The 122,223-nt window shown below is 41.5% G+C and overlaps 2 protein-coding genes and 1 long non-coding RNA gene across 4 annotated transcripts; 1 reads left to right on the top strand and 2 right to left on the bottom strand.

Annotated features, from left to right (window-relative positions):
• The first annotated feature begins 18,343 nt into the window (after positions 1 to 18,343).
• Positions 18,344 to 53,429, top strand: usp30 (ubiquitin specific peptidase 30). Of its 2 annotated transcripts, none has more exons than XM_042101415.1 (13): positions 18,344 to 18,870; positions 22,093 to 22,202; positions 40,879 to 41,046; positions 43,172 to 43,275; positions 46,828 to 46,926; positions 47,045 to 47,090; positions 47,177 to 47,271; positions 49,290 to 49,349; positions 49,443 to 49,529; positions 49,713 to 49,784; positions 51,738 to 51,918; positions 52,017 to 52,122; positions 52,384 to 53,429. In XM_042101415.1, exons 2-13 carry the CDS (start codon positions 22,100 to 22,102, stop codon positions 52,628 to 52,630), a joined length of 1,368 nt encoding a protein of 455 aa, XP_041957349.1. In that variant the 5' UTR covers positions 18,344 to 18,870; positions 22,093 to 22,099; the 3' UTR covers positions 52,631 to 53,429. The 2 variants fall into 2 exon arrangements, with proteins under 2 accessions (XP_041957349.1, XP_041957348.1); XM_042101414.1 differs by having other exon boundaries at positions 18,345 to 18,875.
• On the bottom strand, positions 34,329 to 36,152 carry LOC121715594. The gene is made up of 3 exons (XR_006033640.1): positions 35,681 to 36,152; positions 34,683 to 34,739; positions 34,329 to 34,401 (listed from the first exon to the last, which is right to left on the bottom strand). It is a non-coding gene; the product is annotated as an uncharacterized LOC121715594 (long non-coding RNA).
• A 9,398-nt stretch (positions 53,430 to 62,827) lies between the features above and the next one.
• On the bottom strand, positions 62,828 to 106,725 carry gas2l1 (growth arrest-specific 2 like 1). Its single transcript, XM_042101377.1, has 6 exons — positions 104,855 to 106,725; positions 100,591 to 100,698; positions 86,022 to 86,118; positions 80,876 to 81,173; positions 67,482 to 69,475; positions 62,828 to 63,223 (listed from the first exon to the last, which is right to left on the bottom strand). The coding sequence occupies exons 1-6, from the start codon at positions 105,515 to 105,517 to the stop codon at positions 63,132 to 63,134; spliced, it is 3,252 nt and encodes a 1,083-aa protein (XP_041957311.1). The 5' UTR covers positions 105,518 to 106,725; the 3' UTR covers positions 62,828 to 63,131.
• Between the last annotated feature and the right edge of the window lie 15,498 nt (positions 106,726 to 122,223).

The raw sequence follows: 122,223 nt of genomic DNA on the forward strand, positions 1-122,223 counted from the left end.
TGCAGGATTTAGTCCAATTGATAGAATCAGTTATGAGAAATTAAAAATAGCTATGGGGAAATATCTTGAGCCATGTGGGGAGGAGTGGCACAGAGTGAGTTTCTCTTCTAGGAAAAGATTACCAGCTGAAACGGCTAGGGAATTTAGGAATGCCCTACGACGATTAGTGTCTAAAGCATACTCCTAAACCTATAAGCAGACCCATTGACTCAAGATTTATTAGCACGTGACCACTTTATGGCTAACGTGTGAAGTGGGGAACTACGAATTCAGTTGCGAAGTGCTAAACCACCTACCCTTGAGGAGGCCATTAGTGTTGCAACAGAATTGGAGTTGATTCGTGATTTGGAATGAACTGAAGTTAAAACAGAGTTATGGGTGTGACTGGTAGACCTGCTCAAGAAGATTCACAGATGGGTGTTTTATTAGGGGTTGTGGAGGGCCTGAGACAGGAAGTGAAGACCCTACAAGCCACTGTAGCTGAAATAAAGAAATCACAGGTTAATCTACAGCAAAATTCAATGCAAGTTAACCACCCTCCATCACGACCAGGCACTGTAAATCCCTCTCGAACAGGCCCTACTCTAGATCGTAATAGTAGACCGTGGCGAGGAGTGTTGGGAATGTGGATGTAATAGACACATTAGGACGAATTGCCCCTATTTAAACTAGAGGGGGCTGGTACAGAGGGCCAAATGCCCGCCCTTCTCAACTATGGAGCCCCTAGGGCATACTTGTGGGGCGAGGGTTTACTTATTGGCCAAAGTGGGTGGGGTGAATTGTTCCCTTTTGGTGGACACTGGTGCGCAAGTGTCAATTATATCCTATGCATTTTGGCTGAGAAATAGACCGGGGGGTGTTCAGCTGACTGGGTATAATGGCAAGGTGTCTGTGGCTAATGGGGGACACCTGGATATATTTGGGAAGTGGCAAACGGTGTGTGAGTTTGACAAGTTAGCTCTGAAAACATATTTTTTAGTAGCAGATATTGCACAAGAAGAGGGGTTGCTGGGGACAGATTTTTTATGTAAGTTTGGAGCCTGTGTGTTAATGGGAAAGCAATTGTCTTTACAACTCATTCATTCTTTAAAGGAGAACAGGCCGGTGACTGTGGAAAAGGATCTTGATATTCCTCCTAGGAGTGAAGTGATCATTCAGCGGCGCCTGTTTAGAAGGTATGGAAGGCATGCTGGAACCCTCAGGGGCCCTTTCAAATGATTGTGATGTATTGGTTGCTAGGGTGGTCAGTAGAGTAGATAAGGGTTTGATACCAGTCAGGCTTATAAATGTGGCAGAACATCCTCATACACTGAAACAGGGCATGTCGTTGGGCACATTCTGCCCTGATGTCCATGTGGAGGAAGGGCCTATATTGGAGACTTCGGAAGATTGTGTAGGTTGGTCTACAGAGTCTTTGGTGCAAAAACTGGGACTACATAATAGGGGCTTCAGCGAATCTGAGATGCAGGGGATTAATGGCCTTCTTTCCACTCATTTGTCTGTCTTCAGTAGAGATGACTCCGATTTGGGGAGGACACATCTGATTCTTCATCAGATTGACACTGGACAAGCGCCACCCATTAAAATGGCTCCACGGCGTGTGCCGTTACATTTACAACAAGAAGTTACTGACCATATTAAAGAGATGCATGAACGAGGTGTGATTCGGCCATCTTTAAGTCCCTGGGCTGCCCCTGTGGTCCCTGTTAGAAAGAAAGATGGCGGGCTACGCTTTTGTGTAGACTATCGTAAGCTTAATGATGTTACACAGAAGGATGCTTACCCTCATGCAAAGTGGTTTTCCACCCTCGACTTGGCCAATGGTTATTGGTCATCCTAAGGATCGGCCCAAGACAGCTTTTACCACAAAGAGTGGCCTATGGGAGTTTAACATGCTTCCTTTTGGCCTGACAAACCCCCCCAGTACGTTCCAGAGATTAATGAACCTCGTATTAGCTGATTTACAGTGGACAACTTGTCTAGTGTACCTTGATGACATCATTGTATTTGGCCGCAGTTTTCAAGAGCATTTAAGTCGACTGGGTGAGGTTCTAAATAAACTACATGCAGCCCATCTAAATGTAATTTGTTTTCCACTAGTGTACAGTATTTGGGGCATATTATTTCCGCTGAAGGGGTAATGGCCGATTTTGCAAAGTTGGAAGCAGTACGGTCATGGCCAGAACCTAAAAACCAGACGGAAGTAAGGAGCTTTGTGGGATTGGCCTCATATTATCGACGGTTCGTTAAAAACTTTGCAGAGATTGCCCGACCTCTGCCTGCACTGACGGAAAAGGGGAGGAGGTTTAAGTGGGATGAGTGTTGTGATGCTTTTGTTGCCCTAAAGACATGTTTGATTTCAGCGCCGATCTTGGCATACCCAGATCCACAAAAAACATTTATACTGGACACTGATGCGAGTGACTGTGGAATAGGTGCAGTTCTGTCCCAAGAGGATAATGGATTGGAGAGAGTAATTGCATACGCTAGTAGAGCATTGACAAAAACGGAACGTAAATATGCAACCACTAAAAAGGAATTGCTTGCAATGGTAACTTTTACAAAGTTGTTTAAGCACTATCTACTGGGTAGGGAATTTACTTTAAGAACTGATCATAATTCCCTCCGCTGGCTGCATAATTTTCAAGGGTTAGAGGGCCAGTTGGCCCGTTGGGTGGAGCAGCTGGCAAGTTTCCAGTATTGTATAGTGCATCGGCCAGACAAACAACATGGAAATGATGATGCTTTGTCCCGAATACCCTTCATAGAAGCCAGTAGTGCAGAACAGACATCTGATCAGTCTATGGGATCACCAGTAAGCTCTTCCTCTATCCGAACATTACAAGGAGCCCTTGAACAGGGTCCATGTCAAGGGGAACCCATGGATGGCAGGGATGGGCCATTGTCAGAACAGGGAGCAGGGGGATCGCTAAGTGGAGAAGAGCTAAAGGTGGCTCAGCAGAGTGACCCAGACATTAAGCTCTCAATACAAAAGAAGACCACTGTGAGGGGGGGGTGAGACCGAGGGTAGCTGCCCAGCAGAGTTGAGGACATTTGCTGGGGTGTGGAGTCAACTCCAAGTGCAGGATAGGATGTTGGTGCAGATACCTGTGGCCCAGGAAAATATAGACTCTAGAGTTCAGGTGGTCCTTCCTAAAACCATGGTGCCTTATGTCCTTTCACATTTGCTTGACACGATAACAGCCGGTCATTTAGGTGTTCAGAAATGGCAAGGCAAGGTAAGAGACCGCTTTTATTGGCCAGGGTGGTCGGGGGACGTTAAGAGGTGGTGTGTGGAATGCAGGGAATGTGGTTCACGTAAAGCGGTAGGCCAAGCGCCTCGTGCCCCTCTACAACCTTCTACCACATCGCGTCCGCATGAGCGCATGAGCTGCTATAAGGTCAAGGTTAGCAACTCTCTTAAAGTAACATAACAGTGTTTTTAGGCCATGGCCAGGCAAGCTTAGGTATGACCTTTTTGAAAATGTTTATAAATCATAATAATCATAAAATATTCAATTTAATGTAAAAACTGTGTTATTCACATAAAGGTGAAGTGTGTACATAATTGTCCATAATAATACCTGCAAATTTTGCTTCAGATTCAGGGCCAAGAGTATGTAATTTTAGGTGCCAATTATATTATTTTTATAATTTAAATAGTGACTAACTGTTTAGCATGAACAATAGCTTTAAAAGGGTTTAATTAGATTGCAATTTAAGCAATTTTTGAAATGTCAAAGCTTTTCATTTTAAATTTAAACTTCCATAATATACCCACTTAGAAGCAAGGAAAACTTGTCTCACCACAGAATGCAAGTGAACGCAGATGCTGTTGGTTGGTTGTTAAGAAATGATCATACCCACTCTTTCACTCACTCTTATTCTCTCTCACACACACTTTGGGCCCTATTTTAGCAATTTAAAATGCATGATCACTAGGACATCTGTCATTCCCTTTAACAGCAAGCAGGGCAACATCAAACAGCGCATCAGTATTTTGATAGTCAGCGGTGTATTTGAAGGAATCTGCTTGTACGCAAGACCGTATGGAACAGGTATTCCACTAAGCCATTCTTTACTAAAACCTAGCAGAGTATAGGCTACACACATCTGCACCTTTCTATTAATTGAACTATAGGCAAAGTGAAACTAACTTCACCGTGGTGTCATAGTCAACGACAAAACAGTTAATTACTTATATATACACAGTTAATTACTTTCACTATTGACTGACAATGGGTTACCAGCAAAAACTTAGCCTGAAAAAAGCTTCCCCCTATAATGTCCTATAACCTAAGGACATTTATTCTGCAGAGGAATTGCTGCTTACATCTCGTGATAGTGCGTCTTCAGTTGTGTTTTATATGCGCCTTTCGCTATAGACCAGACTTTTCTTGGTCAGTGGCGTAATGATTTTTAGATGTAAGATAGAGATTTTTAGATCATGTGCCAGACCACACCTTATATCGGTAATTGCCACACCCCTGGGCGCATTATTTAATAAAAGTGAAGTGTAAGATAGGAAAAAACTTTGCGTCAGAATAATAATACGCTTTGCGCCAGGTTTTGCATTGCGAAAATAGGGCCCTTTATTCTCACTCTCTTTGAAAATAATGGGTATAGACTGAAATTGTATGAGCACTGATCTGAAATCAAATAGAACACAAGTTTCTTCATTGATGTTATGAAATGAAATTTGATATGGAATATGATGAATGACATGAATACATATCAAAATATCCAATTCAGTTTACCTTGATGCCTATTTTCTGTGTCATTTTTTCTTGTCCTATTGCTATAAACGTTTTATGGTCAATTGGTGTAACCGATTTATGTCAATTGGTGTAACCAGTATTTTGTCTAAAAGACTAATAATGTACAAAAAAGTAATGATTTAAAACTCTACTTCACTGTAATAATGGTTGTTTAAACCATTTTTACTCAAATGGTCAAAGAATAGACATAAAACAAGATGTTAGCATATGGTCTTGCTCAGTACAATGAAAAACCCATATAATTTAAATTTAGAAATAAATATAATAAAACATATTCTCATAGGATATTACAAAATAAACTAATAATTTCATGAGAGCAATTGCATGAACTCTAGGAGGTGTGACATATTAGATATTTGTCATTTTTGTCGTTACACCATTTGACAATTTAACAGGCTGTTAGTTCTATCTTTTGTTAAAAAATAGTATACACATCATATTAAATAATATGAATACAACAGAAATACAAAGTATACACTTTAGCAAATCTCAGGCATGTTTTGTTTTAAAGGTTTAAACATATTTTTAATTTTCTCATCTTACCAACCCTTATATGTCACTGACCCATATATTAGTCATCAGTGATTATTTTTCAAAGTGGACAGAGGCCTTCCCTATGAAAAACCAAGAGGCCTGTACAGTCGCAAAAATCTTGACTGAGGAATGAGTATGCCGGTATGGTACACCACGTACCATTCACTCTGATCAATGCAGGAATTTTGAATCACACTTGTTTAAAGGTGCGATATGTAGGATTGTTACCGAACGTTCTGTAGGCCAAAATCAAAACACTGGTGAACGTTCTCAAGACTACCAGACGCGAGCCTCTTCTGGGTTGCCAGATGTAATGAAGACTTAGCTAACGTTAGTTGACCTGCAGCTGCTTTAACGTTTCTCCAACCATGACCCAGCTACACATTACGGAAACAGTGGAAACAAAAAATACCTCTCTAACCAACGTAACATATTTAGCTGAAGTTAGCGATGCAGATGAAGTTTAGCATAGGCTACCTGTTGTGGAGAAATATATGGCCAGCTCTGCGTCAGACTTGATATTCTTCGCTTCACGAAGACGTCACCATCTCCGCAAGCTCCTCCAATGTCCACTTAATTTGTTTCTTGTTTTAATTTTGGAAATTTGCCTGCCTCTCGTAGGCGTTCATGACTACAACTGACAGCTGTTGACAGTTGGCCTTTGCTAATTTGGCAACCCAAATAGGAGGACGCGCTAGCCCATTATTAATACGCTATTCTAGAATTAATCGTTCAAAACATAAACAAAAATTCCAAGAGATTCCGCCCCGTAACTAATGTTTTTTCATTGGTTTTACTGGGTTTTACAGGTTAGAGTAATGTTGTCAAATAAGCCATTACTTCAATTCATCGTGTTTCCCTACTCTCTGAAAACATATGGTGATCATTTTTGGAACGGTTACAGTTTATTTTCCATTATTTCCTACATACTGGTCCTGGAACTGTGCAGATTGCTGGATATGCATAAAACCAGGACAAGCCCATATTCACCTCAGTCAGATGGGATGGTGTAAAGATTTAATCGAACACTGTTATCCATTTTGTCTTTGTTTGTGGACGCAAATCAGCTGAATTGGGATGTTCTGCTACCCTATGTCATGATGGCATATCAAAGCAGTGTGCATTCAAGCACAGGGTTTTCTCCCTTTCGGGTTCTCTTTGGTCAGGAAATCGTTTTGCCAGTAGATATACTGTTAAATCTGGATAATCAGAGTAAGTTTGCATCTGTAAATGAGTATGTTTCCAGATTGAATGAGGTCTTATCCACTGTTTTGGAGGCAGTGAAGAAACATCAAATGAAGGCTTCTGGTAACCAAAAGAGGAATTTTGACTTTAAGGTCAATTTCCAATATTACTCTGTGGGAGAATGGGTTTGGTTGAGGGATAAAACAAGAAAATGAGGTATGTGTCCCAAGTTACAGAGGAAGTTTTGTGGACCATCTGAAATTGTGACCCGAATTTCGGAAGTGTTATATACAATACGGCCAGAAGGGGGCGGCAAAGATGACTGTACATTTCAAAAGGTTGAAACCGTTTGTGTCTCCTGCCTTCTCAGGGAACCATACACCTCTGCCTAATGGTCAGGAGCGGACCTGGACACTTTGAGGCCCAAGGCAAAGGTGTGTAAGCTAGGGGTTTGGGGTCTCTGTGTGTGAATATACTCTATGTAGCTATGTAGGCTACTGTATGAGAGTCTGTCCATGTAGGCTATGTGTAGAAGAGAGGGAGAGAGAGAGAGTGAGAGTGAGTGTGTGCGTGCAAACTAAATGAGGTGTTCGATCTTCCAAAAAGCCGACATCCAAAACAATAAACAGCGTATGCACTGACCGAATAAACTAGCCATTTTCTGTTTATTTTTTCTCCATTTTTCATGGTCATGTAATAATGTTCAACCGTGAATCTTCTGGGTGGTTTATCTGCATTTTTGGGGAATTCAAAGTTATTCATTTGCACGGGGCCTTTTTTAACGATTTCAACCCGCTCTGCATCTCTTACGGTGTCTTGCCATAATGCAGGGTCGTCACTGATAACTGTAGTGCTAGGTATCGTGTTAGGGCTACTCACGTTACTGGTTTCGTTGTACCCAAAGCTTCTGCTACTGAAATGGTGTCCGTAGCAGCACCAACAGCACCAGTGCGGACTTCGGCAGTGACAGTGATCTTGTTCCTCACGACTGTTTCACTTAGATCAACATCATAATCATCATCATCATCATCAGTAGAAGAATATGTAGTGCAAGTTGCCGGTGGTGGTGCATCGGTGCCACAGCTCCTGCAGCTAGCATTAGTTACACCACCCAGCTCAGCCGATGTTGCAGATGTTGTTGCATCGCTGTCCAAATTATTTTCTTCCGTTGAAGAATTCTTCGACTGGAAGAAGTTGGTTAATTTAGGCAATTTCTTTCTAAATTCTTCCTCCTCCCTTTTTCTTTTTCGTTTATCACTTCCACTCTGGAAACGTTTCATGGCTGCTGTCAATCGCTCTACTCCACACCTTACCAAGACCTCGTTCAGACTAGCTAGTTGCTGCTATGACAGGAATATTTTTTAAAAATTTTATTATGGATTAGAATATATTGTTTGGGTGCGGTGATCATTTATTTAAGAAAAAAAAAAAAACGATATGGGGATGACGAGGCCCCAGGCAATTGCCTGACCATGCCTAATGGCAGGTCCGCCCCTGCTTATGGTACTGAAAGTCCATCTACATCAGCAGCCAGGCCCTCCCAACAAGGTCACGGACCCTCCCAGCCCGCCTTTACACTTTCTCAACCAGCCCCACGACCACAGAGATCCAGTGGAAGGAGGTATGTTGCTGGGTTTTCTCAAGATCACGCCAAACTAGTGCGGCTTCTGCTGACTTTCCAGCCTCTGCTGTGGTCCCTGCCCCTGCTTCTGCTGTGGCCCCTGCCCCTGCTTCTGCTGTGGCCCCGGCCCCTGCTTCTGCTGTGGTCCCTGCCCCTGCTTCTGCTGTGGCCCCGGCCCCTATCTCTACTGTAGCTCCTGCCCCTACCTCTGCTGTGGCCCTTGTCCCGGCCCCTGCTGTGGCCTTTGCTCCGGCCCCCGCCTCTGACGAGTCTTTTGTTAAAGAGGGGGGTAGTGTGATGACTTTGACGATGAATGCAGTTACGCAAGTCACCACCTGTTCATATGATGAGGGTTTGATTGAGTAATTGAATGAGGGACAGCTGGACAGTGAGTCGTTTTAAGAGTCGAGTGCTGCTTTGTCAGGTAAGGCTGAGCAGCGGGCTGTTTTTCGTGGAGCAGTGGACATTGTTAAGTGCTTGTACGGGGAATGAAAGTGGGGCTTTTGAATTGAGCAATTATAAGACTTTGGAGTAATCAACGCAGGACGCTTTGCTGTGGATTTAGGTGGTGCATTTGTGTGCTTTTTTTGGACTCTTTGTGGGCATCGGGACGCCGGTGCCCACGGACTGTGTTTGCAACCCACGGGAGGGTCTTGGCGACTGCTGGATGGAGGGAACTTTTGACGATTGTTTTAACGGTGTGCGAGCGCGCACGTGTGTGTGTGTGTGCGTGTGTGTGTGTGAGCGTGTGCCTGGGAGGGATAATCGCTATGATTGAGTGTTTGATGTCGTGGGTGGGTTTATAGGGAATGTTTTAAAAATGTATGGAATATATTATATTTAAGCCATATACAGTAGCCTGATTAGTTATTAGTGGTTTGCTGTGTTTTTGTTACTGAGCTTGATGGTCATTTATGAATTGAGGTGTGCTAATGTAGCCTATTTATTTTTATAAGCGTATAGCCTATTTATCCCTTGTGGGCCTTGTGGGTGTGTGCAATATTGTGTGATGCTTCTTGTAGCTATTGGCTTGGTGCTCGATAGAATGGTTAACATTCCCTTATTCCCCCGATTCGCCTCAATCTAGTATTTTATGAGATATTGTTAATAATAAAAAATATTTGCTGCTTCTCTATAATCTTGCTGTGTGCGTGTCTTGTGTGGAATCTTGGAGACGACAACCGGACCTTACCGGTTTAAGAAAAGGTGGTGGCAGTGTACCTAATCATTAGAAAGTGTTGTCACATTACAATAATATGCCTGATTTATTAAGGTTTAAATAAAAAAAAAAATACAGAGTTGACATGAAGTGAGGACACAACTTTGAATAGCAGTTTTTATGTAAAATAAAGATGTTAAGTTCACTTAGGGTGGAATTCTCCCATTCGCTTCGCTTCGTAAATCGCTTCAGTTTATGTAAAGCACATTGAACTTCTGAATGCCATTTAAATTCAGAAAGAACACAAATCAGTCTTGATTTTGAAAACGTAAGGTGAACTGAATAGCAAAGGCCTAAAATATTGTGTCATCACATAGCCTAACAAAGACTTGAAATTTCACTTTTGCTTCGAAGTTTGTTTATAAAGAATCAAGACGTGCTTGAGGTGTGTAGATTCATAATTTAAAAACTCAGTGTTGAGAAAGAATATTTCAATGGCAGCTGCTGCTCATCAATTTATCTATGCTAATGATTCTGTAGACTGACACCGCAGCTTCAAATACAGTAGAGAATCGAGAGAGACGGGAGAATATAAACTATGATGCTCGACAATAGGCACGTTAAATAGACGTCTGTGCAAATGTGTGTCAAGTTGGAAAGAAATGGACAGATTCGAAAGAAGTAGGCTATGGGATTATGAATTCAAGTTAAAACTGAAGTTTAGTCGGTAAGATCCAATATCCAAAGTGGGTGGTTATAACAGGATTTTCACTATTTAACAATATAGACTCATGGATAAGGTAGCCTAATGTCGGGAAATATGCCACCGTGTGATGAAAAACATGAAGCCGTATCTGCATATTAAGCACCAAATTTGATACTCTAATGTTAATTTGCAACGTTCTGTCTGTTACCTACACATGTATTTAGAACTAGGCCTACTGCCTACACGAGCAATATGCTGTTTCACCTTGTAGTGGCGCTCGACCTTAACCTGTTGAGGAGTACAGTCACAAATATATATATACTGTATGGACCCTTTCAAGAGAGTTCCATTGTCAGCATCATAGTTGGCCCCTCAAGACTTCCTTTTTAACATTCCATATGTTATCTTAATGCAGAGGAAGTAGATTGGGGCCCAAATAGAACACCCAAGCATTGTTTTTGTTTACCTTGTTGAAAGGGTCTATAACATGACGCAACAATTACCCTCAGGGACTTTTCTGCCATTAAACAATTTTAAGAACACTGAAACTATAGAACGTTCGCGTAGAATTCTAGAAGGAGCCAGGAAAATAATTCACTCTCTGGGGAATGGCATTGTCTTAAAGAATTCACTCCTCAACAGGTTAATACAGCCCTCGGGTAGTGCAGCTGAAAAGGTGCTTAAAGGGATACCAGGCAAGCCTGATACTTTTTCTCTATGAAGCTCCCCCTACCATCTGTACTGTACGGTCTGAAGCTCTTTTCCTTTTTCTTTGCATCTTCCGTCAAGGGTTTTCGCTGCTTATTCGCCAGCTCTGCCATTTTACACATGTTTGCAACAATCACTAGCGTTTCGTTAGCCTGCCTCTGTGCTGGGGATGCAGGATGTAAACAGATCCTGCTTCTCGTGATGTCTGAGACTTTGTGATACTGAAGGTCGGCGGGTAGGATACACCGAACTTGCAAGTGGGATATTCTTCCTACAGGCAGTAGGGGCGGGCGAGAGAGCCTTCATTCGTCCCGTAATGAGTAATTTAACCATATACCAACTTACGAAGATGATTAATTAACACAAAAACGTTGCCTGGTGTCCCTTTAAGCCAGTGGCAGAAAGGGTTGTATTGTAGAAATGCCCAGATTTTGGGGTTTCTCCTCCATTGCACGTAATTGACAGATTTAAGCGAAGTGGAGAATTTGCGCAGACTGAAATGCTTTTTTTTTTACTTACGCACCCTTACACAAATGGGAGAATTCCCCCCTTAATGTGACATTTTATATAGTCACTCAATTAATTTCATAGTTATATTTATGCATTTGTTGCACATGGTGAATGTTTAACGTTATGACCTCTTGCTGAGGACAGACTAAATTGCAGTTTTTCAGGGTAACATCTGTATTTTAAGAAATTCCGTGCGTAATATTTCATTCATCCCTCCTGGTCGGGACAGTTGAAACAACATAAGGGGACGAATGAAATTTCTTGAATTTCCCCTTGGGGATCAATAAATTAGCCTATCTATCTATCTATCTCGAAACATACAGTTTTAGCCATATAAACGTCCAACAACTTCGAAATTTTACTACATATCATGAATGGTACTCCCAAAAAGGTTTTATTTTAGATAGATTGTTGCAGGGCGGTTTATACGGATAGTTGCAGGTCTATACGTCTTTGTGCATGTCTGTTAACAACTCATTGCCATCATCGTGAAGCGTGTATGAAGCGGTTTTTGAAATATCATGCCCTGTGGATGATTCTGCCATATTTATACTGTAGCTAGAACGGTAAGCTTTTTACGTGGGTTAGGCCACTGCACATCCAAATAAGTAGGCTTAACAATCCCCCGGCCGTCAGTCTCCATAGGATAACATGGGAACCGACCCCCTACCTCAGTGGTCCCCAAACTTTTTCTTCCGAGGGCCAGCTCACTATGCCTGGCTCTAAGAGAGGGCCAGAGACTCGGAGTATATCAGTAACCATAAATAGCTTAGCGCTGTGAACAAAGGCAGTCTACCTTAGTTGAATATTCCATTACATTTAATCTGTAGGCTATTGCAATTTAATACCATTGTTATCTGTGTTTATATTGCCATCATGCCATATCAGTGTAAAATGTAGCTCAAATGAAATAGTAATAATAGCACTCAAAACTATAAGCAGGGAGTCCCAAGAGTATATTTTGAACTCTGAACTTTGCATAGGCTACACAGCTCAAGTTGTGAACAAGCAATATCCTACAAATAATTTAAAGTTCTCAAACTATGAGTTTTATGAAGTGGTGGCAGAAACATCTGAAATGACCACCATTCTAACTTTCACTCACCTGATGAGAACTTTGTGAACTCTGTATGCACATTTGAACGAGTGAATAAAAAATATAAATAATTATACCAGAAAGTTCCAGAATTATGACTTGAATAGAAGTTAGTTAGTTATAAACAATTAATTGATACATTTTTAGAATACTTTGAGCACTGATGCAGTCAGCAGAGGCCTCTTACATTGTTTGCAGGTAGGCCTACTATACATTTCATTCCGTTTTCGATGGCAAACGCGAAACAGCGCCAAAACAACCACCAGTGGACAAAAAGAGTATTACATGTGTACTGTTAAGACCCGCCATAGAGAATGAATGGGGGAAATTACAGAGGTTATAGTTTGACGATGTCGTACTCCCGTGCGGGCCGGATCCTATATACCACGGACATGTTTTGGGGGGTCACCTAAAATAAGGTGGCAGGCCGTAGTTTGGGGACCACTGCCCTACCTGGTGGGCCCAAATGTATTTTCATCTTCCTAAAACTGTTTTCCATATCTCACCTCCATAAATGATTGTTTAGACACAGATATTTGTGCATTTAATTAAAATATATGGACTTACAGCCTGGTCGGGACGTCCCGACACAGACATATGTCACTATCTTGTTTTGCTTTCCATGTAAACATGCATGCGATATGAAAGTCTGGGATTGTGTAGAACACTAAATGGTCTACAGCTTTAAGTCAAACCTTTAAATGAAAAACACTCATTGATAATCGAAAAAATGTAACCGCTAATGAAGTTTACTTTTGCGCATCAAAACTCGTTTATCGCCAGTAACTCTGTGATAAAATGACATAGCAGGGAGATATTTGGCTGATAGAAGGAGGTTAACATGCTCTATGTTTTGACCGAAGGACGTCGGTCTATCATCATTACACTTGGAGAAAACTGGATTGTTTCATTCATCCAGTGTTTCATTCGTCCCGGCTCTCCCCTACATTAGATAGCTTAATGTTTTTATAATATTCTGCTAGTCAGGTCAGCAGAGAAAATCATTCGTGTCTCACTCATAGACAGTAAAAGAAATGGACGAACAGACTCCGTCGTTTTCAATGGGAGGGCACTGAGTCAAATAGAACGATTTTTCAGTTGGTCCCCCCAGTACTGCGCAGCCTCACACTTAACTTCGTGACGATAGCCATAGAACTGAATCTTGTAACTCATATGATAGACACACAGAAATTCTTCTCACATTTCCTTCGCCTTCAAAGTTAAACATTTATTTATGTATTATTATTATTAATATCATCCTCACCAAGTCGTGTTAATGTTGAAGCTACCATACATGATCATCTTCAAAAACAGTCATGCTAAAACAAAACAAAAAAGTTATAGCCTTGAAGCTATTTTCTTTCCACTTTTCCGACCTACGGTCAATCCATCGAAAACCTCTAAAATGATGAAATGATTACTGCCGTTTTTTTTTGTTTTTTTTTTTTTAATTAGGTTGCCTCTGTGTAATGCTTCACCTTAACATACGGTCGTGTATGCTAGGTTTTGCTTACGAGTTACCGTCATAGACAGTAAGGTGGACTGAGCTTCTTATCCAAACAATACGGTGATCTCCCTACGGCGCGAAAGAGAGATTACGTCAAAGCTAGCTTCCCTCCAACCAAACAAGCTAACCATTCTTCTTACGGGTAACCAACATTACGGACGAGGTAGTGGAGTCTGTTTTGCCTTTGTAGTGTTTATGTTGATTACACAAAAGCTACAATATCAGCACATGATATATGTTATATGAAGTTATGGTATTTCAAAAAAATCCTAGAATGAATGGACTTCTATGGGAGTTAGCAGAGAGGTGGTCCCTCCAGCCTACGTCGATTCTTCTACTTCCGGGAATTCGCCTGCCCCCTTGGTCTCACTGCCTCATCAGGAAGACATTTACCCAGAGTGCTGTGTGCGGAGAGCAGAGGGCATAGAGCTGGTAAGTCCCGCCCTTTCCGCTATCCTCGCTGGACCTCTAGACTGAAAAATCGTTAATGCAAGTGAATGTGAGAAAATCATTATTTTCTGGTCCCGTTTGAATTTTGCAATGAATGTGAACATATGTTGTCTGTGAATTTTTAATATAAATTTTCGTGTAAAGATTGCTACAATTGAGCGGGTAGAAGTTTGATGCGGTTAAACTTTGTGTGAGAGCACTTTGTTGCTACAACTTTCCGCTAGACGACAGCTAACTAGTTTCCCATAACAACCATCAGTTGGTCGAGATGTAGAGGGTTATTAAGATCGACTTTGAACACAGTGAACCATACAACTTTACAATCACACTGTATCATAGTGTTAATGTATTGAGTGAAGCTAGACATGTTTCGAATATTTTTGTTACCATGTGTGTTTATTCCTGCCGTTACAAAAACTAGCATTTCAGTTAATGTTAGCGATTAGAGCTAGCTCACGTCACAGGTGACATGTAGTCTTTCTCGTTATGTCTTTTCCACAACTGATAGCCGAAGAATCATATAATGTACTGTCAAACTCGTAACATGAAAAATTATATAAAAAATTCACAGACAACATATGTTCACATTCATGGCACAATTTAAACGGGACCAGAAAATAATTATTTTCTCACATTCACTTGCATTGACGATTTTTCAATCTAGAGGTCCTCTGGGGGTTTAGCGGATGGGCGGAAGGACCCCACCCATCCTTCTCATGGCCTGTTCACCCTCATGCCAAAAGACTCCGATGCAAGAGAGCAAGGACTACCCGGCTGCTAGCTTTCCCCCACATAACAGTGATATCAGACGTGCTGAACCAGAGAGTGTGAATTAAATTGAACCAACTTATTTATCTATTTGTAGTCATATTCGTTTTTAACCAATCCTAGTCCTGTTTTAACCTATTTATAGGCTACACTTTAGCATTAGCATAATTTATTTGATGTGTGAAACACAATCTCGTTTTTATGTCAAGTCAAGTCAAGTCAAGTCGGCTTTTATTGTCAATTTCTTTACATGCACTGGTCATACAAAGAATTGAAATTTCGTTTCTTACTTTCCCATGCAGACATAGACATGCTTTAAATACAGACATAGACATACTATAGACATAGCCATAGACAATAAACATTAAATTAAAGTGCAAGACTGAAATATAGAACATGTATGTATCAAAATAGAAATATAGGACATATATATAAAAAAAATAGAGGTAGTTGTGTTGTATATTTATATAGTCTTAACAGTTACATGAAGTTTAAACTTGTGCTTGTGTGACCTGTATATTTACATTGATATGCAGTATGCAGTAATTTCAAGTATATCAGGCTTGATGTGAAGCAGCAACACGTTAGGCTGCGCAGTCACAGTGCAGTTCCACAGGGCGGTGTTGGGGGGGGGGGGGGGTTAGGGTAGACAGGATCCTAGTGGGTAGAGTGTTCAGCATCCTGATTGCTTGGTGGATGAAGCTACTTGCCAGTCTGGTGGTGCGGGAGCGGAGGCTCCTGTACTGCATTCCAGAGGGCAGGAGGCTGAACAGTTCGTGTGCAGGGTGGGTTGTATCCTTGACAATCATTAGTGCTTTGCGGGTGAGGCGGGTGGTGTAAATGTCCTGCAGGGAGGGGAGTGGTGCTCCAATGATCCTCTTAGCTGTGTTAACAGTGCGCTGGAGGGTCTTCCTGTCCTGATCTGTGCAGCTTCCGCCCCACACTGTGATGCTGCTGGAGACGATGCTCTCGATGGTCCCTCTGTAGAATGTAGTCATGACAGGAGGCGTGGCACTTGCCTTCTTCAATTTGCGCAAGAAGTAGAGGCGCTGCTGGGCTTTCTTCGCCAGTGATGCTGTGTTGGTGGTCCAGGAGAGGTCGTCGCTGATGTGCACCCCCAGAAATTTTGTGCTGCTCACTCTCTCCACAGCATCTCCGTCGATGGACAGTGGTGGCAGTTGTTTGTGGCCTCTCTGAAAGTTGACAACAATCTCCTTGGTCTTGCTGACATTTAGCAGGAGGTTGTTGTCTTTGCACCATTTAGCCAGCAGGTCTACTTCTTCTCTGTAGTGAGCCTCATCGCCCTTAAGTGATGAGGCCCACCAGTGTTGTGTCGTCCGCAAACTTCACCAGATGGTTGGAGCTGTGAGTGGTTGTACAGTCATGTGTTAGCAGTGTGAAGAGCAGGGGGCTGAGCACACACCCTTGAGGGGCCCCCGTGCTCAGGGTCAGAGTGCTTGAGGTGTTGTCCCCGACACGTACTGCTTGTGGTCTCTGCAACAGGAAGTCCAGCAGCCAGTTGCAGAGGGAGGTACTGAATCCTAGCTTGTCCAGTTTGCTGATGAGTTGTTGTGGTATTATGGTATTGAATGCTGAACTGAAGTCTATGAACAGCATTCTCACATATGAGTCTTTATTGTCTAAGTGGGTGAGGGCTGGATGGAGGGCAGAGCAGATTGCATCCTCCGTGGATCGTTTGGCTCGGTATGCAAACTGGAAGGGGTCCAGGGTGGGGGGTAGGGTGGCTTTGATGTGTGACATGACTAGCCGTTCGAAGCACTTCATGATTATGGGCGTGAGTGCTACAGGACGGTAGTCATTGAAGCATGATGGTGATGATTTCTTTGGAACGGGTATGATGGTGGCAGTTTTGAAAAGTGATGGGATGACTGCTTGCTCCAGAGAGGTGTTGAAAATGTTTGTAAAAACATCCTTCAGCTCTTCTGCACAGTCCTTCAACACTCGTCCTGGTATGTTGTCTGGGCCTGCTGCTTTGCGTGGGTTAATGGTGGCTAGTGTCCTCTTCACGCTGGCAGAGGACAGGTACAGGGGTTGGTCGTGGGGGGGAGGTGGGGTTTTCTGTGGGTGAGTGTCATTTTGTGCTTCAAAACGGGCGAAAAAACTGTTCAGGTCATTTAGCAGAGAGGTGTTGTTCTCACAGCTCCGTGGCGCAGGCTTGTAGTCAGTGATGGCCTGTATGCCCTGCCATAGGCTCTGTGCATCTCTGCTGTCTTTGAAGTGTGTTGTTATTTTGTCTGTGTAATCCTTTTTTGCCTTCCTGATGCCCTGGGACAGGTTAGCCCTCGCTGTTCTTAGGCCAGCTACATCTCCAGCTCTGAAGGCTTTGTCTCTGGCCCTCAGCAGTCTGTGGACGTCTCCTGTCAGCCATGGCTTCTGGTTGGCCCGAGTGGTGATGTGTTTTATTTCTGTAACATCATCGATGCATTTGGTGATGTAGGAGGTCACAGTGTCTGTGTATTCCTCAATGTCAATGTGGTTGTTGTGGGTGGCAGCTGTTTTGAAGATATCCCAGTCTGTTGTTTCAAAGTAGTCCTGAAAGTTGTGAGACGGCCCCCTCCGGCCACATTCTCACCTCCTTCAGAACCGGTTTGGTGACTTTTGCTCTTTGTCTGTATCGGGGCAGCAGCAGGATGCTAATGTGGTCTGATTGCCCGATGTGGGGGAGGGGTTTGGCTTTGTAGGCTTCTTTCTGTGGGGTATAAACAAGGTCCAGGGTGTTTTGTCCTCTTGTTGGGAAGTTTACATGTTGGTGAAATTTTGGTAGTACAGTTTTGAGATTGGCGTGATTGAAGTCTCCAGCGATGATTGTGAAGGCATCCGGGTGTTCACTTTGTTGTTCACTGACGGCCCGATACAGCTCATTCAGTGCCATGCTCCTGTCACTGTTTTTGTTGCTGGGGGGATGTACACCGCGACCAGCAGAATCGCGGTGAATTCCCTGGGGAGGTAGAAGGGTCGGCACTTAATTATCATAAACTCCGCCAGTGGAGAGCAGTGTCTGTGTACTACCGTAGCATCTCGGCACCAAGCATCATATGTGTAAACACAAACTCCTCCACCACGTCTTTTGTCTGCTGTGAGTTCATTCTTATGTGAACCATAAGAATGACGAATAAACTCTATGTAGGCCTGTCTATATTTTTTCTGTAGGCCTGTGGATTGTTACAACTCTCTATTTGATATATGATTCTGGGTAGAACCAGAGTAACAAGTAATAACTATCAACTTTTATTTTGAAAACGAAGAACGGCGGCCATATTCAAACTGCCGTTATTGTCGTGGGCTACACGCAGCTTTCAGTGTTCCACAAAACTCAGAAATCGGAATTTCCGACTAAATCCCATTTTAGTCAAACTGGTTGATCGACATTGCACCACGTCCTTATAGAAAACAAAATACAGAACAGCACTCGGCCGTAGTTCCTGCTCGTGACCTTAAGTAAATGCCCAACTTTAAAATCGGAACTAAGAAACTGGTAACAGCTTGGAACGCTGCATTAGAGAATTTCCGTATACAGACTGGTGTGGTCTAGGCATAGGGTCTAGGCTAGGCTAGGGCATTGCGACAGCGTCTTATTGACATTTTGGCACTTGAAAGACTATTTACGAAAGTGCATGTGCTCTTTATCGGTTAGTAGGAACTGTTCTGACATCGTAATAAATCACTTAACAATCAGTATGTTACTGACAATGTCACAAGATCGCTCCAGAGCATTTTTGAGAATAAGCGTCTGTAACGTCTGAGTGAAATGCGACAGACCGCGCTGTCCAAGTGCTCCCTGAACTACTTACACCCTTGTTCCAGGAGGTAGCCGTTAAGCAAGACAAGTCAAGTAAGATTGATTACAACACCGGTTATTTTTCTTTGTTTATTTACTATATCATATTTTGAGTTTAGACTAGTATTTTCACGATATCATTAGATCTAGCCTGTCCTGCAAGTAGCCGATCATAATGAAAATTCCTCCATCACCAGGAAGCTAGCAATCTAGCATGGGATTTCAGACTGGGGCCAACACAACAAGTTAGGTAGAAACTGAGTGGGCTATAATAGGCTGCTATCAGGGGTCTCGAGTTTCATGCATTGACCGCGACGACCTCATGCCATGCATTTTCTTACGCTACCTTCGATCGTCTGATATTCCTCCCATGTTTGTATTCTATCCTATACTGGTGTTACGGTGCAGATCCACTTTCGCGACACGGCTGAGGCGTGACCCTTGTTCAGAGGTGTGTGGGCTTAAAATGTGAATTTGCAGCTAGTCAGTTATTTTAACTTAGTCTGGCTTTCACCAGACCAAGCTCAATCTTTTAAGATTGGAAAAAGAAGGAAAAAGAAATCGCCGGCAGATCAGGGTTCACCCAGCCTACTTTTAACTTGTCTTCTGTTTCTCACAAATGTACAACCATTTTAGGAATGTAGCATATCAGTATTCGAAAATATTAATAGCCAATACAAACAATGCAAGCCGTTTCAAAATCGTTCTATTTAAATTACTCAATGCAATCTCAAATCCGCACCAGAAACACCAACAGTCTAGCCTAGAAATCTAGACGCACCCTAGCGGCAGCAAATGTAACTTGCAGCCAGGGTTGTCTAGCAACTCTGTTGGCTTGCGAGCTGGAAAAACCAAACTTCGGTCAGGCCAATCACATCTTTAGAGTCGGTGGATGGGTTTAACATAATAACGGCAGAGTTGCGACGGTTCCGCGTGAATTCCCTGCTACTTGAAAACAAAGAAGATGGATGCTGGTGCTGAACAGCTGTCTTTGAATGGCGACTCAAGTTAAGCTTTTTTTTAATTTGGCAAAAGTTTGAACAACTAGCCAACGCATGGAACCCATGAGTTGTAGCGCTATCTTATTGCGCCTAGAGGGAATTTGAAAGACAGCCGTTTATCTCGCCCCTCCCAGACCCTACATCTTGATGTTTCTTGATCTCATCTTGATCTTTCTCCAAATCCTAGTTTCGTTTGTATTATGGAATCCTAGGTAGTCATGGAAGAGATCGTTTAACATTAATTTGTTTTGAGAACCAAAGTTTCACAGGCACTGTTGTCGTACAACAAGGGACCTACAACCTTGTCATTGGATAGTCGCATCGTGTTCAATGGATTAATTTAAAGATGGGCATCGCCCAAGCGCCAACATTCTAATCTGAACAATGAAGCCCAACCGGAAGTTTGAAAAACTGCAATACATCGAAAATCCACTTGGGACTGGACCCAAATGTCCATAGACTCCCATGTTAAAATGTCTGTTTTCACAGCGTAAATTCATGCTTTTAAAGCCTTGTCCCATGGACTTTTTTTTTTTACTTTTCGGTAGTTTCCCAGTGCCTGACAACTGAGGGGGGTGAATTTTTTTTTCTAACTCGTTAGTTTAGATCGCATAGTTGGCAAGTCTGACAGAATGTTTAATGTTTACAACTCTCATGCCCCTCCCCCACTACCACCGAGCACCCTCTCATTGAGGTTGTGCTCGTCAGTGCGCACCAGACTGAACCAGACTGTGATTGACAGTCAGATCTCACACAGCCCTGCTCTGATTGGACCAGAAGAACCGGGAGCTGTGGATTTTTGCAAAACAAATAACAGCCTCTAGGTGGAGGTAGAAGTGCGTTTTTTTTTTCTGAAACGGGCTGATTTATGTTGTTTTGTCGGAGCATTGTGTCGGTTTCAGTGAATTTGATCAAAAAAATCTTGCCAACTGCAGCTTTAATCAAAATAATTAATGATGTACAACTAATACCCCACTACGATTTTGTTATCAATTCACGCCAACACGTTGACACAAATTAAGTAAATTAAGGTTACAATGAAATGGCTGCCACTGAGCATATGAGATGGGTAACGTTAATCACAAAAAAATAAAGGCAAAGATACATTTTTGTCAGTAGTGAGTTGCTGAACCTGTAAACTGCTAGGTTACTCTACGTGAGATAGTGAACCTGTAACGTTAAGCTGCTAAATTACTCTACGTTATTTTACCGTAAGCAAGGGAAGGATAGCTAACATTAGTTTATTTTACCTAGAAGCTGCAAACTCAACTCTTCATTCTCAACTTTTCAACCGTTCACCCGAATATTACCTTTCAGGATACAAAATAAGGTGCCTGAACATGGCATTAAGAAACATAAATGAACTTACCAGCAAATTTATGTTACGTTATGTTAAGTCTGTGCCAGTCCATCTTGTAGGCCTAACGTTACAGATAGCTGAGGCTGCTTGGCTGAAGAGGCGGGTCCACCGGCCGGCTCAGTCTCACACAAAGCCCCACCCCTTTACCCATACATGGATGTGGGCGGAGTTAGGATTTCCCAAGATTTTCCAAAATGGCACCGCCCATAAACCTTTTCGCTGTGCTGGTGCGTTAAAGACGCTTGAAAAGACAACAGAAGTGCTACAGTACACGCAGAAGTAGATCTGCACCGTTAGAGCACCGTTAATGGGAATTATCCCACTTCCCAGTGCAAACAAACCAGAAAAACTACTGTCTTTCTCTATTGAAAGCCTGCTGAGTTTTAAGTCTAAGTGTGTTATTTAAAATGGTCCTGACAGTGGTAACGGTGGGTAGTTATACCAAAGTCCTTTTAGGCAAGTCCCTCCACTCTGAGGCCATACCAAGAGCTTTTTGGGCAGTCGTCGGTCATCCTATTCAGCAGAAATGCGCGTGCGAAAGGCTTCACGACACCAATCTTGCTCCAGCAGCGAATTCACAACACATGATTGGGAAGATGTCACACCATATGATTGGCTCAATGTATTCACATCACACCACTTGATTGGCTTAATGTATTCACATGTCGACGTTTTGCCAAGGAAGGGGTGGGATATGTGTAGACAACGGCCATATTGACGTTACAAACTAACCCCATGCATTTCTATGGAGGATTTTTTGAGTGCCGTGTCTCCTCATTAGAAAGTCTCTGGTTATACTATAGTAAATCTATCTGAAATCTGAAATATCTTGAACACAATTTAAATCTCTGTCTATCTTCAGATTTCTGTGTTAATAGTTTTGTCAAGATTATGTTGTAATGTGTTTCAGGCCCAAGATGTTGAGAAGCTGGGGACTCATCGGTGGAATAGTGGCAGCCATGGCAGCTGGTGTTTATGTATTGTGGGGACCTATTTCAGACAAAAAGAAGATGAGAAAAGGTATTCTTATTTCCGTTATGTGGAGCAAAATGAGTCAAAGGTGGTGTAGTTGTTAACAGTTTGACTACACATTTTGTACTCATGTAGACACCAAATTATAATATTAGGCTATGAGAGACTAGGCTTAGTATTAGGGGTGCAATGGATCACAAAGCTCATGTTTCTATCTATTATATCTATGGATCATAAATGGCCACAGTAACAAAGAGGAATTACTGAAGAACTTGTAGTTAATGGACCTTTCCGCTTTTGAGCGTTTTTTCCCGCCCACTTAGTTACTGTTGTTAAGGTCCCACAGGCTTTTGCATTGGTAATGTTAAACTTAATGTAGGGAGAACCAGAGAACCAGTATTTAACAGTTATATATGGTTATTTGCATAAATATCAAGGTGTACCGCTAGCAGGGCATTGATTTTAAGCTTACAATTAGAATCTTTGAACTAAAAAACAAGTGAATTTGTCTCAACGCAGCCAGGCATGACACCACAACTAACGTTATCCCACACAAATCACATTCTGATCCTCCTAACCATGCTATAAACCGCATCATGTTAACTTGCTGTTTCTATTGTTTACCCATCTATGCCGGTTTAAACAAGATTTAAGGGCAGCCGTGGCCTACTGGTTAGCGCTTCGGACTTGGAACCGGAGGGTGACCGGTTCGAACCCCAACCAGTAGGCACGGCTGAAGTGCCCTTGAGCAAGGCACCTAAGGGCTTCTACATACTCTACGCACCCGACCGGTAGCGCGACAACGTGACGTCAAAATGACGTAGATCTTGCTGGCGCGCCAGGATTGAAGCCAGGTAGCGTGAGGTAGCGTACCACTCATTTTTTTTTTTCAGACGAGCGCGACAAGGCGGAAACAGGAAGATGGACTAGTTCGAGGGCAAGCGAGAGTTGCAGTGTTTTGTTACAGTTGTGAATTTTTAATAGTTTGCTGGATAAGTTAACAAAGTTACCAGTGAGAGTTGCAACACATGGAATTAAGAGGAAAGAATAGAAACGATTTATTTTCAAACAAAGGATATCTATTAAGGCCTGAACAAAATCTCTTTCAACTTCAGGAAATTACACAAACTCAGCCAGCTGCTAGCTAGCTAGACAGCTAACTAAACTGTTTAAATTATTAAAATTTCCCTCGGGATGACTAAAGTATCTATCTATATATCCATCTATCTATCTATCTATCTATCTACCTGTGCACACACCTTGGAAACTAGATGATAATGATGATGGTAGTTGTGAATAGTAGCAACCAAAGTCTGAAGTACCATCACAGAGGCTAGCTAGGTAGCTACTAGTGTTTCTTACTGCAGCTTCTTCAGCTGTGTAACGTAGTTAGCGTTAGTCTTTTCACAACAGCGACACCTCTGTTCAGGAGAATATTGCAACTAGTGTCGCGACCACCACGCGCGAGTATAAATGGTTACGGCGTTTCTGTGACGTCACATTGTCGCGCTACTGGTCGGGTGCGTCGAGTATGTGGGACGTTTAACCCCTCACTGCTCCCCGAGCGCCGCTGTTGTCGCAGGCAGCTCACTGTGCCGCGGTTAGTGTGTGCTTCACCTCACTGTGTGTTCACTGTGTGTTGAGTGTGTTTCACTAATTCACGGATTGGGATAAATGCAGTGACCAAATTTCCCTCACGGGATCAAAAGAGTATATATACTTATACTATACATCAATGTAAAGGTAATGATGTAGGCTACCGTGATTGTTGAAGTGTAGCAGTTTATTTCAAGAAACAATTAGCATGTTAGCCATGGTATTTTACACAAGTTTATGACCATATAATCTCGAGACTACACAACCTCATTGTACGTGAACTGCCTAATATAATAGCTGTTTATATCAGAACCATGTCAGTGTTTCCCACAGGATTGGATTCGATTTGTGGGGGGGGGGGGGGGGTGGTTAAGATTGTCTTGGTAGTGTATAGGTCTAATTGAGTGCCTGTCACTTTAAGACGTTCGTGAGGGAACCCTTGCAATTGTAACAGTTAAAAGGCTGCTGATGTGTGGATGTAATTCATAACTTTTTCTACATAGTTAGTTAAAATAATGGTTCGTACTTCTCCTTGGGACAAGCACTTTTGAGTCTTGGAAAACACTTTACCATTTACATCGGGATTTTGAAAACATTCAGTGTCAGAGTCAATAAAATGACCCCTGCATGAGTAACGAAATTGACAAGCAGCTGTAGCTGTAAGCTAAACTCAACATCCAAACAGTATTCTAACGCTAGCTTTAAGATACTGCTTGATTGCATAACTTGACTTAGTCTCCCCAATGTCTTATGTTGTGATAAGACATTAGCAGAGTTAACTTTAATGCAGCAGTTTTGAACAAATTTGCGCAGCATGTTCACGATGCTAAGCGGATTTAATAGCAATTTAGCCCGCCGTCTTCTATGCAATGCTTCTATGTGGCAACAACAATCCTTCAACAATCGTGAATGTTTTGTTAAATGCAGAGGAGGGGCAGCGGGCTCGTTACGAGAGAGAGCGGGGCAAGAAAAGGCTGCGTGCGTAAAGCGCAGCTCAATGAAAAGATTTTATCTTGTATTTAATTTAAATAGTACAACATAGAACATTAATGTGTGGCGGCCAGTTTTGATTTTGTTGCGCCCCGCCACAGATTAGTCAATGTATGGGAAACACTGCATGTCTTCAGGCTACCAGTGAAATGTATTGCAATTCCAGTAACGTTAACATAACATGATAACGTTCATTTTAAGGTTAAGCTTGCATCAGAATACTAACTAGATGTACCGCAGAGCGGTACAAAATATGACCGCCGCCCAGTCCAGCACATTTTTTCCACAAAAATAAATCACGCTGAAAGGCCTATATGATTCTAACTGTCTCACTAAATTGCATTATCCACACTCAATTCCCACTGGTATCTGCTAGACAACAAGTACCAAAACATGATTAGTTCATAGATTTCAGATGTAAAATTAATTTTATACAACCCTACCCCCATCTTGCCTGTTCATAATTCTGAGAAATTCTTGTGTGCATGTGTGCGTGTACATGTTTATGTTTATGTTTATGTGTGTGTGTGTGCGTGCTTGTGTGTGTGTGCCTGCGTATGTGCCTGTGTTTGTGCATGTGCATGCATGCGTACATATGTCTACTGTGTGAGTGTGTCATACGTAGGATTACTGTGAATGTATGTGTGTGCGTGTGTATCTGTTTATGCACATGTGTGCACATGGAATGGGTTAAGATGACCCGGTTGACTACGGTTCTCAAGATATTCACAGAAAACTGTGTCTGCCCTACCCTCCTTTCGGGGGGTCCAGTCCAGTGGGGGGGGGGGGGGGCTACAGATCAAAATGAAAAACGATGGTTCCATGCTATCCATGTGGGGTTACATGCCCACCAAGTTTCGTGTACCCCGGTCTTTCAGTGTCCCGGGAATCCTTGTTGGTGTACGGTCACTAAATGTACACATAAATTATTTTATTGTAAGGCCCCCCATGAACAAAAGTCCACGAAACTTGGCATGCATTCGGAGGGTGTCATAATGATCCTACATTTTCAATTTCGTGCAGTTTTGACCATGTCAGCCAGAGATATTCCGATGAAAACACCTAATTTTTTGCTTTTTAATTTTTAACTAGGTGGCGCTATACATGAAAAGTGGTAATGGGATAGGTTGACATGTCCCCTTAAGACCAACATACAAAAAAAAGGTGGACCTCCTAGGCCCTACGGTTCTCGAGATATTCACAGAAAACTGTCTCCGGCCACCTATAGGCCAGTTGGTGTATAGTAACATAAATTAATTTATTGTGTGGCCCCCCATGAACGGAATTCCATGAAACTTGGCGTGCATTCAGAGGGTGTCATAATGATCCTACACTTCCAATTTCGTGCAGTTTTGACTATGTTGGGTCACAGACACCTGCGATTGCAACACCTCATTTTTACTTTTTTGTGTTTAACTAGGTGGCGCTATACATGAAATGAATGGTTATGGAATGGGTTGACATGGCCCCTTGAGATCAACATACGAAAAAAAAATGGTCCTCCTAAACCCTACGGTTCTTGAGATATTCACAGAAAACTGTGTCTGCCCTACCCTCCTTTCGGGGGGTCCAGTCCAGCGGGGGGGCTACAGATCAAAAAACGAAAAACGATGGTTCCATGCTATCCATGTGGGGCTACAAGTTTCGTGTACCCCGGTCTTACAGTGTCCCGGGAATCCTTGACGGAAATTTGGAGATGCGAAAAAGAGAAGAAAAAAAAATCTGACTAAACCTATATGACCGCCGCTTCGCTGCGCGGCGGTCATAATAAGTCTTTTTACCTTAATAGCATGCTTTATTTGAGTGTTAACAGTTGATTTTCCAGCGCCAATCAGCAAATAAAATGGCCACTTCAGATTCCATTAATCCTTTGCTTAACTTACTCTGCTGTAGGTTGTAAGCTTAGCTAAATAATTTCAATTTTTCAATTTAATTTCACTTATAATAATAATAATAATAATAATATTTATTTATATAGCATAATTCAAGCATTGAGCACAAAGTGCTTACAGACAAACATGAAGAGCATTTTTTTCTATGCACAAAGTGCAACAAAAGTGCTTCACACACAAGACCCAAACAAACAAATAACAAAAATGCCTAATAGAGCGGCGTAATCGCCAGCGTACCCGTCACACGTGAAACATACAACATGTGAAACATTCAAGACGGATAACAAACAAACAAACAAAAACAAATAATAAAATAAATAAGACATTTTAAAAAGAAAACTCATGTTAACTTAGTCCAGTTGGTTGCATCTAGTTAACCGGCTGAATAGTCCAAGGGCAATGATGAAGGCACACAGCTGAGTCCAACCCGGAGGATTTAACGTTTTCCTGGCAGTCTGGAGAGCACTTTAAGCAATGAACAGTCTGAAGTCGTAGGTGATCCTACAGATCAGCAACTCGGTGAACATTGACAGCGACTTTGTTGTTCAGTGAGATCGCTGTCGTCAGAGTTCTTCAAACTTCCTTCTAATGTTAACATTAGCCTACTCAATCCAGACTCCAGGCAGCAGAGCATGGCAGCTCACAGGTCAATCCAGTGGTCGCGGCAGCGGAGAAATCCCTTTCCGAAGCGCAGCACCGTTCACGGAGGGAGTACACCAGAGGCCCAGGACAAAAGCCAACGCCAACGTTAGCCATGGCTAGGTCCTTAGGCCAATGGACTTTAATGTTAAGTTAACTTAACGTCACAGCATCAACAGACTTGTCAGCAAATAAAGGACTAAGAATAACACAAAAACTACCCAAAAATAACGCAAATAAAGAGAGAATACAATTAACTAGACAAAAAATACAAAAAAATAAACAGAACATTACATAAAATTACGAACATTACATAAAAACAAACAAAAACATGATGCCAGACGGAGCGGCATGTCTCGCCAGCGTCCCCGTAACCTAGCAACTACTTATAGAGCGCTTATTCTCAATCGGTAAGGATAAGGACTTCCTTATCTTTGAAATGTTCCTTAAATGGTAAAATTAAGTTTTGGTGATCTGTTTTATGTGATTATTTAGTGATATTGCCCACCTGCGACTGATATCTACACTCACCACCACAGCCACTGTTTGTTTGTGGGACAAAAGGAGGAGCTTCAGGAAAATTGGACAATTTGATTGGTTTTTAGATTATTTCTTTATTGACAGACCAGAAAGGTCCATTGTTGGTATTTGTGGCGGCCAGCAACAAGGGCTTGCGCTTTGAAGGATTATGTTGCTGATTATTATAATTATTATTATTATTATTATTATTATTAACTTTATTTGTTATAGAGGGACAGTGTACACTAATTGATATTTTACAAAGAAAATGTAAATGCACCCAATTATAGCCAAAAGGCTACTTTCCATTGGTAGTCCCCCTGCCAGAAGGAGCATAGCAAAATTACCTATTAATTAAAAGAATAAATTACAGCAAAAAAGCAAACAAAACCAAAATAAAACAATTACAATATATATAAAAATACCCCCCCCACACACACACACACACTCCAACAATCATACTCTTCTAATCTCATACACTAATGCTGACAGACTTGGTTGTCTATCAGCCATTTCTTTAATTTTAATTTTAATTAACTATAAGAACTGGACTCTCTTATGTTTTGTGGGATTGTATTCCACTCACCAGCTGCTTTATAAGTGAAAACTGATTGACCCAAAAGTTGATTTCTTGTAAGGCACTGCACAATCACCTCTAGCAGCCCCTTTAGTAGCACTGGTTACAGATGATCTAAATTGCAGTAGGCTGCAGAGTGGTAGTGGAGCTAAGCTGTGTCGGATTTTTATACAAAACAATTTTTAAACATAACAAGATTGTTCCAACTTAGAAGCCTATATTTGTTAAGTATTGGACAGTGATGAAAAGATCTTGGTTTTTTATCTAAAATCTTGACAGCTTGTTTATATAAAGATATTATTGGCTTTAATGTCATGGAGTTTGCAGTGGCCTATGTTGGTACACAGTAATTAATATGTGACATTATAAGAGAGAACATGTACATTTTTGCAGCCTCTGTTGACATATGATTTCTAAGATGTCTAAAATTTGTGATTCTACTCACCTTTTTAACATGCTGCTTGAAAGTCAGGTTACTGTCCAAAATAATGCCTAAATATTTATATTCATTTACAATTTGAATTCTCTGCCCTGAAATGAAAACATCAGGCTCTGTATAAGATTTTTTTGTTTTAGCAAAGAACATGGCTACAGTTTTAGAAGTGTTGAGTTCTAAATGACAATTATTCAACCAATTTGAAACATTAATCATAACTGCTGTACTGCAAGCTCAGAATGATTTTTACCTTTAATAAAAATGACAGTATCATCTGCATAAGGATCTCACTGCCTTGGCACACAGATGGAAGGTCATTTATATTGACTGAAAAGAATTGGACCCAAAATTGAGCCTTGGGGTACCCCTGTTACAAGATCTTTAAAGGAGGATCTTGTATTTTGTATTTTAACACATTGAGAGCGGTTAGTAAGGTATGATTTAAACCAGTTAGATGTATACTGAGAAAAATTAAACTGAACAAATTTTGACTGAAGAATATTATGATTAACTGTATCAAAAGCTTTTCGTAAATCCAAAAATATCGCCCCAACCACACCCCCTCTGTCTATTAAAGACTTAACTCTTTCAATAAAATAAACAATTGCCGTTTCTGTTGAGTGGTGTGCCCTAAATCCATGTTGCATCGGATGTAGGAGTTGGCTAGAATTTAGATGAAGAATTAGTTGGTCCGCCACTAACTTTTCTATGACTTTGGACATAACAGGGAGAATACTTATTGGTCTATAATTTGAAACTAACTGCGGGTCATCATTCTTAAAAATAGGAACAACAACTGCAGGCTTCCAATATTGGGAGAAGCTCCCTCGACCCTGAGTCAGAGAAATATTTACAATATGCGTGATTGGTTTAATCAATGAACCTGCACGCTCCCTAATCATAGCATAGTCCATTTCATAAACATCTTTTGAAGATTTAGGTTTGAGTTAATCAATCACTTTTAATACTTGCGCTTCAGAGACTCTTTCAAAATTAAAAATGGGTCCTGGTATTAGTTCCTTGATATCATATTGCTGGTGCAAGGAAAAACTGTAGGCAATAGTAGCTACCGAATCTACAAAATAATGATTTAATTCTTCAGCTACATCCATTGCCTCATTTGTTGTGCGCCATTAATTCTCAGTTCGATCTGTTTTCTAGCATTGTTTTGTCCAGATAGTTTCTTTATTTGCTGCCATGTCATTTTAGAGTTTCACTTATTATTTACTATTATCTCAAGGAAGTAATTTGCCTTGGCTTTTCTAAATTCTTTTGTCACCTTATTCCTTATTGATGTAAATTTAAGCCTGTCAGTTGTCAATTTAGACTTCAGTGATGCTTTTAGGATCTGATCTCGTTCTTTCATCATTTGAAGTATACTTTCATCCATGGAAGGGAAGCCCTTTTGTTTTTATTTCTAGACATTTTTGAAAATTCTTTAATAAGTTTATGCAGTTTATCCACAAAATACTGGCTAGTAAAGTCCAGATTATCTGATTTCATTAATTCATCCCATTTTATATTCTGCACATCATTTTTAAAATCTTCCATTTTATTCTTTGGTATCTTCATATAATCCATGCTCTGTGCAGAAACGGAGCCTTTCTTTCCATTTACTTTTCTAGCCGTTAGTATCAGATTATGATCAGAGAGTCCAGTTATAAAGTTATAAGATTTAATTATTCTTTCAGGTTTATTGCTAAAAGCTTTGGCATTTAGATGCGGTTTTGATTGTTTTCATACTGTGACGTTTAAAGGTTAACGCTACTTGCCAACCTGGATATACGAAAGTGGACAGTAGCGTAAAACTGCCATACCCAAAATGTTGGTGATTTGGTTTACCGAGTTTACTCCGTTCTTGGGAGAAACATTGATTAGAATACGGTCCTGAATCAACTACAGTGGGTCCCAGTTAAGTGTGGACGGGTTCCTTCATGAATCACGCACCCCATTTTCTCAGCAGAAATGGCACAAACTGCAGTTGGCACAAACAACCACAAGGTGTCACTTGGGAGTTCTGCCACTACTATTTTTGATGCGACTTGACTTACTGCTTCCATGACGCAGCAGGGGCACGGGAACTTAAATTGATCACGGTAGTTTAAGCTTACACTTGACAAAACATTCTAATATGAAAATGTAGATGCAATTGTTGTAAAATGGTGCAGCTCCTTTAAGAAAGCACCGTGCGCAGGGATGGAGAGAGAGAAAGCGAGAGGGGATATGTGCGTTAGATGCGTGTGGAAAAAGTATGTGCTGTTGAGACTGGAGCGAGTCATATTCAAAATAATGCAAAAAATAAATCCGCAGATAAAACCAATTATCCTCATTCATTGCAACCTCAGCATGCCTGCTTGCCGACGTTCAAACGAAAAAGATATCAAAGCACCTTTTGCGTTTGAATGTAGCACAAACAGCTGGACAAATGATTTAGCTAATTGATTATAGCCTGTACACCAGCAATTGTTAAACATTTACCTGTACAAGTACATTGACAGTAGCCCAGCCTAACAGCATGTTGTAGGCCTACTGTAAAAATTTCACTTAAATTGCAACCGCAATATGCCTGCTTGTCGACGTTCAAACGACAACGAAAAAGATATCAAAGCAACAAGAGGGTTGAGTCTGAATGACACTGAGTTTTAGACACTGAGTTTTTGAAGTTAAGAAATATTTTCGTATAAAAAAATGGTCATTCTTCAATCTCCTTCACTGACGCTTATGGAAAAGGCTTAACATCCCAAAACAACGATCAATGATCATCAAATTTCTCTCTCATATTGCTCCTCATAACCATCTATGAAAAAGTGTTTTTTCTTTTCTTTTTGAGCACGTCCGAATCCCAGGACATAACGCACTGGACCTTATAATAGGCTCGAGATATAATTCCAAAGGGGGCAGATAGGGGCCACTGCACTTAAAACTCATGAAGCTTCCCGAACTTTGAAATTGCGATCAGTGACTGGCATCGGGTGAACGAAGCTTTTCGAAGTTGAACAGGCTATTAAAAACTATTTGCGCACCTCCATGTCACCGGAGAGACTGCATCCCTTCTATGAAAAAGACATTAGGCTACCTGCAAACTGGCCTATGATTTCATTGCTGAGTTTGCGGCAAAGCAAGAAAATGTTTTTTTCCTGAGTCAGGATATGGCGAGTCAGTGTCATTTATTTGTCCAATGTTAGCCTATAGATACAGACCAGTACATCTTATCAATAGTTTGAATGTCGTGTGTGTTTCTGCTCATTGACAAATACCGTTCAGCACAATGATTCATGCCCAATTAATTCCCCCTGTTAAAGTGTTCGCCTTTGTTACACTATTTGGTTTCGTGATGTAGCCTATGATAAACACCATATGGCCAAATATGTGACTCAGCTAATGTTATGTTATTTCCCCTCTTAAAGACAAGCTGGTGTAGCTTATTAGACTAGGCTACTATTAAAATACACCGACGGTAGCCTTGGCTGTGTGTAAAGTAAGCTATCGCATGATTTCATGCACATAAGTGAAAAGGGCCTTGCATCTGTCAAGTTCGCACAGGGCATCGCACCCCCTTGCGACGGCCCTGCAGCTCCTCCTAAGACAGCGAGGAAAAAGTTAAAATACGCGATAAACCCGGGAAAAGTTGACAGGTTTGTTTCGGTACCGGTGATTATTTGTGAAATTGTGCAAACGACAGCCTTTTCAAGGCATTTCAAGGAAGGAGTCGTAGCATGCAAGCTCCCAAATTGACCCAGTAGCCTAACGGTACCGATCCACTTGCACGACACGTCATACGCATGGGGTCGCGCTGCCTCCCCTCGTTCAGTTGTGTGGGGGCGTTTTTGTTTAAAATGTCAGTTACCAGCTCATACTCAGTTCGTTTTAACGTATCTTAAGTGTTTTTCCACAAATGGACCACAATTTTAGGCATGTACTTAACAGTATACAACACATTAATAGCCTAAACAAACTATGCAAGCCATTTCGAAATCCTGTTTTATTTAACCCTTAAAGGAGTACCGTCACACTGGTGTGACGGGAATGTTGGGAAATGAACGTTCTAAAGAATATCTGGGTTCATTGAATTCAACATAGAATTTTAGAACCTTCAATTGTTGCGGAACTTAGAATGTTCAAAAACCTACACCTTTAAGGGTTAAACTACTCAATGCAATCTCAAATCCTCACCAGAAACACCAACAGTCAATATATTCATCCAAATCCTAGTTTAATTTGTTTTATGGCCTACTGGGTGGTCGTGGAAGAGATCGTTAAAACATTATTTGTCTTGTAAGCAGAACCAAAGTTTCACAGGCACTGTTGTGGTAGTACAAAGGACCTACAACCTCGTGCTTTCATTTGATAGCCGCCTCGCGTTCAACGGATTCGCCTATTTCACGCCGCCATTTTGAATATCGATAAGCCGTAAACTCATTTCCGGTTAACAATGTCTTATGGAGAAACTAAGGTTATCGGAGCTATCTACAAGTTTACAAGGAATTTGCGGCATCTGCCAAATATTAATCTGTCACAGATGGTAGATATTGTGGAACATCACACGAAAACTAAGTGATCCAAACTGGATCGGGGATGTAAATTGTTCCATGAACAATTTATATACAAATATGAAGGTAAAGTCAGTCAGCTAGCTAGATGGCTAATACCAGATAACTAGATGGATAATACTAGATAAGACACAACAGCTTGTAAATGCACTTCAATAAAGCAGTAACAAAATGATCCTGTAGCCTACTTCTACTAAACCCTCAGAATTGGATTGTAGATATAGATTGTTCCATGAACAGTTTATGTTTTGTGAAGGTAATGTTGATGTCAGCTAGCTAGGTGGCTAACGTCAGATCCAAACAGCTTGTAAATGCACTTCAATAAAGCTGTGTAAAGAAATGATCCAGTATTTTATTTTGAAATTATTACGTGCATGTTGTTGTTGTATAATGTCCAACGTAGTAGGCCTAGATGGTAGTGTCGTTGTGAGATGTCGTTGTGCTACCAATCTCTTAGAAAAAACGAGGAGCCGCACAAACGAGGTGTAGTGAACATTGAATCTGTCAGGGGCAAAAGGAACAAGTACGTCAAAATAGCTATTGTTTACAACAGTCTTTTTGAAGGGGGTGCGTTGGCCAAATAATATTAAAAAGATGCAACACTGGTTTGTCAACAAAAACGTTGTCTAGAGTATGCATCAATTATTGACAAACAAACGCTACCTACCCTGTTTTTCGTGCTAAACGTCACTGAAGCCTAGTTGATTGAAGGATGACATCTTACTTGCAACAGTGTCGATGCCTGAGACCTGGGCGATGTTTGAGCATCTTGCAATGTTAATAACAAATGCACCTTCCTGTGTAGACTACAGTAAGGAGCCTAACTTGTGAAAGTTAGGTGTGTTTTATGGGGAAATGTTTTGGATATCATACAAATGATGGTTATATGAAGGACAGATATACACACGAGGCATTTAATCAATTATACACCAGCTTGGCTTTTTATGTAAGATTGCCTTTTATGTAGGTACATTGCAGTCACTGACACCAAGTCAGACATTTCCGTGTAGAGGAGAGGATTTGGTGAGACGAGTCCTTCATTGAAGTTCTGAAAGACAAATTAGATATTTTTTATCATTCCACATTTATGGACGTATTTCTTCAATAGTGTGTGTGTGTGTATGTGCATGTGTGCGTGCTTTGTTCAATTTTCAATTTGTCTGTTTTACAATTATTCTGTTGATCAGCATGTGGGTGTGCATGTGTGTGTGACATATTTCTCGATGTATTTTCTTGATTTTGGATTCAGTGATAATTACTAACAACTTAGCATGTGGGAGTGCGTGCGTGCGTATGCATATAGAAGAGCAGGGAAGTGAAAATACTCACGTGACAACACCAGCACCTCCAGTTCCACTATCCTCGTGTGAGCTGCATCCTATGCACCTACTGTACCTGATGCAAACAAATAGACAAGTAGAGAAAAAGTAGAGAAATAATGAAACAGATCACAGCACCTCTTTAAACTCAGTCCATATCAAGAATAGCTTATTTTCCTGATGCTGACATCCTGCTAACCGTAAACAACAATACTTATTAATTATTACAGTACACTACAATTACTGTAGTGTGCAATGATGACATACTGTAGTAAGTTATGAGTGCTGTGACACAAAATAACATCACAATAATCTGTGTTTCAGTAAAAGGTGTATGAAATATAAATGTATGAAATAATCTCTTGTTTAGTTTAAAACAGACACACTAACACAATTTGCTGTCTAAACCTAGCTAACATTACTATCTATATCTTTGCTTTGTTACCTAGGGCTATTGGCTCTGTGCAGCACTATAGAGACAAACTCCACGTAGTGCACGTATGCGGGTGGAAGCTAAAATCACGTAAATATCTACTTGAAACAGAGCAGACTGGCACACAGCAGTGCTCCTTGGAGCTGCCCACGTGTTTAAGAAGCGTAAAACACTTACAGCAGCTGAAGCATTCATCTTTAGGTGCTTTTTAAAAGCGATTACAACGAGCGAGAAACGTGTGCCGTTCACCCACCATAACACAAACACGAAGTTCGTCTTTCATACATTGCCGTAGGCTGGTGTATTTAGGAAAAAGGTGGAAGCTAAATTTGTGTTTAATATCAACTTGAAACCGAGCAGACTGGCACACATCAGTGCTAATCAGTCACCCATGGTTTTAAGAAGCTTAACACTTGCACATTGTAATGTTATTTCTTACGTTTTTGGTACAATTTAAGTACTCATTATCTAGTGCACAGAGCCAGTAAAATCCTCCAAATAAACATAATGTATATGCAAATGTACACCTGGCTATTTATCTCCTTGCCAGTTCATCTACTCAGATCAAATCTTACCAGGGGATGGTCGTGCGTCGTAGTCGTGGTCCGTAGCTAAGCTAGCAACATCAACATCTTCATTTCCACAAGGTTGTTGGACTTCATTAACATCAAACCCCAGTCTCTCAGTTGTCCTCTCAAAAACAGACTTCCTGGCTTGGGTTGTGTCAGAGACCCATGAAAAAACAAAAGGTACCGCGTCTTGTTTAACTCTGGTTTGTTAAAACCACTAGGTGTTTTGTACAGGTCACTGCTATGGAAATGCATACTAGAAACGACTATTAGAGACGTTAAACAGTGGGCCTTCCTCTCTCCTGATGGCTTGAATCCATTTTCTTCTACGGTCCACATTGCGGGGAAAATTATGAAAGCTCAAATATGGTTGTTGTTATCTGCTGTTGGTACACAGAGGTACATAATACCGCCTTGTGCAAATCATCTGTGCTATTGCCATTCACCGTGAATGGTATTCCGCATGACCGGAAGTAGCGATCCGTCTTAACATAGCAAAACGGAAGAGACGCCATTTTTAGATGTGAGAGGCTAATTCATTTGCATAAAGATGGGCTTCGCCCAGCTTTTTGACGCGCGACATATTTTCAAATGCAGCGCTGCCTTCCCGGAATGCTTTGCGGGCGCGTTAAAGTCGCTTGACGTCACCCACGGGACTAGAGTGGAATGAGACGCGACAAAATGAAGTGTCGTGCAAGTGGATCGGTACCGTAAGGCATCAATAAATTGTTGGGACTGGGGAGGGTCATGCGTTTTTTCTCAATCACTTTGGAGGGTCATAGAAAATGTTCTTGCTGGCGAGGGAACAGGGAGGGTCACGTCTTTTTTGACTAACGTTCCCAAAACTCCTCCGGTAGCCCCTTAAATAAATAACGAACAGTCCCTAATTGATTAATAGCCTGTAGCCTACCAGCAATTGTTGAACATTGACCTGTACAGGACATTGACAGTAGCCCAGCCTAACAAGCAAATGTTGCAAAAGACATCAAAAGACGCAATTAATCAGAAATAAATAATGTAATCTGCATCGCTTTATTAACAAACTGCAAGCAACAAGAGGATTGAGTTCAATGTGAGGCCAAACCCAAGAGCAGAGCCTATCTGTTAAGGCAGTCAATGGGCTATATGGTAACGAGCTGTGTGTGCCTGGAAAGACGATAGATGACGGCTCTGGTCATCCCATACCCTCCCCCCACTTCCTGTAGCCTACCATTATTAAGGCCTGCGGGGAGTAGGCCTAGCCTAAGGCCTAGTCCACGCGTACCAAACCGATCTTTTTTTCCTCTGTCTTCCCTGGAATCGTATCAAGAATATTTGCGTCCAAACGGATCCATCTCAACACGACTCAACACGTTACTTCCAGTGTTGGGAGTAATGCGTTACAAAAGTAATGTAATTACTGTAATATATTGCTGTTTGCGGTAACGCGGTAATGTAAGGCATTACAAAAAAAATTGGTACAAAACTTCAGTAACGCGCGTTACAATGCATTTTAACCAAAAATTAAGCAGTGTTTTGTTTTGATACATATTCGCAAACACCACCGCGAGAACAACAGGAGAAAAAATCCGCGCAAAATAGTAGAACGTTATCTCCTGATACTGGTTGAAGATGACTGTGGCTGCAGCGGACTCTATTTGCGGGATGGACATAAGCCTACGCTCAGAGACAAGGATATGAAGAACATAATAGTTCTTCACTTTGTGCGAAACCGAAAGATCTCACTATGCCTCGCGAAATAGCACAAGTCATTTAATGAAACATCTAAAGTGGTGCCACGCTAATCTTTTTGATTCTTGATTAAACACAAACTTCTAGTGCATGTCAGCTTTGTGCTGTGAACTTGAATTCACAATTGAACTTAAAGAGAATAAAGGGATAGAAATGCAGAAAAAAGATTGTGTAGCCTGGCAGTGCCACCGCTCGTGCATATTATTGTTAATATTGTGCTATCAATGTAACTCAACAAACAAGGCTTGTAAACAAGAGCTGGCAAAAAGGCATTATGAGAACGTAAAGATCAATGCTCTTAAAGTGACAGTGCACCATTTATAAGAAAACAGCATGAATGTTTAAAAACACAGTAATGGTCTGTAAATAATATACCTTTTATTTTACTTTAGGTTTTTGAGTTATCATTTAAATGTCACTCACTCAAAACCACTCACTTAGGGCACCACAATGGTCAGTAGGCCATTTATATCACAATTTACCAGACTTTGACCTTTTGTCGGTTTTTAACAAAATTCTGACTATGATTGAGCGTAATAAACTGCATTTCGAATGGCAAATCCATATTTCCAGATATTTTGGTGAAAGTAACTTAAAAGTAATGCAATAGTAGTGTAATGCCTTACAATTCAGAGACAGTAATATTATAATGTAACAAATTACTTTGAAATGACAGTAATAAGTAATGCATAATACGTTTCGATTTTGAAGTAACTTGCCCAACACTGGTTACTTCATACCCCAGGCCTCATAAGTGCAAGGAAACCAGAATTGTTTGTGTGGACTGATGATGAACTGTCAACTGTAGTCAACTGTAAAACTAATAAACTTTTTTTTACGGTTTGTGAAGGGTGCAGACCCGTCCTTTATTTGGCTAACGCAGGTAGGCCTACTAATCACCTTTACTTTCTTTGGTTGTAGGATAGTCCGTGATTCACATTAGTTTTGGCTATCACCGCAATTAGGCTACTAAACGCAAGGCTTACCCAAGTTCTAGGCTATTTTGTCGCCACATTTATAATATTGCTATAAAACCTTCGTTAGTAACAGTCAATACGTTTGCCTGCATCAAATTGTGCATTTGCATTCAGTGTGCTACCATCGGCTTAACGTGAGTTCTAAGCGTCTTTGTATACTTATATCTGATTTCACTCGACTGTGAATGCATGTATATATGTTGTAAGACATGTAAAATAAATGAATGACACTGGCACTACGCACAAATGAATGTAGCCTAAACTTACACCGCACTTTCCTAATAACTTAAGTTCTCTCGCGTCACTGACAGTAGCTAGAATGCATAAAAAAAAACACCGGAAAAAACAGTGTTCAGTCCACCAAGTCATAAGCTATCGGCGCTGCGCAGCACCAGTTGTGATATTTATCTTACGGAGTGTAATCGTAGGTAATGTCATGTATGAAAACTAGTATTGTTAGGCTATACTATAAGTGCAAGTCCAGGGCAGCTGAGGTGTGGCGATGACCTCATCGATACGCAAGCAGGATGTGCGGTTTCGCTGTCTAAACGAATTCAAACGGGCTATGGTTTCAGATTTTTCCACTCTGGGACCAGGTTTCAGAAAAGTGCGGTTTCGGGCAGTGCGTTTACAGGATTCGTTTGGACGCTCGGCCAAGACGAAGCAAAACCTCTGCGTTTAACCTAAAAAGCGTCTCCGTGTGGACAGGCCCTAAAACGACTCGTTGCCGTTTTGGGACATTAAGCTTTTTCACGTTAAGCCCCCCTCCCTCATCCCCTTCTTTCACAAGCAGTGAGTTTCACTAGTCACATGTTTTAACAAGGAACACTTGTTATTGAACTTATAACAGACGTGTGTCGAAAATTTACTTTATTTTCCATACGGAGAAATAACATATGCAGAGTCTAACCAAGGTCAATCTTGGCAAAAAAAAGCCCTCAAACCTGAAAACACATGAGGCAAAAGTGCAAAACATCACAAAACTAACTAAACGCGCATGTTTTTGTATTGCAACCATTTGCAGCCTACAGTTGTAACGGCGCGTTACAAATAACCCCGCTGGGTCACGTTTCTTTTAAGATAAGAAAAACACGTCCATACGGACTGAACATTTGTGGAACACCGTCTCATAGTAATGTGGTTAACTGACCAATGTCCCGATCAACCATCTGCAACTAGGAAAAAAGTCCATGTTACATTTAACCCCGCGTTACTTTGTGCCCCGCGCTCCCCTGCAGCTTTCTGAAGCTGTAGGCCTAACAACACATACCACCTTGACGTGAAAAAGCTTAAGCTTATGTCCCAAAACGGCAACAAGTCGTTTTACTCCCCGTATGCGCTCATTATGAAGAATGTTTAACGTGTCACAAAAACAGCTATCAATTAATTACCAAACGTCTTGCAAAGGAGCAACACCTTGCAAAAAATGATAACAATAGGCCTAGGCCTTTATATGGCTCTGCTCCTGCCCAGATTCAAACTGTCTGAAAGTTGCAGACCTGTTCTGGGAATACGTGCATTAACCCACTCGACCGTCAGACAACGCTATCTGCTTCGAGTAGGCCTACACTGGTTGCTGTGGCAGTCTTGAGTGACCGAATTCGTTTTCCTTTGTCATATGAATGCTGTCATTTTGTTAACATTACTGTTAAGGAGATGCTGTAGGCAAAGGCTATATTTCAACCTCGTTAGTGTAGTAAAAAAAATCAGAACTATTCACGAGGTTTCTGGGCAGCATATTTATGTTCTGTTAGCAAGCGAACTTCTCATGACTGCCGACAAAGTAGCCTACTGCCAGCTGACGAAGCTCTCATTTTAAAACATTACTGAGAGACAGGCAGGCACTGTACAATCAAGAAATCTTGCCACTGAATCCAAAACTATGTTTAACATTATGGACAAAGCTTATAGGCTACAGTGGACTAGCATGTTGCAGGGGCTGCTAAAAACACAGAGAAACAAACTGAAAACTCGGCCAATCACAGCCCTGCGGACTATGCTGCCCCCAAGCGGCTGCAGTTGTACTTACATTTCACCCAGCTGTGTGAATCACCTTGATGGTGAATGAAGTGTCAATTCTTAACTGGGACCCACTGTAATTTTGTTCCAGTATCTACAAACTTTGAAAGCAGACAATAAATTAATAGTGCCAGGAGTATTCCTGAGCCACCTGCACCTAAACTACCTGTTGCGGACATCTTGGCTACTCCCACTCCCTCCCGAAATATCGGATCATAAATGGCCACAGCATACCATGCAAGTTAGCCTTATTCTGATTGGAGTGCTTGCAAAAACGATGACTGCCAAACCACAACAAATGTCTCATCGTGAATGTGTAATTTACTTCTATGGCAACGAGTTCTGAAGATATAATGTTCACTATACACACGTCACAGCATAAGTCATCTTGGTTATCTCTGAGTGGGAAAAAAAATGACTTGAGTACTTTAATACCACTGAAAATGCATTTAATTGAGATGGCTTTCCTTCTCACAGGTTTAGTGCCTGGCTTGTTGAATTTGGGGAATACTTGCTTCCTGAATGCTTTACTTCAAGGCTTGGCATCATGCCCCTCCTTTATAAGATGGCTTCAGGAGTTTTCAGAAAGAGGGCAGGGCAGGCTTGAAAGGGGGCTGTCCACAACTCTGCTGCAGCTGCTCAGAGGTAAGAAAGACTACAAATATAAATGAAACAGAAATCATCTCGTTCTTACTGTACATACTCACACCATTTTAGACTTTTAGACAATAAGTGATAAGTAAGACATACAACCGCTATGTGGAAAGTGAACATGAACTGCTGGGCTGCCAACTTTTCAAAAAACCTTGGAGTATGATTCGGTGGGGCCAACCAAAATTTGGCCACGTACACTAGCCTGGGTTTTCCCATGCTGCCTTACGCGCGCGATTTTATTCATGCTGCTAGGCAGCCTGGATTCCATGGAGCAAATTTTCGCCTCAGTTAGGGGACCAATCACAGAACGGAGGGAGGGCAGCAAGACGATGACGACACACCGAAGCCGCTATGAGCTACGTACAGACCCATTTGATAGACATTCGTAGCACCCAATAAACGGCTCTGGGCATTCGTAAACCTCTTTTCAAATATGAGAAAATGAATGTCTAGTTCCCAGACCCCATCTCAATGAGATGAGGTCTGACGTTAGCCAGGCTACACGTACACAGCACATTTTTGTTTTGGCTCATTAAGCATTATTACAATTCTACAAAAAATGCAAGTATGTATATAGCAAATTATACCATTTACCATATTTTAGTGGTTCTCAGTGTAGGGACCAGGGTCCCAAAGTTAAATTAACATTGGGGTACCAAAGGGATCTACTAGGACCACTGAAATTCTAAAGAATGAGAACCACTTATTTACATAAATTCTAATCCTTACCAAACAAAATAAATTGAAATAAACGTTTTTGGACACCAGAAGGGACTAGTGGCCAAAGACCAAAGGGGTATCCTCAGCCTGAACCTGCGTTGCTCCAATGCTGTGTCATCCTAGGGGGGTCAGGGCATGCTCCCCCAAAAGAAAATGTTGCACATTTAAATGCATCAATCTGGTGCACTTTGAAAAGAAATTCAGAGGCTTGCAGACTTGCTTATTTTTATCTATGGATAAAAATATTTGTGCTGTAGCCTAAACTATTTTGCACTTCAGAATTTTAACCATGTACACACAGGTAGAATAGTTATGATACTGCAATAAATTCACAACCACAAAGCATATTTGCTGAATTTCACAGTTCAGAAATTGTCAAAAATAGTGTGCATTTCAGAACATCTAAGATAAGCCATCTTGGTCATTGTAATCCATCTATACAGTTGTGAGAATAAGTTTACACACCCATGCTAAAGTTGACTAAAAAGAAGAATAAAAAATTCATCTTTTGGAAATCTTAATGGTTATGGTTATGGGATTTGGCAGACGCCTTTGTCCAAAGCGATGCTTAATATAATACTTAATGCCTTCATTTTAAAAAATGAGGAAAAATCCAACCTTTAAGGACACCAATTTTCTTTGTAAATGAATAATGTATCGTGACTAAATACACGTTCTTTCTTAAAATACAGGGGACATAAGTATACACACCCCTATGTTAAATTCTCATAGAGGCAGGCAGATTTTTATTTTTAAAGGCTAGTTATTTCATGGATCCAAGATAAATGCATCCTGAATAAGTTCCTTTGGCCTTTGGAATTAAAATAACCCCACATCATCACATACCCTTCAACATACCTAGAGATTGGCAGCAGCAGCAACTTGGCATGATTGGAAAGCTTAGATTCCGCACGTTCATGTGATATGCTGTGTGATATCTGTGTGACGAGTACTCCGCGAGCAATTTATTTGAACCTGGACTTGAGATTTTACTGGCGCACAGCAGTTCAGTATTGGGGCACGTGCCCCTGTAAAAAGGCCTGGACGCCTTGTCACCCTAGCACACATAAACTCATTTGTCAGTTATTTGACCGACCGAGTTCACACTTCAGCGTGAGAAATCGGGGGTGTGGCGTGAGAGCGTGTGATGCCAATCAAATGAGTGAGTCTCCCGGCCAATGCTTGAGAGTTGGCAGCCCTAGAAATGTTAGACTTGGGCAGAAGCAAATGTGTGTGTATGATAATGAAAGTTGTATTCAGTGAATCAGTACTGTTTTAGTTATGTACACTACTAGTCAAAAGTTTGGACACAGCTACTCATTTGTCCAAACTTTTGACTCGTAGTGTATATAATCTGAAAGTCAGTTAAATAAAAGGTTAAACCCCTAATCTGTAGCTCTGTCCAGCCATAATCCCATAGATGATGATGTTTTGGATGCCGGGTGCCTCCTAGATGTCCTAAGACTCCACAGATGGCATATCAGCTTATTTGAAGAGCAGGTAGGTAATGGAACATTGCTGTGTTAAGATAGTGTTGCACTGTAATATGGTATTATTACTTTTTTCTTCACTGATGTCCCTAACTGTAGCATACTGTATGTATTTGTCTGTGTGAACTGAATTGAAACAGACTCAATGCAAAACAAAGTCATAAATATAGGAATAAATATCAGGTTCAAGCAGCATGAGCAAGGTATATCATAGGGCAGTGGTAGTGTAGGGGTTAAGGAGCAGGGCTAGCGTGCAGTAGCCTGAAGGTTGTAAGTTCAATTACACCGTTGTGCCCTTGACCAAGGCACTTTACCCTAAATTGCTACGGGGACATATAATCCCCTGTAATATAGTTGACATATGTAAATCACTTTGGACAACAGTGTCTGCTAATTTAATAAATGTAATATCTCATGGGCAGAGGTGGAAAGTAACGAAATACATTTACTCACGTTACTGTATTGAGAAGTTTTTCTGTGTACTGTATTTTGTATTGTAAAGTAGTTTATAAAATCGGTATTTTACATTTTACTTGATTAAATTTTGAGTGAATTATTGTACTTCGCTACATCAAAAATCCCATCCGTAAAAAAGTTAAGACTAACGAAAACGGAAAGGAAGAGAAAAAAAAGCGTGCCCTAAACCACTAGCCTAGTGATAATGATCAGCATGTAGGCTAGCCTACAACAGGACATGAATCAAGCTGGCGCCATGCAGTCTTTCTGAAAGTGATGTAGATGGAGCTGGATCACGAGATGCATCAGATTACATGTGTATGTATTTTCCGCTATTTCATTGGGTTGTCTCAGTTCGTTTTAGCTCTAATGATTGCTGAGATAGTCAAGCAAACACCATGGGATTTTGTGTTTTGACGTTTGTGCTCACCTTTCTTTGAAAAGAAGTTTATTAGCAGTTGTTTCCCCTCATTTTAATGTCTCTCTTTTTCCTGTTTTGGCCTTTGTTTTTGGTAACCTGACCACCAGCAGCACAACAATTAGCGGTCCACTAGGCCTAGCGATGCTCAACTAAATAAACAAAAGATAGACTACCTTATGAATCGTGCAGGTGGACTAAACCATTTAGCTCTTTAGCAAGGGAGAGTGAGAGTAACCTTAGACAGTTTTCACTATGTTGTATACAAAATCCAGTCAGTCAAACTTTAAATTTTGTCTGACATTCATTTTGGCATTTAATTTGGAAGTTAAAATATCCAGGTAAAATAAAAATATATGGTGGAAATAAGTATTGAACGCTTAAATGTTTTTTCAGTAATTAGCCTAAACTTCCAGTGAGTCTATTCAAAATTTTCACCACACATTTTATTAACACACATATAAAAAATCCAAACATAAGAGTTATGTGTAATAAAGTGGAATGACACAGGAAAAAAGTATTGAACGTGCCTACTGAAATTTCTTCAATACTTTGTGGAAAAGCCTTTGTTTGTAATGACGGCTTCAAGACATTTCCTGTATGACAAAACTCAGTAGTCGCAGTATCAGGTGTGATTTTGGCCCATTGTTCTAAACAGATTCCAGGGGTCCCTCTTGTGAATCTTGATCCTTAGTTACTTCCAGAACGGCTGCCTTCAAGTCTTTCTGGAGCTTTCTCCGAGTGGTCCTTGGCTCTTGGAATTGAATATCCTTCTGACTCCCTGGTCAGAAATATTGCGAGGAGATCCTGTGCATGGCCGGTTGATGATGCAGTGATGTTCCTTCCACTTTCTGAAGTTTTGAAATGCATCTGTAACCAGTTTCATTGATACTGTATATGTTTTGCAACAATAAGGTTGCAAAGGTCTTGGGAGAGCTTTTTGCTTTTATCCATCATGACATGTTTCTTGTGTGACACCTTGGTAATGAAAAACCTTTTTATAGCCCATCAATATGTAGGCTACTAACCAAGCTTATATTAATTTGAACAGATAGAAAGGATAACTACTCTCTAACTACTTACAGATTCCAGCTCGTTCCTTCCCTTTCCTTGCCTTAGTGCTTTTTCTTAGCGTGTTCAATACTTTTCCCCTGTGTTATTCCACTTCATTACACATGACTCTACTTATGGAGTTGTTTGGATTTTTTATGTGTGAATTACATGAGTTATTACTAATGCCTGGTGAAAATGTTGTGCCCCCCGTATTCCACATTTCAAGGGCCCTCTCCTCCATTGGGGCCCTATACTTCCCACTTCCCCCCCCCCCAGTTCGACGCCCTTTAATCTGCTGAACCTTCTGCTCGTTTCCAAATATAAAAAATCTCTCTGCAACTCAACATTGGCCTGCCTGCCTCAGCTGCCTGTGAAGGGCTTTTCAGTTGTGCTGGATTACTGTTCACTGCAAAGCGACCAAGGATGAGTGCAACTAACTTTGAAAATCAACTACTGCTCAAACTTAAAGGAGAACTCCGGTGATTTTTCACATTTTTGACATTTCTCAACATCACAGAGTACTGTCGGTATGAACAAAACTGAAACAATCGGTTTTACCTAGCTCGAGTTGCTGCAGCTACAGCGCTAGACAGTGGGAGCATGAACATGGCTGCCTTAGCTGCTGGCTGCAGCAACTCGAGCTAGGACCAAAGTCCTTTTAGGCAAGTACCTCCACTCGGCGGCCATATTGCAACGCTTTTTGGGCACTTATCGGGCATCTATTTCGGCAGAAATGCGTGTGCGTAAGGCTTCACGACACCAATCTTGCTTCAGCGACGAGATCACAACAGATGATTGGCACGATGTCTTCACAGCACACCACATGATTGCCTCAATGTATTCACATGTCGATGTTTTGCCGCGGAAGGGTTGTGATATGTATAGACAACCCCATGCATTACTATGGAGGATTTTTTGAGTGCTGTTCTCCTCATTAGAAAGTCTCTGGTAAAACAGGTTGTTTTGGTACCCCCCCCCCCCCCCCAAAACAAAAGTAACTAAGTAACTTTTACTTAAAGTACATTTTAAATGAACTACTTTTTACTTTTACTTGAGTACATTTTCAGATCGGTATTTTAACTTGTACTTGAGTAATATTTCATCAAAGTATTGGTACTTTTACTTGAGTACAATATTTTCATACTTTTTCCACCTCTGCTCATGGGAGAATTGTCAATGATATGACCGGTTCAACAGGTGGACAAAGAATGTTTATGGTTCTTGAAGTACTCATAAAATGCATTGAATTGGGTTTCATAGGAGCATAGTGGGTTTGGTGGGTCAATAAAAAGTCCAAATACAAGCAAAATGTACATTTAACAGATTATTCCACTCATAATCTGTGAAAAGTCCACATGAAATAAAAAAGCTCCATTGCCAACACCTCAGGCAAGGTGCAGGTGAGGCTATAGTAAAGGTGTAGGAACAGGTAAATTGGCATTGTTGTGCTGGTTAACTTACCAGTAATATGTCAGGAGCTACTGTACATTACCATGTTGAATGAAACATAAGGCGTCACTGATATGTTGACAGCTGTCTCACACACACATAACTAAAGATCACTTTTGCCTATTGTGTCTTTTAGAGCTGTAGGGCTATTAGCAGTACTTCATGTGATTTCCTCATACCTCCTAGGATGCTCACGAGCTCTTCCATGTTCTTACTTCCTCACTGGAGGAGGAGCGTGATCCCCAGACCACAGTCATCCATTTGTTTGATATGGAATCTCTGGAGGTAACACACCCACCATCTAAATGTTTCTTCATTGTTTACTTTTCAATCTCTGAAATGTACTCCTCCTGCCCTTTGTCTCTGAAATGTATTTTGTCTCTGAAATGTACTCCTCCTGTAGAGTTCCTCAGAATCAAGAGAAAATAGTTTATCCTGTAGAGGTCGAGGTGAGATTTATTTGGCATAAAGTTTTATTTTGTATTGGGAGGGGTTTTTTGGGCATAAATGAGGTTTATTGCTGATGTCTTGGTAGGACCACTGCATTCCATTCCAAATCTGTGGAGGAACCAGCACCCTTTTCATGGCCGGCTTATGAGTTATATGGCGTGCAAGCATTGCAAACAACAGGTATGCTATTGTGAGGTGTGTTTTAGATGGGATTTTTTATTGGTTTACAGTTAAAGGAGAATTCCGGTGTGATATTGACCTAAAGTGTATTGAAACATGATACCGAGTGTGAACGTATGTCTCATAGCCCATCTCGGCTTGTCCCCTGCACTCCAAAATCTGGCGCTAGTTAGCTACAAGAATATATGCAGGAAAGATGTAATGTGACAATTAGGCGAACTTAAAATACTCAGAAGATGTGAAATGGGATGAAACATGTAAAAGTGAACTTTTTTTTTATTCTATGACCAATTAAACTTCATGGATAGATTTAACATAGTAAAAAAATCTAATTCTATTACACTTTGAGGTGTAACGACCACTCAGTGGTGCGTCACAGATTCACACCTCAAACATGCATTAACTTGTGCTAACACTGTCGTCCAATATCCCGTACTTGAACCACTGCTTGGTTGAATTTCCAATTGATGCATTCTTAAAACCTCAATTCTTTAAAACGTCAACTTTTAGATATGAGCCCACCAATAAAGTAGTTCCAGTTTTTTCATACAACCCCAAAACAGAAAAAGTTGGGACGTTGTGTAAAATGTGAATAAAACAGAATGTAATAATCTGCAAATCTCTTAAAGGAGAATTCCGGTGTGATATTGACCTAAAGTGTATTGAAACATGATACCGAGTGTGAACGTATGTCTCATAGCCCATCTCGGCTTGTCCCCTGCACTCCAAAATCTGGCGCTAGTTAGCCGATGCTACCAACAGCTTTTTCAATAGTGGTGCTTCGGCATCGGGCTAGCCATGCAAATAAATCACTGTTTTACACCCATTTACGAGGCTCAATGGCTCACGATAAGTCGAGCGATCGTAGCATCGGCTAACTAGCGCCAGATTTTGGAGTGCAGGGGACAAGCCGAGATGGGCTATGAGACATACGTTCACACTCGGTATCATGTTTCAATACACTTTAGGTCAATATCACACCGGAATTCTCCTTTAACTTCCTTGATTATCTCTCTGTTTACCAGTATTAGCCTGTATACCTATTTCCTGACTGCTGAATCTTTCATTTCTTTTAATGTTGGTTGGCAGCTCCTTGAATCCATTCAATTGTGTCCATGGGCACCAGAATTTACGGTTAGAGGCGGTGGCGTGCAGATTATCTGGAAGTTTAGTACTTTCCACATAGCAGATATCACACACTGTGCATTTTCATGTTAACTGGCTAAGTCACTATTTACACTGGGCTCTCACCTCTTCAGAGTGTACAAGTTTACATTATATATACTTTTGGACACAGTGGCAGCTCCCCTCTTGCTCCTATCTAAACCTTTGTACGGTTTGCTCATTTTAATGATATTAAAGATTGATAGTATCTTTTCATTGCCTTTAACAGCATGCAGATCTACATTTGTTATAAAGACCTACCGGTATTACCGGTCTTGGGTTGTGAGTTAAGGTTACCTGAGCGTGAGCTGTCATGCTAAATAAAATTTGCACTGAAATCCATTTCCTGATTTATTGCCCTATCCACATTTTTAGGTTTACGTTTGTTTAGCTTTTTAATTGATAATGTTGAAAACCACGCCATGTTTGAGACATGAACTGAGGCTTTGTTAAATTTCACATATCCTACCATTCGATTTAGTGTTTTCTAAATGGTCTCCCCGCTGTATTGACCCTAACTTTCTCCTCATATTCCAATAACGGAAACAAAAGTACTCCTATGAAAATAAAACTGAAACCCTGGTTTCTATACTGTTTCTTTCATTTGCAACAGTTTCTTTGCACTGATTGAGATAAGACACGTGTAGCTTTCTAGATCCAAAAAGGGACCAGTTTGAAAAGGGTTGAAATATCCTATAAATTCCTATAAATTAACAACTTTTTGGTCAGTATGCATCTTATTGTCCAGTGTACCATGTAGGTTGACAGACTGAACCTGAAATTATGACATCATAGGCAGACCGAGTTCTCTCCGCAATTTGTTTCTCATTTGAACACTTGAATTTTGTTTGCAGAGCCCAGTTCGATATGACTCATTTGACAGCCTATCCCTCACTATTCCCTCAGTGCTGTTGGTAAGAATCTATGTTATTGTTGCTTGTGATTTACAGAGTATGACTTGTATATGTGCATTTGTGATGTGATATAGCTTTATTTATTTATTTTAGGGTCGAACCATCACTTTAGACCAGTGTCTGCAACATTTCATCTCATCAGAAACCATCAGAGAAGTGGAATGTGTAAATTGCACAAAGGTATATTTTCGCAGGGATCATAGCCGTCATACTAACATGTGAAAGTGACTGATGTATTCAATGCAACCATGAGAGATGTATTTTGATGCTTTCTACTCCTAGTTATTGTCTTTGCGTACAGATCTTCATCATAATTAGTGAATCATGTTGTGATTGGATTGTGTTTCCATTGTGTTTCTGTAGATGCAAGCAGCTGAGTCTTTGAATGGTGAAAGTCAGAGGACAACTTTCATTAAGCAGCTGAAACTTGGCAAGGTAGCCACCTCACAACTTTCATTAAACAACCGAAACATGGCAAGGTAGCCATCTCGTACCCCTTTTATTTATGTGGATATTTAGTTTTCTTGTTTAAGTTTTCATTTTGGCCTGCCACTCAAAACAAGTGAATATTTTACTTTTCCCTCATGTGCATATGGTTTTTCATGAACATTTCTGAACATAACACGAAAGAATGCATACAAAAGCATATTGCTCCCCACTAGTGATGCTAGTGAGGACCAAGACCAGGAGGATTTTGGCAGCACAATTTCTATAAAGTAAACGCAATTGGCTTACAGGCCAGTGTAAGCGGCTGTGGAGTGTGGCAACATGCGTGCAAATAACTCGCGCAATAGCAGCAGGGACTTTGCCAGATAATCATGGTTAGGATCTAAATGTTATCTGTTCGGGTACATTAGGTGTTTTATGAAATGTATGCTAATTAAGGCGATCATCTGGATAATTAGTTTAAACAACTATTTATTATAATGGATGGAATCCACTATCTTGAAATCTGGCTTCTTCTCATAACCTTTTCTTTTTACCTTTTCAAGAATGAATGCGACTCTAACCGCTTAACGTACAGACATGTTGAAATAACCGTTGTGTAGGTCTGGAGTTGGACAAGAGAGTTACTTTTTCAGATTTTCTTAAAAGTTTATACTTTTTGAGAAATAGGGGATTAAAAATGTCAAAAAGCTCATTTTTCCCCCATAGACTTGTATGGCTGTGATGTCATAATGGCCTAAAGCCAGCTGCACTCTTTAAGCTCCCAGAGAAGTTCCCGGGCTAATTAGAACACTGGCACAGGTGAATTCCACTGTCTCATCTTCTAATGCATACAATCTGGCACTCCCTAAAACTACAGATCCTGTTTAAGTGTTTCCCGTCTGTCAAAATAAAAGTCACAGCCATATCTCATTCTTAGCGCATTATATCTCCAGAACGACTTGACGCATATGCTTCCAATTTCGTACAAGTATTTGTATGGACTCAAAAGATTAAGTGAGCTGATGTTGGAGGTCAAAGGTCAAATCCATGAATACTCTGAGCGCGATATCTCAAAAATGCCTTGACATACATTCCTGAAATTTGGATTGAGTGTTTGTATGGACTCAAAGATGAAGTGAATTGATGTTGGAGGTCAAATGTCAATGTGAAAAACACCTTGAGTGTTATATCTCAAGAACACTTTGACACACAAGGTTTTTTTGGTATGAGGGTTTGTATGAACTCAAAGATTAAGTGATTCAATGTTTTTTTTTCCAGGAATCTCCCTACCAACATTAAGCCAGCAGCTTTCCATCCACTATTGTAATTCCTCTGGCATTACATTTTCTAGTTTATTTTTATTATATGGATAGGCTTTGTCCCCTCCAATGGGGTATTTTTGTATCCAATCAACTCTGGTGTGCATGTGCATTTGAGAAAGAGAGAGAGAAGGAGAGAGGGTGAATTTCACTTTAGCCTACCGCATAGGCACATAAGTATGTTAACCCAGGACGTTACTAGCCTATCTATCAAATTTGACCCGACCCACCTGCAACCCGCGATTTTACCTAGCAGTCTCACCCGAACCCGCGGGTCATAATCCGGCCCGCACAACACTACTCCCCACCCCTGAAGAAAAACAGTGATTTTCTATTTCACATTATTGACAAAGAGGACTGTCATCCCTGACTTCCTTTTAACTTGTAATGAGAGGCACAAACAACATGTCTTTGACCCAGATTGGATTAATGGTTCAGCAAAAGGTTCTTGATTATTTACAGCAGTTATAAATGTTTGTTAAAAAAGTCCCTGTGCTTCCTGAAAAATGTGCCACACACCCTAACATATCAGTAAGATTAAATGGTTTACCCTTCTAAGAGTAGTGCTTAATGTAAGACTGCTAAATACTGGTCTTCATATATTTTAATTATGTACTTTGTTTACCTCATCTTGCACTAGCTCCCCCAGTGCCTTTGCATCCACTTGCAGAGGTTGACTTGGTCCAGTGAGGGCACACCTATCAAGAGGCAGGAGCATGTACACTTCACAGAGTATTTGTCCATGGATTGTTATAAGCACAGTGCTTCAAGCCTCCAGCAGACAAATGACATTACCCAATCTGTTCATTCCCAGAACAGTGGTAAGTGGACTGAAATGCTGTCCTTACACTGAGTTTACAAAGCAACTTGATAGTTACTGTAAATAGAGTCAGTGCTGAATGAAATTACTTGTTTCCAGCCATAGAGTACAGCAACTTAAAGCCTGGGTCCACAGGACCCTTTCCTTCAGTTTTTCTGCATTCTCCAACTTTAAGCCATCCATCCAACTTCGTACATGACTACAGGTACAGAAGTTCTATAAATGTATCTTTGAGGTTATGTTATTACAGTGAAATTATCTGATGTACTTAGCTTAACATCCTTATGGCCATGGTCATTTTATGTTGGCATGGTGCTTTACTGCCCTCTTCAGTTGCACTTTAATATTTGTAAACTACACAGTCAATTAGCATAAACATATTTTTGAACATGCAAGAATCGGTTGCATTTGATTTGAAATCACACTTTATTTGACAAATTCAGCTATGTGTGTCCTTCATCCACAGGTGCTCGGAATACCTCTTCAGATTGACAGCAGTTGTAGTTCACCATGGTGATATGCATTCTGGACACTTTGTTACCTACAGACGTTGTCCAGCTTCTCCTCACTGCCCCTCTTCATTCAGTTCTCAGTGGTTATGGGTGTCTGATGACTCTGTCCGTAAGGCCAGCCTGCATGAGGCACTGTCATCAAGTGCTTACCTTCTGTTCTATGAAAGAGTCTGTAAGCCCACCCTCCAGACAGAGGAGTAGGAGCTGGTGGTCAAAGGAAGCGTGATCATTAAATTATTTTGGACCAAAACACCTTGTGTGCCACTGGGAAAAAGCCCTCCCTGTCTGTCATGGTGTATCATTTCACAGATGTACTAATTTCTGTAAAGTCTTGTTACATGTCAGTCTTACAAATATAAGTATGCATTACAATTTTCACAGCATCCATGATGCACGTTAACCATTTGAACAAGTTCCCTTGTCAGGGAGATCCGTGACCTCACATTACCAAATAACACTGAAACAGACAAGTAGATCTGAGCCTACATAATTACCTAGGACATGAAAAAGTTTATTGTGCTCTTGTGAGGTAACATGTCTACATAGTTGTCTCAGATGTATCAGGCAGGCATACTCTGTTTCTAATAATGTTGTCCCACAAGCCAGGCATTAGATTACTGAGTATTATGGGACAAATTGCATCTTAAACTGCCAAACCACATGGGGCTAATGGGTCTTAAACAAATTGTCTCGACTTAAAGTCCAACCACAGAGCATTGCTTTTGTTTGTTCTGAAATGAAGCGTCTGATATGAAGTTGTTTTTGTTTAAGTATGTTAATTGTGGTTGCTGCATAATTACTCAATTCTGACGGGACAAATTAGTGGCACACTTAAAATCATTTTGAAATCTGCACACTTTCTTCTACCAGTTCAGCAATTTACCATGTTATATTTTGTGAAATCAGTGTATTTTCCTTTTTACCATTATAGGGTAAACCTGGTCATCTCCATGACTGTGCAAAGTCAAAGCGCTAAATAAACTTTTTTTAAAACATAAAAGTAAGTACCCAGTTTGTGTACTACTAGTGCTTAACACCCACATAATAAGTGTAGTTTGCATTAGTGTGGTAGGTACAGTATGTCTATCGAGGAGTCAATCACCTGAGGGAAGATGCTCCTAAATCTCAGCTTTTTAGTTTTTTCATCTTGCAATAGGTTTGTGTGATGATGGTACGGTCCAGTAACCTGACCCTAGCCAGATGAATTTTGTTCCGCTTAGCTCCGCCTAGCTTCACTCACATCCATCTGGGACATTTTCCATTGAGAGTGATTTCTGCAACCAACTTTATGGTTCAGCCAATCAAGACGCAGGGCGGGAGTTTCATAGATGACATAGACATTTTTTGATTAGGCCCAGCCTTCTGAAGCAACACTTCAATGGATCGGTTCCAGATGGATGAGTGGAGCTAGGCGGAGCGAAATTCATCTGGCGAGGGTCAGGTTAACGGTCCAGCATAAACAGTAAAGATTTTTAAGATGGTAGCCATTGTTTTTTACTATTAATTTATCCTACACATAATCTGAATCTCCATTTATAAGTAACTAAATAACTTATAATGACAATGGCACACATTTCAAGGCTACAAGAATATATGCAGGAAAGATGTAACGTGACAATTAGGCGAACTTAAAATACTGTACTCAGAAGATGTGAAATGGGATGAAACATGTAAAAGTTTTTTTTATTCTATGACCAATTAAACTTCATGGATAGATTTCACATAGTAAAAAAAATCTAATTCTATTACACTTTGAGGTGTAACGACCACTCAGTGGTGCGTCACAGATTCACACCTCAAACATGCATTAACTTGTGCTAACACTGTCGTCCAGTATCCCGTACTTGAACCGCTGCTTGGTTGAATTTCCAATTGATGCATTCTTAAAACCTCAATTCTTTAAAACGTCAACTTTTAGATATGAGCCCACCAATAAAGTAGTTCCAGTTTTTTCATACAACCCCAAAACAGAAAAAGTTGGGACGTTGTGTAAAATGTGAATAAAACAGAATGTAATAATCTGCAAATCTCTTAAAGGAGAATTCCGGTGTGATATTGACCTAAAGTGTATTGAAACATGATACCGAGTGTGAACGTATGTCTCATAGCCCATCTCGGCTTGTCCCCTGCACTCCAAAATCTGGCGCTAGTTAGCCGATGCTACCAACAGCTTTTTCAATAGTGGTGCTTCGGCATCAGGCTAGCCATGCAAATAAATCACTGTTTTACACCCATTTACGAGGCTCAATGTATCTCCACACTTCATTGGTAGACTTCCGAGGGCCCTGACATTTAAAACGAGACATTGAGAACTTTGAAAAAGCACTGGTAGTTTACTTACAAGACGATTTATACAGACAGTATCTTCACGAAGTTTAGCGTTTGCAGCCATCTTGAATTTAGTTACGATAAGTCGAGCGACGAGTAAGAATGAACAGGTATGATAAGGGATCAGATTCCAAAAATAATTCAGTGGAAATGCATGGATTCCAGTTGCTGCTACTGGAAGAAACTGGAATCCATGCATTTCCACTGAATTATTATTTTAGTGGCAAAAAGGACACAGACAACATATCAAATGTTGAAAATAACAAATTTGACTATTTCATGGAAAATATATGTTCATTTTGAATTTGATACCAGCAATATGTTTTAAAAAAAGTTGGGACAGGGGTTACAAAATGCTAGAAAAGTTGTGTAATGATAAAGGAATGTTTCACAACTAATTAGGGTAACTGGCAACAGGATTGGCTATGAAAAAGAGCATCCCAGAGAGGCAGGGTCTCTTAGAAGTAAAGATGTAGGGTTTGATGGCATATCTTTACTACCATATTTTCTCTGGAGACTCAGATAATCAGGATACAGGCTTTTATTCTTTTTGGACTTGTGTCACCCCAGCAAGGGTTTCACCAGTATTCTCTTACTATACAAAGCAAGTCTTAACCTTAAGTAAGTTGCAAACAATGGGAGGAGTGACCAATAGTTTCAACCCAGTATGAATATGCAATATAAAGGTGTGGGGATGTGGCCTCTTGTCGTGGGGTCTCCAGGTCTGGTCAGCATTATTATTCTTTAATTAAGCTTTGGCACCCCAACTTGCTCATGACCAAATGTTGACAATAGAGTCCAAGGACACACAAGAGACCATGGATAAATGACCATATAAAGCTGATTTACAATACTTTCAGGGTATGCATCACTCTGTGTAAACCTCTGTGCACAAATGATGAATCAATAATGTTAAAGGGACACCAGGCAACATTTTCGTGTTAATTAATCATCTTTGTAAGTCGGTATATGGTTAAATTACTCATTACAGGATGAATGAAGGCTCTCTCACCCGCCCCTACTGCCCATAGGAAGAATATCCCACTTGCAAGTTCGGTGTATCCTACCCGCCGACCTTCAGTATCACAAAGTCTCACATATCGCGAGAAGCAGGATCCGTTTACATCCTGCATCCCCAGCACAGTGGCAGGCTAACGAAACGCTAGCGATTGTTGCAAACGTGTGTAAAATGGCAGAGCTGGCGAATAAGCAGAGAAAACCCTTGACGGAAGATGCAAAGAAAAGGAAAAGAGCTTCAGACCAAGTGAGGACTCGCACACATATCAACACGTACAGACGGTAGGGGGAGCTTCATAAAGAAAAAGCATCAGGCTTGCCTGGTATCCCTTTAATGCTTCTTAACATGAAATTGTGAAGTATTTGGGGAGTTCATCATCTATGACATAATTAAAACATTCAGAGAATCCAGAGAAATCTTTGCAAACAAGGGAAAGAGCTGAAAAACACATTGGATGGCCGTGGTCTTTTGGACCTCAGATGACACTGCATCAACACCAGACCTGTTTCCAGACCTCTCATTGTATGAGCCCAAAAAAACCTCTGATAACCATCATCTATGTGCACAGTTTGATACTCAATTCAAAAACTGCAGCCAAAATTGTAACAGCCAAAATTGTCGACAAAGTTCATTTTGAAATAAAATTATTAAAAGGAATTGAGTCTTTTTAATGAATATATAAATGAGACATATCCTACTTTGAGGTTCACAATGGAATATACTGTAACTGTAAAAGCATTCATTTCCTAGAACTACGGTCACAGTCAATAACAATAAATTGGAGACCTCAGTTTATAGGAAGGAAACTGATCCTTCATTTGTCAAGTTTCCACCCTGACCATGTGACTAAGAATATTCCTTATGGTCAGTTTGTCTAGACTTAGAAGAATCTGTAGCAATTAGGAAGATTTTAAGGTCAAAGCCAAGGAAATGTCTCAAAGATTCACAGAAAGAGGATATGACCAAACAGTGATTAATCAAGCATTTGAAAAGCCAGCCAAAAAAATAGTATTGATTTATTGAATCCGACTCCTACAAAACCAGAATTGCTAAAAAGGGAGGCCTATTGGATTCACAAACTGAATACAGTTGAACCGTATGGACTTAATGAAAAACAAGATTTGAGTGTGTTTTTGTAATCTGAAGAACAGGCTTGCCATTTTGATAAAGTATATGATGACATTTTAGGGATTTTATCTATGCTGGACTAACGTACAAATTATCTTAATGTTTAAAAATGTTTTACTTATATTCAAACTAATAGTGGTGATATGCTGTCCTTAATGATATGAACGTTTTGATATTGTGATCATTCTTAGAGGTTTTTAAACGTATGAACTATTGAGGTTGTTTATTAACTTACGATCTAATTGAGGTTGTTTATAAACTCATGAACTAATTCTTAGAAATGTTGTTTATGAACTTATGAATTAATTATGATGAACTTATGAACTAGATTTTAGAGATGTTGTTTATGAATTTAACACTGGTGATTTATTTACAGATTCTATTTTTGTATTTGCAATGTAGAGAAATGTACAAAAACAAGAAAAGATTGAAATGTAATTAGTACCCAACAAGGTCATGTGACATTGTATCTGATTTATTCACCTGTGGGATTGGGGGATGGTGTAGAGCGAACCTTATGAAGCGCTTGGTGAAACGCGTTGTTCGCTCCTAAATAAAAAAACAACTTTAATAGTGATCAGTGTGCAGTGATTTTGATTTTTCATTTTTTTGGATTATACTTACCTGCCTCACCTGCACCTGTATCACTACAGGCTTGTGCACAGGAACACCTACTGTATGGACTTAAACAAATAAGAGCATGTAACCAAGCATAAAAATAATACTGAGATCAAATTAATAATTCAATAAGTCCTTGATGCAGTTCACATTCTCAAGTTTAGCAGTTTGGTTGCAGTGGGAAAGATTGAATGAATTTTACAAATTATGTCAACCCTATATTTAATTGACATAATCAACATATCAACTGTTGAAGGAGAGACAGTTGATTATTTCATGAAAATATAAGCACATTTTGAATTTGATGCCAGCAACACATCTTAGTAAAGTTGGGAAGGGGGCAACAAAAAGCTGGAAAAGTTGAGTAATGATAAAGACAACAAGAGGATGACCATTTTACAACTAATTAGGTGAACTGGAACCATGAATGGGGATTTTTTTAAAAGCATCCCAGAGAGACTGAACCTCTCTGAAGTAACAATGTGGAGGTAACCTGTATGGGCAAATTATGTAACAATATAATAATGTTTCTTATAATGTAATTTTGAAGGATTTGAGAATTTCATGATTTACAGTATAGCATTAACATATTCAGAGAATCCAGAAAGAAACCTTTAAAACAAGGGACAGGGCTGAAATAAAATATTGGCCGTGGTCTTTTGGACTGCATTTACAGACCTTTTTCTGTAAAGAAAATCATTGTATGGGCTCAGGAAAACTTCTGATAACCATTGTCTATGAGCTCAGTTTAATGCTTCATTCACACATGCTAGTGTAAACTCTGCCATGCAAAGAATACATTTTATTTGGACATGATACAGAAATGCAAACACTATCTGAGCCTGAGATCATTTAAAATGGACTGATGTTTAGTTTAGTTTAGTTTATTAGTTTTGTTTTAGTTTAGTTTATTAGACAGGGACCATGCATAGAATAGCTTCTATACCAGGGTTAGCTAAATAGCTAATTTGCACCTGTAGTCCATGGGCAGGATGTTCAAGCACAGTAAAAACATAAACAAACACAGACATGAAAAGACAACAAGATAAACATTACAAATAGAAGAAAAACTAAGTGAAAAACAAAGATCAATGATCACAAGCTTGATTGTCCTTCAGCCATGTCTTCAAAGACTTTTTAAAACGTTTAAAACTTAAAGAGTCTCTGATATGGAGTCTCTGATAATGAGTTCCATTTTCTAATTGCTTGATATGAAAATGCTGATTGGCCAAAAGTGGTCTTTTTGAATGTAGTGTAACAGTCTCCTCTCATTGCAGCCCTAGATACCCTAACATTGTCTCTACAGAATGACACACATTGCTTAAGTGGTGGTGGTGCAAGATCATGGGTCAATTTGTACATCAGGCACATGTCAGAGAACCAAATAAAACTGTCAAATGTTAACAGGCTATGTTTTTTTATAATAGTACAGTGGTGATAATTTCTTGTTTTTTTATCAAGCACTTTCACAGCCTGTTTGTATAGAGAGTACAAGGGTTTCAGAGTGGTCACACCTGCCTGGGACCAGCTTGTAGCACAATAAGACGGCAGCATGTAAGGGTAATTGATGTCTAATATGTCTAAAAGTAATCAAACTCGCTCTAACATTTCTAGATATCTTCTTAATATGCTTTCTGAAATTTAAATTGGAATCAATGATTATGCCCAGGTATTTAAAGTGGTCAACAATTTTGATCACCTCTCCTTTGACCAAGATGTCAGGTTGTTGCTGTGCATTTCCCTTTTTAGAGAAATACATAGCAACAGTTTTACTTACATTGAGAGTCAGACAGCTACTAGTTAGCCAATCTGACACTTTATTTAGGACTGCAGTAAGTTTTAAAGCAGCCTGTTCTCTATTTTTGGCATGTGTATAGATTACTGTATCGTCCGCATACATTTGGATATTGACATCTGGGTAAATCAGAGGAAGGTCATTAATATATAAACTAAATATCCAAACATTCTCATCCATGGCTAAATGATACCCTCCGATCGCAGCGCACCGAACTCAGAGCCGCGGAGAGGAAATGGCACAAATCCAAACTAGCTGACGACCTCAAAAACTACCAGACACTCCTGACCTCCTTCTCAGCCAGCATCACTGCTGCTAAGACTGCTTTCTACAATGACAAAATCAACAGCGCTACAGACACTCGAAAACTTTTCTCAACCTTCAAATCGCTACTCAACCCTCAGCTGCCTCCTCCTCCATCCAGCCTTACTGCAGATACCCTCGCCTCATTTTTTACAAACAAAGTGGCGGCAATCAGCAGTCAATTCTCTACATGCCCACTCAACGCATCTGACTCAGATACCGCACTCCTACAACCTCTAGGGACTGCTGGAACATCTTTTTCAGCATTCACGCCTCTCTCCGAGAGTGAAGTGTCCAGACTCCTGACATGCAGCCGTCCTACCACATGCTCGCTGGACCCTATACCTACGAGCCTACTTCAGTCCATCAGCCCGACCATCACTCCAGCTATCACACATGTGATCAATGCCTCGCTAACCTCCGGCACATTTCCAACAGCGTTCAAAATGGCCCGGGTAACACCGTTACTTAAGAAAGCTTCTCTCAACCCTGCTCAAGTCGAGAACTACCGCCCTGTCTCACTCCTGCCTTTCCTATCCAAAGGCATTGAACGAGCAGTCTCCAAACAGGTCTCTGACTTCCTTTCACAGAACAACCTTCTGGATCCAAATCAGTCTGGGTTCAAAAGCGGCCACTCTACCGAAACGGCTCTGCTGTCTCTAACAGAAGCCTTAAAAGAAGCCAGGGCGACCGCTCGATCATCAGTACTCATTCTGCTTGACTTATCGGCTGCCTTTGACACGGTTAATCACCGTATCCTTCTCTCTATACTCGCTGACATGGGAATCTCCGGAGCTGCTCTCTCCTGGTTTGAATCCTACCTCACAGGACGCTCGTTTAACGTATCATGGCTTGGTCAGCTATCTGCACCTCACCATCTCACCACAGGGGTCCCCCAGGGCTCAGTGCTGGGCCCCCTCCTCTTTGCTATCTACACCACCTCCTTGGGACAGATTATCCGTTCGCACGGCTTCTCATACCACTGCTATGCAGACGACACACAGCTCTATCTGTCCTTTCCACCTGACGACCCCCTGGTTTCAGCACGGATCTCAGATTGCCTTTCAGACATAGCTACATGGATGAAGGCACACCACCTCCAGCTGAACCTCTCAAAGACTGAACTGCTGGTCATCCCAGCTAAACCTACCATACACCACGACATCAACATCAAATTTGACTCCCTGTCTGCTTCACCGACCAGGACTGCAAGAAATCTAGGAGTTGTTCTCGACAACCAACTAAACTTCTCAGATCATGTTGCCTCAGTCGCCCGGTCATGCCGTTTCGCACTCTACAACATACGGAAAATCAGGACTTACTTGACTCAAGATGCTACCCAACTTCTGGTTCAGGCAATAGTCATCTCACGACTCGACTACTGCAATGCCCTCCTGACAGGTCTCCCAGCCTGCGCAGTGAAACCACTTCAGATGATCCAGAATGCGGCGGCGCGCCTGGTCTACAACCAACCCAAAAGGGCACATGTTACCCCGCTGCTCATCCAGCTACACTGGCTACCTATGGCGGCCCGCATCAAATTCAAGTCTCTAACGCTTGCCTACAAAGTAGTCTCCGGTTCTGCTCCCACCTACTTGAATGCCCTCATACAGACTTACACTACCTCCAGACCACTGCGCTCCTCTGACGAACGACGTCTAGCTCTACCACCGGTACGCTCAAGCCAATCCAAACTTTTCTCATCTGTTGTTCCTCGTTGGTGGAACACACTGCCAGTTCCTACAAGGGCAGGGACATCCTTTTCCACTTTCAAAAAACTCCTGAAGACCCAGCTCTTTAGAGAACATCTACTCTCATAGCAACACTTACAACAATTCTTACTGATCCTAGCACTCACCAGCCGTTAAACTGACAAGTAACTGTTAAAATACAGCACTCACCGACGCACTTATTCTTACTGTACTCTAATGTGTTTTTTTTAAACTGTCCTAAAATTGTGAGAATTGTTCTAAAACTTACTGTTTACCATGTTGTTAGTCGCTTTGGTTAAAAAAGCGTCAGCCAAATGTAATGTAATGTAATGTAATGTAATGTAATGTAAATAAAATTGGTCCTAAAATTGATCCCTGTGGGACTCCAATGGAACTGTTGACAAAGGAAGAGCATACATCATTAATTCTGGTGCACTGCTTCCTTGAATCTAAATAAGACTCTATCCATGTCAGAGCTTTAGTGGAAAAAAAAAAATGTAGAGTGGAAAAGGGTCCTGGTTAAACCAATCAAAATGTGCAATTATTTTTGGAAATCATGGACTCTTCTGAGCTAAAGAGGAAAGGGACTATTCAACTATCCATCGTATCCAATTTTGTTTTATAGTGCTCAGTTCAAAAGCCAGCATCCCTGGCAGTGTGGAGGTGCATTAGTGCCTATGGCATGGGCATTTTGCACATCTGGCAAGGCACAATCATTTCTGAATGATGTACACAGGTTTTGAGCAACATATACTGCTACCCAGACAATGCCTTTGTGGTGAAGACTTTTAATATTTCAGGAAATAAAGGCAAAATGAATTCTGCACATATTTAAACAGTATTTCTCCAAGAGTCCAGGTGCTAAAATGACCTGTCTGCAGTCAGACCTGTCTAATTGGGTGCATCATGGAATGAAAAACATGACTAAGAAGTCCGCAGACTTTTGAGCAGCTGAAATCATATATTGGGCAGGAATGGGACTACATGTCATTCTCAAAACTTGAGCAACTGGTCTCCTCAGTTTCTAAACATTTACAGAATGTTGTTAAATAACTTAAATTTAGAGGTGAAGCAACGCAGTGGTAAAAATGTCTGTCACAACTTTTTTGTTGACATGTTGCTGCCATTTAAAATGTTGCTGTTCAAAATGAACATATTTTTTTCCAAAAAAACAATAACATTTCTCTCCTTCAACAGCTGATATGTTGTCTTTGAACTATTCTCAATTAAATATAGGGTTGACATGATTTGTAAATCATAGTATTCTTTTTTATTCACATTTTTCAAAGTGTCCCAACTTTTTGGGAATTTGGGCTGCAATATCCAGGCAGTCCTCATATACATACTGTATATATCTATTTCCAGACTGCGAGATAACGTGCCATGAATGGGATTTGTGGAGTTCTTCATGATGCTGATTGCTCTGTGCACACAGCGCTCCATGTGGATGTCCTGCAAAAGGGGCAGCGGAGCACCAATATTTATCATGTTCAGTTTGTGCCTCTCGTCTGCCGTGCTTTTGCCAAACTATGAAGAGATGCAGTAAGTGAGAATGTTCTCGATGGTCCCTCTGTAAAATATAGTCATGGCTGGGATGGGGATGTCCTTCCTCAGTCTATGCAGGAAGTAAAGTCGCTGTTTCGCCCTCTTGATGACAGCTGTGGTGTTGTCACTGGAGGTCAGCTTGTCCGTCAGATGGACCCCCAGGAACATGGTGTTGTGAGCCCTCTCCGTCTCGAAGCCGCTGATAGTGGGAAATGGTGCAGGTGACCAGTCCTCCTAAAGTACATATCCAGGAAATTAACATCGCTCCAGGAAATCTGTCCATCTTACCAATACCCAGTGGTTAAAGTGGGATTTGGCAGGTTGGGAAATCCTCAAATCCAGTGTCGCTGCAACGGAAAAAAATTATTCACCGTTGGACAAAAGTATTTTGGTGTAGCAATACTTTTTTGGACAAGAATTGCTCCTATCTTGGTCACTTCTGTCAGTCAAAATAGCTCCCATATTGATTTGTACCAGGGGCGTCATTAGACCGAGAACTGCACTGGGGTGCAAGACCCCCTAGGTGGGTCCAGGGGCATGCTCCCCCGTAAGTGTATATTTTAACGTTTAAATGCATCAATATGGTGCACTTTGAAGAAATTCAGAGGTTAGACTTGCTTATTTTTATCTATGGATGTGCTGTAGCCTAAACTGTTGCACTTCAGAATTAAAACCATGCACACACAGGTGGAATAGTTATGACGATACTCAGTGGCGGACATTACTTGAGTACATTTATACTCAATTACTGTACTTAAGTTGCTTTTTCATGTATCTGTACTTTAATTGAGTAGTTCAATTTTGTTGAACTTTTTACTTTTACTCCAGTAGTCCAAATATCGGTAACACTTTACTTGACAGTATCGACATAAGAGTGACATGACACTGTCATGAACATATGACACTGTCATGACACATGAACCCTAACCTCTAACTCTAACCCTAATCCTAACCCTAATCCTAACTTGTAATGACAAAAAACAATTGTCAATTAATAACAGAAGTGTTATGTCATAAACGTTTATGACTTGTTTATGACACATTCATAACAGTGTTATGTCACTTATGTCGATACTGTCAAGTAAAGTGTAACCCAAATATCTTACTTTTTACTCCACTACATTTTGTGACATCTGAAGTACAGCTGAAGTTCCTTTTGGAAAAAAGACTGCCCAAATACAGTTGTACTTAGGCTACATGTGTATTTTCTATTAAGCAAGCTAGGCTTTAAATAATGGTGTTGCCTAACCTATTTTATTGTTATATCCACTATTTACTGTACCTTGTTGACCCTTGATACCATACTAGCCTCATGACGCCATTGAGCAAATGATGATGATAGACAATCTGACACTATCAAACACAAAAGGGAACATCTTGATTTTGTCTGAAAGTGTAAAGCATTCAACATTCAGTATTACTTTGAAGTATCTAAGATAACATACAGTATCACATTAGTTTGTTTTTAGTTATTTCTACATACACCAATTCTTAGATGATTTTGCCTTTGTCTGTGCCAATTTATTTCCACAAAAGTAAAAGCAACTGTATAGTCATAATACATTTTAGGACTTTTACTTTTGATACTTAAGTACATTTGAAGGCAAGTACTTTTGTACTTCCACTCAAGTGGAAATGTAAAAGGAGGACTTCTACTTTTACTGGAGTAACATTTAACCATGTGTATCTCTACTTTCACTCAAATACAAGATTTGTGTACTTCGTCCACCACTGACGAAACTGCAATAAGTTCACAACTACAAATCATATTTGTTGAGTTTCACAGTTCAGAAATGGTCAAAAATAGTGTACATTTCACCCTCCAGTTAGCTTGCAAGTGGCTAGTTACAGTACTCATTAGCGTGAATGGCACTTTCTATAAAAACAGGCACATTGGGTGGGCCAGTGAACCGTAGGCTCTGTACGTTCTTCCCACACTGTGTTCGCTGTGCTGTCGCCTGTGAAAGGTATGTGCCAATGCTCCATTTTCACTACAAACATGATGTCTTTACCAGCTGTGTTTAAAGTATAATGGTTTGACAACAAGTGTTTGACTGTGTGCCAGACGCTCATGTTGACTGTGTAGCATCATGTTGACTATGATGTCTACTGAAGGTATTTGCAAGAGATCTCAACCATAGACTGGTCAGTTGCTTTTGTAAGAGCCTTCATGCAAATTCACAGCAATGTTTTTAACATAGGTCTTGGCTGGAAGACGCCGTGCTAGCACACTCCACTACTGGGAGACGCGTTGAGGTAACATTGGCTGTATGGCTCACAGCAATAGAGTAATGTTTGCCATGTAATGTGTGTACATGTATGTTTTTAGTAATGGAATCTACTATAATGTGACCATGTTTCACTGTAAGTCCTTGTGATTTAACCAGCCAATAACCTTAATGCACAATGGGCTATTTTGTATGTGAACTTGAGCTCAATGCAAATCAAACCAGCTAATAGGCTAACTGAAATTAAACCATGCCAATCTCTATGGTGAAGGGTGATGATGTGGGGCTATTTTAATTCCAAAGGCCAAGGGAACCTTTATCAGGATGCATAGTGCAAAATGCATCCTGTATTTTAAAGAACATTTATTTATTTACAATATATTCTTCATTCACAAAGAAGGTTGGTGTCCTTGGTTGGATTTTTCCTCACTTTTTAGTCAACTTTAGCATGGGTTCACATACTTTTTCTTGCCACTGTATATATATATAACTGTTTCATTTGTGCACTCCGCTCCTTGGTTTACACCTGAACTAAACAGGCTTTCCAACGGTATAAGATTTATTGCCAAAAAACGTTGTTACCACAGAGAAATAATCTACCAAACACAAATTTCCTTACTTTTTGTGCTAAGTTGGCACAAAGTTATAAGTTGGCACTAAGTTATATATTGGGTATACTATAGTGCCTCGTTCACTCTTACCCATTTGTCACAGATTTTGTGATTTCCTAAACTATGGTAGCCTGGGTTTTCCCATGCTGCCTTACATGCACAATTTTATAGGCAGCCTGGATTCCATGGACTTTGTTTTCTCCTCAACGAAGGAACCAATCACAGAACGGAGGGGGGACAGCAAGACGATGACGACACACCGAAGCGGTTATGAGCTAAGTACTACAGGTGCATCTGATAGACATGTAGCGCCCAATAAACGGCTCTGGGCATTCGTAAACCACATTTCAAATACGAGAAAATAAATTTATAGTTCCCATACCACATCTCAATGTGATGAGGTTTGGCGTTAGCCAGGCTAAAACTATGGTGGGTAGACTACATAATATTTGGTCTTAGTTGTACATGTTTAATGTTTAAAGTTTCAATTGGGATTGTTGTGAAATAAACAAAAAAATAACATAACACTATATGTAATTCTAAAAGCATAATAACAGAAGTATTACATATCTCTTTTATCCTGTTACAGGCCTTTTATTAAAATGTACATGTCTGTTGCCTTGGCAAATGCAAATAAACACATCAAAATCACCTTCAGAAAAGGAATTAGGAATTGCATTATGGTCATTCTATAAACATTGCACTTTTTTGCAAACAAGCACTACTGTATATGCTGCTGCATGAACAAGGCAACAGCCACAATTATGATAATAATAAAGTTTGGCCTTAAATGTGTGAGACCCAACATGTACAGTATTGCGTATGATAGTATTTTTTTACTCAGTATTTTTTTTTGCTCAATCATAAAGTAAATGATGAAATAACATACAAAACAAATCAATTCATGTCAGGCAACACCTGGTTGTCTGACACCCTGAAAACAATCCAAAATTCAAACACATCCATGGCTGTCAAAAGTGCTTGTTGCTTCTTTTAATTGGGCAACTCATAAGGTTTCAAAAAACTCATCATAACAATGCACCATGTAATTTTTGTGATGCTTAAATAAAATAGCTTCCATTCACCAAGTCGTACGATATGTTGGCTTTATAAGATTAACGTTGGCGTTAGCTATAAAAAAGGTGGTATAAAAACACTCCAAATGTTTTTAGTTTTTATTAAAAAATGTAGAAAACCCGTTCACTCGTAGGACGCCATGGTTATGTACGTCTCAATGCTTTCTGGGTAGTGAGTGACGTGTTAAGGTTGCTGGCTAGGTCTTGACAGTAAGCCTAGGTTACAGTGAGATTAACACGTTCAGCCTTTTCAGTTTGAACCTGAACGTTATATCATATGATAGTTTGATCTATGCTTACCCTGGACAGCTGCTGACAAAAAAAGTGGAGCTCTTTACAACAAACACTCTCATTCTCGGTTGTCATTGGCAAGCAGTTGCTGGACAGACACCATCGATTTTGCCCCACTCTCACTTCCTCACCTCTCTGATTGTCTTCATTTTCATGTAAATCTCGAGTACCGTCTTCCGCGTTATCCTCCTGATTTAATAAAAACTAAAACATTTGGAATGTTTTTATACCACCTTTTTTTTATAGCTGACGCCAACGTTAATCTTATAAGGCCAACATGTCGTACTAGTCGGGGTTCCTTTAAACAGAGTAGACCCTAGACAGCACCCCAACCAAAGTTAATAGGAAAAAATAGGAAATCCTCCTTCCTTATTTACATCAACTAATTCTGTTACATACATGCTTCTGTGTCCAGGTTGGATGGAGGGGAATAAGAGCAATCCTTTGGGCCCATGCTTGGAGAGCAGGACTGAGGATGAAGAAGGTCTGTGATAGCTTGATGGAGAACATTTCTAGATGATGAATACTCATTGGAATAGGAGAAGTGAGGAGACTCCGATGAAGTGTGCAAAGGGGGCAGGCTAGTTTCATGCTGCTGTTGTTGTGTATCTCTGCCAATAGGGGTAGGAATACGAGATGGACTATTGTCTGGCCGGTTGTCCGTACGTGGCCGGATTCGTGGTCTCAGCTTCATTTTATAAATGGAGGGCATCCACTCAGTCTTCTTCTGACCCCTCCTGGCCCGCAGAGCTGCGGCATTCTCCATGTCACCATTGGCAAGTGAGTGGGATGGGGTGGTGATACCATCTGAGAGTGGCGCACTGAAGCACATGGATGAGCTCTCACAGGAGTTCTGTAACAAGGAATCATCACTGAGTGGTGGAACAGGCAAGGGGCAAGTAAGAAGCGGAAGATCTTTATTTGGGTTGTGGTCCAAATCATAAGGCATGTCTGCAGTGAATTCCTCTTGAGAGGCATCTGCTTCCACATCCCTTTGGTTAAATGTATCTGGCTGTCCATTCAACAAAATCTCAGTTGGCCTGTGGTACAGACCAGGGGACCCATTCAGTGGTCTAGGTACAAGTGCTGGGTGTGACTGGTGCTGTGAGTGATTAAAACCCACCTCACAATCTTCCATTAAACTGGAAATGGCAGGCAATCTCTTCAGACCTCTGTCGCAGTCACTCCATTGTTTGCTGTCAGATAGCATTTCTGAGGTCTGGTTCTGAGAAAAGGTGGTGGGATCATTCAGGATACACGGCTGTTGTTTAGTCTTTTTCACCTCTTTCAGGTCTGGAAATAGTCCAAACGGTTTCCCCCCAACATTTAGAGAGGAAGTGGAGGAACAAGAGGAGGAGTAGGCTGAATCTGTCACATTCAAATCCCCCATGGTTGGTGTAGGAAGGACACACAGGGTAAAGTGCTGCTCTTGTAACTGTTGGGAAATTGGAAGTATGTCCTTCCTCACTGTACCTCTGTCTGGACCAGACCTGGCCAGCTGTTGCTGAGTGTTGGCCAGATACTCTGCCTCAAAGCTACGGTACAGGTCTTCTTCCTTCTGGGGATCCAAGCTGGGTAAATGTTGTAAACTGTAACCCTGTCCTGATGGCCCATCCTGGGATTCAGTCCGAAGAGAGGGCCTTGGGTTAGATCTACTTCTCTGGGTGCGTGAAGATGTACGAGAGTTCTGGGAACGTGGGGATCTTGGAGGATGATTGTGGTGATGGGAAGAGCGATAAGATGACTGTGGAGAATGTCGTCCTGGCTGTGACACAGGGGGTAGCAGTTTACCCTTGCCAATAGATGGTGTTTGTAATGGAGGACGAGGTGTCGTCAATCCTTTCTTTGCAGGGCTTCCACTCCTATTACAGGAAGCTCCTCTGACTGGGGAAGTGGAGGCAGTGGTGGAGATCGGTCTCCAGGAGTTACCACTACCACCACTAGCCCTACAACAGATAGAAGTTGTTTGCTTAGCACGCAAATCCTCCATACTATTGCAACTACGGGAAGACAACCTCTTATCTTGACTGGGAGAGTGAGTAGTCTGGAGATGACATGGACTCTCAGGGCACTGAGAATGGTTCTGTTCAGAAGGTGTGGTTTGATGGCCCTCTGTATACACGTGAAGTGGGCTGTGACGACGGGGAGATTGGGATGTCTGTGTGGGGCGGTCTCGAGAAGTGTTTCTTGTACGTGCCTGAGGAGGTTGCGGAACAGCAAACTCATCCTGTCCACCAACCCTTTCAATCACATGCCGTCCCTCCTTGCGATTGACAAGCAGAACCATTTCCTCTCCACCTGCACGTAGACCACAGCTGCCTTTGGAAGACGTTGTTGATGAGTCACTGCCACCAGACAGCCTCCGTGTCACTGGCACTAATGATTCTTTATTCCTGAGAGACAATAGAAAAAAAAACAAAGAAGAATGTGATTTACAATATTCACACAAAATTTAGTTCACTACTTGTCAGATCATTTTCCCCTTGGGACAACAGCTGTGCACATTATTATGACCGCTGCGCAGCGAAGCGGCGGTCATATAGGTTTAGTCAGATTTTTTTTTTTTTTTTTTTTTTTCCGCATGTCCAAATTTCCGTCAAGGATTCCCGGGACACTGTAAGACCGGGGTACACGAAACTTGGTGGGCATGTAACCCCACATGGATAGCATGGAACCATCGTTTTTCGTTTTGATCTGTAGCCCCCCCGCTGGACTGGACCCCCGAAAGGAGGGTAGGGCAGACACAGTTTTCTGTGAATATCTCGAGAACCGTAGGGTTTAGGAGGACCATTTTTTTTTGTATGTTGTGGCCATGTCAACCCATTCCATAACCACTCATTTCATGTATAGCGCCACCTAGTTAAACACAAAAAAAGTAAAAATGAGGTGTTGTAATCGCAGGTATCTGTGACCTAACATAGTCAAAACTGCACGAAATTGGAAGTTTAGGATCATTATGACACCCTCTGAATGCACGCCAAGTTTCGTGGAATTCCGTTCATGGGGGGCCACACAATAAATTAATTTATGTTACTATACACCAACTGGCCTGTAGGTGGCCGGAGACAGTTTTCTGTGAATATCTCGAGAACCGTAGGGCCTAGGAGGTCCACCTTTTTTTTGTATGTTGGTCTTAAGGGGACATGTCAACCTATCCCATTACCACTTATTTCATGTATAGCGTCACCTAGTTAAAAATTAAAAAGCAAAAAATTAGGTGTTTTCATCACAATATCTCTGGCTGACATGGTCAAAACTGCACGAAATTGAAAGTGTAGGATCATTATGACACCCTCCGAATGCATGCCAAGTTTCGTGAACTTTCGTTCATGGGGGGCCTTACAATAAAATAATTTATGTGTACATTTAGTGACCGTACACCAACAAGGATTCCCGGGACACTGAAAGACCAGGGTACACGAAACTTGGTGGGCATGTAACCCCACATGGATAGCATGGAACCATCGTTTTTCGTTTTGATCTGTAGCACCCCCGCTGGACTGGACCCCCCAAAAGGAGGGTAGGGCAGACACAGTTTTCTGTGAATATCTTGAGAACCGTAGGGCCTAGGATGACCAATTTTTTCAGTATGTTTGCCTCCAGGGGTCATCTTAACCCATTCCATGTGCACACATGTGCATAAACAGATACACACGCACACACATACATTCACAGTAATCCTACGTATGACACATACTCACACAGTAGACATATGTACGCATGCATGCACATGCACAAACACAGGCACATACGCAGGCACACACACAAGCACGCACACACACACACACACACCCACACACATAAACATAAACATGTACACGCACACATGCACACAAGAATTTCTCAGAATTATGAACAGGCAAGATGGGGGTGGGGTTATATAAAATGAATTTTACATGTGAAATCTATGAACTAATCATGTTTTGGTACTTGTTGTCTAGCAGATACCAGTGGGAATTGAGTGTGGATAATGCAATTTAGTGAGACAGTTAGAATCATATAGGCCTTTCAGCGTGATTTATTTTTGTGGAAAAAATGTGCTGGACTGGGTGGCGGTCATATTTTGTACCGCTCTGCGGTACATCTAGTTTGTACATTCTCCTATTAACTCCTTCCATGTACAGAAACTATAGTAGAGCACAGGCTGGGAGGAGTTTAGTTTGAGGGGTAGGACATAAAATTAACTAAAAGGTACAAAACTATGTTTCCTGATACCTTGGCTGCGTATTTTGTGAGTGACACATTTGTAAGGTTTGTTTAGACCACTCTAAAAGCTATGTCTTCATACATACAGTGGGCAGTGCTTCGAATTGGCCAGCTTCACTCGCGGTCCGCGCGTGGGATCACGCGGTATCACGCGACTTTAATTTGTATTTTCCCAGTGAGACGCTGCAACAACCCAAACAACCGGTAGATGGCTCAAGTGAGCAGGGTGTCTCGTAAAAAGAAATGGAGCCTGGAAAACCCTACACAGACTTCACTACAGACTTTAGCAGACTGGTTTAGAAATAATTTAATAGCCAGAAATATGCCTGCCCTGCCCTAATAAAGAAATATTTGGTTAACTGCGAGTGAATCCCGTTTGCAGCCGTAGAAGAAATGCAGGACAAATTCTGGTTTTCTCCGAGTGCAACGATGATAGACAGACATCATTTGGACAAAATATAGAGCATATTAACCTCCGTTGCTCAGCCAAATGCCTTCCTATTACGTCCTGTTATCACGGAGTTACAGGCGATAAACGATTTTTGATGGTCACAAGTTTACTTCATTAGCGGTTTATTTTTTTGATTATTAAAGAGTGTTTTTCATTTAAAGGTTTGACTTCGTTCTTATTCAGTAGAGCATTTAGTGCTCTTCCCAATCCCAGACGTTCACATTGCATGTTTGTTTGTAATGGATGCAACCGCGAGATAGGCTACGCGTTTGACGGCAATGAGTTGTTAACAGACATGAACCAAGACATATACTGTAGCCCAGCAGCAATCTAGGGACTGTTCGTTATTTTGACTGATTGATTCAGTCAAAAGTTGCATGACCCTCCCTTGCCTGCTAGAAATTGTTCAATGACCCTCCGACAGAATTGTTAAAAAAGACATGACACTCCCCTGCCAATTGTCACTGTCTTCCGCCCGCGCTGCTTTGCGCCACAGCCACACACTGTGATAACGTTCTTAAATCAATATTTCCCGCGAGCTTGCATGCTACCAGTCCTTCCTTTTCAAATGTGTTGCACCTGTTTGCACAATTTCAAAAATAATCATATGTGATTAATAATATGACAAATAATCCCTGTGCATGGGGACCGAAACAATGCATGCCAACTTTTTCCGTGTTTCTTACATATTTTAACTTCCCCCCCGCTGTCTTGCCGTTTTAATGTTTTCCCGTAGAATATCCCATATTTTAATACTCTCATAACAGCCCTGCCATCGGGCCTGTCTCTGTGTTGCCCTTCCAACGAAACAGATGTCTTCATATCATCGTTTTCCTTGCTTGAAAGCAAACTTAGAGTGATGTTAACCTATTTAAGTTTAACGCCGTGATTGTCGTGAGAGCACGATTCATTGGCGCTTGCATGTTCGGCCTTATGTCTACGTGCGCACCTGAGGCTACTCAGCTACTAGAGAAAGAATTTCCCCTGTTTGTATGTTCACTCCAAGTTGGCCTACCATAACTTACCAACTCTGCACTGTAGACCCTAACTGGCTATTTATATTTGTCTGTGAGATAAGCAAATGTATTTGTTCAACTTTATGAAGCAGAATTACGCACTAGGCTACTTGGAACATAACACATTTGACAAAGGACAGATGTATGTTATAGTGACAAAATATTAACTTTCAGTGTTTTACGATGTCTTTGTCATGGGGAAGTTTTTTTCCCCATGCATTTATTCTAGGCTACTGTCAGTGACTGCCGTGAGAGAAGCGGATTCTGTGTTTCGTTCATGTCAGTGACTGACGCGAGAGAAGCGGGGTCTGTGTTGCGTTGCGTTAATTTATTTTCAATTGGGCATGCCGTGCCGTGTCGTCCACAGCTCAGTTCTGACAAAGCCGAATTTACTCCTTTTGAAACAATTAGCGTGTTTTCATCCAACTCATGCGAATTAGTGATGCGCATCCATGGTAATGCGCATAAATAAAATGCGCATTAGTCAGCGTTTCCAACACCTATTGATTCTAAGTATTTTGGGACACTTTGCCTATGTTAAGTGAAATGGACACCCTCCTCTCTCGGATTAGCCTAGAACCTAGGCCTAATTCATTCCTTCATTTTGAAAATATTTTGTTTAATATCGATTAGAAGGAAGGCGGAGAATGTTGCGCAATCGGGTGTTGGCAGCTTCCCATCGCCGGAGACCACCATACACTTGGGAACGACCAAGGTGTCGGCAGTTTTTTTGTCAAATTTGTTACTTCACTGTAGAGCTTCATTTCTATCATTTCACGCGGGCTCGGGCTTGCGCGGTAGGCTAAATGAGCGGTCAGGTGATGCGTTTCGGTTAGCTGCGAGAAAGATGCAGAAATGGATGCTTAGGAGGTGAAACAGAGGCTGGCCTCTTGTGACTGGCGTTTTAGTTGCACCGGCAAAGAAAGCAAAGTCTGAGGTGTGGAAAAGTTTTGATCATGTGCATAATGAGAATAATGAGCCAGTGGTTATGTAAAATCCAAAGGATGCAACATTCTGTAGAACGACAGGGAATTCGTCGCTGATAAGGCATGTTGATCAAAGCTGCCAGTGCCCATCAGGATCACATCGTTTGTTAGGCTACAGCAACAAAATCAAACCCTGCAAAGGTGAAACAAATGGTTACGGAGAAGAAGTGTGTCAGCTTTCGCTGTAAAGACATTAGGCCTTTTAATATCGTAAATTAAAATTCTTGACAAAAGGCAAAAGAGCTGCGTGCGTGCGGACATTTGAATAATGTCGGGCTGTAAACGGGTTCGGGCTTTTAAAAAGCTGTCAGTCTCGGGCTCGGTCAGGGCTCGGGCTGATTTCTGTTGGCCTCAGGTCTTGTTGGGCCTAAATTTTAAGGCCCGATTATAGCTCTACTTCACTGACCAACAGTGGGTGGAGACCTTTAGATTCACAAGTCAGGGTTTGGCTGTTGCCCCGAGTACTCGTTGTCGGATGCCTATCCCAACAAACAAGCCATCGCATCTATCTATCCATAAATTGCAGGAACGTCTGTCTGTCTGTCTGCGTGTCGTTGGTCCGTTCGATTTCAAACTTGGCAGGTGTCTTGCTACTGGCATGTGTAGTGTCTTGCTACTGGCATGAGTAAGTGCAGTGCATAGTTTGACATTGTTTGGATAAGAAAAGCTAAATATATAGTTATAGGCTATATATCGGTAAAAGAAGCACACGTTGGCTTTCTCCGCTCTACACACAGCACTGCGCGCAGGACCAGAGAGAGGATAAGCGGAGATTTGGCAGCATTAAATCACGGTTAAAATGCAAGATGTTTGATTATCATCTCTGACCTCAACAATAAATAAATTACATGAAAAGTATGTGCAATAAACTGACGCTTTGAATAGCCCAGGCTACATTGGACGTGAGACTTTGAATAAACAAACTACATTTCCGACTGCAAGGTCCCAAATTGAAACAAGTAATAGGCTAATGGTCCCGATTTCAGAAGACGTGCCACACAGCTAGACAACAATTGGCCGACAGACAAACGTCACTTATGATACCAAACACTGCTTTTGAGTCACAACGTTGCAAATGTCAAACGATCACAAAATGGCTTGTCTTCACTATCAGGAAAGTTATGCAATAAGCTAGGCCTATAGCCTTAACTCAAAACATTTGTTATGCCATTCTGATCTGTAGAAATCACATGCAGTCATGCCTAAATTCTGCTTACTGCACATTAATTATAGGCTAATATATTATGATATTCAGTAGGCCTATACATTATTGAATGCTTAGCTGGAATGATGTTTTTCCCCATCATCCTATTGTTAAAGCAGGCATACCTGCGGGCATGTAATCGGGCTACAGGTTTTCTACAGGAATGGCATGTTTGAACGGGCACTGTACTAGTTGTATAAACTTGCGATGTGTGCCGATCGAGTTGTTGGCGAAAACTTTAGCGTCAGCAAAACAACTGTGCACCGATGTGTGTATTCAGTTTGTTTTCATTCTACGGAAACAAGCAAGAGAACACATCAAGTTGCCTAATGTTATAGGGAAGCGCCAGAGATTGCTGAGATTCTCTGAAGGTTACGTCACACGATGCGAATAAACCGTTTCCATCAACTTTATTCGCATTATACCTTATGCGCATCGAGAGTTAATCCACCCCCCTCTAGCGAATCAAATATAGATGCGCATTAGGATTTTTGATGCGCATTTCACGTGTTTCCAACCGGGATTTCTTATTCGAATAGATTAAATGTGCATTAGGAAGTTGGATGGAAACACGCTAAATGAGTGCGCGCGTTTGTATGGTTATATTGCTTGACAGGGGGGATCCCAAGCAGCTTTCAGCCATAAGGCTACTTTGAGAACATTTCCTAATTCACCCGACACTAATATTCAAAATGTTGAAAACTATTTCGGCATAGCCTATTAACTGACCACCCGATTCACGTTGACTGGGGGGCAGGGGGGGCCATCAGACATTTGTGCCCAGTTAATCCGGCCCTGCCCCCAACAAATCACACCTTCCCACCAGCTGTGACAGCTTAAAAGAAGTCAAGAGGACTCCTAACTCACAGACCTATTCACAAACCGGTTTTGTGGCATTTCGCCTGTTTTGAAATCCTATGCGGCTACAGGAGCTTCCAATCGTGAGGAAGCAATTTTGCATTGTAGGCATAACTAACATGCAATAACGCCACCAACAACAACCAAAACTAGGCTACTCATTGTCAACATGTAAATTAAATGTAACATTATTGTGAATCAAATTAAAATGTTCTCTTTTGCAAACGTAGGCATAGGCATAGTAACAGATTAATTTAATAATGTTACAAAGATACTACATCAATCCATATGTTTCATTAGGCTACTAGGCTATTTGTTTTGCCTTACTCTTGATTCATTTAGGCTAGGCCTTTTTATTCAGTTACAGTATTCATCATCTTCTGTCCTTGTGTAGCGGATGCATTCTCAGACCTGTCACCTGCCACTCATCGTAAAGGAAGGTGTTTGGAATCATTCCCGCGTTACAATAATCAGCCAATCAAGGTGGTCACTTCAGTCAAGCTCGTGCATGAGTAATAACGTCATCCATAGCAACGAAGACTCACTCACTCTTAGACTGTTAGTCAAAGATTCTAGAGCGCTCAGCTCTAGAATCTGTTCAGGAGTTGTCATTTTCCCTTACTAAGAGTAGCCTAGGTCTGAAAGGCTTTGTGAATAACTTAATAAGAGAAACTCCTATAGCTAAAATCTTTTATTGCTATTTAGGAGTAGCCTACTCCTAGTGGTAAGATAAAAGGCTTTGTGAATATGGCCCCTGGTGTCTAACCCAATGCATGGTCAAATATTAGGCTACTAATGATCTAATGATAAATAATACTAATGATAAATAATGGTCAAATATTAGGCTACTAATGATCATTGTTATTTAAGAACATGCAGAGCACCAAAAACATCTTGCTCGTAAAAAATCATCATACCGCACATTGTGGCGGGTCTGTTATTTAACCTACTTACTGTAGGCTGCGCAAACCACAGGCCTTTATTTTTTTTATTGTTTTAACGATCTCTATGCTACTCACCAAAATGTAGGCATGGGAACATGATGAAGTATCCAACTGTCGTGTGTTAAATTATTGTGATTACGAGCCAGTGGTTTTCAAACATTATGCGTGACTCGGACATCTATGCATCAGACTCATATCGTCCTCGCATTCGCAAAATGAGGACATACAGACTGCTCAGATAACAGGTGTACCTCCAGTTATGCACGGTTTTAGTCAAGTCATTTAAATGTGCTGGTGAAACAGTTGTGTACTCTGGGCACAGTTCTTCCAGAGCTTCGTGCCAAGTAATAAGGGTTGAGTCGAGATGTTTGTGTGAATGAAACGAAGCGTATAGGCCATAGTGTGACATGCGTAAATCAATAGAGATGACGCCACAGGGTTTTATTTAAGAGAGCCTACGTTTGTATGTAGGCAATTTATATTCACAATACTTAGGCCTACTAAAATAAATAGTATTTTATTTGTATTGGTTGTTTAGAGTAAAAAAAAAATCGGTCAGTCTTAACGCAAGTTTACAACCGGCAAGTCGGTCGGACTAAAAGGGGAAAAAAATAAATATTTGGGTCAGTTCTAAATTGACAGGGTCGGTCGGGTTACAGCAAACGAAAATATTTTTAAGGATGGCCTGGCAGTGTTTTTTTGCGCGTCTGCAGAAGTCAGCCAAATATGAATGTAATTCTGTGGCATAAAGCAGATGTATTTGTTTATTGTACAGAAAAATAAAAATGACATGTCAAGCAGTCAGAAGTAGGGCAAATTAATTTACGAAACCAAAACGTGGGTCATAGTTGTCTAAGCCTCTATTGCGTAGCCTGTTAAAAACGTCACCAGATAGTATTAAATCGGCAACAACATTGTTTTCTGCAGAAGCTGGCTACAGATTAATTCTGAACAGTTATTTCTCTACTGGCTCAATTATCACACCACTGTTTTGATTTGCGTAGCTGCGTTACCCCCAACACTGACAATAATGTAGACAGCAAATTTCGATTTCAATTTTCGTTACCACCGTGTAGTCAAGCCTTAAGACATACCCAAGTAGCCTAAATCGAGGTAATGTTTAATTATGCATGATTTATTTTGTTATTGAATTCGTAGGCTGGGATTACTCTCGGCAAGTCTCCTGCTTTTTCAGTAGGGGCGGCAGGCAGAGCGATGTACAGTGGCAGAGCGACGCACAGTGGCTGAAAGTGGTACTAAAGCTTCACGCAGCTTCACGCCTCGTAATGCGCGACTGAAGTGGTCATTTGAAAGCGATGCCCACTGTATACAAACATATGTCATAAAAATTTAGTGTTAGTGTCTAAATGTATACACTTACTGCCATTTATATTCAAGATGCAACATTTTGTGCTTCTTTAAATAAATACTAAATAGAAAAACTGTGATTTCAACCCCTTTCAAGTCCAAATCTGTGAGTTAGCATGTTGCCTAAAGGTATCATATTGAGAAACCTAAATTTAACTTGCATATTTCTTATGGATGTTACTGATCACCAGCCCTGCCGTACCCAACATAGAAATCTCACACATGCCCAAACCTATGTGAATGGCAATAATGTTATCAGGAATCTGCACAGAGCCATCGGAACACGCTTTCAGTTAAACCAATCAAATGTCTTTGTTTGTTTTGCTTTTATTTGGATTCTATAAACAACCAATGATTATTTGTTATTTTATTATGCCCGCAAACTTGCGGGGAATATGAACATTCCATCTCCTCTGTGCTTGTGGGTCACGTTCATTGTGATCAGTTTTGGTGTGGACCCGCTTCGTGTCTCCCATCGGGTTTTGTTAAACTTGCCTCAGAGCTTAGCAGTTACTGTTTAGCTTCTAGTGCTACTGGTCGTTAGCTACTACCGTTAGCTACTACCGTTAGCTACACCTCTCCCAGGACGACTGCTTCACCACCGGTGCTAAGCCCACCGGAGGACCAACCGCCCTGCTACTGCTGGTGTCACTGGCTACCTCGGCTAGCTCAAGGCCGCTGCTTGCCTCCTATCTATGGTGGGACAACGGTCATTAGCTCATTGGCCGAGTGGAGTGAAACCGTCTGTTTGTGAGTACACTTACACTGACACACACAGACTCGGTTCCTGCCACGAGTGACCGGCGAGTCGGATGGGCATTGTAGCGGTTGCTACCCTGCCTTCAGCTCATAGAGCTGACTTCAGTGCACCAACGGGCTCCAACGGCCAGCGCTTGGGTTGGGTTATTTCATTATGACATATGATACTATTTTGTGATTTGTGTATTCTTGTGATTGAATGAGAGGTGTATTGTATTGTTGTCTGTCTTTCACACTGGGAACTGTTTAGCCTAAGCTAACAGTGTAACCGTTACTGTCTGTTAACATTAAGGTTCACCCTGTTTCACTCAGAGTGAATTGTTCACTCGCTAACGTTTGTCTATTTGTCAGGGTGTTGATTCCCTGTTGCTTCTCATTGAAGTTATTTTATAAATATCATTCCTTCATAAACTGTATTGTTTTATTTCATTATACTTCAGGTGTATTGGCAATTCATTTTTGTATGCATCCACCACTAGTTTATTGAACCTTTTCCCCTATCATATATTTCAATTCTGTAAAAGTACATTATACATGAGCTTTAAGGTAAGTGTATAGTATTTTTACAGTGGAGGCACCGCGCTATTGAATTTATTGCCTTTAGCCTACTGGTATTCAGGAATCTCAGCCAGCTCACCATCCCACCACTGAGAATTCAGGATCCTGTTTGCGCCACTGTTGTATACTGATTGTAGCTAGTGCCTGTGCACACCCATTAAGAAGGGGTTACATGTGTCATACTGTTAAGACACTGTCATCCATGAAAAGGTAGTTCAAATATTTCCAAGTAGCAAACCCTGGGTGAGCAAACACTTTAAAGGGCAATTTTTGGTTCAGGCGACAACTGTCACTAGATGTTGTAATCTTTCATAGTCCTGCGGCAGCAACAAAATGCTGAATAGAACATAACCTTCTTTCTCTAACAACTTGCACATTTTGGATGTCACACTTTGGACATCCTCCCCTGTGTCAAACAGGTGATCCTTCAGCTTGACCTTCATGTTAGGGAAGTCACAAGGTGTCAAATTTGGTGGTACCAACACCAACAATCATATGAAAATGTCTGTGCCGAATCATCTGAGGGAGAGCATTCAGCACAAACTATCATACTGACATTTGGGGGTTCTATCATGACAAAGTGTACGCACACAACATGTGGAAAATATACAAGTTTTCAACATAATTGTTGCTTGTTGTACCCCACCACTGGATTTGACACAGTTAAGGAGATCCAAGGTAGACCACAGAAAGTGTTGGATACAATAAAAGAACAAGATATCCACAAGTATATAAAAAATGGGTTATAACAATTTCATTGGAAATATTAGCTTGCCATGGAACGAAGGAGAAATATGTTTTTTTTTTTGCAAGACCAATAATGTCGCCGCTGACAATCGTGACATAACTTTTGGTGCGCACAATTGCCAATGGAAAAGCAATGGTACAGTAACAAGACATGTACATTGAGAGGGAAACATGAAGGGGGAGGTGTGGGGGTCAGGGGGGAGAGGGAAGAGGAAGCTGAGGGTCCTGCTGAACAAATTCAACTCGTTGGCCATGTTCTCCTCAGCCTGAATCCCCTTTGACTTGGAACTCTATGATCGTCTTCATTCCCATCCACGCATAATACATATTGTAGGTTAATCTCTTTCAAATATAGCACATCTACTTCATCTATTGATTCCGTGGAGATATTTCAGCAAATAAAGCAATGTACTTCTAATAAAAGACTTATGTCAGTGTTGGCCAAATTCATCATTGCATTAGAGAAAGTTAGTCATGTGTATCACACTAAACATCTTCTCCCTTTTCCTATGCTAATCCCAAAATGTAAGATTTGAAAAATATTTGAACAGAAGGAAACCTTGAGTAGTTACATGGAGAGGCAGGAGTCAATGAACAGTTGTTCTATAAAAACTTTTGTAATGTTTTTTAACTGCAAAAATGGTTTTCGTTAACTGTATTGCAAGAAAATGAATGCGCAAGCAAACATGGACACACCTGAAAGGCTTGAAGTGTCGAGGTTCCGAATGGTCCCGGCTTGGCCGTGACAAGAGTGTGGGTGTACAGCCTGTACTGAATTCCCTCTCTGTTAAAATGGAAGGACGGTGGGAGCGGCCCTGTCGACAAGGAGATGAGGAGGTTCCGGAGGGATCCAAGGATTGCCTCTCAGAAGTCCTAGAGGCAATACTTTCATTTCGCCAGTGAGGCCCAGGGCTAGTGGAACGTGAAGAATGGGCACTAGAGGACTTGCTGTGGGAACCCTGACCACCAGCTTTAGCCTGCTGATAGCGGTGAGCTGCCAAAAAAAAATCAGTAAAGATATGAGAAAAAAACTGGACAATTGGACAATTGTATTGGACAATAAATAACAATCAAAAACAGAAAAAAAGGAAAGCAGACGCAATGCATATGATTTTACCAACAAAGTAAGGCCATGCACATAAAAAGATAATTATTGTTGTTTAACATCTAAGCTTATTCCATTTGTTTTCCACCATTTTCTTCCAGTTTTGTTATTTTTATCTATATATATTTATTTTAGTCACAGTTTACACATAAACTACAAACTAGGAAAAAATAACTGTAACATTTCACAGTAAAACAGTGAAATTTACAGTTCAACTTAAATTGATTATAGTTCTATCATTAACTTTTACATGGACCATGAACATGTCATAACTTGACAATGAACTCTCGCATTACTATTAACTTCTTGGTCGCCACCTCTTATGTGGACTTCTTAAAGTTTACAGTTAATAAGTAAACATGATGGTTGACTGCAATTTAGTATATGGGGCGTGCCACCACGAAATGAGTCCAATTCGACAAAAAAAAAAAAAAAAGACCTTAGGGTTTAAAACAAGGGGTCATTTGTTCAAATCTGTTTAGCCACCCAGAGATATTGGCCAAAATGTGAAAGCTATCCTCATCTCAGAAAAAAAGCAAGTTTTGAGAAAATCAGCTTTAAAGTTTGTGAAGTCTAAATGAGCATATTTTTCCTCTCAACCAATCACCACAAGACTATGCATCCTGATAAAGTTACCTTTGCCTTTAGAATTAAAATAGCCCCAGTGGTGTCGCTTTCAATCTGTTGTCCGTTCTCCAAGAAGATCCGTAGCCAAAGATTGAATTGCTTCAGAATCTCTATTTTATAGTCCGAAAAGATCCAAACTACACAGCACAGCTTCTAAATGCTCAATTCACGCAGGCTGTAAAACTCGTGAGGCATTCATATAACTTGTGAGGTAGCCTATAGCTATAATGTTCAATCAGCTTCTGAAGACGACAAGGACAACAATAGCCTAATCTTTTTAGGCCGCCAACTCCAAAACAAATTGGGTCTATAGATCAATGTGTCTATATTTGATTACCCTTTAAACAGACAGATACTATTTTTCAAGCATTTAAAAGTCAATTACTGGGTGAATAGAATCCTTAATACTACAAAATGTGTTGACCTGGCTACCTGGTTAGACCTGTTCCTGAACCCACAGAGGACCCTGCCATCATCCTAGTCCTCTCTACCAACATGAATCTGACCCCACAGCATACTATGCTGATGGGGACCTATCGATCAAGGTCAACCTTGTTGAAGCTGGTAAGATAATGGAAATAATGATCATAGTATAATCATAAGAATAACATTAGTATGGGTGTTAATGATGTTATGCTTACTGACATATTGCTTTTTATGTGTTTTAGGCAGCTGCCCTTTACAGTATGTGTTTGAGGCACCCTCTGCTGACACTCCCACACCTCTGCCCATGCATTTCTTTACAAAGGAGCACACGCTCTTCATGGTCGACTTGACGAGGCTACATCTGGGGAGGGAGGGAGAGGGTCTCCCAAAGTCAATGAAGGACCTGAACAGCCGCCTCAAGCTTAGCCGGAGAAACAAAAAAGAGCTGTGGGCAGAAATGGCTACAAAGCTAACCGAACAGTACAAGGAAACATTCTGCCCTGACAAGGTGGCCAGTAAGTGGTTAAAGACAACAGCACCAGCAGAGGGAAGGGTCCCATTCATTTCCAATTCTTTAAAGAAATAGACGATCTGCTTGGGGTCCAACATGATGTGGTGTTCCCTGTTGTGGGAACACCAGAGGGGCTGGATGTCCAAAGACAGGAAGCAGCAGTTCGCAGTGAAACTGCCACTGCCTCCACATCTGCAGCCACCACCTCCCACAACACTGGCACCACCTCACACACAGACACCCAGCCCAACAACCAGAACAGAATCCGACTACACACCACCAGAGTGCCTAGCTGTTCTAAAGTCAGTATAAACTACAGACTCGAGTTTGTACTTAAGCCCAAAAGGGGGTTTGGGGGTGTCACCACCAGGAAAATTTATTAAATATTGTTATGTAAAAGCACAAGTTCTGCACACTTTCAGTCGGAGATTAGGGCTTGCACTATGCCTAGAACACACGTGCATACCGTAAATCCTCAAATTTACGGGCCTGGATTCTATTTATAAATAAAGGCTGGCCCCCAAATAAGCCGGGGTAATTGCCTACATTGTTTCGATCTAACTCAATGAAATAAAAGAGCTCTTCTTAATATTTTATATTGTTGGTTGTTTCAATACTGTTGCCAATAAAAAGTCGTTGTCCTACACTGGGTCTCCAACACGTCGCTCTCAAGCTACCAGTCGCTTTCCGCCCCCTTCTGAGCTTGCCAGAGGCTGAAGCAGTAGCCTACTATCCTACATTTAAACACAATTGTTGCCGCAAGGCATTCCAGCCTACAAATTAAATAAAAAAGTAAATCATGCATATTTAAAAAAATAACTCAATTTAGGCTAACGTAGGCCTACGCAATAAGACTTCCATTACACCACACGTTCAATGAATGAATGAAAGCGGTTGCCTTCTCTCGTAATATACAGCGGGTGGAAATCCTGACACTCTTTCAACTACATGAAACTTAATAGTGAACCATCAAATACCCCCCAGATTTCAGTGTCTAACAGTCCCAACATTTAGCAATATAATCAAACAGTCCAAAAGTAAATTAAATCCCAAACCAAACCGAATATCTTTTGCTTTTGATAGTCTACCGGTATGCCACTCCAAACGAAACACATGTCTCAAAATAAAACGCACGTAAGAAATAAAGGCCTGCCTCGAATACACGCCTGCCCCAAATAAAGGCCTGTGCTTTGTGCAGCCTATAAATAAAAGGATTTTATAAACGCCCATAATTTGAGGATTTACGATAGTCTGTCTCCTAAACATTCCTCACCCGTTATCCAGACATGCATGAAAACATTTGAAAACAAAACTCAGCCATAGGTTATTTTGAGCATTGTCCTAACCGTAAATCGAGGCAGATATGACGAGAAATTGCAACAATGTTTATACACTGTAAGGTTGGCTGCAAAGATTATGCAGATTGTTACGATTGACTGACACATGCACACACATTATCGAAATCATCGGCGGACGTTTTAGACTATAGTCTTTCTACATGGGTTTAGTTAATGATCAGGCTATAATAAGGCCACACTTTAATAGCGGTTGGTGTAAACTGGGACATTTTAGTGTCCCGACAGGCTTTTGTTGGAACACGCAACTCTGGTCACCCTATTATGTGTGCTAGTTAATAACTTGCCTTTCCAGATTAAATGTGCATACTGGTTAAGAAAGGCATGTGAACAGTCTCTAAAATAAGGGTATAGCGTCGTTGAAAGTTTGCACGTTCTTTTAAACACGCATCTTTTTTTCTCTCTCGCTCTCTCTGTGGTAGTCTGCTGGCTTGTGCGTCGACATCGCCCAAAAGTTTGATTGCATTGCATTCTCTAAAGCTAAATTTTCATCTACCACATCAGCATTTTTGTTCAGTGAATCTTTTGTAAATTGCTTTACAATTACCGTCGGGCCCTCGTTGGCTGCGTGCCTCCACATGCCCAAAATGCTTGATTGCATTGCATTCTCCACATTTCTAGCTAAATTTTCATGTACCACATCAGCATTTCTGTTCAGTGAATGTTTTGTAAATTGGCTGCCTTTGCATCTTCCAGCTCACCTCATTTTACTCCTTCGTCTTCATTAACATTCCAGGTAGAATTCTCTATCTTTTTGGCCTCTATGCAGTAACATAGTCTGTCTGTTCTTGGTCTTGGATTTTGTGAAATAAATTTGTAAATACATGTGACTTATAGTCCGGTGCGACTTATATGTTGTTTTCCTCTTCATGACGCATTTTTTGACTGATGGAACTTCTATCCGGAACGACTTATAGTCCTGAAAATATGGTAGATAAAATCCTTTCATTGATCTGCGTTTTTTACACAAGCAGCCTTTCCTTGCCCCGCCCCACTCTCTCTCGTAACAGACCCGCCGCCCCTCCTCTGCATGTACATTTAACAAAACATTAACAATTGTTGAAGGATTGTTGTTGGCACATAGAAGCATTGCATAGAAAACAACGGGCTAAATTGCTATTAAATCCGCTTCGCATCGTGACCATGCTGCGCAAATTTGTTCAAAACTGCTGCATTCAAGTTAACTCTGCTAAGGTCTTATCACAACAAACTAATAAGTTATGCAATCAAGCCGTATCTCTAAGCTAACGTTAGAATACTGTTTAGATGTCGAATTTAGCATGCTTAGTTACAGCTGCTTGTCAATTTCCACTAGGTTACTCGTGCAGGTCTCTATTCATTTCACTCAATTCTATTCATTCAACTGTGAATGTTGGCAAAAATGGAAAAGTGTTTTCCAAGACTCAATGTGCAAGTGAATGTCATTACTTCACCTGTGATATTACTGATCATGTGAATATTTTGCAGCACTCTTAAAATCTAGCAGTGGGGAAACACTGCCTGCGGTCCAATGATCTTGCCTAATTACATTATCTTTGTTACTTTTATTATGTTGCACATCAAACACTTTTCACATGCATCAAGTTGTTAGTTGAAAATATTCACATATCTATATATCTATCTATAATGTGAATTCTAGAACTGACACTGCTGAAGGCAAATACAACAATCAAAACATCAAGAAATCATATGTGACTTTCAAAAGTTACAGCACCAGACATCTGCATGAAGTGTATGAAGAGGTGGATACATGACTATAGTTGACAGTCACACAGCTAGGGGAAAAATGCATAAATATAGGTCATGATATGTGCTCACCAAAAGCAGTGCAGCGGCAAGGATCATGTTTATCCAGGTAGTGCTCTAATGTGTCCCAGCCCCCTCCCACACGAACCATCACATGAGTACGCAGGACCTAATGGAGGAGAGTAAAGAGTAAAAATTATACATCTCAGCAAAAAACACATTGATCAGCGAATGAACACATTCCTTTTCATTTTTACTTGCCAACACAACCAAAACTGAGACCGTTTTGACAGCTCTACCAAGATGATACTGCACGAGGCAAGGCAGTTGCAAACAGTTATTAATCTCAAAGATATTCTGGTGTACTACTATGCATAAAAAATAACTGCCTCCAGTATCACCACCCATTGCATTATATATAAGTGGGTCTCAAAAAATTTGAATGTTGTGAAAAGGTAAATTTATTTCAAAAAGTGAATCTTTCATATTCTAGATTCATTAGATATAAAGCAAAATATGTCAAGCCTTTTTTGTTTACATTTTGATGATTATGGCTTACAGCTCATGAAAACCAAAAATCAGTATCTCAAAATATAAAAATAAAGAGGTTATAATACAGAAATGTCGACCTTTTGAAAAGAACTAATCTGACTAATTTGACTAATCAAATTAGGTTGCTTTGATAATGGCCTTATGGTCATCTGTATTGTTCGGTCTGGTGCCTCTCATTTTCCTCTTGACAATAAACCATAGATTATCTATGGGGTTCAGGTCAGACGAGTTGTCTGGCCAGTCAAGCACACTAATACCATGGTAAGCCAACCAGTTACTAGCAGTCACTGTGGGCAGGTGCCGAGTCCTGCTGGAAAACAAAATCAGCATCTCTATAAAGTTTGTCAGCAGATGGAAACATGAAGTGCTCTAAAATGTCCTGGTAGAAGGCTGCATTGACTCTGGACTTGATAAAACACAGTGGACCAACACCAGCAGATGACATGGCACCCCGAATCATCACTGACTGTGGAAATATCAAACTGGACTTCAAGCCACTTGGATTCTGTGCCTCTCCACTCTTCCTCTAGACTCTTGGGACCTTGATTGGACCCTGATATCCAAATCAAATGCAAATTCGACCACTGAACAATGGTTCAGGGCCCGGTTCCCCGATAACAATGGATATATGCACTTACGAGGGTTTTCTACGATTCATCTTAAGATCAATCATTTGGTTTTTCCGACTGTTTCCCAAACATGCCCGTAGAATAGCTGGCGGTCCGCTGGCATATTGCTCATCGGTTCTCTGGCGGTCTGCTGCCAGGCTGCAGACAAATTACCCAATATTTTGCCACTATTGGTCTAAAATCTTTTTCATTTGTTCAGTTATACGCCATATATCATTTTATTAACTTTTCTTAATATTCATGACATGTTAAATTTAAAGAGATGGCGGACCACGGCGGGCCATAAGTGGCACGCCACCGGCAGCATACCACCGGCGGTCCGCTATCTGCCAATCTGATTTTGCTATCTGGGAAGATGTTCTTAAGGAGAGCTATCCACATTATAGTTCTGTTTGATATTTGATGCAGCACAGGCTAAACCACATGTTCCTTACTCTGCTCTGCCTGATAAAAGATAGCCTACACTTAGACAGAGAGAATCAGAAACTATTCTGCCAATGTCTCATTTCATGCTTAATTGCATTTTTGTCCTTTTTAATCACATTATTTATGAGCATTGAGTGTATACTATTTCGCACGCTAAAATCTGATTCATTGCAAGTAAATATAATAAAGAATGGTAACGTAATAGGGTTGTAACGATATGCGATTTGAAACCGAAATCGCGACACTCATATCAACGATCCTGTGTTCCGGTGTGAAAAGGCAGAACCGCGACACACACTTTCTAGTGTTTCACGAAGTGCTTTGCAGCTTAAGGCGCCTACATACTCGCCATTCCCGACATGTAGTGCGACAATGTGACGTCACGGGAGCACCGTAACCATTTATACTCGCATGCGGTGGTAGTGCCATTAGTTGCAATATTCTCCTGAATAGAGATGTCGCTGTTGTGAAAAGGCTATTGCTACCTACTTTACACAGTGGAAGAAGCTGTCATTGGACGCATTGGCGTCAATGGCAGTAAAAGCCATAGAGACAGTAAAAGATCAAATCTAGCCTCTGTGATGATACTTCAGACTTCGGTTGCTGCCATTCACAACTACCATCATTACTATCTAGTTTCCAAGGTGTGTGCAGATTAGGGGTGAGCGATATATATCGTCTGCGATAATATCGTGATTGTTGTTTTAACGATGTGCAAATTGACATTATTGAGTATTTAAATTACTTATGGGGAAAAAAACACTCGAAATAACGCACTGAAGACTCATACATTCCCAGGAGGTAGGCTATGCAGGAGAAGTGCAGCAGAGCAAGTGTCACGTGATCACTAGTGGGTCACAACGTTGTCCCACGCAGCCTAATGTTTATTTTGTGCAGTGAGAGTAGCCTACTTGGGATTTTATGCGGCTACTTCTGTTCAAGTAGCATTGATGAGACAGTCACGTTCTTTCCTACACGGTATTATATGGAGAGAAAACATTAGCCTTTGATTATTTTAAGTCAGTTGTAAACAAAAAACTATTCTCATGTAACTCTTTTGTAAATGGACTGAAGTTCGCTCTAAATATCTACGTTTACCGATTATGCTAACCATTAGCATCTCTATGGGATTTCTCATATACATTAGCCATAAGCTAACGCATTAGTTTCTATTCTGTAACTTAGAATGCTAGCCTACGTGATTGCTATTCATAAATAATGAGCTGTAAAGTAACTCAGACTTTAACAAAAACAATTTTTTAAAGGATATCGACTAATTATTGTTATCGTCAAAATCACAAAAAATATCGAGATATTACTTTATTCATCCCGAGGGATATTTTAATAATTTAAACATAGCCAGCTAGCTAGCAGCTGGCTGAGTTTGTGTAATTTGGAAAGAGATTTTGTTCAGGTCTTTGCAGATATCCTTTGGTTGAAAATAAATCTTTTCTATTCTTTCTTCTTAATTCCACGTGTTGTTATTATTAACCGGACACACCTCGAAGGCCGTTATGCCGCTTATCACCCGGTTGCCACTGTAAAGCAAAGGAAACATGCGGTTCCGTTTAAAAAGAAGCTCACTAGTTCAGCTTGTTGTAGCCTACAACTTTCATTGGCCCTATAACAGCGATAGCATGGACAGTTAGCTTGTTTACAGTTGATTCCATTGTTGCGAAGCCTGTCTCCATGCTCAACCGTCATCCTACTATCGTTGTTATAGTAACCATTCATAAGCATTGATATGGAACGACGATTAAACTTTTTTTTTACCAAATCTACTTCATAGGTCTCCCGTTATAGAGTGTCCCAGTGACTTCCGTTTTACTTCCGCTACAAGGGACCTATCTTTCAAAAAAATATGAACGGGAGTTACAGAGGGTCCCCGTTAAAAATTGACACTTCATTCACGATAATGGTGATTCACGCAGCTGGGTGACATGTAAGTACAACTGCAGCCGCTTGGGGGCAGCATAGTCCGCTGTGGCGTTCAACGGTCGAACTGGACGGCGCATTTGACAGCAAGGGCTGTGATTGGCCGAGTTTTCAGTGCGTTTCTCTGTTTTTAGCAGCCCCTGCAACATGCTAATCCACTGTAGCCTAAGCTTTGTACATAATGTTAAACATAGTTTTGGATTCAGTGGCAAGATTTCTTGATTGTATAGTGCCTGTCTCTCAGTAATGTTTTAAAATGAGAGCTTCGTCAGCTGGCAGTAGGCTACTTTGTCGGTAGTCATGAGAAGTTCGCTTGCTAACAGAACATAAAAATGCTGCCCAGAAACCTTGTGAATAGTTCTGACACTAACGAGGTTGAAATATAGCCTTTGCCTACGCCTACAGCATCTCCTTAACAGTAAAGTTAACAAAATGACAGCATTCATATGACAAAGGAAAACGAATCCGGTCACTCAAGACTGTGCCGCAGCCGTGGGGCAGAAGACGCTTGGTGGCCGTCCACAACGTTATAAACTTAACCTAAATAGTCGGCTGCTGTAAGCTACAATCGGATTTTATTGTATACCCCTGTTGTCTCAATGATGATAACATCTCATTTCCGACTATATTTCAAAGTGTGCCGTTCATTTGCATTATTAACATAACATCGTATTTTGTCATTTTTGGCGAAGACATGCATTCCGTTAGGGATATTGAACATATTTAACATTCTCTAACCATCGTGATTTCGAATTGGTGCAGTTGTCAGCACAAAAACTCATTTTATTCTTTTGCTCTTTTGCATTGCTCTATGCTGTTCTATGGTGCTTTCTGCCTCTTGGTTGCGCACGCATGTTTTCGTGGCGTTTCATAGAAATCCATATATAATGAGCGCATAAAACGACTTGTTGACGTTTTGGGACATTAATCTACATGTAGGCTACGTTAAGCTTTAAGGATTGTATGTCCTTAATTTATTTATATAGGCCTATTTAGGCTACTTGCGCAAACCCTGGATACTTTTATTGCCACACAACAATATTGGTGGTATTTGTTACATTAGCTTCAAAAGGCACCGCTTCAGAAAGCTGCACTGCTTGTGAAAGAAGGGGGTGGGGGAGGGGAGCTTGCAGCCAAGTGTCGGAAAAATGCATAGCCTACAACACAGAACCCGCTTCTCGCATTAGTCACTGACAGTAGACACGCTTCCAGCCTAATGACTTTCACACATTTTGAATGATTTACAGCAGGGGTCTCAAACACCCGGCCCGCGGGCCAAATCCGGCCCGCGTCCTGCCCAATTCCGGCCCGCGACGTATGACAAAATAATAATGTAATCCGGCCCTTGAGGCTATTAATTGCGACAAACAACGATACTGCTTAAAATAGACGATAGATCCAGGTACGGTGACAAATCTCATTTGTAGGCCTACTCTACTCTTCAAACCCAAAATCGCTGCGCAAAGTTTTCAGGAAATACTTGTATTACACGCGAGAAACACAAAGACGTGCATATGTAATGACGCGGAAGCGATGCAGGCCATAGTGTTGCAGAAATTGAAGCAGAAATTAAGCAGAAATAGGCCTACACCAAATGTTGAAAAACGTTCACGTGTGATGAAGTCTTAGGTAAGCTATGTTATTCACCTATTCTAATTCTGAAGAAGAATATCCTTTTGGAGATTATGATCGATCGTCTATGACAGTGATAGTCACGGTGCGTCTCTGAATGGAGGTGCGTGTATACAACGGTGTCCACTAAGCATACCATGCTTGTTTCGACCCTCTGCCCAACATAGCTTGGAGGTTGCAGTGGTAATCGTGATAATAGTGTCCGTAATGGATGTGGTACAGACAGCAGGGCTAGTAGAAATAGGGCTCTAAAGAACTACAAAGTCACCCGCAATATGATGCGAACTTCTGGGTACTGCAGAAAATATTTCTTAACTTCAAAAACTCAGTGTCTAAAACTCGGTGTCATTCAGACTCAACCCTCTTGACGTTTGGTGATTAATTGACAGCTGTTTTGGGACACGTTAAACTTTCTTTATAATGAGCGCATAAAACGACTTGTTGTTTGGGACATTAAGCTACGTTAAGCTTTTTCACGTTAAGGATTGTATGTCCTTAATTTATTTATATAGGCCTATTTAGGCTACTTGCGCAAACCCTGGATACTTGTATTGCCACACAACAATATTGGTGGTATTTGTTACATTAGCTTCAAAAGGCACCGCTTCAGAAAGCTGCACTGCTTGTGAAAGAAGGGGGTGGGGGAGGGGAGCTTGCAGCCAAGTGTCGGAAAAATGCATAGCCTACAACACAGAACCCGCTTCTCGCATTAGTCACTGACAGTAGACACGCTTCCAGCCTAATGACTTTCACACATTTTGAATGTCTTTCTATAGGCTAAGCATATAATGGAGATAGAGTATTAAACTGGATTTAACTAAACAAATGTAACTAAGTAAACTGATTGTTTACTCTACAGTAGGCTATGTTCCCCCTCTCAGGCTGTACAGGCCTATTGAAAGTAGGCTAATGAGCTCAATAGACACGTTAGCGCTTCCATTAGGAAACTTTCGTTGCAGACTTTCACAACTGATTGTTTAGCCTACAGTAGCCTACTGTAGGCCTACTCTACAGTAGCCTAGGCTATAGGTTATGTTCCCCCTCTCAGGCTGTACAGTAGGCCTATTGAAACTAATGAGCTTAGACACATTAGCGCTTCCAGCCTAATGACTTTCACACATGAATGATTTACAGTAGACACATTAGCGCTCCACGCAGTGGCGTAACTAGGCCTAGTAGGTGCAGCAAGTGCAGTCGCACCAGGGCCTATGACCTCCGTCGCTACCCCCGCAATGCAATTGCTGGAAAATTCTATACCGGTCCTTTCTGACTACCTGCGTGCCTTTGACCAGGCCAAGGCTACAGCGCAGACACTCGCAAATAAATGGGGGTTCAGAGTACATTTGAAAATGTGAAGAGTGAAGCGTCACTTTGACGAACTATCGGAAGATAAACGCTTAACCGATGCAGAGAGATACTTAAAAGTGCAGGTATTTAATGCAACTCTGGACATCATAATCAGTCAGCTCTCCCAAAGATGTGCAAGCATGCGGGAAACTTGTTATGTGGTTGAGTATTTGCGTCCTATGATCCTTCAACTCGCCGGTGATGATGAACTGCTTGAAAAGGCAGTACGTTTGTCAGACCATTATAGCATGGACATTGCACCGACATTCCCAACACAACTCCTCTCATTTAGGTCTTGCTTTAAAGCAGAGATTTCAACTTGCCAAAAGGCTGGTGGTAGATTATGACAGTGTAACATCCACATTCGGGGAAGTGTGTACTGCTCTCATGTTGTTTCTACATTGCCTATGACTGTGGCAACAGCTGAGCGATCTTTTTCCAAATGTTCAACAATTGCTGGTGTACAGGCTATAATCAATTAGCTAAATCATTTGTCCAGCTGTTTAAACATTTTTTCGTGTTACATTCAAACGCAAAAGGTGCTTTGATATATTTTGTTTAAACGTTGGCAAGCAGGCATGCTGCGGTTGCAATGAATGAGGATAATTGGTTTTATCTGCGGTGTTATTTTTTGCATTTTGAATATGACTCGCTCCAGCACGTCTACTTTTTTGCACGGTGCTTTCTTAAAGGAGCTGCACCATCTTACAACAATTGCATCTACATTTTCATATTAGAATGTTTTGTCAAGTGTAAGCTTAAACTACCGTGATCAAATTAAGTTTCCGTGCCCCCGCTGAAAGTCTCTTATGCTCTTATCGTTACACTATCAAATCTATAAGTAACCGTGACAAATAGGGTATAAGATATATAAACTCACGCTATTGTATTATCATATATGTTTGGTAATGGCTCAGCTTTCTCTGATTGTTCTACTGACTTGGAAACTGCATCATGGAAGCAGTAAGTCAAGTCGCATCAAAAATAGTAGTGGCAGAACTCCAAAGTGACACCTTGTGGTTGTTTGTGTCAACTGCCGTTTGTGCCATTTCTGCTGAGAAAATGGGGATCGTGATTCCTGAAGGAACCCGTCCAAACTTAACGGGGACCCACTGTAATGGAGAGATAACAATTATTTTTTTGGTCCAGTTTGAATTGTGCCACGAATTTCACATATGATGTGTGTGAATTTAAAAGATAATTTTTCACATCAAGAAAGTACTGTTGTTCGATAGACTTCAAAAGTTATGTTGGTTTTGTATCCGCTCTGTAGTCGACTGAATCCGCTCAGTCGACTACATCTCCTGTCTTGAACAATGTACGTCACCAACGTAATGAAACGATAAGATTAGCTGTTATGCTAGTTAACGGTTGCATTGCTGCCTGCCATGTCACTTAACAGTATCTAATGTACAGTCTATGGACGAATACAACCAGAGCCCGTCTACGGAGAGCCTTGGCACTTCCTATTAAGCCTCATTGTATCAACATTTGTTGCAGTTCCATTAGAATTCCACTGGGGGTGATCGCGGGCGAGTGCAGGTTGAATGGGGGTCTATGGAGCTAGATGACTAAATGTATCTAAAAGAATCGTAGATTTTATTGTAGTTTATGCAAGTTCAATATAGATTTTAGATCTAAAGTTGAATGAACGAGTACTTAGTACTCTACATGCCCACTCAACGCATCTGACTCAGATACCGCACTCCTACAACCTCTAGGGACTGCTGGAACATCTTTTTCAGCATTCACGCCTCTCTCCGAGAGTGAAGTATCTAGACTCCTGACATGCAGCCGTCCTACCACATGCTCGCTGGACCCTATACCTACAAGCCTACTTCAGTCCATCAGCCCGACCATCGCTCCAGCTATCACACATGTGATCAATGCCTCGCTAACCTCCGGCACATTTCCAACAGCGTTCAAAATGGCCCGGGTAACACCGTTACTTAAGAATGCTTCTCTCAACCCTGCTCAAGTCGAGAACTACCGCCCTGTCTCACTCCTGCCTTTCCTATCCAAAGGCATTGAACGAGCAGTCTCCAAACAGGTCTCTGACTTCCTTTCACAGAACAACCTTCTGGATCCAAATCAGTCTGGGTTCAAAAGCGGCCACTCTACCGAAACGGCTCTGATGTCTCTAACAGAAGCCTTAAAAGAAGCCAGGGCGACCGTTCGGTCATCAGTACTCATTCTGCTTGACTTATCGGCTGCCTTTGACACGGTTAATCTCCGCATCCTTCTCTCTATACTCGCTAACATGGGAATCTCAGGTTCTGCTCTCTCCTGGTTTGAATCCTACCTCACAGGACGCTCGTTTAACGTATCATGGCTTGGTCAGCTATCTGCACCTCACCATCTCACCACAGGGGTCCCCCAGGGCTCAGTGCTGGGCCCCCTTCTCTTTGCTATCTACACCACCTCCTTGGGACAGATTATCCGTTCGCATGGCTTCTCATACCACTGCTATGCAGACGACACACAGCTCTATCTGTCCTTTCCACCTGATGACCCCCTGGTTTCAGCACGGATCTCGGATTGCCTCTCAGACATAGCTACATGGATGAAGGCACACCACCTCCAGCTGAACCTCTCAAAGACTGAACTGCTGGTCCTCCCAGCTAAACCTACCATACACCACGACATCAACATCAAATTTGACTCCCTGTCTGTTTCACCTACCAGGACTGCAAAAAATCTAGGAGTTGTTCTCGACAACCAACTAAACTTCTCAGATCATGTTGCCTCAGTCGCCCGGTCATGCCGTTTCGCACTCTACAACATACGGAAAATCAGGACTTACTTGACTCAAGATGCTACCCAACTTCTGGTTCAGGCAATAGTCATCTCACGACTCGACTACTGCAATGCCCTCCTGACAGGTCTCCCAGCCTGCGCAGTGAAACCACTTCAGATGATCCAGAAAGCGGCGGCGCGCCTGGTCTACAACCAACCCAAAAGGGCACGTTACCCCGCTGCTCATCCAGCTACACTAGCTACCTATGGCGGCCCGCATCAAATTCAAGGCTCTAACGCTTGCCTACAAAGTAGTCTCCGGTTCTGCTCCCACCTACTTGAATGCCCTCATACAGACATACGCTACCTCCAGACCGTTGCGCTCCTCAGATGAACGACATCTAGCTCTACCACCGGTACGCTCAAGCCAATCCAAACTTTTCTCATCTGTTGTTCCTCGTTGGTGGAACACACTGCCAGTTCCTACAAGGGCAGGGACATCCTTCTCCATTTTCAAAAAGCTCCTGAAGACCCAGCTCTTTAGAGAACATCTCCTCTCATAGCAACACTTACAACAAGTCTTATTGATCCTAGCACTCACCAGCCGTCTTAAACTGACAAGTAACTGTTAAAAACAGCACTCACTGATGCACTTATTCTTACTGTACTCTAGTGTTTTTAAATTGTCCTAAAATTGTTGAGAACTGCTCTAAAACTTAAACTGTTTACCATGTTGTTAGTCGCTTTGGCTAAAAAGCGTCAGCCAAATGTAATGTAATGTAATGTAATGTAATGTCCTTTTCATTTCTTACAGGTTGGGTCGTTGTTGCCTATATCACGCTAGCATTGTGCTAATGAATGACATCATTGACATATTTGAAAGGCTTTTTAGAAGACTTACGTGACTTCAAAAAATATAACAATCAACAGTGTGTATTTTCTTTGCCTCTCCTAGCGAATGCAACATTCAAATTACTACTCAAAAAATTATATCCAGAGAAAAGTGGATATTGAGGGGTAAAGCTCCATAGACCTCAATGCATTCTGCACTCGCCTGCGAGCGCCCTCAAGTGAAATCTGAGGAGGAACTGCAACCAGTCCAGAAACCGGAAGTAACCAGACAGTGCCAATTCTCTTCCTATTAGACATTCTCTGATACAACTTACCTGATGTGTTTAATCCTCTGACTCATGGTATTTTCATTAGGGCTTTGACTTTTGCCCAAAAATCATATTCGAAGTTCGTTTGTTTATTAATATTAAAATTCGAATATATTCGAATATGTATTAATCATATTTTAACCATTAAATGACTTCAGTAAGACCGATATTGGTATCAAACCTAAGTTCTATATGTTCTGTCCACCAGAGGGCAGTGTATCAGTCAATGTCAATAGACTACGTGCACGAAAGGCTGAGTATTTATGCGTGTGTTAAAATTGTTATTATTGAGCATAGGGCTGGGCGATAAAACGATAGCGATATGTACCGCAATAGACATGTAATCGATATCAATAAAAAAAACGTTCGATAGAACATTCATAATTAAAAGCAACACACACCTCCTGCCTTACGTTGTCCATAAATAAATAGGCTAAATATATTTTGCATTGTAGTATGTCAAACTCTACCAGAGTAGGCGATAGAAGTAGGCCTACCTCAACACAGACTCTCCTTGCCCCGTGCACTCTCTCTCTCGCTCCCTCTCAACAGGCGCATCCCTCCTCAGCATGCACATGTAATCTAAACATTAATCGTGCAAGACGACTGGCTAAATTGCTATTAAATCCGGTTAGCATCATTATCACGCTGCATGAATTTGTTCAAAACTGTTGCATTCAAATTGACTGCTAAGTTCTAATCATCTCAATCCCAATGCAAATGGAAAAGTATTTTCCAAGACTCAAACGGGCCTGTCCCAAGGAGAAAAAGTATTCATTTGAAACTTAAACACACGTAGGGAAACTGAACAGTCTAACCAGACTATGATAAACTAGCAAATTAAGCTAACATTACTTTGTTTACAATATTTCCAGACTTCAACCAGTGCTGCTTTTCATTCAGACTTATCTGCACATTTATTTATTTGAGTGTTTTTTATGATTGTGTTGCCATTTCTTTTCCTGTTTGCTTTGATTGATAACTGAGGTGATTAAAATCAGAGGAAGGTTAAGTTTAAAATAAAAGTGTCTATTATGTCTATGTGTGAGCTCACTAAGCACGAACCAGCCAGGATGCTAACGTCACCTACAGGAGCCCAGATGACCAATAATAGCCTTGCTGATGAGCTTGCGATTTTACTTCACCAGGCGTGAAAAAAACCTCGGAATCTGAATTGAAAACAACGTTTACAACCAAATACTTTTATAGAAATTATCTCCATAGGCTACAGGTTCGAATATTAAGAGATCCCTAAAATTCGTTCGAATATCTTTAATTTTTAAAATAATCGAATTATATTCGCATAACGAAGTTCGGAGTCAAAGCCCTAATTTTCATCGGCAAGGAAAGCCCAATTAAGACCTGTTGCTGGTATGCTTGTACAATCTAGTGTGGCTGTGAATGAGCTAACGTCACTAGCGCGACTGATGGGTTTGTAGTCGTTGGAATTACGATCTTTCACAATGTTGTAATTCAATAGTTACGAAACAAACTGCAAATGTCTTTACATGAAAAATTGTCTTTAAAATTGACAAACCTCATATGGGTAATTCAAGGCACAAGTCAACTGGGACCAGAAAATAATTTATTTTTCGCCATAGACTGGCGGTCAAAATTTTTTGAAAGATAGGTCCCATGGAGGCAAACGGAAGTGGCGTCACTGGGACACTCTATTCAGAATTAAAAGCCACCCCGCCAGCCAATCAGAAAAGAGTATTTCTTCTCTCCGGGTGATAAATGGTCATAACCATTACAGTGCTCAATTACCTATTTTTGAGGGGAAATAAACTTCAAGTATTTGTTGTAAAGCCAGCATGAGCTCGACGACAGATTTTCTTGGGCTTTCTCGGGCTTTCCTGGAGCAACTGATGGAAACTGAGGTATGTGACAGTACAAACTTTGAATTTGAGTTTTTGAAGAAACCCATCTAGAGTAGCCTGACGAGCCAGACCCACATCAAAATGTAGGGTCTGGGCACTCACCGTTTGCAGTGCTCAGTCCGAGGGGCGGGATAATCGGTTGTCTTTAAGAAGTTTAAGATTGAAATGTCAAGGCAGGTAAAAAGAGGAAGTAAAATTAGGTGACAGTGATTCACAGAGCCAAAACGAATACAGGCCCTACCTAGCAACAAGTAATTACACATAGAACCTGGCCAATACATATTTTTAATGTCTAAATGAGGAGGAGTTTCCACCAATATCTCAAGTTAAAAAAGGCAGGACTGTCTGGAAATCATGAGACGAAGTCATAAGATTGAAATGTCAAGGCAGGTAAAAAGAGGAAGTAAAATTAGGTAAAAGTGACACACAGAGCCAAAACGAATACAGGCCCTACCTAGCAACAAGTAATTACACAATATAACCTGGCTAAGTGCTGATTTTATTTGATCATAAATACATGTGTGTAGGGATGGGCATCGTTAAGAAATTATCGATATCGATGCCATTGTCGAGTCTGCTTGTCGATGCAATTCCTTATCGATTCCCATATCGATTCCCATTTGCTGAACACTTATAGGATGGCTTTGAGAGTTGTTGGCATTGAATGTCTAATTTAAAGTGGTTTTAGAGAATGAATATCAAGTGTGCAATAACAATACAGAAGTTGAATACTTTAAAATGTAAAAAAAAAAGTATACATTTGTAAAACAAAGCTTTGTATTGGAATCGTTAATGTTTGGATGTGTACGATTCCGATGGTTCGGAACATTTGGAACCGGTTCCTTACCGATACCTGGAACCGATTCCCAAGCCTACATGTGTGTGTATACTGATTGATTTACCAGAAAATTGATGTAATACTGTTTGTGCAATGTGTGGTGATTTTATTTGATCATATACATGTGTGTGTATGCTGATTGATTCACCAGAAAATGTATGTAATACTGTCTGTGCAATGTGTGGTGATTTTATTTGATCATATACATGTGTGTGTATGCTGATTTGATTTACCAGAAAATTGATTTAATACTGTTTGTACAATGTCATGCAACATTTGCTGAAAAATTATGAGACTAAGTCATAAGACTGAACTGTCTGGAAGTCATAAGATTGAAATGTCAAGGCAGGTAAAAAGAGGAAGTACAATTAGGTGACAGTGATTCACAGAGCCAAAACGAATACAGGCCCTACCTAGCAACAAGTAATTACACATAGAACCTGGCCAATACATATTTTTAATGTCTAAATGAGGAGGAGTTTCCACCAATATCCCAAGTTCGAGAAACGTTCTGATTGGCTAAAAGGGGCCTGGGTTCTTAGGAGAAAGAGACATCTCCCAGGCCCCTAGAAGCATAAAAGGTAGAGCGCAGGCAAATTCAGATCAGATCTCATCGGGGAAGCAGCTGTTACCCATCGCTCTCTTGCCTGACGGTCCAGTCCTGACGCTGTTAGAATTGTATCTTCACTGCAAGACGGCAAATAAAGAATCAACAGTCTTCAGCATCTCTCGTCTTGGTGTTCTCCTTCGGGTCCTTTGACATCAGAGTGCTTATTGAGATTGGAGGTTCGAGAAAGTGGTTAATTTTCCACGACACTAGTTGGCTAGTTCAAACTTTTGCCAACTTAATAAAAGCTTAACTTGTGTCACACTGTTCGCCAACAGCAACATCCATCTTATTTGTTTTCAAATAGCAGGGAATTCAAGCCAAACCGTTGCAACTCTGCCATCAATCATTATGTTAAGCCTGCCTAACGACTCTATACACGATTTGATTGGCCTGATAGAAGTTTAATTTTTCGAGCTCACAAGCCAACGGAGAGTTGCTAGACTAGCCCTGGCAGCAAATGTAATTATCTTTGTTCTTAAATCTAACAAGTTATGCCTTTTACAACAAGCTTTTTGATGGAAAAGTGGTGTTTAATTTCCATAATCTTTGTTTAGTAAATGCATAAAACCGTCAGTTTGCAAGCGAAATCAAGAATTACGATCTTTGAGTTGCAGAATGCAGAATCACATTTCACAAATTAAATTTTCGGTTTTACAAATGGCATTTTATTTACAAATGCACATCTATATTTGTAAAAATCAATATACGAGTTACAACTTTACCAGGGGTGCCAATAATTCTGGAGGGCACTGTACTATAGGTATTTTTTAATCCAATCAATCCCGAAGTCCCAAAACCCCGACCCACACATCACTTGTATAAATCCAACTCCAGAACAACTTTAATTCGTATTTAATGTCTGGACAACTGAGTTTACAATAGAAAATACAACTTACCCTAATGAAGATCAGAGCACTGGAATCACCAACTTTATATTTCCCCTCTGAAACTTTGCTCATGGGGAATTGGGCAGGACAAGAGCACTGGCCCAAAATGTCACGGACCTGCAGCACACAAAATAAAGCTGTAGTAATGATATGAAAATGTACTTTACATAAACCTTTTTAGTTATAGTTCATAAATCTGACAATGTTAAAATCATCATTTCAATTAAGACTGTGGCAATGTTAAAAGATGTAAAAACTGCTACACAAATATATTACAGTATATTACAGTATACAGTAGAAAGAGCCCTAGTAGCATCAGAGATCTCACAATTATGTGATCCAAATAGTTTTGTCCATATGATTTCTTGCCATTTCTTAGTGTTATGGAACAGTGTTTGTCATTGGAGATGGTCAAAAGAATGGTTGCCTTCCCTTATGTGGTGAATCTGAGTCGACATGGGGGCAAGTAGGGCACCACTAGGTATTGGCACCTTACAGGGCCTAACTGCCCCCTGTTGGTACTCTGTGAGCACACCTCCTCACATTAACAAACAACTACGTTGTAACACCTGTTTCTAGAAAGCATTAGCCTGGGAAAACCCAGACGAACTTCCAGAAAATGTGGGATTTGGAACATTTAACGAGAAAGAAAGCACACTACAAAAATATTAACTACAGGGTCCCCATGACCGTTATGTAAATAGCAGTCATTCACATAATGTTGTGTGAGGTAGGTGTTTCTCCCGGCAAGAATGAAAATTGACGCTCATTGTGAATCAGCTTGCATCATCATGTTACAACAGACTTTGCATTTTAGTGAGTATGTAGAAATGTTGATATACATTGTTGGTTTGATATTTGACAGCCTATATACATACATACATATATACTGTATATATAAAATAAATGTATCAACATACATTTTTGATAGAATTTCGACATGAAATATTTTTCGCAAGCAAGATGTCATTTAAATGTTGCATATGGATTTAAACACTCTACTTCAATCAGGGTTGTGCACAATTCGAATTGCAATTCTGCTTCCTGTTTGCTACCTCAATTGAAATGCAAGTGAAATTCAAGAACTGAATTGGAATGTAAGAGCCAGTTTCAATTCAATTCTGGAATTTTGCACAAGCCTAACTCCAATAAGACAGCATTCTCACACCCGTCATCCTAAGCACTACAGGCTACCTAAGCAATATCACAGTATACATAGTGCTACAGCAAACTCACTGTTACTTTTAAAATGTATTCCCCTACATATTACAGAATGCATGCCCTAAAATGAAATTTGCAATGTTTTCTGATTCAAAGAGAGCAACGTATTCTGAATACTTTGGATAACATCAACATTGTATTCAATTTATTAGCAGTAGATAAAGCAGTTAATGCGAGTTGCAAGACCCATAGTTAATGTCAACAGCAACCCACAACATCTTCTACATTGAGGATGGATTGATAAGCCTATGTGTAATGAAAAACTGTTATCGTAATTGTGTCAAAAACCTACAACAGAGAGGGTTTTTTAAAAAATTATATTTTTAACACCAATAGGGGAGGTTATAGCCTATGCATTTTCTGCAGAACATTGTCAAGAAATTAGAACCTATACTGTCTTAAAACATGTTGCCTGATACAGGTTTTTTTTTTCATTTAAGCTATCAATATGAACAGAGAGGGAGAAGAAAGGAACCACCTGAGAGATACAAAGGGCTACATGGTTTGATTAAAAAATATTTGAATTTGAGTTTGAAAACTCTTGGCCTAAAGGTTAAAACGAGTCAAAATGTAATCCCTTAAACATATCGGTGTAACTGTACTGTGAATACCACCCATTTGAGTTGTAACTGTATTTAAATACACTACACAATACTCATATTTTGTATTTTAAATATGTGATCCTGTTGCATCTATTCTGTTACTTCTCAACACTGAGCAAACTAGACTATACCACTGCATACATCAATACAACAGACTTTCACGCAGTCACACATATATTCATTCTTTAATTCATTAATTAACAACAATCTTTATTTAATCCTCAGAAATTCATTTTGAGGGTAGCCCTCATTTTCAGTTATGCTGAGACTATCATAATAATGCTAACTCTCAAATAGTCTTTTTGCAACTCAGTGATAGATAGAAGAAGGGAGGGTAAGTGCTCCAACCTGGCACAGCAACTTCCTTAGCCTATATTAGAAGCAATGTGACCCACTCAGAATGCGGCAGAAGTGCCTGTTAAGACTTTGGCCCGTTAAGACTTTGGGCGCGTACACAAGGCACCAAGCGCGACGCAACGCTTGTTCTTATCTTACCCTCAATTCAGTGATTAATTTTTTTTGCCATTGTGTTGTGTTGAACCTGTGCGATTCAGCCCTGCACACGCCCGGACTTGAACCCGCGAACAGCAGCACCTCGGATCGGGAGGCGAGCGCGCTAACAATTGAGCCAATAGCCCAGGCTACTGGCTCGCATGCCAGCAGCACTCTTGAGGCGTCGGGGAGTGAGGTTTACCAACGTTCCACAAGCACAGCTAAGCTAGCTGGCATCCGTTACACATGCGCTCCACTTTAATTAAACATTGCACCCACGGGTGTGTCAATTAATGAAATAGGTGTGGTTTGGAGCATGATCCAAAAATAGTTATCTAAAAATCATTACGCCAAATAGTTATCTAAAAATCATTACGCCACTGACCACTGCTTAAGCGAAGGGCGCATATAAAGCACAACTGAAGAGGCACTGTCACAGAGATGTAAGCAGCCCTTAGCAACAAGTCCCAAACAACTCTGCAGGGTCATTCCACGTCAATTCAACCAGGGCCCACGCACTTAGGTCTCAAAAAATTCTGAAAAAATTACCAGGTGTACCTATGTTACCCAGGAGACACACTGCAAAATTACTCTTATGTAGAAAACATATTAATGTCAATGGGGCATTTTGCCCATGTTCAGGGTGGAAAATAAAAAAGAAAGATTTGCATAAGACAAGTCAAATTGGTGTTTTCAAAAAGAAGGGATCATGGAGAATAAAGAAAAACATATTTAGAAAATCTTTGTATATTGCCACAAGGTGTTTTTTGTGAGAGTGTTTCTACTTATCTCAGTAAGGAAAATAAATCAAGAGCCTATGTTGAGTACAAATACTGTATGTCTTCTGAAGGCTTAAACAGAGGCCAGCCAAAAACTCCAATAAAATTTGTATCAACTTTGAGGGACAGCTATGACCATGCAGGATTATCCAGACCAAACGTGACGATTTTGCTACATACTATTCCTATTTATGTACCAGCATGCAAAATTTGAGCCTCCTACATGGTTTAGTTCTTGCGCTGTGGGCTTGTGAACTTTGACAAAAAAAAGAGGCCGAACAAAATCGACACCCCCCCTCCCCCTGTAAAACTGGCTGTATCTTGGAAAGTATTGATCTTACATAAGTCATTTTGCAGTGTGTCTCCTGGGTAACATAGGTACACCTGGTAATTTTTTCAGAATTTTTTGAGACCTAAGTGCGTGGGCCCTGGTTGAACTGACGTGCAATGACCCTGCAGGATATATATCCTTAGGATTTTTATTCAGTCATTCGAACATTATTTTTTTTCAGGCTTTGTTTTCGATTGTGTCAGTCAATAGTGTGAGTAAAAAATCAAAAGTAAATAACCATTCACCAACAAGATGGGAGTTCAGGAGAGTTTCAGTTGCACGGGAGGGAGGGGCTACATTTCATTAGTGTAGTATAAGTGTTTGCTCATTTGTCATAGTTCTGCCAAGTAACTTGTGTAATTTTCACAAGGGCCATACATCAATGATGGGGGTACATGAATATGATGGAATGTGTATGAATGTGCAGATGACTGTGTAATGTAGCCTATATTAGACAAGCATTTTTGTTATTTATATTTTGGACATAGCATTTAACATAATACATATCATGTATTAACCCCCCCCCCACACACACACACACACACATTCGCCCTGTTGACTGCTCCTCACACAGCAAGCAGAACACCAAATCATTGGCTTTCAAATGAAAAGATAGCATGATGTATGATGTCATCATACTTGATAATCATTGGCTTTCAAATGAAAATATATCATGATGTATGATGTCATCATACTTGATAGGCAATTTTATGAGTTAGCCTACTTCTACATTAGTAATCAGGTTATTATCATCATCATTATTATTATTGTTATTATTATTATTATTATTAAAAAAGGGAACAATACTTTTGCTAGATATTGATTACTCTTAAGTAGGCTATACTCACCAGCTCGTCCAAGTTGCGCATATCACACAGCACTCTCTGTTTCTGATGCCACTGATCCAACAAAGGTGGGTGTAGGTCTTCAACACTGTCCTTTCGACTTACAGTTTTCCTGGGAGGACTCTGCTTCCTTAAATTCTCTTGGTCCCGAATCTCCTCTTCAATCTCCTCCTCGAGCTGAATCAGCATAGGGGCCAGCATTCCAAATTTGGCACCGCGGCGCGCAACTTCCAGCAAACATAACACAAAATTCTTCTCATTACACCTCTCAACTAAATCATTGGTTTCAAACATCAGCACGTCTTTGATCCCCAATTCTTGACGACACCATCCGATGAAGTTTGACACGTTGTCCCGGGCCAGAAATGAGCCTGGCATGACGTTACGAGACTGGAAAACCACATCTTTCTTTGGCATCCGTAGTGTTGTCTTTGGGAAGGACGATACAAAATCTAGCGCTGCACGGTTTACGTTGTTGGCATGACGGCAGAGAGCACAACCAGTCTCCAAGCTCTCCATAAACGTCTCTGCAGAAATGTCCAAGTCGTACAGCATGTTCAGCCACTCAGCTAGATCTTCCTTCATGGCATAGAGATATTCCTCACTTGATTTAAATGGGCGTATACTTTTCGAAGCAGCAGACTGAATACTGCTCTGATCGGCCATGATGTCAGCGAAATAAGGTTATACCTTACTAGTGTAAATGAATAACCTATTCTATCACACAATGTCGTTGAATAAACATGTGATGATAGCCATGACTAATCCAGAAAGCTAACACATGGTTCACAGCTGAGATAATTCAGCCTCGAAGTAGGCTATGGGGACTATAGGCTATAGCCTATTCCACTGGTTAGAGAAATACTTCGAGTAATATGACGTCTGTCCCATTCTCACCTGATAGCCTACAATGATGAAAATCTAGCGGTCCATGACAAAGCGTTATCCACATAGTTTAAATTGAGTGAGTCGAGCATCCTCGCATATCGGCAGACATATTCAAACAGGCCTCCCCTGTATCAAGGTCGTTTCGACAGGCGCCGAAGACGTTGACAATTAGGCTATAGCGGTCCATTCCAGCAACGCTTTAAACAGAAATACTAGATGTAGACAACGACCTCCAGTCTTTTAAATTAACGGCATTTCGTTGTTTGCGCTGAAGAATCCGCCTGGCTTATACGGTTGGCTATGCCTGGCAGGCATATCTCATTATGAGAGGATAAGCGCAAGGAGTCGAGGAGAGAAAAGTTAACCCTGTGCAGCCTTTAGTGAACAGTGACGCACATGCCCAGATAACCTCTCCCTAATCTGAACCCACCCTAATGCGTGTCTGATGGGGCGGCAAGTAGGCTAGGCTACAGTGGATAACGCGCTAAACATATATTTGTTCACTTTCTGTATCGTGTTCGTAGATCTACCATCAGTATAGGGGCTAGCCTAGGCTACTTTAGGACCGAGGGATGTGCACAATTTCACCACGCACATTGGCAACTTTAGGATGGAGCTACAGGTTATGTTATTTGAGCTGATGATACCCACTGTGAACCGAAAGGCTTGCATTATGGTTGTTGTCACGAGTCTCCTAACTTTTACGTTGGTTGAAGACATTTTGTTTCAAGTGTGCAAAAATGTCGATTGAGTAAGGGAGTTAGTCGGTAGGACTAGTTGTCATACAGGATGTCTCTCAAACAGCCTACTTACCCACTTCAAATACAGTACAGTTTAAGATTAGTGCAGATATTGGGACAATACTAACTAACCATCGAAAAATGGGCCAATATCTCCCATGCCAGTGGAAACATCCACATCAAACCTGGTATACTTAACCACTGTAAGGGCTCAATGACCTGATTGGGTACTCAAGGTCTTTGGGTGAAAGGTCAAGGTTGCATCAGGTCACACAAATGCAGTGTTTGGGCTGTATCTACAAAGCTGATCGATGGATCTTAATTAAAGGTGCTCTACGCGATGCTAACGTCACTTCTGTTGACTTTCAAACAAAACAGAGAGCTAGCTTGCTACTTCCTCCCCCTCCCTCTCGTGCTGCTCCCGTGCAAATGAAACTCTCCTAAACACGCATCTCGTCTGTGATTTGCTGGAACAGTTTGTTATGTTTTTATGGGCTAGGTGTAGCGGGTACAAATATTGTTACTGTGCCTTTAAGAGGTTGGCTCACGTGAACGCGCAGGAAAAGGAACGAGCAGAGCTGGAGTAACGTGAATGAGTCTCATCGACTGAGTGATTACTGTTACCGGGCTGAACCAAAGTTAGAAAAGGGAGTAACGTAACATGGCAGCATATGTTGGGCTACACAGAAGACGGCTGGAAGAGCGTTGAGGTGTGAGCTGGAGACAAATGTTTCGTTTATGTCGTTTACTATAGTGTAGTGAAATTCGTTTATTTTGTTAGTTGTGTGGATTTTTGGACGAGTGACTGCAGCATACAGGAGGTGTTGTTAGAGAAGCTAACCCCTTTGCCTGTTCACCTAACGTTACACGAAGTGCCGCCATTTCGAGGTTGTGTTGCTGATGGCTAGTGAACCAAAGTCTGAGAAGATAGCCTGCGAAGGTTCCTGCCCTGCCATTTATCCGACATCCATGTTGTTATCTCGCTGGTTGTGGGTAACTACCCCTGGTCAATTACACTGACAAAACACGCACACACGCGCTCTCTGCGCAGCCTGAACAGAACTGAACTGAACAGAAAGCTGTGCTCATACACTCACTCACACACACATGCCATTCACACTACGTTCGGAGAGAGACAAGACTGTTACTGATTCTCTCACACTTCCACACGGCACCTGAACTGAACTGAAACGCGCCTGTACACGGCCTGTAACTGGACAGCTAACTTCATTTACATTGACTTTGCACACTATTTTGAATGTGAATGTTTTTCTTTTTATTGTCATTCTGCCTAAATTTGGGATTCTGTTTTGGATTGAATGTATCTTTATTCTGAGATTCATACTGGTTTTCACAGTTTGGTATTCTGAAGAAATGTGAATTTAATTGAATTATTAGTCATCTGAAGTGGATGTCTGATTTGAAGGGAAAAGTGTTGTAGAACAGTAAGTCCATTATCTGTGGGATTGTTAATTCATGTCAATCTAATGACAAAGGTGGATTGATGTTTTTTTTGTTACATATTAAAAGATAGTTTTGTAAGCACAACTAAAAGTGATCTAAAGTTCCTGTGTTTATCATTTAGTACATTAAGAGGGAGTAATAAATATTATTTCCCTTAACTATTATAGAGGGCGTCCCACCTGATTCAGCTAGACTTGGATAGTGTAGGAGTGTATAGTACATCCAGCACATACTTTTCATACACCACAATCCCTTCAGGCAGCCACCGGACATTCCTTACATCCTGAAGCCCACTTTAACCAGTCTATTAAGCCCACACTTAGTCTGGGCTGCTGAACAGGACACAACTTGCTCGTATACACTAACATTGGGGCTACAGCTATTGGGTGTGGGGGACCCTAGATCCTGTCCCACTCTGAGCTCCCTAGGCTAAGCACTGTACTATCCCCTACAAGGCGGCGGCAATAACTCCGACCGCCACAAGTGGCGTCACGAACAGGATAGAATAAGCAACCTTTTCTTTTTTTCAATATTTACTGCATTTTTTAACAGAAGCCATGGCAGAATTAGAGCAACTTAAGAAACAGTTTGAGGAGATACAGGTGAGGTTCAATGACCAAGCTCAGGCACTGATGCAAGCTAGAAGCGAGCAAAGAGAAGCTCTGGCATTAGCCAAATCTGTTACACATGTAATGAGCCTGGGCACACGAGCAGACGCTGTCCTCTGAACAGGGGAGCTATAGGCATAGCACGCTCTCCATTCCGAGGTGATGAGCCATCCGAGACTATGGGACACAACTCAGTACGGGCAGAGCACCTGAGTCCAGGAGCCCCTGTAATTAGAAGTCACCTGGCGAAACAGCACAATAACACTTCTGGGGCCCTGAATGACAGTGCCTTTGGAAACTGCTTGGTTGTTGAAGTGAAGATAGCCGGTGTTAAGACAGACTGCCTTTTGGACACTGGGTCGGAGGTGACCACTATCCGGGAATCTCACTTCCAAGAACATTTTGGGAAGGCCACATTGTCCTCAGCCAACTGGGTCCAGCTCACCGCTGCAAACGGCCTGGAAATTCCCCTCCTTGGATGCCTGGAAGCGGACATAGAGTGCATGGGAAAGGCCGTTGGCAGGAAATGTATCTTTGTCCTCAAAGATGAGAGCCCAGACGTGGAAGAGATGAAAGGCCTCCCCGGTATCCTGGGAATGAATGTGCTAAGTGAACTGAAAGATCTCTTTGTAGCCCCAGACGGTGTGAAGAAGATGAATAAGTACCGGGGAACTGAGGCCAGAGTTCAAAGGGTACTGGCAAACATCAGAAAGGAGGCAAGGATTCTCGAACAGAGTGACCGAATAGGCTATGTAAGAAAAGTGGCTGGGAGAGAGAGTCACCATTCCCCCATTCAGCGAGCGTGTCTTTGAAGGTCGTTGTGGAGCGCCCTCAAAAACAAACTGAGCTTGCCAAAGAGCCTCCTAGTTGCTAACGTGCTCGCTAAAATCACTGGTGGTCGCGTGCCCATCCGAGTGCTGAATTCTAGTGAGAAGCCAGTGAGACTGAAACCAAGGTCACGGGTTGCGGTGGTGTATAAGCCACAGCAAGTGCTGCCAAAAGAACTCATAGAGTTTGAAGAGAAAGAGGGGGAGCTGTACGTGAAGGCTGTTGAGACGGACCTGACCCAGGCTGAAGGGGGTGAAACGGAGCAGCTACCTGTCCCTGTTCAAGTTAGTCTCAAAGGGCTCTCTCCCATCCAGTGCCATAAGCTTAGAGATTTATTAGCTAAGCATCAGGACGTGTTCTCAAAAAGTAACTCAGATTTTGGGTACACCACTTCTGTTACCCATAGTATACCGACAGGAGAGGCCCCGCCCATTAAGCAGCGTCATCGCCGGGTTCCACCTCAGGTCTTCCAGCAGTTTAAGAGACATATCCAAGATCTCGTCTCTCAAGGAGTTCTTAAAGACAGTTGTAGCCCCTGGACCTCGCCCGCCGTAATTGTGCTGAAGAAAGATGTGAGGTTTTGTTGCGACTATCGGAGGCTAAACCAAGTAACATGCAAAGACGCCTTCCCACTGCCCCGTGTTGATGAGTCGCTTGACGCATTAGGGAAAGCGCAGCTGTTTTCAACCCTGGACTTAACCTCTGGCTATTTCCAAGTGGCCATGGATGATGCAGATCGGGCAAAAACAGCCGTCACCACCCCATTTGGTATGTTTGAGTGGTCGATTATGCCGTTTGGACTTTGGACGCCCCGGCCACGTTCCAACGACTAATGGGTGTGGTGCTCGGTGATCTGACGTTTGAGGTGCTACTCATCTATTTGGACGATATCATAGTCTTTTCCAATGACTGACACCCATTGTGAGAGACTTGAACTCGTCTTCCATAGGCTGAGGCAGCACGGCCTAAAACTGAAGCCTAGCAAATGCCACCTCCTGAGGGAGGAAGTGAAGTTTCTCGGCCACATAATATCTGCTCAAGGCATCCAGGTGGATCAGGAGAAGGTGCGAGCTCTGGAGACGTGGGCAGCCCCTAAGTCAGTGAAAGGGGTGAGGCAAGTCCTGGGGTTCATGAGTTACTACCGAAGATTTGTCCCCAGGTTTGCCCACCTAGCTCGGCCCCTCCATGCTCTGGTCGGCAAGGGAGGTAAAGCTGGGCCTGCAGAGCTGTTCAGATGGAGTGACGATTGCCAGCATGCGTTTGAAGAGCTGAAGCAGAGCCTGATGAACCCACCAGTTCTACCCTGATTTTAGCTTTTAGCCTTCATACTTACCACTGATGGAAGTCTACAAGGTCTGGGGGCCGTATTGAGCCAAAAGCAGGAGGGAGTCGAGCGCGTCATTGCCTTCGCCAGCCGAGGACTGCATGGTGCTGAAAAAAACGACAAAAACTACAGTGCATTCAAATTAGAGCTGCTACCTCTCAAATGGGCGATAAAAATGTAAAGAAAAATTTAAAAAATAATCTATTCCAAATTCTCAGTTGTATCCGATCACAACCCGCTGCGCTACCTGGGGTCTGCCAACCTAGGAGCAGTAGAGCAGCGCTGGGTAGCCCAGCTTGCGGAGTACAATTTTGAAGTCTGTTACAAGCCTGGGCGTCAAAATGCGAACGCTGATGTCTTGTCAAGAATCCCAGCGGCCACAGAGCCAGATGAGGAAGATTCAGGGAAAGACTTCATACGCCTAGGATCGGACGAAGTGCGTGCCTGTGTCTGGACGGGGCCTGAAGAGAAAACAGGTGCAGTCAAGGTGGAAAAGGCCACACAGAATGTTGTAAAAGGTACGGTGAGTGGTTTCAGTTGGCCAGAGAAAGAACAAGAGCAAAAACGGGATCCCAATGTCCAGCCTGTTCACTCAGCTGTGTGGAACCACAGAAAGGCCACTCTGTCAGAACTAAGGAACATGGAGCCGAAGCTGAAGAGACTCGCCAAACAGTTTGAGCGGCTTGCCCTCGAAAGGGAGTCCTGTTTCGGTCTGTCAGTAATCCGAGAGATGGGGAAGAAATCCGGCAGTTAATTGTGCCAGAGAGTCTGCAGCGTCGAGTGTTTGAAAGTCAGCATGAACATGGTGGGCATTTCGCGGAACAGAGCACCCTTGAGCTCATGAGGCGGAGCTATTACTGGCCGACAATGACCAACGACGTGCAGGCTTGGATTAAAGAATGCAAACGTTGTACTCTGGTGAAAGATGTCTTTCCCAAAATTAAGGCTCCCATGACCTGTACCAACATTATGGCACCCCTTGAGGTGGTGGCAATGGATTACACCCTCCTTCAGAGATCCAGTGGAGGCTATGAGAATGTGCTCGTCCTTACCGACATGTTCACTCGGTTTACAGTTGCTGTGCCGACCAAGAATCAAACTGCATACACTACAGCCAAGAACCTCATAAAGCACTGGTTTGTTCATTATGGATGCCTGGCATGACTGCATTCAGACCAAGGGCGCTGTTTTGAGGCTAACGTGATAAAAGAGTTGTGCAAGATCTACAGAATAGGTAAGAGCCGCACCAGCCCCTATCACCCTCAGGGCAATGCCCAATGCGAAAGGTTCAACCGAACCATGCACGAAATGCTGAGGACTTTGCCTGCTGAGAAGAAAAGGAGGTGGGACGTACACCTTTCTGAGCTCGTCATGGCTTACAACAGTCGCATCCATTCCTCTACGGGGTACTCACCTTTTTACCTGATGTTCGCCCGAGATCCCAGGCTGCCGATGGACATCTTAGGGGGAAGAGACCTGGAGGATGAAGAAGTGGATAATCGTGACGCCTGGGTAAAGACTCACCACGAGAAGTTCAAAACAGCAGTGGAGATTGCTAATGCTGCGGCACAGGACGTGTCCAGAAGAAGGAAAAGAGCCTATGACTGCAGAACGGCTGGGGCCCTCGTGAGGGCTGGTGATCGCGTTCTCTTACGCAATCACTCCCATCGGGGTAGAAATAAGATAGGAGATAAGTGGGAACCATTTCCCTACATTGTGGTCAAGCAGAACCATGATGACATCCCTGTTTACACTATCCGCCCTGAGACGGGAGGCCCATCAAAAGTTGTTCACAGAGACCAACTCAGACTCTGTACTTTCCAGTCACCACCCCCACGTCCCTTAGGCAGGCACCAGTTCAGGAAGGACACTGTCCCTGACACTGACACAGACTGTCCCGACATAATTTGAATCCCTGCCGCTACACACACGCCCAACACAAACATAGACATGGGGTATAGAGAAGTGGGGGAGGAGCACTCAAGTGATGGGGATCAGGTTGATGGGGAGGCCGTAGGGGAAGCTTTTAGGCACATACAGGAAGAGCTGGGGACTACGGGTGGGTCAGACGCAGGGAGTGAAAGTGAAAGTGTGTTTGAACCTAGGCGGTCGCAAAGACAGACCAGGGGTACACTTCCCTCTTGATTCAGGAGTGATTATGTTCTAAAGTAATGTGTGAAAATGAAAATGTTTTCAGATTGTCTTTATGCATAACTATGTGTTTGGGTGTTGAGTTATGAAGACTTGAATTAGGATGTTTAAGTTTGAATAATGACAAGTGTTCCGAAGCATCCTTATGTACTTGTTGAAAATGTACTAGCTGAAACTGCCATTTTGTGTTTTGACATGTTATGCTTTCCTCTGTTTTCAGGGATCGTGGTGGATGTCGGATGGCATGGCAGGGTTTCACAGGGGGGAATGTAGCGGGTACAAATATTGTTACTGTGCCTTTAAGAGGTTGGCTCACGTGAACGCGCAGGAAAAGGAACGAGCAGAGCTGGAGTAACGTGAATGAGTCTCATCGACTCAGTGATTACTGTTACCGGGCTGAACCAAAGTTAGAAAAGGGAGTAACGTAACATGGCAGCATATGTTGGGCTACACAAAAGACGGCTGGACGAGCGTTGAGGTGTGAGCTGGAGACAAATGTTTCGTTTATGTCGTTTACTATAGTGTAGTGAAATTCGTTTATTTTGTTAGTTGTGTGGATTTTTGGACGAGTGACTGCAGCATACAGGAGGTGTTGTTAGAGAAGCTAACCCCTTTGCCTGTTCACCTAACTTAAACAAAGTGCCGCCATTTCGAGGTTGTGTTGCTGATGGCTAGTGAACCAAAGTCTGAGAAGATAGCCTGGGAAGGTTCCTGCCCTGCCATTTATCCGACATCCACTTTGTGATCTCGCTGGTAACTACCTCTTTACAACAATTACACTGACAAAACACGCACACACGCGCTCTCTGCGCAGCCTGAACAGAACTGAACTGAACAGAAAGCTGTGCTCATACACTCACTCACACACACATGCCATTCACACTACGTTCGGAGAGAGACAAGACTGTTACTGATTCTCTCACACTTCCACACGGCGCCTGAACTGAACTGAAACGCGCCTGTACACGGCCTGTAACTGGACAGCTAACATCATTTACACTGACTTTGCACACACTATTTTGAATGTGAATGTTTTTCTTTTGATTGTCATTCTGCCTAAATTTGGGATTCTGTTTTGGATTGAATGTATCTTTATTCTGAGATTCATACTGGTTTTCACAGTTTGGTATTCTGAAGAAATGTGAATTTAATTGAATTATTAGTCATCTGAAGTGGATGTCTGATTTGAAGGGAAAAGTGTTGTAGAACAGTAAGTCCATTATCTGTGGGATTGTTAATTCATGTCAATCTAATGACAAAGGTGGATTGATGTTTTTTTAACATGTTAAAAGATACTTTTGTAAGCACAACTAAAAGTTATCTAAAGTTCCTGTGTTTATCATTTAGTACATTAAGAGGGAGTAATAAATATTATTTCCCTTAACTATTATAGTCATCTGTCTTTTGGATTACTTACCTGGGGGTAGGGGCGTCCCAACTGATTCAGCTAGACTTGGATAGTGTAGGGGTGAGTGTATAGTACATCCAGCACATACTTTTCATACACCACAATCCCTTCAGGCAGCCACCGGACATTCCTTACATCCTGAAGCCCACTTTAACCAGTCTATTAAGCCCACACTTAGTCTGGGCTGCTGAATAGGACACAACTTGCTCGTATACACGAACATTGGGGCTACAGCTATTGGGTGTGGGGGACCTAGATCCTGTCCCACTCAGAGCTCCCTAGGCTAAGCACTGTACTATCCCCTACAAGGCGGCGGCAATAACTCCGACCGCCACATAGGTTTGCCCAGGCTGTTTTTGTTGCCTTTTTGGAGCCTGGGCTGTCCACAGAGATCGCGTTTTTTTACAGTGTATTCGGGACATAGGCAGCTAGCGGTTGGTTAAGTGATGTTTGCAGTAAGTGGCATAAAATGTTTTACCCTAAAAAACGCGTGACATCGCTTAGAGCACCTTTAAACCTAGCACAGTTATTCATTATAAACTCTGGACGAACTGAGGTAGTCAAGGTCAAAGGTTAAGGTCTAATTAAGGTCTAATTATGTTCCTGTCACACAAGGTTATGACATTCAACATGTGAAGTCCAAATTCATTAGTGAACAACCTTATCTTACTAAAGTGCAATGAGGGGTTTTTTATGTAATAGATGCTGATTGTAATTGTGCATCTGCAATTGTGACACTTTATAACTCCTACAAATTACCTACATACCTACAAATTACCTACCACAAATTTATTTTGTTTGTCTACCTCCACATGACAACAATGTGTGATGGACTTTGAATTCAAATGGTTCTCACAATTAATGAGTTGAAAATGCATCGTTTTGCCACTTATGGGCCCTGTTCATGTTGCACAGAACTTTTAATGACATGCCTTTTTCCCCTATTGTCTGTACCATGAAGGGAACACTGCTTCAACCATATATTTTCTGAAAGCTTATACCCTTAGGATATGCTCTCCTAAACGAGCCGCACCATTTTGCAACAATAAGTTATAGGCTACCCCAAACATTTTCCTATTAGAATATTTTGTCATGTATGCTTGTAATTGAAAGTAGCCTAATTATAGGCCACACTTCAGTCATTTTTTGGCACTAGATATCTGTTTCAGTTGTTGTAATCCCAGTGACTATTAATGGCCTATCTTAAACTACTGTGATTAATTTAAATTCCTGCAACAGTGATCAATTTGTGTCCCCCTTGGAAAAATGTAATGCCCGTCTGTGAATTGGTGTCTGCCGTCGGGTCTGGCTGTGTAATCACTAATGACACAAAAATGATAATATGTCATTTGTTTTGCCTGCTATACAGTAGGCTCATATAACTGGATGAATTTGACCTTTACCTTTGACCCCATGACCTTTAGTAAAGGTAGTACCTTTAGATTTATTAACTGTATTGGTTTCATTAAGATCCTTCAATCACTGAGTAAGTCCTGAGTAAGTACCCTTACAGAAATTTCAGGTTTCTGGCAAACAGTTGCCGCAAATTTGCGGCAAGGTCATATTTTCACATGCAAATTCCTGGCAAACAGTTGCGGTTAACTTTTGGCAATGTTGCAGCAAATTTGCAGCAATGCCATTATGCAAATTAGGTTTATCACCAGAAGTTCACTGGAAGTTTGCATTATTGGCTAAGTGTGGTGGCAAATCACTGGTGAACACATTTGCCACTAGTGGCAAACTTCTAATTATTGCTGGAACTTTGCTGGAAGTTTGCCTCTAGCAGCCAACATTGGCAAACTTCTGGCAATATTTTCTAGTGAACTCATTTGTTTCCCACAAATCACCCGCAAGTTGCTGCAAATCTGCCGCAAACATTTAATTTTTGTAAGGGTAAGCCAAGTTTGATAAATGACACTTGCCATTGAACTCTAGTGCATCCTACTTCTATCAATGGTCCTTGAGATGTTTCTACAACTTGATTGGAGTCCACCTTTGCCTAAATGAATTCACTGGACATTATTAGGAGAGGCACACATCTCTTTATGTAAGGTCTTACAGTTGATGGTGTATGAAAACCAAGCCACGAGGTCGAGAGAATTATCCGTAGAGACAGCGTTGTGTGAATACAGAAGTCATGGTAGAGTGGCCAGATGGAAGCCATTTTTTGCCAGGAGTTTGCGAAATAGCACCTGAACGACTCTCAGACCATGAGAAGTAAAATATTCTGGTCTGATGAAACAAAGAATGAACTATTTGGCCACAATTCCCAACGGTATGTGTGGAAGAAACCAGGCACTGAGCTGCACTGATGTTTGTCCTTCTTTACGCTTCTCTCATCTCTGACTACATTGAGATAGAGGTACAAACAGGGTTGGGTAGTAATATTCATGTACTCTAAATTATCCTCTAATCTTACTTACCTCTAATATTTCTAGAAAGGAAAGCCAAGCATACACCATATCTTAGGAAAACCTGTTTTGTCATATGTGTTTTGCATTGAGTTAGTGTTTAACTTATTCAAACATCATCAGATCATATGACCATGTAATATGACAACAAAATACAATTTTAATAAACAAATATAGCTGCAAGCAGCAATGAGGGGGCCAAGCAGAATAGGCCGGAGTAGCCACGGCGACAAGATAGAACTCAGCAGACACCCGCGATCAACACTTTCAACAAGTGTCACATCAAAACATAACTGACTTTGTAGGGCTGAAACAGGGCTGAGTATTGCTGCCGCCTCCGCCAGCCAGCCCCCCAACCTAATCACCCCAGCCCGTCCCACCCCGTCCTGCCATGCCCTTGCACACACGCATTAGAATTAACTGGATGGAACATGATGTCATCAGTTTCACATCAAAAAATAAAAGATTGATAAAACACATCAGCAACTACACATCAAAATGCAATATTGCTAATTGCAGCACCTCCTACAGGTCAAAGGTCACCAGATTTTTTGAGCGTCCTCCTAATGGGGTCATGAATCCATATAGTAAGTTTGGTTATGATACATGGCAGGGTTGTTGAGATATGAGCTCACTTCCTGTTTGGCGGCTTCGCCACCAATTTTGATTGACTGTTACAAGCGAATGCTTTTGCCAATTGTTCCAAAAAGCAATATATTGATAGATTATGGTCTGAAGATGGTCTCTGCCAATTTTGGTGAGAATCCGCTGAAATTTGTGACCTGTGAAAACTTGTACGTGTTTTTGATTAAATCCAATATGGCGGCCGAATCAATTACTATGACATCACAAATTCGCTTGGGTCGGCCTAAGGACCTCCAACAGTATTACCAGACACCACTAGTGCATTTTAATTCCAAACACAACAGCAGCTACAGGCCAAAAGGCATGTTTCTTAATTACAGCGCCCCCTAGAGGTCAAAGGTCACCAGATTTATTGAGTGTCCCCCTGATTGGGTCCTGAGTCTATGCACCCAGTTTGGCTTTGATACATGCAAGGGTTGCTGAGATATGAGCTGACTTCCTGTTTGGCGGCTTCGCCGCAAATTTCGATTGGCTGTTACAGCCGAATGCTTCTGTAAATTGTTCCAGAAAGCAATGCACTGATAAGGCATGGTCTGAAGATGATCTCTGCCAATTTTGGTGAGGATCCACTGAAATTTGTGACCTGCGAAAATTTTTACGTGTTTTTGATTAAATCCAATATGGCGGCCGAATCAATTACGATGACATCACAAATTGGCTTGGGACGGCCTAAGGACCTCCAACAGTATTACCAGACACCAGTAGTGCGTTTTAATTCTAAGCACAACAGCAGCTACAGGCCAAAAGGCCTGTTTCTCAATTACAGCGCCCCCTAGAGGTCAAAGGTCACCAGATTTCTTGAGCGTCCCCCTGATTGGGTCCTGAGTCCATGTACTAAGTTTGGTTATGATAGATGAATGCGTTGCTGAGATATGAGCTCACTTCCTGTTTGGCGGCTTCGCCGCAAACTTCGATTGGCTGTAACGCGCGAGCGGTTTTAGTTCTGAATACAAAAAGCAATACATTAATGGGGCATGGACTGTAGATGATATCTGTGAAGTTTGGTGTCGATTGGACCAAATTTGTGACCTGTGAAGACTTATTAGTGTTTTTGATGAAATCCAATATGGCGGAAAATCCATCATGGCGGAAATTGACGTCATAGGCTGCGTTGAACTCGGCTTGGTCCAAGGATTCCAACGATACCTCATTTTTGACAATCGGCCATACGGGTCAAAAGTTACGTGCGTGAACGCAAGTCCAACTTTGGCCTGTTGGTGGCGCTAGAGTGCTTGAGGTGGCATCATGAAACTTGGTGACATTAATCATGGGACTGTCCCTAATCAGTGTGCCAAATTTCACAACTTTTCACCAGACGGTTCTATGGGCTGCCATTGACTTTAATGGCGGAATAATAATAATAATAATAAATATAGCTGCAAGCAGCAATGAGGGGGCCAAGCAGTGAAATCAGCAGGCCAGATTTGCCATGTAAGTCAATGCCGTTGCATCAGACATATAGCCTTAAGCAGTCACAGCAAGTTCCATGCCATACAACCCAAGATTGGCTGAGTTACAAGGTCAAGTTTCACATCAAAACATAACTGATTTTGTGGGGCTGAACCAGGGCTGAGTGTCGCCGCCCCCTCCCCCAGCCAGCCCACCGCCGCAACCGCCCCTGCCCATCCCACCCCGTCCCACCCTTGCACGCACACATTAGAATGAACTAGATGGAACTTGCTGTCATCAGTTTCACATCAAAAAAAAAAGATTGACTGAGATATGATAACACTTGCTGTGATTTAAACACAGAGGTCAAAAATTGACGTCATAGGGTGTGTGGGGGTGTGAACTCGGCTTGGCCCAAGGATTCCAATGATACCTCATTTTGCCATTCGGGTCAACAGGTCAAAAGTTACGTCCGTAAACACAAGTCCAACTTTGGCCTGTTGGTGGCGCTAGAGCGCTTGAGGTGCCGGCATGAAACTTGGTGAAATGAATTATTGGACTGTCCCCAATTAGTGTGCAAAATTGTATAACTTTTTACCAGACGGTTCTATGGGCTGCCATTGACTTCCATTGCAAAATAATGCGCATCAGCAACTACTGGCCAAAATGCATTTTTGTCAATTACGGAGCCCCCTAGAGGTCAAATGTCACCAAATTTCTTGAGCGTCCTCCCGATGGGGTCTGAGGTACATGTACTAAATTTGGTTTTGATACATGAAAGCATTGCTGAGATATGAAATCACTTCCTGTTTGGCGGCTTCGCCGCAAATTTCGATTGGCTGGTACAGGTCAATGCTTCTGTCAATTGTTCCAGAAAGCAATGCACTCATCAGGCATGGTCTGTAGATGGTCTCTGCCAATTTTGGTGAGGATCCGCTGAAATTTGTGACCTGCAAAAATGTGTACGTGTTTTTGATTAAATCCAATATGGCGGCCGAATCAATTACGATGACATCACAAGTCATCTTGGGTCGGCCTAAGGACCTCCAACAGTATTACCAGACACCACTAGTGTGTTTTAATTCTAAGCACAACAGCAGCTACAGGCCAAAAGGCATGTTTCTTAATTACAGCGCCCCCTAGAGGTCAAAGGTCACCAGATTTCTTGAGCGTCCCCCTGATTGGGTCCTGAGTCCATGGACTAAGTTTGGTTATGATAGATGAATGTGTTGCTGAGATATGAGCTCACTTCCTGTTTGGCGGCTTCGCCGCAAATTTCGATTGGCTGTTACGCGCGAACGGTTTTAGTTCCGAAGACGAAAAAGAATAACTTTTGTGCGGCTTGGTCTGAAGAGCATGTGTGTCAAGTTTGGTGACGATCGGACAAAATTTGTGACCTGTGAAGTTTTAGTTTCACTTTCACTAAAATCCAATATGGCGGAAAATCCATCATGGCGGAAAATGACGTCATAGGGTGCGTTGAACTCGGCTTGGTCCAAGGATTCCATCGGTACCTCATTTTTGACAATCGGGTCAACAGGTCAGAAGTTACGTGCGTGAACGCAAGTCCAACTTTGGCCTGTTGGTGGCGCTAGAGCGCTCAAGGTGCCGGTATGAAACTTGGTGAAATTAATTATGGGACTATCCCTAATCAGTGTGCCAAATTTCACAACTTTTCACCAGACGGTTCTATGGGCTGCCATTGACTTCAATGGCGGAATAATAATAATAATAATAATAAGAACAAATAGAAACACAATGGTTGCCTCGCAGCTTCGCTGCTTGGCCCCCAATAAATATAGCTGCAAGCAGCAATGAGGGGGCCAAGCAGTGAGATCAGCAGGCCAGATTAACCATGTAAATCAATGCCGTTGCATCAGACATATAGCCTTAAGCAGTCACAGCAAGTTCCATGCCATACAACCCAAGATTGGCTGAGTTACAAGGTCAAGTTTCACATCAAAACATAACTGATTTTGTGGGGCTGAACCAGGGCTGAGTGTCGCCGCCCCCTCCCCCAGCCAGCCCACCGCCGCAACCGCCCCTGCCCATCCCACCCCGTCCCACCCTTGCACGCACACATTAGAATGAAATAGATGGAACTTGCCGTCATCAGTTTCACATCAAAAATAAAAGATTGACTGAGATATGATCACACTTGCTGTGATTTAAACACAGAGGTCAAAAATTGACGTCATAGGGTGTGTGGGGGTGTGAACTCGGCTTGGCCCAAGGATTCCAATGATACCTCATTTTGCCATTCGGGTCAACAGGTCAAAAGTTACGTCCGTAAACACAAGTCCAACTTTGGCCTGTTGGTGGCGCTAGAGCGCTTGAGGTGCCGGCATGAAACTTGGTGAAATGAATTATTGGACTGTCCCCAATTAGTGTGCAAAATTGTATAACTTTTTACCAGACGGTTCTATGGGCTGCCATTGACTTCCATTGCAAAATAATGCGCATCAGCAACTACTGGCCAAAATGCATTTTTGTCAATTACGGAGCCCCCTAGAGGTCAAATGTCACCAAATTTCTTGAGCGTCCTCCCGATGGGGTCTGAGGTACATGTACTAAATTTGGTTTTGATACATGAAAGCGTTGCTGAGATATGAAATCACTTCCTGTTTGGCGGCTTCGCCGCAAATTTCGATTGGCTGGTACAGGTCAATGCTTCTGTCAATTGTTCCAGAAAGCAATGCACTCATCAGGCATGGTCTGTAGATGGTCTCTGCCAATTTTGGTGAGGATCCGCTGAAATTTGTGACCTGCAAAAATGTGTCCGTGTTTTTGATTAAATCCAATATGGCGGCCGAATCAATTACGATGACATCACAAGTCGTCTTGGGTCGGCCTAAGGACCTCCAACAGTATTACCAGACACCACTAGTGTGTTGTAATTCTAAGCACAACAGCAGCTACAGGCCAAAAGGCATGTTTCTTAATTACAGCGCCCCCTAGAGGTCAAAGGTCACCAGATTCCTTGAGCGTCCCCCTGATTGGGTCCTGAGTCCATGGACTAAGTTTGGTTATGATAGATGAATGTGTTGCTGAGATATGAGCTCACTTCCTGTTTGGCGGCTTCGCCGCAAATTTCGATTGGCTGTTACGCGCGAACGGTTTTAGTTCCGAAGACGAAAAAGAATAACTTTTGTGCGGCTTGGTCTGAAGAGCATGTGTGTCAAGTTTGGTGACGATCGGACAAAATTTGTGACCTGTGAAGTTTTAGTTTCACTTTCACTAAAATCCAATATGGCGGAAAATCCATCATGGCGGAAAATGACGTCATAGGGTGCGTTGAACTCGGCTTGGTCCAAGGATTCCAACGATACCTCATTTTTGACAATCGGGTCAACAGGTCAGAAGTTACGTGCGTGAACGCAAGTCCAACTTTGGCCTGTTGGTGGCGCTAGAGTGCTCTAGGTGCCATCATGAAACTTGGTGACATTAATCATAGGACTGTCCCTAATCAGTGTGCCAAATTTCACAACTTTTCACCAGACGGTTCTATGGGCTGCC

This window comes from Alosa sapidissima, chromosome 8, assembly GCF_018492685.1.
Source record: "Alosa sapidissima isolate fAloSap1 chromosome 8, fAloSap1.pri, whole genome shotgun sequence".
In the NCBI taxonomy this organism is placed as follows: domain Eukaryota; kingdom Metazoa; phylum Chordata; class Actinopteri; order Clupeiformes; family Clupeidae; genus Alosa; species Alosa sapidissima.

Coding starts and splice junctions, on each gene's coding strand:
- gas2l1 (XM_042101377.1), bottom strand. CDS start 105,517: ATGGCCGATCAGAGCAGTATTCAGTCTGCTGCTTCGAAAAGTATACGC. Junction 86,119..100,590: donor GTGCTCTGATCTTCATTAGG/GTAAGTTGTATT, acceptor CTCCTCCATTAG/GTCCTGCGTACTCATGTGAT. Junction 63,224..67,481: donor CAACCTGGACACAGAAGCAT/GTATGTAACAGA, acceptor TTTCCGTTGCAG/CGACACTGGATTTGAGGATT.
- usp30 (XM_042101415.1), top strand. CDS start 22,100: ATGTTGAGAAGCTGGGGACTCATCGGTGGAATAGTGGCAGCCATGGCA. Junction 22,203..40,878: donor CAAAAAGAAGATGAGAAAAG/GTATTCTTATTT, acceptor TCCTTCTCACAG/GTTTAGTGCCTGGCTTGTTG. Junction 46,927..47,044: donor TTGATATGGAATCTCTGGAG/GTAACACACCCA, acceptor CTCCTCCTGTAG/AGTTCCTCAGAATCAAGAGA.